The 129,327-nt window shown below is 42.4% G+C and overlaps 6 protein-coding genes across 6 annotated transcripts; 3 read left to right on the top strand and 3 right to left on the bottom strand.

Moving 5' to 3' along the window:
- Positions 1 to 35,363: 35,363 nt before the first annotated feature.
- On the bottom strand, positions 35,364 to 61,659 carry LOC112262320 (serine/threonine-protein kinase PAK 6). The gene is made up of 9 exons (XM_042330056.1): positions 61,223 to 61,659; positions 48,578 to 48,825; positions 46,793 to 47,404; positions 44,617 to 45,150; positions 42,100 to 42,233; positions 37,865 to 37,991; positions 37,656 to 37,781; positions 37,348 to 37,482; positions 35,364 to 36,872 (listed from the first exon to the last, which is right to left on the bottom strand). Exons 2-9 carry the CDS (start codon positions 48,779 to 48,781, stop codon positions 36,705 to 36,707), a joined length of 2,040 nt encoding a protein of 679 aa, XP_042185990.1. The 5' UTR covers positions 48,782 to 48,825; positions 61,223 to 61,659; the 3' UTR covers positions 35,364 to 36,704.
- LOC121847763 (uncharacterized protein P19A11.02c-like) lies at positions 49,978 to 50,691 on the top strand. Its single transcript, XM_042330425.1, has one exon. The coding sequence runs from the start codon at positions 49,978 to 49,980 to the stop codon at positions 50,689 to 50,691; it is 714 nt and encodes a 237-aa protein (XP_042186359.1).
- A 13,241-nt stretch (positions 61,660 to 74,900) lies between the features above and the next one.
- bub1bb (BUB1 mitotic checkpoint serine/threonine kinase Bb) lies at positions 74,901 to 78,094 on the bottom strand. The gene is made up of 9 exons (XM_024437479.2): positions 77,875 to 78,094; positions 77,440 to 77,608; positions 76,924 to 76,983; positions 76,652 to 76,796; positions 76,351 to 76,547; positions 76,082 to 76,248; positions 75,762 to 75,958; positions 75,591 to 75,688; positions 74,901 to 75,363 (listed from the first exon to the last, which is right to left on the bottom strand). Exons 2-9 carry the CDS (start codon positions 77,580 to 77,582, stop codon positions 75,093 to 75,095), a joined length of 1,278 nt encoding a protein of 425 aa, XP_024293247.1. The 5' UTR covers positions 77,583 to 77,608; positions 77,875 to 78,094; the 3' UTR covers positions 74,901 to 75,092.
- Positions 78,095 to 78,294: 200 nt separating this feature from the next.
- Positions 78,295 to 81,711, top strand: zfyve19 (zinc finger, FYVE domain containing 19). Its single transcript, XM_024437478.2, has 11 exons — positions 78,295 to 78,510; positions 78,648 to 78,769; positions 78,877 to 78,930; positions 79,024 to 79,187; positions 79,274 to 79,416; positions 79,558 to 79,663; positions 79,837 to 80,064; positions 80,283 to 80,359; positions 80,615 to 80,716; positions 80,829 to 80,992; positions 81,123 to 81,711. Exons 1-11 carry the CDS (start codon positions 78,457 to 78,459, stop codon positions 81,199 to 81,201), a joined length of 1,293 nt encoding a protein of 430 aa, XP_024293246.1. The 5' UTR covers positions 78,295 to 78,456; the 3' UTR covers positions 81,202 to 81,711.
- Positions 81,712 to 83,452: 1,741 nt separating this feature from the next.
- On the bottom strand, positions 83,453 to 105,716 carry ppp1r14d (protein phosphatase 1 regulatory inhibitor subunit 14D). Its single transcript, XM_024437477.2, has 4 exons — positions 105,300 to 105,716; positions 84,518 to 84,598; positions 84,076 to 84,108; positions 83,453 to 83,880 (listed from the first exon to the last, which is right to left on the bottom strand). Exons 1-4 carry the CDS (start codon positions 105,486 to 105,488, stop codon positions 83,812 to 83,814), a joined length of 372 nt encoding a protein of 123 aa, XP_024293245.1. The 5' UTR covers positions 105,489 to 105,716; the 3' UTR covers positions 83,453 to 83,811.
- An 8,076-nt stretch (positions 105,717 to 113,792) lies between these two features.
- On the top strand, positions 113,793 to 126,713 carry spint1a (serine peptidase inhibitor, Kunitz type 1 a). The gene is made up of 11 exons (XM_024437476.2): positions 113,793 to 113,929; positions 114,249 to 114,716; positions 116,779 to 116,936; positions 117,168 to 117,309; positions 120,203 to 120,373; positions 120,456 to 120,497; positions 122,383 to 122,511; positions 122,941 to 122,991; positions 123,142 to 123,312; positions 125,362 to 125,421; positions 125,760 to 126,713. The coding sequence occupies exons 2-11, from the start codon at positions 114,308 to 114,310 to the stop codon at positions 125,945 to 125,947; spliced, it is 1,521 nt and encodes a 506-aa protein (XP_024293244.1). The 5' UTR covers positions 113,793 to 113,929; positions 114,249 to 114,307; the 3' UTR covers positions 125,948 to 126,713.
- Positions 126,714 to 129,327: the final 2,614 nt, after the last annotated feature.

The raw sequence follows: 129,327 nt of genomic DNA, 5'->3' as shown, positions 1-129,327 counted from the left end.
TCTTCTCTCCAAACCCCAGGGACCCCCACAATTCCCCTCTCTGGCAATGACATTCTCCAGGCACCCACATCCCAGGTGCCGCAGACAAGACTCCAGACAGCCCACTCCCCCTGTCTCCCTCCCTGTGTCACCGCGTGGTTCCCCGGAGCCACGAACTGTGTTCCCCATTCCTGCTTCCTTGTCCCCCATATCCCTTCCTTCATCCCCTGGGTCCCAGAGGGGCAGCCCCCTGCCACAGATGGAGCCCCCTGTTTCACATCTGGACACTCTGAGATCATCACGGCCACGCAGGCAAAGGAGACCTCCGGGTCGCTTCAGATACTTTGTTTGTTCCCTCGGGGACGAGGGACTTTGTGGCGGGGGGGCTGTGTAGTGACCTGCACAGACTGCTGTGTGTTAGGCTATTAGTGGGTTGTGTTGTACTTACCAGTGTTCGCGGGGTCCGACATGCCAATCAACCTGCTATAGGCCAATCACGGGAATGCCTGGAATGTTCTGATGCCGGGCATCCTGGCGGTTGGCGTAGTGGCGTGGAGGGGGGTTGGGCAGGGGGATGGAGCATTGGAAGTTAAGACCAGGTTTAGCCATTGTTCTCTCTCTTACGTTTGGCCTTCACAAGAGAAGGTCACGGTTGGTTTGTGGGGTATCTTTCATTTAATTTGCGTGGGCTACGGCCAAACTGTAGCCTGTGTAAAGTTGGGTTAATAAACCGTCAATTTGTAAACTCAAGCCTCAGTCTGGACAATTGTTCCTTCATAATCTAGTCAGGTCATTACAATACTTTCTGAAAGCACTGTACTGTAGATTATGTGGTGTAATGCAATTCTACATCATTGCAGAAAGCAATGTATTGTATAAACCCTATCTTTGGTATGCACGTTATAAGCACTTCCAAGGGACTGTAGCTAATGTCTCCAGGTCCAGAAGGTTGGAACTTCCATTCCCCAATTGGACTTCTCCCATCTTCTAATGCTTTGACATTTAAAAAAAGAGGATATCAGTGTCCACAGGCCATTTGCTCAGGACAGCTTGAACCTGAGATTACTGTCACCTCACATACTGCTGAAATGTGTGATACCACTCAGCCTTGAGTCACTTCTATCATAATGTTACATAAGGACCAGCAGAAACTCACCCACCAGCTAGAGGGTGAAGGCCCCAGGCAGGCAGCGTCCAGTCTGGTCAACACCGTGGACAGCTCACAGTCCAGGGAACACAGGACTAGATTTGGTGTATCAATCACTCGCTTTGGTGATCAAAAACTGTGGGACAGATACATTCCTTTCTGGAATTGCATCTCCCTTTTGAGAATCTATCAGAATAAAATAATATGTGGTGTTTGCGATTTTGATTTCATTTCTCTGTCGATGATGAGAGAGAAAGAAAGAGCGAAAGCGTCTAAGACATGATCATTTCAGTTGACTGAATAGATGGGTGGTACGAGAGAGAAATAAAGCAGATAGGAAAGGAGTGTGAATGAGAGAGAGAGAGAGAGAAAGAGAGAGAGAGAGGGGGGAGAGAGCGAGAGAGCGAGAGAAAGAGTAAAGGACATGACAGAAGGTGCAAGGTTTCTCTCTCCCGCTGAAGATGTGTGTTAGCCTGTGTGGGCTGGGAGGGGGCGGGTTATGAACAACACCATGTGTGGGGTGGAGAGGGATATGAGCACCCCACACCATCCTACACAAAAGGTCAATACATTCACAGCCCAAGTCCAATCAAATTAACAACCCAAGGCATATTGTTAAATAAATGGATTTTAACAGGCCCATCTCCTCTAGTTCTATCAAATAAATGCTGAGGGTCTGTCCCATTTTTGCAAGGTCTCAGACCTTATGATTTAGCATTTACTTGTGACTCAAATAAGAGTGACTTCTTGTTCCCACCTATGGATTAAATCCTAATGCCCTCCCTCATGTTTGCCAGGCAGGTCTTTCACCTGTAATATTTACCCTCAGACCTGCCCAGGTGATTAATTCTGCTCTACCTCTGCCTCCCGGCACCATCTGGAAACACTGTTGCCTAGTGATACCTCCATAATGGCTCCAAGCTCCTTTTTTAATGGGCCCATGATTCACAGTGAGCAGAGTAGCTAAAACAACAACAGTTACACACAGTGGCCCTGGTGAGGTCATGATTCCAACGAGAGTGTGATATTTGTAACTCTTTGACTGGGACTTCGTGCTAACGAGAGCTCTTGCTCTCTCTAAACTCATGTTTAGTTCTCTAAGCCAATTGCCATTTGGAAAGCTGGGTGAGCTTTACATTACCCGCATGGGATGCATGGTTAAAAATAGTAGGGGTTGGAAAGAGTGAATTAATGTAATTCATGGTGGGAAACCAATTAGTATGACTGGCAGGTCTATCCAAGATGGCGTAGCAGTTCAGATGTCTTTGTCTTGTCATGTCCCGCGTATATATCTTTTTTTCCTTCGTATATATTTCATATTTTTTAAATATATTTTTAACCTCCGTTTCAACATACTCTCCTGCAACCCGCCTCGCCCAATGTGGTATGGATCTGCTATTTTCTATACTTTAGAACCGGAACCCCCAACAGAGGCTAGTCAGCTAACTAGCTACTAGCTAGTAGTCAGTTAGCCACTGCTAGCGGTATTCAGCTAACCTTAGCCCGGTCAACTCCTGCCAGTCTGCACAGTGCGATTCAACCCAGCGCATACCGGACTGCTTTTTCTCCACATCTCCGGTTTCCTACCAAAAGCTCTGAGCCTTTTCACATGGATCATCGCAGCTAGCTAGCTGCTATCTGTGTGGCTACCCCCTGGCTAACGTCTCTGTCCCGAATCAAGCACCAGTGAGCCTGGAACTAGCTTCGTGCTAGGCCAATCTCCCGGCTAGCTGAAGAGGTCCATCAGCCACTCCTTGGGCTACAATACCTATTTTTCCAAATGGCCTGGAACCCTTTTACTGCCGACAACGAGCCCTATCGATTCCATCACAACTGGTCTACCGACGTAATCCATCCGAGGGGTTTCAACATGCTCCTCCGTCGCAACGTCACACGAAGGCCCGTCTGCTAGCCGCGGCCTGCTAGCTGTCTAGAGCATATCGGACTGTTAGCCGAAGAGGACCATCAGCCACTCCTTGGGCTACAATACCTATGTTGCCAATAGACCTGGATCCTTTTACTGCCTACACAGAGCCCTGCCGATCCAACACGACTGGTCTGCCGCCGTAACTGTCCGAGGGGGCTACAACAGACTTCTTCCATCGCAACGTCCGCCTAAGGCCCTTCTGCTAGCCACGGCCTGCTAGCTGTCTGAATCGCTGTGTCTCCAGCTCGCCTAGCTATCCACTGGTCCCTATGATCACTTGGCTACGCTTGCCTCTCCCTAATGTCAATATGTCTTGTCCATTGCTGTTTTGGTTAGTGATTACTGTCTTATTTCAGTGTAGAGCCTCCAGCCCTGCTCAATATGCCTTAGCTAGCCCGTTTGTTTCACCTCCCACACATGCGGTGACCACACCTGGTCTAAATTATGTCTCTAGAGATAAAACCTTTCTCATCGTCACTCAATGCCTAGGTTCACATCCACTGTATTCACATCCTACCATACCCTTCTCTGTAAATTATGCATTGAATCTATTCTTCCTCGCCCAGAAATGTGCTCCTTTTACTCTCTGTTCCGAACGTACTAGGTGACAAGTCCTTATAGCCTTTAGCCGTACCCTTATCCTATTCCTCCGCTGTTCCTCTGGTGATGTAGAGGTTAATCTAGGCCCTGCAATGCCTAGCTCCACTCCCACTCCCCAGGTGCTCTCATTTGTTGACTTCTGTAACCGTAAAAGCCTCCCTAAGTTTGTTTTACTCACTGCTTTAGCACACTCTGCCAGCCCGGATATCCTAGCTGTGTTGGAATCCTGGCTTAGGAAGGCTACCAAAAATTCAGAAATTTCCATCCCTAACTATAACATTTTCTGACAAGATAGAACTGCCAAAGGGGGCAGAGTTGCAATCTACTGCAGAGATAGCCTGCAGAGTTCTGTCATACTATCCAGGTCTGTGCCCAAACAATTTGAGCTTCTACTTCTAAAAATCCACCTTTCCAGAAACAAGTCTCCTACCATTGCCTCTACCATTGCCTCAAGTCTCCTACTATTGATCACTTACTGCCCCCAGCTGTGCCTTGGACACCACATGTGAATTGATTGCACCCCATCTATCTTCACAGCTCGTACTGTTAGGTGACCTAAACTGGGACATGCTTAACACCCCGGCCGTCCTACAATCTAAGCTAGATGCCCTCAATCAAACACAAATTATCAATGAACCTACCAGGTACAACCCCAAATACGTAAACACGGGCACCCTCCTAGATATCATTCTGACCAACCTGCCCTCTAAAGACACTTCTGCTGTCTTCAACCAGGATCTCAGCGATCACTGCCTCATTGCCTGCATCCGTAATGGTTCTGCGGTCAAACGACCACCCCTCATCACAAACGCTCCCTAAAACACTTCATCAAGCAGGCATTTCTAATCGACCTGGCCCGGGTATCATGGAAGGATATTGACCTCATTCCTTCAGTAGAGGATGCCTGGTTATTCTTTAAAAGTGCTTTCCTCACCATCTTAGATAAGCATGCCCCATTCAATTAAAAAAAAACAGGAACAGATATAGCCCTTGGTTCACCCCAGACCTGACTGCCCTTGACCAGCACAAAAACATCCTTTGGCATACTGCATTAGCATCAAATAGCCCCTGCGATATGCAACTTTTCAGGGATGTTATGAACCAATATACAGGCATTTAGGAAAGCAAATGATAGCTAGAACTTTGCATCCTGTAGCACTACCTCCAAAAAGTTCTGTGACAATGTAAAGTCCATGGAGAATAAGAGCACCTCTTCCCAGCTGCCCACTGCACTGAGGCTAGGAAACACAGTCACCACTGATAAATCCACAATAATTGAGAATTTCAATAAGGATTGCCTATCGAACCCTGTGGCACCTGAATCAGGGAATCTGCTATCTGGATTTGGGTACAGGAGAAGCTGGGGAGGCTTGGGCGAGTAGCTGCAGGGGGGGGAGCTGTTGGCCGAGGTTGGAGTAGCCAGGAGGAAGGCATGGCCAGCCGTTGAGAAATGCTTGTTGAAGTTTTTGATTATCATGGATTTATCAGTTGTGACCGTGTTACCTAGCCTCAGTGCAGTGGGCAGCTGGGAGGAGGTGTTCTTACAGTGTCCCAGAACTTTTTGGAGTTAGATCTACAGGATGCAAATTTCTGCTTGAAAAAGCTGGCCTTTGCTTTCCTGACTGACTGCGTGTATTGGTTCCTGACTTCCCTGAACAGTTGCATATCGTGGGGACTATTCGATGCTATTGCAGTCCGCCACAGGATGTTTTTGTGCTGGTCGAGGGCAGTCAGGTCTGGAGTGAACCAAGGGCTATATCTGTTCTTAGTTCTGCATTTTTTGAACGGAGCATGCTTATCTAAGATGGTGAGGAAGTTACTTTTAAAGAATGACCAGGCATCCTCAACTGACGGGATGAAGTCAATATCCTTCCAGGATACCCGGGCCAGGTTGATTAGAAAGGCCTGCTCGCAGAAGTGTTTTAGGGAGCGTTTGACAGTGATGAGGGGTGGTCGTTTGACTGAGGGCCCGTAGCGGATACAGGCAATGAGGCAGTGATCACTGATATCCTGATTGAAGACAGCGGAGGTGTATTTGGAGGGCCAGTTGGTCAGGATAACATCTATGAGGGTGCCCTTGTTTACAGATTTAGGGTTGTACCTAGTGGGTTCCTTGATGATTTGTGTGAGATTGAGGGCATCTAGCTTAGATTGTAGGACTGCCGGGGGTTAAGCATATCCCAGTTTAGGTCACCTAACAGAATGAACTATGAAGCTAGATGGGGGGCGATCGATTCACAAATGGTGTCCAGGGCACAGCTGGGAGCTGAGGGGGGTCGGTAGCAGGCGGCAACAGTGAGAGACTTATTTCTGGAGAGAGTCATTTTTTAAATTAATAGTTCGAACTGTTTGGGTATGGACCTGGAAAGTATGACATTACTTTGCAGGCTAACTCCGCCCCCTTTGGCAGTTCTATCTTGATGGAAAATGTTATAGTTGGGTATGGAAATCTCAGAATTTTTGGTGGCCTTCCTAAGCAAGGATTCAGACATGGCAAGGACATCAGAGTTGGCAGAGTGTGCTAAAGCAGTGAGTAAAACAAACTTAGGGCGGATGCTTCTGATGTTGACATGCAAGAAACCAAGGCTTTTTCGATCACAGAAGTCAACAAATGAGGGTGCCTGGGGACATGCAGGGCCTGGGTTTACCTCCACATCACCCGCAGAACAAAGGAGGAGTAGTATGAGGGTGCGGCTAAAAGCTATCAAAACTGGTCGCCTAGAGCGTTGGGGACAAAGAATAAAAGGAGCAGATTTCTGGGCATGGTAGAATATATTTAGGGCAAAATACGCAGACAGGGGTATGGTGGGGTGCGGGTACAGCGGAGGTAAGCCCAGGCACTGGGTGATGATAAGAGAGGTTGTATCTCTGGACATGCTGGTTTAAGCATCAGCTGTCAGAGAGGCTCACAGATCATTGCACCTGTACATAGCCAATCTGTAAATAGCCCATCCAACTACCTCATTCCCATATTATTATATATTGTTTTGCTCATTTGCACCCCAGTATCTCCACTTGCACATTCATCTTCTGCACATCTATCACTCCAGTGTTTAATTGCTAAATTGTAATTACTTCACCACTACGGCCTATTTATTGCCTTACCTCCCTATATATATATATATATATATATATATATATATACATATATATATATATATATACACACATATATATATATATATATATATATATATATATATATATATATATATATATATATATATATACACACACACACACAGTGGGGCAAAAAAGTATTTAGTCAGCCACCAATTTTGTAAGTTCTTAAATCCCACTTAAAAAGATGAGGCCTGCAATTTTCATCATAGGTACACTTCAACTATGACAGACAAAATTAGGGAAAAATATCCAGAAAATCACATTGTAGGATTTTTAATGAATTTATTTGCAAATTATGGTGGAAAATAAGTATTTGGTCACCTACAAACAAGCAAGATGTCTGGCTCTCACAGACCTGTAACTTCTTCTTTGAGAGGCTCCTCTGTCCTCCACTCGTTACCTGTATTAATGGCACCTGTTTGAACTTGTTATCAGTATAAAAGACACCTGTCCACAACCTCAAACAGTCACACTACAAACTCCACTATGGCCAAGACCAAAGAGCTGTCAAAGGACACCAGAAACAAAATTGTAGACCTGCACCAGGCTGGGAAGCCTGAATCTGCAATAGGTAAGCAGCTTGGTTTGAAGAAATCAACTGTGGGAGCAATTATTAGGAAATGGAAGACATACAAGACCACTGATAATCTCCCTCGATCTGGGGCTCCACGCAAGATCTCACCTAGTGAATGACCTGCAGAGAGCTGGGACCAAAGTAACAAAGCCTACCATCAGTAACACACTACGCCGCCAGGGACTCAAATCCTGCAGTGCCAGACATGTCCCCCTGCTTAAGCCAGTACATGTCCAGGCCCGTCTGAAGTTTGCTAGAGAGCATTTGGATGATCCAGAAGAAGATTGGGAGAATGTCAGATGAAACCATAATATAACTTTTTGGTAAAAACTCAACTCGTTGTGTTTGGAGGACAAAGAATGCTGAGTTGCATCCAAAGAACACCATACCTACTGTGAAGCATGGGGGTGGAAACATCATGCTTTGGGGCTGTTTTTCTGCAAAGGGACCAGGACGACTGATCCTTGTCAAGGAAAGAATGAATGGGGCCATGTGTCGTGAGATTTTGAGTGAAAACCTCCTTCCATCAGTAAGGGCATTGAAGATGAAACGTGGCTGGGTCTTTCAGCATGACAATGATTCCAAACACACCACCCGGGCAACGAAGGAGTGGCTTCGTAAGAAGCATTTCAAGGTCCTGAAGTGGCCTAGCCATTCTCCAGATCTCAACCCCATAGAAAATCTTTGGAGGGAGTTGAAAGTCCATGTTGCCCAGCAACAGCCCCAAAACATCACTGCTCTAGAGGAGATCTGCATGGAGGAATGGGCCAAAATACCAGCAACAGTGTGTGAAAACCTTGTGAAGACTTACAGAAAACGTTTGACCTCTGTCATTGCCAACAAAGGGTATATAACAAAGTATTGAGATAAACTTTTGTTATTGACCAAATACTTATTTTCCATCATAATTTGCAAATAAATTAAAAATCCTACAATGTGATTTTGTGGATTTTTTTTCTCATTTTGTCTGTCATAGTTGAAGTGTACCTATTATGAAAATTACAGGCCTCTCATCTTTTAAGTGGGAGAGCTTACTAAATACTTATTTGCCCCACTGTATATATATATATATATATATATATATATATATATTGTGTTATTGACTGTACGTTTGTTTATTCCATGTGTAACTCTGTGTTGTTGTTTGTGTCACACTGCGTTGTTTTCTCTTGACAGGTTCCAGTTGGGAACAAGTTCTCATTTACAACTGGTTAAATAAAGGTGAAATAAAAATAAAATAAAACGTAAAAGGTGCAGATCTCAGGTGATATCAAATGGAAATGGAGACTGACGTAGAAGTGAAACTCAAAAGCATCCATACCATTAACACAAAACAATTATAGTTTTCATATTATAATAATAGCATACTCATTAAGTAATGTTCTGTTGAAAAAGAGTTTTCAAGAAATGTCAGAAATGTCAAGCAAGGTTTTGAGTGTTTGTAACAAGCCTTTTCAGTCGCTGTGTGAAGTGGGGCTAAAATAAGCGTTTTCATTATGCCTCTATTTCAAAGCACTTGAAAGCTTTTATCGTTGCAAGTGGCCACAGTAGGATTCCAAGCTGTCAGAAAAGCAGAGACATTTTTGTTCAAATCTATACGTACACGAGAATTTCAGCTTTTCATGTTATAACACAACGTATTGAACTCCACTGCTATGCCAGAACAAAGCAATGAATGTTGTTACAAGAGTAAATACAGTGTTACAAGACAGGTAAGAGCAACATATATAAAATCCTTTGAATTAAGACCTAGACATCCAGGTGAGGGGAGGTCCTTACTAATTAGCGACCTTAATTCATCAATCAAGTACAAGAGTGTAGCGATAACCCGCAGACACTCGGCCCTCCGTGGAATGAGTTTGACAAGTGCTCTAGAGAGTGCTCAGAGAGCTGTATTCCAGTCATTATCTAAGCTTTGTGCTGTTGCAGTCTGAAAAACCATTCCATCAGTGTTTTAGAACTCGAGCCTAGGACTTGACAATGACTCGACCAGTGGTGACTCGGACTTGGACTCAACTACTTGTGACTTTGTTTTTTAACTCTATTTTTCATAATTCAACATACTGGCTAAAACAGCAAATGTTAGATAGCTGTATTATCTATTTAGCCTTAGAAATGTGTAACACTGTAATGAAATTTAGCTTAAAAAAATAGTTGGACAGCAACTTATAGCACTACCAAGGGACTCGTGACTCGAGTATAAAGGACCTGACCATGGACTCGTACACTCGGGACTTGAGACTCGACTCAGACTCGAGGTTTAGTGACTTGACTACATCACTGCTTTCCATCATCAACGTAGTTTTGTTGCACTGCACAGAATTGATCTTGTAGAAATTAACATGCCAGGATACTGTACAATGCTTGTTGTGCCCCTTGACATTTTGATTAATTCATGTCATTAAAAATACCTGAAGAGGCTTTCTTCTAGAAATGTGTTAATCCTTTTCAGCCAATACAATAGCAATGTTTCCATTGGGAGATGTATTAAACCATCCTGAATTCCAGTCCTTTACTAAGCCTGTAATGGCAGTTGGCGGTGGAAGAAGGTGAGGACCAATGTGCAGCGTGGTAAGTGTCAATTTTTTTCATAAAGTAATATAACACTGAACAAAAAACAACAAAGTGAACAAACAAAACAGTTCTGTCTGGTGCAGATACAAACACTCAACAGAAAACAATCACCCACGAAACACAAGTGGGAAAAGGCTACCTAAGTATGATTCTCAATCAGAGACAACTAACGACACCTGCCTCTGATTGAGAACCATACCAGGCCAAACACAAAACACAACATAGAAAAACTAACATAGACAACCCACCCAACTCACGCCCTGACCCTACTAAAACAAAGACATAACAAAAGAACTAAGGTCAGAACGTGACAAAGCCAGACAATTTCCTTAAACCTGAAATATTTAGAAGCATTTAGAAGCACAATGTATTTATATTTTGCATTATGTGTTTCTCAAAATAAAGTTTTGATACAAATATAAATAGAGAACTGTTGCTATGTTGCAAAGCTGCCATGCGCATTGCATTTGACAATTCAAAAATGTTTCATCCATTTTTGTCAATTGATTTATCAAAAATGATCCAACTCCTTGAGTGACATCCTCTCTGATCTGCATTCAGCTACAGCATGCTCAACATCTACCTCCTTCACAGACCGGGGTGTGTACACAGCCCACAACGTCTGGGGATGTTACTGCGTCTATTGGCATTAGTCACAGAGACATGTGAGCTACACGTGGCAGTGTTTTAAGGCTCTAGGCGATGTGTAATGTTGTCTATTCTGTTCTGCCCCAGCCAGAAACTGTGTGCAATTGTCACCAGCCGCTACAGCATCTTCTGGCGTGATTGGGATTACCTTGCAGGCCATTACTCCAGGTGCGTCCCAGCATGGCCCGTCTCCCAACGATATGGCCATCACAGAAATACATTTGTTATCCAATTGTCCAATTTATTGAGCTGTCACTGGCAAGCGAGACTGGAAGGCCACAAACAGGGCCTGCCAGGGGCCGAGATGGAGAGGAGGCTCTGCGGGCCTCTGTCTCCTCCTCAGAGTGCATCCAAAGACAGGCAGGGAATCATCGAACACAGGGCCTTGTGTTTGTTGTTTATGATGTTATAATACTAACAGATTCAGGTGTTTTTGTTCTACAGAAATGCAGACTGTATTGATCTGACTTGTTAGAACAATGTGGGTGTGTCAAATTGATCCTCCAATCAAGATGTTCCATTGAGAATCCTGTCTTTAAGGCAATCATTTGATTTTAAAATTAGTTATTTGGAGAATGGAAAGGGATGTTGATAAAACCCTGCTTGATAAGAGCCACACAACTGTTTTTTTTTCAGAAAATGCTGGATTCCAACACAGACAACAGGAAGACAAATGTCCAGACATGTTGATAATCAAGGCAGGCACCATTGAAGTGTGTGTGATCAAAACAAAAACATAATACTGTCTGGAATGATGTTCTGAATATACTTTTAATCATGTTATTATCCGTTGCTCGCTGAATGCAAGTAAATGCACAAATTGGATTTGGGTGTCTAATTCCTGGTTTTCCAAAGTGCCTCAGTGAGAGAGATGATGCTAGCTATCTTAAATTGGAAGGGTGATGACACAGCGTTTTAATTACCATCTGGCCATGGTGGGGACGAGGGAGGCGATAATAGATGGGAGAGCAGAGGGAGCGGGGTTCTGAGGGGCTCAACTTCATGGTCACTAACATGCTGAGGCCCCTGTGATTGACAGATCCTAGCATGCTGCCAGGCTCCTCATCTGAAAGCCTGTAACTCTCTGTAATTGTCCTCTCAGTCAGCACTGTGCTGGCCTGGCCTGGGTTCCTTCACTAAAATATAACCCTAAACAACAACAACGCACTCTGACTCCCTCTATCTTTTATTCCTGTGAAGTAAACACTGAATGCTAGAGGTGAACCTTCTTTATTAAAGTTGGGAAAACATTTCCACAAGAGAGGCTGTGCAGTTGAAAAGGACATTCTCTCTATAGTGTGCTGCCAACAGTAGAACTGACCTCCGCTAAGTCTCCTCAGAGAGAGACACATGGACCAGCCCCATGACAGGAGGCCTGCTGCTTCCTCCCTGTGTGTGAAAACTTTGCCTGAACTCAAGCTGTTGTGTCCTCGTACCAAATCAAAGGCCATTAGTGGAATTAGAAGGAGATGAGGAAAGCAAGACACTCGAGCAGGCTCCTCTCCACTGCATACAGCGAGATCAATCTTGTGAGCCCCAGTCAGATATTTACCAGCGCCCAACCAGAGGTAGTGTTCAACTACTATGAAGCAGTGGAAAAACACAGGGATCTTTGCACAAAGCACATATGGACTGGTGTTCTGCCCATACTGATTTATACAAGATGTGTATAATCTGATGTTGTTGACGGACATATTGAAAACATCCGAGCTGGGTGGCGTAAGACTTAGAGGATGTGTTAAATAATGGTGCAACATTTTTTATTGAATTTGTAATCACAATACAACTGTAGTGAAGCTGCTCAACTATACAATACCCCCCCCCGCCCCCACAGTCCCCCTCCATCCTCCCCTCCATCCCCCTCCTCAAACCATTTGAATGAGAGTGCATGTTTGTGTGCCTATGAGCGCTTGCGTGGCATCAGCCTCAGGCAAACAGGCATTGGATGTACTCTCATTTTTTTGTGTAATTTTTAAATATTGTATTATTTCTATATATTTTTGTAAATGTATTACCTTCATTTTAACTCTCACTCCAGCCTAGTCTCAGACTAGATGTCACATAGTAAATGTAAATCCAGGACACCCAAATTAGTATTATATTTATTTTTATTTATTTTATTTCACCTTTATTTATTTATTTTATTTTTGAATTTGACCAATTTTTCTCCCCAAGTTCGTGGTATCTTGTTTAGTAGCTGTTTAGTAGCTACTATCTTGTCTCATCGCTACAACTCCCGTATGGGCTCGGGAGAGACGAATGTTGAAAGTCATGCGTCCTCCGATACACATACTCATACTCAGATGCACTACTTCTTAACACAGCGCCATCCAACCCGGAAGCCAGCCGCACCAATGTGTCGGAGAAAACACCGTGCACCTGGCAACCTTGGTTAGCACGCACTGCGCCCGGCCTGCCACAGGAGTTGCTGGTGCGCGATGAGACAAGGATTTCCCTACCGGCCAAACCCTCCCTAACCCGGACGATGCTAGGCCAATTGTGCGTCGCCCCACGGACCTCCCGGTCGGTTACGACAGAGCCTGGGAGCAAACCCAGAGTCTCTGGTGGCACAGCTGGCGCTGCAGTACAGCGCCCTTAACCACTGCGCCACACGGGAGTGTAACGGTTTTCTAGTGGTGATGAAGGAGAGTCGGACCAAACTGCAGCGTGTCGATTGAGATTCATGTTTAATCAAATAAAGAAACACGAACACTACACAAAACAATAAACGTAATCGAAACCGAAACAGCCTATCTAGTGCAAACTAACCGAGAGTACACATAGGACACTAAGGACAATCACCCACGACAAACTCAAAGAATATGGCTGCCTAAATATGGTTCCCAATCAGAGACAACGATAAGCACCTGCCTCTGATTGAGAACCATTCCAGACAGCCATAGACTTTGCTAGATAACCCACTAAGCTACAATCCCAATACCACCACCAAAACCCCAAGACAAACACACCACAATTACAAAAACCCCATGCCACACCCTGGCCCGACCAAATACATAAAGATAAACACAAAATACTTTGACCAGGGCGTGACAGGGAGGCCCTATTTCACCTTTATTTAACCAGGTAGGCTAGTTGAGAACAAGTTCTCATTTACAACTGCGACCTGGCCAAGATAAAGCAAAGCAGTGCGACACAAAAACACAGAGTTACACATGGAATAAACAAACATACAGTCAATAATACAATAGAGAAAGTCTATATACACTGTGCAAATGAGGTAGGATAAGGGGGGGTGGCAATAAATAAGCCATAGTGGCGAAATTATTACAGTATGTCAAATATGTATGTTAGTTAGCACAGTGTCCAAGGAAGGGCCAGAAGTATACAGAAGGGTTGAATCTGTTGGCTGGGGTTGGAGTAGCCAGGAGGAAAGCATGGACAGCCGGAAGTATGCAGAGTGGTGTCAGAAGTATACAGAATGGTGTCGTCTGTGTAGAGGTGGATCAGAGAATCACCAGCAGCAGTAGCGACATCATTGATGTATACAGAGAAAAGAGTCGGCCCGAGGATTGAACCCTGTGGCAGCCCCATAGAGATTGCCTCAGGTCCAGACAAACAGACCCTCCAATTTGACACACTGAACTCTGTCAGATAAGTTGTTGCTGAACCAGGCGAGGCAGTCATTTGAGAAACCAAGGCTGTTGAGTCTGCCGATAAGAATGTGGTGATTGACAGAGTCGAAAACCTTGGCCAGGTCGATGAATACAGCTGCACAGTAATGTCTCTTATTGATGGCGGTTATGATGTCGTTTAGGACCTTGAGTGTGACTGAGGTGCACCCATGACCAGCTCGGGAACCAGATTGCATAGCGGAGAGGGTATGGTGGGATTCGAAATGGTCGGTGATCTGTTTGGGAAAGGTGTGCCGCTAGCGGGACACCTCAACAACATCCTGTGAAATTGCAGAGTGCCAAATTCAAATGAAAATTACTATAAATCTTTATCTTTCATAAAATCACAGGGGTAATACATAAAAATAAAGCTTAACTTGTTGTTAATCCATCTGCCGTGTCAGATTTCAAAAAGGCTTTCCTGCGAAAGCAAACCATGCGATTATCTGAGGACAGCGCCCCGCATACCAACACATGGAAACATTTCAACCAGGCAGGTGCGACATGAAAGTCAGAAATAGCGATATAGAAAATGCCTTAATTTGATGATCTTCTTCTGTTGGCACTCCAAAAGGTCCCAGTTACATCACAAATGGTCCTTTTGTTCGATAATGTTCTTCTTTATATCCATAAAATCTCAGTTTAGCTGGCGACCTTCAGACAATAATCCATCCAGTTTCCCTCCATCAAAATGCATACAAAATGAATCCCAAACGTTACTAATAAACTTTTCAAAACAAGCCAAACAATGTTTAGAATCAAACCTTAGGTATCCTAATACGCAAATAAACGATCAAATTTAATACGGAGAATAGTATGTTCATTACCGGAGAAAGAACACGTTTTCTTCCATGCACTTGGAAACACTACAGCCAAAATGGGAGCCACCTAGAAAAACTCAACTTTCTGGCTCATTTTTCCAAAAACCAGTCTGAAACTCTTTCTAAACACTGTTGACATCTAGTGGAAGCCCTAGGAACTGCAATCTGTGAGGACTTGGGCTTATAATTATAGTACTAGCCATTGAAAATAGTGGTAACTGAATTTTGTTTTTTTGGGATGGTTTGTCCTTGGGGTTTAGCCCGCCATATCAGTTCTGTTATACTCAGACATTATTTCAACAGTTTTAGAAACTTTAGGGTGTGTCCCATCTAAATCTACCAATTATATGCATACCCTAGCTTCTGGGCCTGAGTAACAGGCAGTTTACTTTGGGCACGCTTTTCATCCGGACTTGAAAATACTGCCCCCTATCCCAAAGAAGTGTTTAACTTGGCTTTCGAAGACCTTAGAAAGACAGGGTAGGATAGATATAGGTCTATAGCAGTTTGGGTCTAGAGTGTCTCCCCCTTTGAAGAGGGCAACTTTCCAATCTTTGGGGATCTCAGACGATACAAAAGTGGGGTTGAACAAGCTAGTAATAGGGGTTGTCACAATTTCGGCTGATAATTTTAGGAAGAGAGGGTCCAGGTTGTCTAGCCCAGCTGATTTGTAGGGGTCTAGATTTTGCAACTCTTTCAGAATGTCAGCCATCTGGATTTGGGTGAAGGAGGAATGGGGTAAGCTTGGGCAAGTTGCAGTGAAGGATGCAGGGCTGTTGACCGGGGTAGGGGTAGCCAGGTGGAAAGCATGGCCAGCCGTAGAAAAATGCTTACTGAAATTCTCAATTATAGTGGATTTATTGGTGGTGACAGTGTTTCCTAGCCTCAGTGCAGTGGGCAGCTGGGAGGAGGTGCTCTTATTCTCCATGGACTTTACAGTGTCACAGAACTTGGAGGTAGTGGTACAGGATGCACATATCTGTTTGAAAATGCCAGTGTATATTGGTTCCCAACTAAAAGTTGCATATCACGGGGGCTATTTGATGCTAATGCAGTACGCCACGGGATGTTTTTGTGCTGGTCAAGGGCAGCCAGGTCTGGAGTGAACCATATCTGTTCCTGGTTAAAAAAAATTGATTGGGGCATGCTTATTTAAGATGGTGAGGAAAGCACTTTTAAAGAATAACCAGGCATCCTCTACTTACGGAATGAGGTCAATGTAACGATCTCGTCTTCATTGGATGAGGAGTAGGAAGGATCGGACCAAAATGCAGCATGGTAAGTGTCCATGATTATTTATTATACCAGAACACGAAAAAACAAAATAACAAAGTGAATGTAAGAAATGAAAATCGAAACAGTCCTGAAAGGTGAAAACACAAAACAACTACCCACAAACACCAGGTGGGAAAAGGCTACCTAAGTATGGTTCTCAATCAGAGATAACGATAGACAGCTGCCTCTGATTTGGAACCATACCAGGCCAAACACATAGAAAAGAAAACATAGAAAAACAACATAGAATGCCCACCCCAACTCACGCCCCAACCCAACCAAAATAGAGACATAAAAAAGGAACTAATGTCAGGGCGTGACAGTCAATATCATTCCAGGATACCCAGGCCAGGTCGATTAGAAATGCCTGCTCGATGAAGTGTTTTAGGGAGCGTTTGACAGTGATGAGGGGTGGTCGTTTGACCGCAGACCCATTTCGGACGCAGGCAATGAGGCAGTGATCGCTGAGATCCTGGTTGAAGACAGCAGAGGTGTATTTGGAGGGAAGGTTGGTTATGAGGGTGTCCGTGTTTATGGATTTGGGGTTGTACCTGGTGGGTTCATTGATAATTTGTGTGAGATTGAGGGCATCAAGTTTGGATTGTAGGACGGCCGGGGTGTTAAGCATGTCCCAATTTAGGTCATCTAATAGCAAGAGCTCTGAAGATAGATTGTGGTTAATCAATTAGTGTATGGTGTCCAGGGCACAGCTGGGGGCAGAAAGTGCTTTATAGCAAGCGGCAACGGTAAAGAGACTTGTTTCTGGAGAGGTGGATTTTTAAAAGTAGAAGCTCAAATTGTTTGGGCACAGACCTGGATAGTATGACAGAACTCTGCAGGCTATCCCTGCAGTAGATTGCAACTCTGCCCCCTTTGGCAGTTCTATCTTGTCGGAAAATGTTATAGTTAGGGATGGTAATTTCAGGGTTTTTGGTGGTCTTCCTAAGCTAGGATTCAGACACAGCCAGGACATCCGGGTTGGCAGAGTGTGCTAGGGCAATGAATAAAACAAACTTAGGGAGGAGGCTTCTAATGTTAACATGCATGAAACCAAGGCTTTTACGGTTACAGAAGTCAACAAATGAGAGCACCTGGGGAATGGGAGTGGAGCTAGGCACTGCAGGGCCTGGATTAACCTCCACATCACCAGAGGAACAGAGGAGGAGTAGGATAAGGGTACAGCTAAAGGCTAAAAGAACTGGCCGTCTAGTACGTTCAGAACAGAGAGTAAAATAGCAGATTTCTGGGCACGGTAGAATAGATTCAAGGCATAATGTACAGACAAAGGTATGGTAGGATGAGAATACAGTGTGTTCCGTTTGGCATGGTTACATAAGAAAGATGGTTACTTAAGGCAAAAACAAAAGTAGGGTGGTTGGTCGAGGTGGATGGGTGGGATATAACGCAAACATCTCATCATGGACAACTTTAGCATTTTCACTAATTAGCCAGTTAGTTAACCCTTCCCCTAACCCTAACTTGAACCCTTTTAGCTAACCCTTCCCCTAACCATAACCTTAACCCTTTAATCTAACTCCTAAACTTAACCTTAACCAGTAACCCTAACCTCTAGACTAACAGCCTAGCTAGAATTCGTAGCATATCTTAAGTTTAGCAAATTCGTAACATATTTTTCGTTTTGCAAATTTGTAACATATCATACAAAATGGGTGATGGATATCCACACATGTCTCACATTTACATACATAATAATATAAAATGCTCTGAGACCAGGTTGCTCACTCAGCAACTTCACTCCCACTCATCTCCAGTTCCAAATTCCAACCATCGGTTTCCCTCAACCCATCCCACCTATCTCCGCTGGCCACCCTCTTTTGATTTTTATGAGCCATATATCTTTCAACTATGCTGTGATTTTTAACATACAATTTGAATATATCTAATCGAATAGAATCCACTGATTGCGAGTTAAAGATAAATACTTTTGCTAAAAGTATTAATATATTATCGATTGACTGACCAGGTCTCTAATCTTCTAAAAATGCTACACTATATATGAAAAAGTATGTGGACACCCCTTCAAAATAGTGGATTCGACTATTTCAGCTACACACGTTGCTGACAGGTGTATACAATCGAGCACACAGCCATGCAATCTCCATAGACAAACATTGGCAGTAGAATGGCCTTCCTGAAAAGCTCAGTGACTTTCAACGTGGCACCGTCATAGCATGCCACCTTTCCAACAAGTCAGTTCATCAAATTTCCCTGCTAGAGCTGCCCCGGTCAGCTGTAAGTGCTGTTATTGTGAAGTGGAAACGCCTAGGATCAAAAACGGCTATGGCCGAACAGCCGCACACAAGCCTGAGATCATGCACAATGCTAAGCGTCGGCTGGTGTGGTGTAAAGGCCATTTGACTCTGGAGCAGTGGAAATGCGTTCTCTGGAGTGATGAATCACGCTTCACCATCTGGCAGTCCGCATGACAATTATTGGTTTGGCGGATGCAAGGGAAACGGTACCTGCCCGAATGTATAGTGCCAACTGGTGGAGGAGGAATAATGGTCTGGGGCTGTTTTTTATGGTTCGGGTTTGACCTCTTAGTTCCAGTGAAAGGAAATCTGAACGTTAACGCATACAGTGCATTCGGAAAGTACTCAAACCCCTTGAATTTCTGCATTTTGTTACATTACAGACTTATTTTAAAATTGATTAAACCGTTTTTTTCCTTATCAATCTACACACAATACCCCACAATGACAAAACAAACAGCTTTGTATAATTTTTTGTTAATGTATTAAATATTAAAAACTTAAATATTACATTTACATACAGTTGAATTCGAAAGTTTACATACACCTTCGCCAAATACATTTAACCTCAGTTTTTCACAATTCCTGACATTTAATCCTAGTAAAAATTCCCTGTCTTAGGTCAGTTAGGATCACCACTTTATTTTAATAATGTGAAATTTCAGAATAATAGTAGAGAGAATGATTTATTTCAGCTTTTATTTCTGTCATCACATTCCCAGTGGGTCAGAAGTTGACATATTCTCAATTAGAATTTGGTAGCCTTTAAATTGTGGGTCAAACGTTTCGGGTAGCCTTCCACAAGCTTCCCACAATAAGTTGGGTGAATTTTCACCCATTCCTCCTGACAGAGCTGGTGTAACTGAGTCAGGTTTGTAGGCCACCTTGCTCGCACACACTTTTTCCGTTCTGCCCACAAATATTCTATAGGATTGAGGCCGGGGCTTTGTGATGGCCACTCCAGTACCTTGACTTTGTTGTCTTTAAGCCATTTTGCAACAACTTTGGAAGTATGCTTGGGGTCATTGTCCATTTGAATAACTTCCTGACTGATGTCTTGAGATGTTGCTTCAATATATCCACAGAATTTTCTTCCCTCATGATGCCATCTATTTTGTGAAGTGCACCAGTCCCTCCTGCAGCAAAGCAACCCGCACAACATGATGCTGCCACCCACGTGCTTCGCGGTTGGGATGGTGTTCTTCGGCTTGCAAGACTCCCCCTTTTCCTCCAAACATAACGATGGTCATTATGGCCAAACAGTTCTATTTTTGTTTCATCAGACCAGAGGAATTTTCTCCAAAAAGTACGATGTTTGTCCCATGTGCAGTTTCAAACCGTAGTCTGGCTTTTTTATGGCGGTTTTGGAGTAGTGGCTTCTTCCTTGCTGAGCGGCCTTTCAGGTTATGTCGATATAGGACTTGTTTTACTGTGGATACAGATACTTTTGTACCTGTTTCCTCCAGCATCTTCACAAGGTCCTTTGCTGTTGTTCTGGGATTGATTGCACTTTTTTGCACCAAAGTATGTTCATCTCTAAAATTGCTCCCAAGGATGAAACAGACTCGTGGAGGTCCACAATTTTTTTTCAGAGGTCTTGGCTGATTTCTTTTGATTTTCCCATGATATAAAGCAAAGAGGCACTGAGTTTGAAGGTAGGCCTTGAAATACATCCACAGGTACACTACCAATTGACTCAAATGATGTCAATTAGCCTATCAGAAATGTATAAATCCATAACATAATTTTCTGGAATTTTCCAAGCTGTTTAAAGGCACAGTCAATTGAGTGTTTCTAAACTTCCGACCCACTAGAATTGTGAGTTATAAGTGAAATAATCTGTCTGTAAACAATTGTTTGAAAAATTGCACAACGTACATGTCCTAACCGACTTGCCAAAACTATAGTTTGTTACCAAGAAATTTGTGGAGTGGTTGAAAAAATAGTTTTAATGACTCCAACCTAAGTGTATGTAAACATACGACTTCAACTGTAAGTATTCAGACCCTATACTCAGTACTTTGTTGAAGCACCTTTGGCAGCGATTACAGCCTTGAGTCTTCTTGGGTATGACGCTACAAGCTTGGCGCACCTGTATTTGGGGAGTTTCAATCTCCTCTGCAGATCCTCTCCATCTCTGTCAGGTTAGATGGGGAGCATCGCTGCACAGCTATTTTCAGGTCTCTCCAGATGTTCGATCAGGTTCAAGTCTAGGCTTTGGCTGGGCCACTCAAGGACATTCAGAGACTTGTTCCAAAGCCACTCCTGCGTTGTCTTGGCTGTGTGCTTAGGGGTTGTTGTACTGTTGGAAGGTGAACCTTCACCCCAGTCTGAGGTCCAGAGCGCTGTGGATCAGGTTTTTCTCAAGGATCTCTTTGTACTTTGCTCTTTTCATCTTTCCCATGATCCTGACTAGTCTCCCAGTCCCTGCAGCTGAAAAACATCCCCACAGCATGATGCTGCCACCACCATGCTTCACCGAAAGGATGGTGCCAGGTTTCCTCCAGACGTGACGATTGGAATTCAGGCTAAATTGTTCAATCTTGGTTTCGTCAGACCAGAGAATCTTGATTCTCATGGTCTGAGAGTCTTTAGGTGCCTTTATGCAAACTCCAAGCGGGCTGTCATGTGCCTTTTACTGAGGAGTGGCTTCCGTCTGGCCACTCTACCATAAAGGCCTGATTTGGTGGAGAGTTGCAGAGATGGTTGTCCTTCTGGAAGGTTCTCCTATCTCCACAGAGGAACTTTAGAGCTCTGTCAGAGTGACCATCGCTGCTCCCTAGTGGCGCAGCGGTCTAAGTCACTGCATCTCAGTGCTAGAGGCGTCGATACAGACCCTGGTTTGATTCCAAGCTGTATCACAACCGGACGTGATTGGGTGTCCCATAGGGCGGCGTACAATTATCTTAGCATCGTTCGGGTTGTTGTTTTGCCGGGGTAGGCCATCATTGTAAATAATAGTTTGTTCTTAACTGACTTACCTAATTAAATAAATATAAATAAATATATTCTTTGTCACTTCTCTGACCAAGGCCCTTCTTCCCTGATTGCTCAGTTTGTCTGGGCTGCCAGCTCTAGGAAGAGATTTGGTGGTGCCAAACTTCTTCTATTTAGGAATGATGGAGGCCACTGTGTTCTTGGGGACCTGCAATGTTGCAGAAATGTTTTGGTACCCTTCCCCAGATCTGTGCCTCAACACAATCCTGTCTTGGAGCTCCACGGACAATTCCTTCGAGCACGTGGCTTGGTTTTTGATCTGACATGCACTGTCAACTGTGGGACCTTATATAGACAGGTGTGTGCCTTTCCAAATTATGTCCAATCAATTGAATTTACCACAGGTGTACTCCAATCAAGTTGTAGAAACATCTCAAGGATGGTCAATGGAAACAGGATGCATCTGAGCTCAATTTCGAGTCTCATAGCAAAGGGTCTGAATAATTATATAAATAAGTTATTTCAGTTTTTTTTTTTATACATTTGAAAAAAAAATCTAAAACCTGTTTTTACTTTGTCATTATGGGGTATTGTGTGTAGATTGATGAGGAATTGTTTTTATTTAATACATTTTAGAATAAGCCTGTAACGTAACAAAATGTAGAAAAAGTCAAGGATCTGAATACTTTCCGAATGCACTGTAAAATGACCTTCTCGACGATTCTGTCCTTCCAACTTTGTGGCAACAGTTTGGGGAAGGCCCTTTCCCGTATCAGCATGACAATGCTCCCGTTTACAAAGCGAGGTCCAAAGCGAGGTCCATGCCTGACCTCACTAATGCTCTTGTGGCTGAATGGAAGCAAGTCCCCGCAGCAATGTTCCAACATCTAGTGGAAAGCCTTCCCAGAAGAGTGGAGGCTGTTATAGCAGCAAAGGGAGGACCAACTCCATATTAATTCCCATTAATATGAGATGTTCGATGAGCAGGTGTCTACATACACTACATTTGGTCATGTAGTGTTTTTCTAAAGTTAATTTTAGATAATTGTTATGCTTTTTCAGCTATTCCTGAACCTGAGACCAGAAGTAGGCTACCTGAGGGCAATACCAGAACAAATGGTCTATTGATTCTGTTTCCTCGCAACCAAATCTGCAGAACTGCGATGGTTGTATGCATCCCAGGGAGTTAATACTGTACCATGTCTGAATATGAAGCTTAGTTAATTAATCTGGAGGGCCCTTCGTTATGGCCCGGCTTGTCTTATTTTTCTCCTCGGGAAGTTGTCGAGGGAGAAGCAGAATAATGATAGTGAAGGAGCACATCTTGTTTTCCTCAGTGTGATCTGGGTAATCCCAGACCCAGGCAGGCATCCTCAGGTGTGGTCCAATTAGGACAGACATGATGAAACACTCCTAATGGGCTGTGTGCCTTTTGGAATTTACAGGTAAAATTAAAAGGTCTGGTTTAATCAGGTCCCAGACTAACTCCTGTTCATGATTTCTATAAAATAATGATCATACATGTTGTGTGAAGATTCTTTACCATCCACATGTAGCTATGTTATTTTTTTCTGCTGTGCCTTGAGCGACTTGTTGATTCAGTATATGTGGACGTGTCCTCTCCCTAGAGACTAATTCAGTCATTATGACTGATAATAACAAGCTGGCTTTACATGAGCCTTAATTTTTGATCAGCCATTCTAGTGGGCTGCAGCTGGGTGAGAGCGAGCAGGGAATGGGAGATAGAGTATTTATCCTGGCATCTCTGCTTTCTCCGCATACATCTGTTCAATTAGTCAGCCTCATGGGTCCTGCTCATTCAGACTCTGCATATTTAAACTATATCCCTTTCATTCTATTATCTGAATGGAAGGTATAGTGTATTTAATGACAAATTCAATCCCTGTGCATTTTTGTGATCTCTGAACATGTTCAATGACAATTCTTATACTGCACTCTTTTGGATCACTTAAAATTCTAACCTCATGCAATTGCACTTTTTTGTCAAAGCCTAGGAAAATGATACATGAAAATGATGTACACGTAGAATGGCATGCCACGCACCGATCCTGAGCTATTTCTGTATTAGGGAGTGTATGTTATTTATAATGAGGGATACCTGAAAAAAATCAGATCACTCTAAAATGAAAATGGATGGCCCTCCCTTTAGTAAAATATATTTTTACCCTACCCTCCCTGAACTCTTGGAGAAAAAAAAAACTGACCCTCCCCTATACCCTAAATAATTATTAAAACATAAAGAAAAGAGAAACTGGAAAAAGCAAGCGCTGAGACACAAGACGCTGGTAGGCTTGAACAAAATAAGACGAACTGGCACAGACAGACAGAAGACACAGGTATAAATACCCAGAAGATGAGTGGGGAAGATGGGAGACACCTGCAGGGGGTGGAGACAAGCACAAGGACAGGTGAAACAGATCAGGGCGGGACAGTTTAGAAACTGTTTTTCGATTTGTAAGCATTACATGACAAAGTAGCCAGATGGTTGTGGATTTGCAGATCACCGCGGACAAGGGTGAAAAGATATCCATTATAATAAAGGCACTGCATGAATCAATCATGCCTGACTGAATCAATTCATTTCACATGACTGGAGACAAGCAGAATCTTTTTTAATACCACAACAGAGCATGACAACGAATGAGTACATGCTGCAGCAACGGAAAAGTTTTGATTTCTATACAGGCTATTGTTTAAAAAAGAGTATAGTGTAAGTTTGGAACAGTGCTAAAATTGTCTATCAACTGTAAAAATGTAGGCAACAGAACCAGTTACAACTGAAGTATCTGATCATCAATGAAAAAGCCATTAATTGTTTAACACAGCAGCCACATATCATCAGGTTGCCCTGTATTGACTTGTAAAAAAATATAATTTGGGAAACTTTCATTTTTGAATTTATTCTATTTTATACCACATTGTTATTACAAAATAGGTGTGTGTTGACTGTGATTAGGTCATGGGAATGTAAGAGCATCTGCTAGGCTAAATTAACCAACTAGGCATGCATAGCTCACCACATGATCCTCAAACCAAAGACTGACCAAACTCGAGTATCTAAAACTGAATTCAAAGGCACTGTTGAATGACTGTATAGCCTAATAAGGCATTTTCCCTTTCATTATTATTTCATTCTAAGTAATTGTATTTTTTAAAATGTCATTGTATTTAGCATAAATGCTAAATATATAGGCATGTTGTTGAAGTGCTGTTGTTGATGTGTTGATGAAAGGCTGAGCGTTCCTGCCAGCCTGTAGCGTGTCACAAATGCTTTACAATTGACTTCTTAAATGGCAGGCTATAGCCTTGAAATAATAATAATATAGCCTAAATCATTATTTTTCATTCCTTAGGCCACCTGGCTTGCTCCTGACTGATTTAGAGTTAGTACGTTGTTTTACAGTCTGTTGAAAGGTCCAACGTCAATGTCGAAAATCAATGTCGAACAGAATCATTACTTCCCATACAAAGTACATGTTTTGTCTCCTCATCGGCTATAGAAGGCTCTGAATGTCATAGAGACAAGCCAAATATATCCCATATTCATCAGAGTCACGTCTTTCCCCAGGATTTTACAGCTAGTTTCTAGCATAAAGCATTGTGGATTAAAGCATTGTTATAGATCACTTTACATAATCAGATCCATAATTTTTTAAACAAAATCTCAAATTAACAAGGGGTAGTCCTATGCTTTTAGCCATTTTCTTTAACAAAAGCCACAATTCCCTCACATACTCCTTCAATTCAAGCACTGGTTTTAACTTAACACATCAAGCTCTTCACTGACACTGAGATATTTAAGGAGTTCTTGGTGACTGAATTGGCTGACAAAATCTATGGATAGTAGACTATCATTTAATCTGTCAAACAGGTAGGCCTACCTCTTATTTCTTGAATAGGAAGAAATAGGGTCCAGCACAAAGCGGTCTTGTTGTCAAATTAAAATGAGGGCTGTTTATATTAATTAGGTCTTCTCTAATTAGCCTAACTTCAGCACCGATGTGCTGTCCATCTCCACGGTGACCGCATCATGTACATGATTTGAACATGGCTTATCTACAGTATAGGCCAGCCTTTCTCAAACTGCTTTGTGCCAGGGACAGTCCAGAGGTGTCAAGGTGTTTTCAACAGCCAGTCTGTTGCGATATTTAGATGTTGTCGCATCAAGAGAGGAGAAACTGGTCTCACATAAGTAGGTAGAATGAATGGGGATTAACGTCTTCACTGCCATCTCGCAGAGTTGCTGGTATTCTCCGCTACTGAACAGCTAGAATGTGGATCGGCGCATCTCATTAAAACGAGTGTGCAGGCCTTGGTCACAGGACAGCTCCAATAGGGCCTGAATACTTTCCGAATGCACTGTATGCTGCAGACCTCAACAGATTGGTGTCGGTCAACGGACCGGGGTTTGAGAAGGGCTTTTATAGGCTATGGATAATTTTATTGAGACCACACTAGGCGCACTTAATATTGCACGCCCAGCAGAGAATCAGGGATTAGGGGCATCACCAAGCACACATGAGACAATAAGCAACTAATTATCAAAACCTGACCAATATGACATTTCATTCATTACAAATTACATGATGCTCCTCTAGACTAAAAAATAAATACTAAACCCTCCCTGTCTGAAATTGAAAAAGCATGAAACTCCCCCATTTTCCTCCAGCTAACTATTGTGTACATTTCGACCTCTCCTAAAATATATTTGTAATATTATGCACATCAAAAGGCATCAATGATATCAACAAGTAGGCCTACAGATTATCTGGAGTTGGAGAGAAGTGTGAGAGCCAACACAGTAACTCAAGCACAGCCTGCAGACTCCCTGCTAGGATTCACTTTAGTCTGAGAGCGCAAGTCTATTTCTGGAGGAACCCAGCTCTGAAATAGCCGCCAAGGGCTGCAAGCACTCCACTGGAGTACCAGATAAGAGCATGGAGAGCACAACTTTTATCAAGCAGCCAACTGTGCAACTTTCCTCTAAGTCATAATCTACAAGGTGGGCTTGTTTGTACACTACATGGCTAAAAGTAAGTGGACAACTGCTCATCGAACATCTCGTTCCAAAATCATGGGCAGTTGGTCTCCCCTTTGCTGCTACAACAGTCTCCACTCTTCTGGGAAGGCTTTCCACTAGATGTTGGAACATTGCTGCGGAGACTTGCTTCCATTCAGCCACAAGAGCATTAGTGAGGTCAGGCATGGATCTCGCTTTGGACCTCGCTTTGTGCAAAGGGGCATTGTCATGCTGAAACAGGAAAGGGCCTTCTCCAAACTGTTGCCACAAAGTTGGAAGGACAGAATATAGAATGTTTAGAATGTCATCGTATGCTGTAACATTCAGATTTCCCTTCACTGGAACTAAGGTGCCTAACCCGAACCATGAAAAACAGCCCCAGACAATTATTCCTCCCCCAATAAACTTTACAGTTGGCACTATGCATTCGGGCAGGTAGCATTCTTCTGGCATCCTCCAAACCCAGATTCATAATTCAGACTGCCAGAAGCTGAAGCGGGGTTCATCACTCTAGAGAACTCTAGAGAACTCCAGAGTTCAATGACAGATAGCTTTACACCAGTCCAGCCAACGCTTGGCATTGCACATGGTGATCTTTGGCTTGTGTGCGACTGCTCGTCCATAGAAACCCCTTTCATGAAGCTCCCGACGAACAGTTCTTGTGCTAACGTTGCTTCCAGAGACAGTTTGGAACTCAATAGTGTTGCAATCGAGGACACATGCTACGCGCTTCAGTACTCGGCAGTCCCGTTCTGTGAGCTTGTGTGGTCTACCACTTCACGGCTAAGCCGTTGTTGCTCCTAGACGTTTCCACTTCACAATAACAGCACTTACAGTTGGCATGGGCAGCTCTAGCAGGGCAGACATTTGACGAACTGACTTGTTGAAAAGGTGGCATCTTATGACTGTGCCACGTTGAAGGTTGAGCTCTTCAGTAAGGCTAATCTACTGCCACTGTTTGTCTATGGAGATTGCCTGGCTGTGTGCCCGATTTTATACACCTGTCAGCACAAAGGTGTGGCTGAAATAGCCAAATCCACTAATTTGAAGGGGTCCACATACTTTTGTATATATGGTTTATCAATGACTCTAAAACTATTTTTGGACTTATTAATTAATGATACAGTTTATATACCTATTGATTATTGAAGAATATAATTTATTAATTAATCATGAGCTACGTTCAACTGTCATACCCCATCAAAACCCAGAATATAAGCTTGTTTTACTCTAATGTTTGTAAACAATTAAAATGGAAAAATAACACTCTACAGCCTCAAAACATTGTTAAAAAATTATAAATTGTGATATCATGGATGGTCAGTACTTGCATCCATAGCTCTGTCTATGAGTTTAAGAGTGGTTACATTTCTCTAGGGCTGACCTAGTTTGGCCTCCTGGGATTAGGTTATATTGTTAAGTTACAGAATCTGCTGAATCACATTGACCTGATTAAGATCTTATCAGCATTGGAGGAGACAGAGGTTGCATCATAAACACAATGGCTCATTGGTATGGAGAGCGTGCGTTAGCAATAATTAAAGTAGGATGGTGGTGAGAAGCGGAGACGCTGGCTGTCCTGGAGCTAAAGGAATAAAGCTGTCTCTGAGGACATTCAGCGCTGATACACCACTCAGTCTACACTTTTACCAGAAAATACAACTGAGGTCCTCTGGAGTTAAGTTACCCCTTGGGATAACTTCAAATTGAAGGGGAAAGCCTAAAATATTTGAGGGTAGACGGGGAAATGTATCCTTGAAATCAAGAGGGTGAATGTAGAACCATAATTAAAATATTTATACAAATATTTGCTAAGACCACATTATTACATATCTGCACTACAATGATATATTATAAAACGGGTTGTTTGATCCTGGATACGGATTGGGCAAGCAGAGTTCCAAGCCGTGCTGTATTGGCCATCACAGACACACCTGCTAACAGTTCCATCTGAAAAAGGAACTTGTCAAGAAAACAACACAAAGAGCAAAGTCTACTGATGCAGCTCCCATTGAGGCCACTAGCACTACTCCGTCTCCTACTGTCACGGAGGAAGTGCCAGAGACCATCTCAGAAGCTACAGTTGTGGCAGCTACAAAAGGAAGAGGAAAGGCGCCCCAAAAGGGAAAAGCTGTATCTCAGGAAATTGACATTGAGCAAGCTACTGAATCAGAGCAGCCGAGAAAGTCCCACAGAGGGAGAGCGGCAAGAAAATAGAGCTTAGGCCTTCATAGATTTTTGTTTGTATGCTTGCTAATGTATGATTGCTCAACTTATTATTATTATTTTTTTTAATTCTCTGGTGTTATAGCTAAGCAAGGCCCGAGGGGGTGTGGTATATAGCCAATATACCATGGCTAAGGGCTGTTCTTACATATGACGCAACACGGAGTGCCTGGATACAGCTCTTAGTCGTGGTATATTGGACATATGTCAAAACCCCCCGAGGTGCCTTATTGCTATTATAAACTGGTTACCAATGTAATTAGAGCAGGAAAAATAAATGTTTTGTCATACCCCTGGTATACAGTCTGATATACGGCTGTCAGTCAATCAGCATTCAAGGCTTGATCCACCCAGTTTATAATAACATATACAGTGCATTCGGAAAGTATTCAGGCCCCTTGACTTTTTCCACATTTTCTTACGCTACTGCCTTATTCTAAAATGGATCAAATATATTTTTGCCCTCATCAATCTACACACAATACCCCATAATGGCTTTGACATTATCGATCATAGTCTGCTGCTGGAAAAACATATGTTTTATGGCTTTACACCCCCTGCTATATTGTGGATAAAGTGTTACCTGTCTAACAGAACACAGAGGGTGTTCTTTAATGGAAGCCTCTCTAACATAATCCAAGTAGAATCGGGAATTCCCCAAGGCAGCTGTCTAGGCCCATTGCTTTTTTCAGTCTTTACTGATGAATTGCCACTGGCTTTGACTCAACACTATACGTCAGCTACTACAGCGACTGAAATGACTGCAACACTTAACAAAGAGTTGCCGTTAGTTTCAGATTGGGTGGCAAGGAATAAGTTAGTCCTAAATATTTCTAAAACTAAAAGCTTTGTATTTAGGACAAATCATTCACTAAACCCTAAACCTCAACTAAAACGTGTAATAAATAATGTGGAAATTGAGCAAGTTGAGGTGACTAAACTGCTTGGAGTAAAGCTGGATTGTAAACTGTCATGGTCAAAACATACTGACACAACAGTAGCTAAGATGGGGAGAAGTATGTCCATTATAAGGCGCTGCTCTACCTTCTTAACAGCACTATCAACAAGGCAGGTCCTACAGGCCCTAGTTTTGTTGAACCTGGACTACTGTTCAGTCATGTGTTCAGGTGCCACAAAAAAGGACTTTTCAATTCGTTCAGAAAAGGGCTGGCCCTTGGATGTACACAGAGAACTAATATAAATAATATGCATGTCAATCTCTCCTGGCTCAAAGTGGAGGTATTGACATGTTGAATGCACCGAGCTCTCTGTTTGAACTACTGGCACACAGCTCAGACACCCATGTATACCCCACAAGACATACCACAAGAGGTCTCTTCACAGTCCCCAAGTCCAGAACAGACTATGGAAGGTGCACAGTACTAAATACATGGAACTCTATTCCACATCAAGTAACTCATACAAGCAGTAAAATTAGATTTAAAGAACAGATTAAAAAACACCTTATGGAACAGCAGGGACTGTGAAGCAACACAAACATAGGCACAGACACATGCATATATACACACATGATAGCATGTGCACTATACACAGCTCATGGGGATCTATAATAAATACAAATACCAAAACAACCAGATTTAAACTCTTACTGTCAGTTTCTGCATGAGTAAACTTCAGTCCTATTTGTATCACATTGCCTCTGATCAAATCTATCTGAGGGGAAATCTTAGATGTAATGTTGAGATAATGGATCTGGCTCATCAGAGACCTGCTGTGGGTTTTGATGAAAAGACATGTTGACCGGCTGGTGAACAGTAAGGAAGTGCTTCTTCTCTCACCTACACTATCTGGGTCCTGCTTTTCTCCTGCTGTCTTTTATATTAGCAATTAAAACCTAATTAAAATCAACAGAAGGCATGGAGGGGGGTGCTGCTGGACATGATTTAAAAATGGCCTTTTTTGCCTTAAGAGTTTTCTACTTACTAGAATTCAGGCCAAGTTGTGTTAGTGTGTTAGTGTATACTGCTGGTGGTTAATTACACCAGTTGACAGACAGAATGGGCTGATTCATCCCCATTCCCTCCTCTAAATCTCCTCTTCCAGGAGCCTGGTTGCTGCGCTCTTACAGGTCAATGCCATTGAACCTGAAACAATAAACTTATTGAAAGGAGTTGCTGAGGGGAACATGAATAAGGTTTTTGAACAAAATCATCAAATTAATGATCTATGTACACTGAGTGTACAAAACATTAGGAACATGTTCCTAATATTGAGTTGCATCCCCTTTTGCCATCAGAACAGCTTCAATTCGTCAGGGCATGGACTCTACAAGGTGTCGAAAGCGTTCCTCAGGGATGCTGGCTCATGTTGACTCCGATGCTTCCAATGCTCCAATGCTTCCCACAAGTTGGCCGACAGTGGATCTCTATACTGATTAGCTCATTTTTTCTCAACCCACAGATTCTCATTGAGATCTGGTGACTGGGCAGGCCACTGCAGACTATGCTTACTGCAGTAAGCAGAATTCACCATAATGTTCACGGAACCATTCCTGTATAGTCCTAACCTTGTGACATTGGCATTATCCTACTGAAAAAATACATTTGCAGATGGATACATTGCTCTCATGAAGGGATGCATCTGAATGGCACTGATGTTCAGATATCCTGTGGCATTCAAATGTTGCTCCACTTTTATCAAGGCGCCCAATGTGTGCAATGGAAACTACCCCCCACCATCACACCACCAACACTAGCCTGAAATGTTGACACGCGGCATAATGGATGCATGTACTCATGTGGTTTTCTCCATACCCTAGTCCTCCCATCAGTGTGAAACAGCAGGAACCAGGATTCATCAGACCAGACAATGTTTTTGCAATTTTCCAGTGTCCAGTGTTTCATTCCTTAGCCCACTGCAATTGCAGTTTCTTGTTTTTTGCTGAAAGAAGTTGAACTCGTCAGCTGCCATACCCCAGGTCATCAGCTGCCATACCCCATTCATGTCAAGGTACGACGAGTTGTACATTCTTTTATGGGTCTTTGGGCACTATTGTTGTACTGGACTGTCAGTTGACTAACTGTAGCCAGTCTGTTGCGCTGCACAATTTGTCAGCCTTCTTTGTCCTCTTTCATCAATTACAATTTTGTTTACCATTGGCCTGCCGTTGGCTGGATGTCCTTTGGGTGGTGGACCATACTTGATACACACGGGAAGCTGTTGAGCGTGAAAAACCCAGCAGTGTTGCAGTTCTTGACACACTCAAACCGGTGCGCCTGGCACCTACTTCTATACCTCGTTCAAAGGCAATTAAATATTTTGTCTTGCCCATTCATCCATAGCTTTCGCCTGGATTCACCTGGTCAGTCTACGTCATGGAAAGAGCAGGTGTTCCTAATGTTTCTAAACTCAGTGTATATGAAAAACAAAAAATAACAGTGATTTACAAAACAGTTGGTTGCGAAACACTTCAACAGGACAAATAAAGCATTGAAAAAACATTTTCCTCAATACAGTATTCATCACGGTAGCCATGTTCAGAGACCTCTCTCCTGTCACGTGGACAGAACATGACCCATTATTAGTATCACAGCATGCAGCAGGTTACATGGGAAAAGAATAGACGTTGTCGTACAAACAGAGTTCTTGTCACTGATTACAGAGATCAAAGGGATCAAAGGCAGTGAGAGGGCCAGGTTTCCTGGCACAAGGGAGCCGAGGGGAGTTGCTACAGTATGTAAATAATACCTCAATTCACTGGAGCTGTATCATAGGGGTGGGATGGTGTTTTTGGCACCTGTGCAGTGATGAAAACTCAAATTTCCATTCTGTCTTAAAAAGCTAAATCAGTGCTCCAAACCTGACTATACTATATTATTCTCTGAAAACTTTGGTAAGAGAAGAAACTATATTCATGCATATGCATAAGTCATAATAAAATACATTATTTAAAACGTTCATATCATGCAGGATTAGCTGACCTTTAGCAACGAAATGGTATAAAATTGAAAATCCAAGCTTTCTATTTTGACCCATGTGAGAGAGGCTGCTAAATTGAATTAGAGCTGTATGTGAAAGAATGGTATTAAACCTGGGGCGGAAAGAGACTGATTTAAGCACCTCTTTTGCAGCCACTTTAACCTGGAACACATCAAAAACGCAGCAATGTTTTTCTCCTTGAGTAATTATTCGGTTCAAATAGCATATATTTCCTCCCGGCGGAGGGAAGTTATTCTGAACGGATGTTGCAGCAGCATAATGGACCTCAGATGGCTGTTTCCTTGACAACGCGAGGAGGGTGTGTAGAGAGAGAGGTATAAAAGCACATGCAGCTCCTCGCTGAGGCTCACTCTGAGGTAAATACACTCACTGTCAACACAGAGGGGGCCCTGATTCACTCTCCCTTCCTATCTCAGAACACAGTCTGAGGCTCACCTCCAGAAGTTACCGTCAAGCATGATGAGACCTAAGGATCTGCGTCAGGGCTCTGGCACCAAGACCTTCCTGGACGCCATGCACGATGGCAAAGTGCACCTGGCGCGCTTCGTCCTGGATGCGCTGGACAACCGCATAATCAACTCCAAGACGGAAAATGGCCGTACCCCTTTGATGTTCGCCGTTTGCCTGCAGGACCCCGGGGGTAGGGCCAAGTTTACCCGCCTGCTGCTGGAAAAAGGGGCCGACGTGAATTGCCAGGATGAGCACGGGCGTACCTCCTTGAGCCTGGCCTGTGAGCTGGGCCACCTGGACGTGGTCAAACTCCTGGTGCAGTTCAACGCCGACCCTGATGTATCTGACGCCTGGGGGAACAGCGCCCTGATGTACGCAGCCTACACCGGCCATAGCCACGTGTTGGATTTCCTGGTCAGGGCTTTCAAAAGAATGGGCCTGAGACTGGACCGCACCAATCAGGCTGGCCACTCTGCCATCCAGGTGGCCAACTTCTTTGGGCATGACCACTGTGTCCAGGCCCTGAACTCTGGGAGGAGGGGGGTAGTGTCAGATGACCCACTAGGGGAGGTCGGATTTGGGATGGAGGCCGGGACAGAGCGGCAGCAGCCCAACAAGCTCCCCAGGCAGGTTCTGGAGAGGTTCTCTAAACAGTTTCAGAGTCAGGATGAAGACCATCTGCCTGGCGTGTTCCAGAGACAGCTGAGGGTCGGGGACAGTAACAAACTGTGGGCGCGCATCAGATGCCAGAATCAGTCTCTAGATAGAAATCACCTTGAGCGGGCCCTGTCAGAAGAAGAACAGGATGACATATTCACAGCCAAACAGATACAGAACCATAAGCTACGGGACATGAGGGGGGTTAAAACACTGAGCCATCACCTATCGCCATGCCAGAAAGATGTCAACAGACACAGAGGAATGAAACAGGAGGAGCCAGAGAGTATTCCACTCTGGGACAAAGCAAAGCCATTTAACCTGGACCTCCTGAGCAGCAGAAAGCAGTCCTATCAGGGTGATGTGTGTGACATGAGCCTATCAGGCAGGAAATTAAAGAGAGCCTCGCTGCAGGACGAGAGATCCCTGATAGCAAAGATTGAATGTCAAAAGAGCACCTGGGAGGTGACAAACGACACTGACAAATCTGTCACGGCACCAAAAGCACTTTTAATCGGTATAAATAAATCTCAGAGAGCACCCGAGGATTCCATCAGGGCGCCAAAAAATGATGATAATGACGTCGCTCAATCAAGCAGGAGAGGGAGTCAGAAGCGTGGCAGCCTCCCGCCGAACGGGCGACTCAACAAACTCCTCTTCCACAGAGCAGAGATGGAGCCGGAGAAGATTCCTGTCCGTCCACCGGGGTTCACCGGGCTGGGGACCAGATTACTGCGGCGATTCACTGCCCCCGAGTTCATGAGACTGGTAATTGACTGTTCCTCCGGTTCCTCACAGGGCAGAGGGAGGATGTCCCGGTCCGAGACTTTTCCCTTTTCACACACGCACCAGAGAGTTAACAGTCAGCCAAGCGTGGACAGCATTAGCGGGGTGAAGTGTGAATTTGAGAGCACTTCCCAAGTTGTCTCCCTGGAGTAACAGGGAAACCAATTGTTCAATTTGAAGAATTAGGAGAAGTCGATTTGATAAAGCACTTTAGATTCCACATGTTCAAGCAGTGTGGTACATTATCTCCTTTATTCTTAGATTGTAAAATAACGATAATCGTATAGCTCTATCGTGTTTCTTCAGTCTAATGAACATAGCCCATTGCTTTGTCTGTCGATTCAGTCATGTGTTATATGCATCAATTGTAATGATGGCAGGGTCGCTTTTATTTGTCAAAAATAATGTTATATTATACTATTATACTATGGAATATGTAGCCTATATTCTAGGTAAGCCTGTCATGTATAATTATTTACAATGAATCATGATGTTAATATGCACAAGCTATGCTATGTGACTTGTCATATATTTATTAAAATATAAAAAAATGTGACAGAATTCTCATTTATGCATTTGTTATGATGTATGTATGTGAGAGAGACAGCTGGGAGAGAGAGAGATACAACTGTGTGAAAGTGGGCATTTAACATCAAACTGAATTGGAACAAAATAACAGTGCTTAGATTATCAAGATCAAGAGTCAATATGCATTATTTATTTATTTTTAGAAAATGTAAATAATGTATAATTCTCTTTTTCATGAATGTCCTACATAGAAATACAAATACATGAAATATGTTGTGTCACTGGTAAGAATACAAAGACAATGTGCAATGTGCTCTCAGCTGGTGGACGTTCTTCACATGCCAAACCTGTGTGCTTTATCTATTCAAACCAATGCAAATACTTCACACAGACGTCACACACACACACACACACACACACACACACACACACACACACACACACACACACACACACACACACACACACACACACACACACACACACACACACACATGTTCAGTAGCAACACACACATCCTGTAGTTTCAAAAGTCAGTCACAACACAGTGGAAGGGATGTTTGAGGCAACACTAACACAGCGTCCAAGCGTAAACACACACACTTTCAAAATTAAGTCAAATTCATCCCATATAACTAACTATACAATGGCTCTGCAAGTAGTAAGTCCTAATATGCAGTATCTGTATTTACATTATTTGTTCAACCGCTACATTTCAAGTTGATAATCTAAAATGTTAACTTATTTGCAATTTCACATCTTAGGCTACAAACAGTTCACAACCCTTTTCAGAAAAGCAAAATATAATAAATATTAAAAGAAATATGATTCATTGAGCCCAATATAATTACAAACAGCCAACCCATCTACACATTTGTCATGGTGATGTTGGAGGATGTCTCTCATGTCATCTCTCAGTAGCATGTTTTAACCATTCCGATCAGGCCAGGTGTGTCTTCATTTGGCCATGCAAATTGTTCACTGACAAGGTGCAAGGTTTCACTGAACTTCAGTCAGTGTCCCATATGGTTGTAGAGGTATGTAACATCACGCTTCTCTCAAAGTCATGAGCTACCACAGCTTGAGCCTATAGCACAAGCTGAAAATACACAACTAATATCCAAACACCACGATGGGAACCTGCTCAATTACGGTAAAGGTTCACAATATGCTACAGTTTACAGTTCCCATGGATTTCAAGTTTTATATAATGCACCGATGCTAGATTGGTGTTGTGTCGAGAGGAATTCCATTGGATGTTGTCTATCACAGGTAGGCCCAGACGTTGTTGAGATGAGTGAGGAATACTGTTTGTTTGCATGCTGCCGTAACACTACGCCAACTCACTGCTAAAGTGCTTCTTAGATTTGCAGGCTGTGTCACTGTCTACCAAGCCTGCCGCCCTGCTGCCATGAGCTCTGTAGCAGCACCAGGCTCTCTGGTGCTGCTCCCTCACTGGGATGGGTGCTGACTGGGTTGGGCCTGGGCAGGTCACACTCAGGGTACAGTAGTAATCAGAGATCAGGGTCCATCAAGGGGGGGAGAATCAGCAGCGGGACATGCGCTTGCGGTACTGTTCCACCAGGGGCACCAGGCACTGCGGGGAGCCGCTCTGTAGGAGGAAGGGGTGTTCTAGCAGGTCTGTGGAGCTGGCACGCTCCACTGGGTCTCGGATCAACATACGGTCCAGGAAGTTCTTCAACACCGGGGAGACCTACACAAAGTGTGAAGTCCAAGTTAATTCAGCAGACATGTTGAAATAGAGAAAATGTGTTCTCTCTATGTATGTATTCTTTTATTTTTTTACCCCCCTTTCTCGTAATTTCATGATTACGATCTTGTCTCATGACTGCAACTCCCCAACGAGCTCGGTAGAGGTGAAGGTCAAGTCATGCGTCCTCCAAAACATGACCCGCCAAACCGCACTTCTTAACACCCGCTCGCTTAACCCGGAAGCCAGCTGCACCAATGTGTCGGAGGTAACACTATTCAATTGACAACCAAAGTCAGCCTGCAGGTGCCCGGCCCGCCACAAGGAGTTGCTAGAGCGCGATGAGCCAAATGAAGCCCCCCCGGCCAAACCCTCCCCTAACCCGGACGCACCCTATGGGACTCCCGGTCACGGCCGGTAATGACACAGCCCAAGACTCGGGAGGCACTCTATGTATGTATTCTGTTTCACCTCTGACCTGTGTTGCGTTCCGTACAGTGGGAGCTGGCTCATCCCTCAGTCTTCTCATGGCTGCAATAGGGGTCTCACTGAAGTAAGGGGGCTCTCCATCCACCATCTCAACTACCATGATACCCAGAGACCACACATCTACCTGGCAGACACAACAAACCAGTATATATTCACCTTCAGTCAGTGTTGACATGCACATGAATACTGGACATCATGAGTATTTGTTTGGATACAGCTAGTATGTCATTAGTATGCAGTAATATACATGTACAGTTTGTTAGGATACAAATTTGTTTTGAATATCTTCTTTCTCACCTCAGTGCTGTATGGTGATTTAGAGATGACCTCCGGAGCCATCCAGTAGGGTGTTCCCACTAAAGACTTCCTTTTGGGGATGTCTTTACTGATCTGAGCACAGAACCCAAAGTCGGACAGCTTGATCTATGCAGGGACATTAAAATTAAATTATAAACAGATGTGTTTTTCTCAACTGAATTAAAAATACTTATGAGAGAGAGACCTACCCTCCCATCCAGTGTTAGCAGTATGGAGTCACTCTTGATGTCCCTGTGGATAACCCCCTGGGAGTGAAGGTAGGCCAGGGCTTGCAACACAGCCTCACAGACTGTGGCTATCTGCTCCTCACTCAGCCTGCATAGGAGAGTGACACTGATATATCAAATCAAACTTTATTTGTCACATGCGCCATATACAACAAGTGTATGTATACCTTACCGTGAAATGCTTACTTACGAGCCATTAACCAACAGTGCAGTTCAAGGAGAGTTGAGAAAATATTTACCAAATAGACAAAAGTAAAAAATAATCATAAAAAGTAACACAATAACAATAACGAGGCTATATACAGGGGGTACCGGTACCAAGTCAGTGTGCGGGTGTACAGGTTAGTTGAGGTAATTTGTACATGTAGGTAGGGGTGAAGTGACTATGCATAGATAATAAACAGCAAGTAGAAGCAGTGTACAAAAAGGGGGGATCAATGTAAATAGTCCAGTGACGATTTTATGAATTGTTCAGCAGTCTTATGGCTTGGGGGTAGAAGCTGTTGAGGAGCCTTTGGTCCTAGACTTGGCGCTCCGCTACTGCCTGCTGTGTGGTAGCAGTCACACTTGGGTGACTGGAGTCTCTGACAATTTAATGGGCTTTCCTCTGACACCGCCTATTATATAGGTCCTGGATGGCAGGAAGCTTGGCCCCAGTGATGTACTGGGCGGTACGCACTACCCTCTGTAGCGTCTTACGGTCAGATGCCGAGCAGTTGCCATACCAGGTTGTGATACAACCAGTCAGGATGCTCTCGATGGTGCAGCTGTAGAACCTTTTGAGGATCTGGAGACCCATGCCAAATCTTTTCAGTCTCCTGAGGGGGAAAAGGTTTTGTCGTACCCTCTTCCCGACTGTCTTGGTATGTTTGGACCATGATAGTTCGTTGGTGATGTGGACACCAAGGAACTTGAAACTCTTGACCCGCTCCACTACAGCCCCATCGATGTTAATGGGGGCCTGTTCGGCCCACCTTTTCCTGTAGACCATGATCAGCTCCTTTGTCTTGCTCACATTGAGGGAGAGGTTGTTGTCCTGGCACCACACTGCCAGGTCTCTGACCTCCCTATAGGCCGTCTCGTCGTTGTCGGTGATCAGGCCTACCACTGTTGTGTCGTCAGCAAACTTAATGATGGTGTTGGAGTCGTGTTTGGCCACGCAGTCGTGGGTGAACAGGGAGTACAGGGGGGGACTAAGTACACACCCCTGAGGGGCCCCAGTATTAAGGATCAGCATGGCAGACGTGTTGTTGCTTACTCTTACCACCTGGGGGCAGCCCGTCAGGAAGTCCAGGATCCAGTTGCAGAGGGAGGTGTTTAGTCCCAGAGTCCTTAGCTTAGTGATGAGCTTCGTGGGCACTATGGTGTTGAACACTGAGCTGTAATCAATGAACAGCATTCTCACATAGATGTTCCTTTTGTCCAGGTGGGAAAGGGCAGTGTGGAGTGCAAGTGAGATTGCGTCATCTGTGGATCAATTGGGGTGGTATGCGAATTGAAGTGGGTTTAGGGTGTCCGGGAGAATGCTGTTGATGTGAGCCATGACCAGCCTTTCAAAGCACTTCATGGCTACCGACGTGAGTGTTACGGGGCGGTAATAATTTAGGCAGGTTACCTTCGCTTCCTTGGGCACAGGGACTATGGTGGTCTGCTTGAAACATGTAGATATTGCAGACTCGGTCAGGGAGAGTTTTAAAATATCAGTGAAGACACGACAGTTGGTCCACGCATACTTTGAGTACACGTCCTGGTAATCCGTCTGGCCCAGCGGCTTTGTGAATGTTGACCTGTTTAAACCTTTTGTTCACATCGGCTACTGAGAGCGATATCACACAGTCATCAAGAAAAGCTGGTGCTCCCGTGCATGCTTCAGTGTTGCTTGCCTCGAAGCGAGCATAAAAGGCATTTAGCTCGTCTGGTAGGCTCACGTCACTGGGCAGCTCACGACTGGGTTTCCCTTTATAGTACGTAATAGTTTTCAAACCATGCCACATCCGATGTGTGTCAGAGCAGCTGTAGTAGGTTCCTATCTTAATCCTGTATCCTGCTTTGCTTGTTTGATGGTTTGTCTGAGGACATAGCATGATTTCTTATAAGCGTTCAGATTTGTCTCCCGCTCCTTGAAAGTGGCATCTCTAGCCTTTAGCTCGACGCGGATGTGGCCTGTAATCCATGGCTTCTTGTTGGGATATGTACGTAAGGTCACTATGGGGGGGACATCGTCCATGCACTTATTGATGAAGCCGATGACTGAGGTAGTGTAGTCCTCAATACCATTGGATGAATCCCGGAACATATTCCAGTCTGTGCTAGCAAAGCAGTCCTGTAATGTAACATCCGCGTCATCTGACCACTTCCGTATTGAGCGAGTCACTGGTACTTCCTGCTTTAGTTTTAGCTTGTAAGCAGGAATCAGGAAGATAGAATTTTGGTCAGATTTGCCAAATGGAGGGTGGGGGATAGCTTTGTATGCATCTCTGTGTGTGGAGTAAAGGTGGTCTAGGATTCTTTTCCCTCTGGTTGCACATGTGACATGCTGGTAAACATTTATTTAAGTTTATCTGCATTAAAGTCCCAGGCCACTAGGATTGCCGTTTCTGGGTGAGCATTTTCTTCTTTGCTTATGGCCTTATAGAGTTGGTTGAGAGCAGTCTTAGTGCCAGCTTTGTTCTGTGGTGGTAAATAGACGGCTACCAATAATATAGATGAGAACTCTCTTGGTAGATAGTGTGGTCTACAGCTTTTCAGAAGGTACTCTACCTCAGGCGAGCAATACCTCAAGGCTTCTTTAACATTAGACATCGCACACCAGCTGATATTGACAAATAGACAAACACCCCCACCCCTCGTTTTACCAGACATAGCTTTTCTGTTCTGCTGGTGCATGGAAAATCCCGCCTGCTCTATATTATTCGTATCGTCGTTCAGCCACATCTCGTGACACATAAGATATTACAGTATTTAATGTCTCGTTGGTAGGATAATCTTAATCGTAGGTCATCAATTTTATTTTCCAATGACTGCACGTTAGCAAGAAGAATGGATAGTAGTGGGAGTTTACTCGCTCGCCTATGGATTCTCAGAAGGATGCCCGATCTGCGGCCCCTTTTCCTGCGTCTTTTCTTCAAGCAAATGAAAGGGATCTGGGCCTGTTCCAGTGAAAGCAGTATATCCTTGTGGATAGGGTTCTACATGGAGCCCAAAACGATTCTACGTGGAACCATCAAGGTTTCTTTAAAATGTTATCCTATGGGGACAGTCGAAGAACCCTATTAGGTTCTAGATTCAACCTTTTTTTCGAAGAGTGTAGTGGTGGGTGGTATAGGTGAGGTTCAGACAACTACATGCATTCACTGTATCTCGTGTTTGCATCATGAAAATATAGCCTAGCTGATTTTGAACACTGAAGAACTGTGCTACAGAAACACCCCAGAAAATACTTCTTCTTTTTTTTTGTTCTGGCTAATAGCTTTATTGATTGTTTAAAAAAACTTATTTGGGGTTGGATTGGAGTATGAAGGAGGTATAATTTAGCAAATCTTGGGTTCTGCTGACAAAAACTGAAAATGACAGCCAATGTGATCTGGCCCATTTGTATATGTCAGTTAGAAATGCACTCAGTCCCCATGTCTCTAGGCTCTGAGGTATACTCCTGTCTCTATATTGTGAATGAGCCAACTTTCAGTTTGGAATTTAAAATACATTGACAGGTAGAGTTCAAATTCACTGACAATTTCTTGTGTCTTATATCGAGTGGGCCATTTTCTTGCTTTTGTTTATGCATTTCTAGAGTATCTGATATACAGTACTGAACAGGATGAGAGCATAGATAAAATTGTGTTTTGGGACTAAATTAATTTCACCACATTTCATTTGAACACACACAAATCGAATTATGTTATCGGATTATATTTTCCCATAGGAGGACAGTGTTTTGCTAAAGTGGCAGTGAGAATGGGAGTGACTGTGCCTGTCCTCTCAACTAATTAGTACCACACTACCCCTTAATGGTGAAAATAGGTACTGAAGACATAACAAGAATTTTGCTTCATCCTTCTGTCACACATGTCCTTGAAGTCTTGTCTCTTAAAAATGCTTATATTTTACATTATATTGACCCCTCAATACAATTTTCCCCCTGTATGACAGCAGTTATTTCTGGCTGTGTACGTCAAGTCTGTGCAATGTCTCCATACCTGGTCTCAGACACGATGTTGGTTAGTGCTCCACCCTGAAGGTACTCCATAATGACCCAGAGCTCCTCCTCCACCAGGGCACTTTTAAACATCTCCACCACATTCCTGTGCTGGTAGTCCCTCATGATCACCACCTGGACAAACACATACAGTTGATAACAGAGGTGTCATGTAACATACCTGATGATTTCAAGAGGGTACTCAAGGGCAAAAAAAGGTTATTTGGGTATTATTGTCTGGGAAACAGTTTTTCTTTTCTTTTTTTTATTTATTTCTCCTTTATTTAACCAGGTAGGCCAGTTGAGAACAAGTTCTCATTTACAACTGCAACCTGGCCAAGATAAAGCAAAGCAGTGCAACACAAACAACAACACAGAGTTACACATGGAATAAACAAACGTACAGTCAATAACACAATAGAAAAAAGTCTATATACAGTGTGTGCAAATGGAGTGAGAAGGTAGGCAATAAATAGGCCATAGTAGCGAAGTAATTACAATTGAGCAAATTAACACTGGAGTGATAGATGTGCAGATGATGATGGGCTAGTAGAAATACTGGTGTGCAAAAGAGCAAAAACGTAAATGAAAACAATATGGGGATGAGGTAGGTAGATTGGATGGGCTATTTACAGATGGGCTGTGTACAGCTGCAGCGATCAGTTAGCTGCTCAGATAGCTGATGTTTAAAGTTAGCGAGGGAGATATAAGTCTCCAACTTCAGTGATTTTTTGTAATACGTTCCAGTCATTGGCAGCAGAGAACTGTAAGGAAAGGAGGCAAAAGGGGGTGTTGGCTTTGGGGATCACCCGTGAGATATATCTGCTGGAGCGCGTGCTATGAGTGGGTGTTGTTATCGTGACCAGTGAGCTGATATAAGCCGGAGATTTACCTAGCAAAGACTTATAGATGACCTGGAGCCAGTGGGTCTGAAGCAAAGGCCAGCTGACGAGAGCATACTGGTCGCAGTGGTGGGTGGTATATGGGGCTTTGGTGACAAAACGGATGGCACTCTAATAGACTGCATGCAGTTTGCTGAGTAGAGTGTTGGAGGCTATTTTGTAAATGACATCGCCGAAGTCAAGGATCGGTAGGATAGTCAGTTTTACGAGGGTATGTTTGGCAGCGTGAGTGAAGGAGGTTTTGTTGCGAAATAAGAAGCCAATTCTGGATTTAATTTTGGATTGGAGATGTTTAATATGAGTCTGGAAGGAGAGTTTACAGTCTAGCCAGACACCTAGGTATTTGTAGTTGTCCACATATTCAAAGTCAGAACCGTCCAGAGTAGTGATGCTAGTCGGGCGGGCGGGTGCGGGCAGTGATCAGTTGAAAAGCATACATTTAGTTTTACTAGCATTTAAGAGCAGTTGGAGGCCACGGAAGGAGTGTTGTATGGCATTGTATCTCGTTTGGAGGTTTGTTAACACAGTGTCCAAAGAAGTGCCAGATGTATACAGAATGGTGTCGTCTGCGTAGAGGTGGATCAGGGAATCAACAGCAGCAAGAGCGACATCGTTGATGTATACGGAGAAAAGAGTCAGCGCGAGAATTGAACCCTGTGGTACCCCCATAGAGACAGCCAGAGGTCCGGACAACAGGCCCTCTGATTTGACACAATGAACTCTATCTGAGAAGTAGTTGGTGAACCAGGCAAGCCAGTCATTTGAGAAACCAAGGCTGTTGAGTCTGCCGATAAGAATGTGGTGATTGACAGAGTCGAAAGCCTTGGCCAGGTCGATGAAGACAGCTGCACAGTACTGTCTTTTATCGATGGCGGTTGTGATATTGTTTGATACCTTGAGCGTGTCTGAGGTACACCCGTGACCGGCTCAGAAAACGGATTGCACAGATGAGAAGGTACGGTGGGATTCTAAATGGTCGGTGATCTGTTTATTAACTTGGCTTTAGAAGACTTTAGAAATGCAGGGTAGGATGGATATAGGTCTGTAACAGTTTGGGTCTAGTGTCACCCCCTTTGAAGAGGGGGATGACTGCGGCAGCTTTCCAATCTTTAGGGATCTCGGACGATACGAAAGAGAGGTTGAGAAGACTGGTAATAGGGGTTGCAACAATGGTGGCGGATCATTTTTAGAAAGATAGGGTCCAGATTGTCTAGCCCAGCTGATTTGTACGGGTCCAGGTAGAGAAATGCTTATTGAAATTCTCGGTTATCATGGATTTATCGGTGGTGACAGTGTTTCCTAGCATCAGTGCAGTGGGCAGCTGGGAGGAGATGCTCTTATTCTCCATGGACTTTACAGTGTACCCAAACAGTGACTTTGTGTTATTTATCTCTACGCTAGAACTAGATGGATCTAAGGGGGACCCAGAGTCCTGACCCAGCAGTTTCAATGTATTTTGTTTGACAATTTAAAATGCATAAACATGTTAAACCCGGCAACAATTAAATAACATCTGGGCTCTGTTATGTGATGTATCCCAGCATGATTTATTGGTGATTCGGGGTGGTGTTTTGAGGGGGGTCATTGAGGATAGTGTTGACTGGAGGTCGTCATACCTCGTTGAAAAGCAGCTCTCTACGTTGTTGTCTCCGCAGGTCCATCATCTTCACGGCCACCTGCCTGCCACTGTGTTTCTCCCGAGCGATACACACCACCCCTGTGGACCCTTCTCCAATCTTCACAAAGTTCTCCAGGTACGACCGAGGGTCTCCCTTGTCCACCACCATGTTCAGGGCAGCCTTAAACTGTTTATGGGTCACCTTGGGGGGGTCTGGTGGCGGCCTCTGTGGGTGCTGAGGGGGTCTGAAGGCAGGGGAACATGTGCCTAGAGGGCTGGTGGCCAGGGAGCCGGTGGGGGAAGGCCGGAGCTGGGAGGGGCTGTCCTGTCCGGGGAAGGGAGCATTAGGGCAGCCTGAGTGTCTCAGAAAGGGGTCAGGGCCATTGGGTCTCAGGCCCATGTTGGGAGACAGTCCCAGGGTGTAGCTGGCTGAGGAGTGTACCGTCCTGTGGGGTCTGATGCCACTCATGAAGGGACTACTGGTGGTGCTTGGTAGGAAGCCTGACTGGTGGTGCCTCAGAGCCGACTCTGCCTGGACGATAACAAAAAGAGAGAGAGAGAGAGAGAGAGAGAGAGAGAGGTAGAGTTGGCTGTCTTCCCAGGGTCCCTGGCTTGCTTTATTACTGGATGTAAATCACAGTGCTTCACTCTCACACTATGCATTGACTTCACCTGGTGCGCTCCCTGCTAAAACGTTGCCATAGGTACCTCAATGTACCCTTGAGATTATGCCAAACATAGCATCTCTCAATGTTTACAAGCACATCGAAGCAATCAAGTCACAAATCATATTTTAGTATCCCCAAAAAAACAACAGCATTAATTGAGCAATCAACTGTAGAATGCAGGAATGCAGGCTTCTATAAGATGTTTTACCTAAAAAAAAACAGTTTAAGAACTAACTCACTGGCCATATTATGGAAAAGGATTTTTAAAAGAGTAAAGCTGTAAGTTACAGTTTTATACCAGAGTTAGCTACTGGCCAATGTGATATTGGTTGACTACACTATATATACAAAAGTATGTGAACATCCCTTCAAATTAGTGGATTCGGCAATTTCAGCCACACCTGTTGCTGACAGGGGTATAAAATTGAGCACACAGCCATGCCATCTCCATAGATGAACATTGGCAGTAGAATGGCCTTAATGAAGAGCTCGGTAACTTTCAACGTGACACCGTCATATGATGCCACCTTTCCAACCAATCAGTTCATTCAAATTTCTGCTCTGCTTGAGTTGCCCCGGTCATCTGTAGGTGCTGTTATTGTGAAGTGGAAACGTCTAGGAGCAGCAATGGCTCAGCCGCAAAGCGGTAGGCCACACAAGCTCACAGAATGGGACCGCCGAGTGATGAAGCACTTACAAATTGTCGGTCCTCACTCACTACCAAGTTCCAAACTGTCTCTGGAAGCAACTTCAGCACAATAACTGTTCGTCGGGAGCTTCATGAAATCGTTTTTTCGGCCGAGCAGCTGCACACAAGCCTAAGATCACCATGCGCAATGCCAAGAGTCAGCTGGACTGGTGTATAGCTCTCCGCCATCGGACTCTGAAGCAGTGAAAACGCGTTCTCTGGAGTGTTGAATCACGCTTCACCATCTGGCAGTCAAATGGACGAATCTGGGTTTTACAGATGCCAGGAGAACATAGTGTACAGTTTGGTGGAGGAAGAATAATGGTCTGGGACTGTTTTTCATGGTTCGGGCTAAGTCCCTTAGTTCCAGTGAAGGGAAATCTTAACGCTACAGCATACAATGACATTCTAAACGATTCTGTGCTTCCAACTTTGTGGAAACAGTTTGGGGAAGTCCCTTTCCTATTTCAGTATGACAATGCCCCATGCACAAAGCGAGGTCCATACAGAAATGGTTTGTCGAGATTGGGGTGGAAGAACTTGACTGGCCTGCGCAGAACCCTGACCTCAACCCCATCAAACACCTTTGGGATTAATTGGAACGCCGACTGCGAGCCAGGCCTAATTGTCCAACATCAGTGCCCGACCTTACCAATGCTCTTGTGGCTGAATGGAAGCAAGTACCCGAAGCAAATTTTCAACATCTAGTGGAAAGCCTTCCCAGAAGAGTGGAGGCTGTTATAGCAGCAAACGGGCTGGCCTATGACAATATCCATCTAAAATATAGATGAGAGATTATGATTAAGTGATCTGCTCACCTTCAGGTCGTAGGAGGAGTATGGTCTGCCAGGGCTGTTGTGGGAGTGGATGTAGAGGTTGGTGCTGTACTCCGGAGGGGGGCGACCCCCATGGTCGGTATGCTGGACAGCCATGGCTGGGCTGTAGAAGAACGAGATAGGCCTCTGTTTTTGTGGCATAACCCTGGGCACCTGGAAGTCTCTCTTAACCATCAGTGTCTCTGTGGGGCTACCCACCTCACAGCTGATATAAGCCCCTTTAATAGGCACTTGCATTGGCTGGGATGGAGCCAGGGGTCCCTCCAGACAGCTGATGCTCACTTCATAGGTGGACTTGGCCCTGGGGAGAATGCCGTTCGGCTGTATGGTAATACTCATCCCACTCTCACTGTGGATGTTATGAGCCCTGTCTCTCCACTGCTGCTGCTCCAGCGCATCCTCTCCCAGGTCTTCATACTGGTAGGTGTCCCCCTCCTTCACCTCCCCCAGCCTGCCCAGGGACTGGGCCCTTTTCCTGGCCGAAGGGCTGCTCTTCCTCAGGGAGTTGGAGCTGGTCACCGACAACCTGCTCATGTCGGAGATCATGGTTGAGATGTAGTCTCCATGACCGATCATACTCCCACGCACGATGGTCTGAAAGGAAAGCAGTAATGTTCAGCCAACCTGGAATGATTGTAACATACTGCACACAGGCACTTCTATTTTGCAATGTGGCTTGTATAAAAACTGTAATGACGGATAGATTCTTTCTGAAGAGTGAAATCTCAAGCAGCAAACATCGCAGTGGCGTAGAAAAAGAGCATTACCTTGCCCTGACAAAACAAGATGACACAGACTTAAAAAATGTGTTGGGCCTTCCAGTTGAACCTATTAGAGAAAGGCCAATTGGCTGATTACTCAATCTCTGGTTAAAGTAAAGTTCTGTTCATCATCACGAGAGTCTCCTATGTTTCTCTGTCTTTGGAATGGTGCTCTGGTCAGCTCTCACAGCTGCACAGGTAACTTAGCCAAAATAATTAACATCCCACTTCAAATTCTTTACAAATGACAAAATTGCAAATTATTGTACAAATGTCTCAAATGTAATAATTATTTTTGTAAACCTCTCCAACCTTTGCCTCTGCCGTAAACGCTACATTATTTACATACAGAACACAAGTCTCCCCTGTACTATCAATTCAATCCTGATGATCCTGTTAAAACCATGACCTTGCTTCAGAAGCTGACACTGGGATTTTGAAATGCAAAACTGAAATTTATCCAATGGTGGTAATGAAAATGTGTTGTGTTTTTGTAAGGGGCATATCGGCATGAGTATTCAGCCTAGTGCAGAAATCCTTAGATTTGCAGGCTTTTTTGCTCACTGGCATTTCCACTGCTGTACGTGCACTTTCTATCCCTCAGCCATGGATCGTTATTATTTTCCTGCATGGAGTAATAAATCTTGGAGACTTCAAGAATTCGCGTAGTACAGTCAATGTACACAGCAGGGTCATTAGCTGAGCCCCGTGATAGATAAGAAAGCAATATGACAGGGAGAACAGCAAGTGCTGTCAACCACACTGCCATCACTGGACTAGGGAAACTTTAGACAACAAAAGCAGGGTAACTCTGCTGAAGATCTAAAGGGCGTTATAGCCTCTGATAAAAACACTTTTGATGGAGGGTTTTGAGGCTTACTAAAACTGGAAAAATCTCAGAAATAAAATCCTATACATTCTCAGCACTTTTTGTCTGTTAGATAATACGTTCAGAGAAAAAAAACCTGTGCAAACAGGAAAGTGAGCTGAGAATAAGGTCCAGTACCTTCTTTGGCTTGAGCTCCACGGAGGTGATCCGGGAGGGGTCCACCATAGGCTTGGGCCTACGGAGGTTCTCTATCAGACTGTGCCATTGGGTCGGCAGGCCCACAAAGCAGCACCGCTTGGCGTCAAACGAGGTGTGCACCCGGTGCTCAAAGTTCTTTGGTGTTGAGATCTCTGGCCTCTTCTTTTTCTTCTTACGAAACATCGTCAGGTCCAGAAGACTGACAGCTTGCCAAAGTCAAGACGGCCCTGCATAGACAAGAAATAGACACATTCAATACATTATTTTTCTAAATTAGCAGCTACTGTTGTTACCATTGATAAAGTCACTTACAGCTTCTTTAATCTATGAACAGTCAATTATCCATCAATGTGTACGTTGAAGTTACTATAACAACATCAGACACTTCCATTAGAAAACGAAATACAAGTGAATAAACTCCAATCTGCCAGTCTAAAGAATATTCTCTCCGTGATATGTCCATCTTCCAGACTGGCTTTCTGTCTGTCATTTGCTTTTGTGCCTTATAACCTGTCTTGGGGGGACAGGTTTGTAAGCCTGTGTGTAGTGAAGGATATCTATTAAGACTTATTCATTCTCTGTGCCCTTTTACTGACGAGCACAAAGTCGGCCTGGCCAGAGCCCACAGGCTTTCAGTGCATTAGAGGGAGGAAAACACAAATAGTCCACCCACCATAACCCCTAACGTTCCTATGCTGGAGTCTACCACCATAACCCCTAATGTTCATATGCTGGAGTCTACCACCATAACCCCTAATGTTCATATGCTGGAGTCTACCACCATAACCCCTAACGTTCATATGCTGGAGTCTACCACCATAACCCCTAATTTCCCTATGCTGGATTCTACCACCATAACCCCTAACGTTCATATGCTGGAGTCTACCACCATAACCCCTAATGTCCCTATGCTGGAGTCTACCACCATAACCCCTAACGTTCATATGCTGGAGTCTACCACCATAACACCTAATGTCCCTATGCTGGAGTCTACCACCATAACCCCTAATGTCCCTATACTGGAGTCTACCACCATAACCCCTAACGTTCATATGCTGGAGTCTACCACCATAACCCCTAATGTCCCTATGCTGGAGTCTACCACCATAACCCCTAATGTCCCTATGCTGGAGTCTACCACCATAACCCCTAATGTCCCTATGCTGGAGTCTACCACCATAACCCCTAATGTCCCTATGCTGGAGTCTACCACCATAACCCCTAATGTCCCTATGCTGGAGTCTACCCACCATAACCCCTAATGTCCCTATGCTGGAGTCTACCACCATAACCCCTAATGTCCCTATGCTGGAGTCTACCCACCATAACCCCTAATGTCCCTATGCTGGAGTCTACCCACCATAACCCCTAATGTCCATATGCTGGAGTCTACCACCATAACCCCTAATGTCCCTATGCTGGAGTCTACCACCATAACCCCTAACGTTCATATGCTGGAGTCTACCACCATAACACCTAATGTCCCTATGCTGGAGTCTACCACCATAACCCCTAATGTCCCTATGCTGGAGTCTACCACCATAACCCCTAATGTCCCTATGCTGGAGTCTACCACCATAACCCCTAATGTCCCTATGCTGGAGTCTACCACCATAACCCCTAATGTCCCTATGCTGGAGTCTACCACCATAACCCCTAATGTCCCTATACTGGAGTCTACCACCATAACCCCTAACGTTCATATGCTGGAGTCTACCACCATAACCCCTAATGTCCCTATGCTGGAGTCTACCACCATAACCCCTAATGTCCCTATGCTGGAGTCTACCACCATAACCCCTAATGTCCCTATGCTGGAGTCTACCACCATAACCCCTAACGTTCATATGCTGGAGTCTACCACCATAACCCCTAATGTCCCTATGCTGGAGTCTACCACCATAACCCCTAATGTCCCTATGCTGGAGTCTACCACCATAAACCCTAATGTCCCTATGCTGGAGTCTACCACCATAAACCCTAATGTCCCTATGCTGGAGTCTACCACCATAAACCCTAATGTCCCTATGCTGGAGTCTACCGCCATAACCCCTAATGTCCCTATGCTGGAGTCTACCCACCATAACCCCTAATGTCCCTATGCTGGAGTCTACCACCATAACCCCTAACTTCCCTATGCTGGAGTCTACCACCATTCTGCTAGAGTCCACTATAACCCGATCCCCATCCTTATGCTACTGAAGAAGCCCGACTTTCTCTGGCTTCTAGGGAAAGTGACCTCTCAAGTTTTAGATATAAAGCCCTCTGCACTGCATTGACCCCTACCTTTTGAGAAAATACTTACTTGTTACTTGTTAAACAAAATCTCTTTCTCTGAACAATTGTATTAGTATAAAATGAGTGGCATAGTCTAAGCTAGGGACACTGCTGTCATGAATCTTATATGTACAATGAGGTCTGCAATTATTGACACCATTGAAAAAGACGAGTGAATATGACAGTATAAAATAAATAATAAAAAATACTGAGCTATATTGTATACAACAAGACAAATCGGAAATTATGTTATTTTATACGAATATAGTTGCCCAGAGAAAGAGATTTGTTTAACAAGTAACATTTTATTTTCTCAAAAGGTAGGGGTCAGAATTATTGACATACCTTTCAATAACCTTTTGCAATGGACATCTCTGTCTCTGGCCTTGAAACCCATTGAAAACGTGTGGTTTGAATTGAAGAGGGCAGTCCATAACTGCAGACAAATGATATCAAGGATCTGAAAGATCCCTCCCAGTGTGTTCTCCAACTCATAAAACATTTTAGAAAAAGGGTCAGTGCTGTTATTCTCGCAAGGTGAGGTACTGAAAGGTATTGAAAACAGGGATGTCAATCATTTTGACCCCTACCTTTTTGAGAATTTTTTTAATTACTTTTTCAACAAAATCTCTTTCTCTGAGCAATTGTATTAGTATAAAATACTTGTTTGTAGCATACAAAAGAGTGATATTTGAATGATTTATTTCATACCATAAGTTTTGCTCATCTTTATCAAGTGTCAATAATTTTGGACTCCACTGTATCTACTGTACCACGATACAGTAATCAATTATATTGCATATCATTTCATTTGCTGTACTTGGATATAATTCACCCACATTTACGTGTCCATAATTAGTTGAAAATATACTTCTGTATATGAGCTGCTCTTTGATAAAGTCTTGTTGGACCTCCCAGGTGGCGCAGTGGTTAAGGGCAGCGCCAGCTGTACTGCAGAGCCAGCTGTGCCACCAGAGACTCTGGTGGCTCCAGAGACTCCGGTAGGGAAATCCTTGTCTCATCGCGCACCAGCGACTCATGTGGCGGGCCGGGCGCAGTACGCGTTAACCAAGGTTGCCAGTGTTTCCTCCGACACATTGGTGTGGCTGGCCTCCGGGTTGGATGGCGCTGCGTTAAGAAGCAGTGCGGCTTGGTTGGGTTGTGTATCGGAGGACGCATGACTTTCAACCTTCTCTCCCGAGCCCGCACAGGAGTTGTAGCGATGAGACAATACTAACCCGGAAGCCAGCCACACCAATTGGATACCACGAAATTGGGGAGATAAAGGGGGGTAAAAATTAAATTAAAAAAAAAAAAAGATAAAGTCTTGTTGGAGAACTGATTAATGTTTGTTGATATGGGAACATGGCTGGTGGCCCACTTTAACAAGTTCTCATGACACACCATCACATTTAACACAACAAAGATAGAATACCCAACATCTGCCATGATGCATTGTGGGAGTTGAGGAAATCACTACTGCAGCGTTCTCCAACTCGGCATGCAATCACACAACTGGCAGCCTCCTCTGCTCTCCTCCCCAAGACAGCCCTCTAATCAGCTGCAGTGACCCCCGTTATGACTAACCACTGCATGCCAACAGCCCGGTCTTCACCCTGGCACCAGAGTGGAGAGGCCCCCAGTCACACTTCAGATTAACCTGATTTATAAAGGGAGAGATGGGGGGGACGACAAGGTTGAGGGAGTATCAATGCTGGCAGGGACATGTCCCCCTCCAAGGATAATTCCATCACAAGGCTAACGTGCTAAGTGTTGCATAAGCGTATCATTCTATGCTCTCCCTATGTACATAGTGTGGAGCTGAGAAGGAATTTAATTTAATTCCATCTGACAGGGACACTATGGCGTGAGGGAGGCTGTCGGGAGGTGGGGGTGGGTGAGATGGAGAATGGAGCTGGGACCACAGAGCAGGGTAAACCTGGCTGTGTTTTCAGACATGGACCTAGTTTTTCACTCTAAAACATGAAAAGGCTTTTAAGGCCGGTTTGTCTTTTGAGTTTGAGTAACGAAAGGCTCGAAATAGACAGAAAATACACTACTGTTTTTTTGTTTTTTTCACTCCATATGCCAGGTTCTCTGGTTCTGTGTCTGTTCAGCACTGTGAAGTGCAGATGTTGGCAGTACTGAGCCAAATATTTATACACTACGCTTGTGTTTCCTGTACAAGCAGATCAATCAATATTTACTCATGAGTGAAATATGCAAACTGCTACAGTTATCCGATGCCAGTGATGATGGGCTGATACCGTCACAAACAGAATAGCTGCTCTCACTGCTCTGTGCTATTCTATGAGGCATCATTGATGAGGCATCATTGATGAGCAGGATTAGACTTGTGTGCATTCCACTCGATTGTATTTGATGTTCGTTGTTTTTTCGCTATTACGCACGTGTATGTAAAGTGTCGGAACTGTGTTTGTTCCTCCGTGCGTGTGCACGAGTTTCTGATTATTCGAGAGCGTAGTTTTGGGATTTTTGTCTGTGCCGTTTTGTATTGGTGGACTATATTATTAAACACGCTTCTCAGACATATCTGCTCTCTCCTGCGCCTGACTCCTACACCTCTCACCAAGACGCATGTTATCACATGCAGACCTGCAGATAACAGAACACAACAGCATTCATTATACATCACTGTATTCCTTCTATGTGTTTCCATTCGGTATACATGGACATTACGAAGTAAAGAACCAAGTATTTGGACCCAAATAAAAAAACACAGTATCTTGATTCATGTTCAACAAAATTAATTGAATATTGGTTTACAAGCTGTAATAACATGCATCTGCACTTGTACCGACGTCTCACAAATCTACTAAACTTGTGAATGTCCAGATAACAATATCTTATAGATTTTTCAGCCCATAGGAAAATAAGTATACATGGATGTGGAGCTAAACTTGCACTTGGTGTAATAATGGTTTCTGGTCACATACAGTGGGGCAAAAAAAGTAGTCTGTCATAGTTGAAGTGTACCTCTGATGAAAACTACAGGCCTCTCTCATCTTTTTAAGTGGGAGAACTTGCACAAATTGTGGCTGACTAAATACTTTTTTGCCCCACTGTAAATGCCCCTGAACTACAGGGACTTGACCCCATGCAGCTTGGCTTGAATCCTACCAAAGTGCTGAAGCAAAACTTGGGCAGATGCTGTCAAGGATATCAAAAGCCAAAGAGGATGAGGCAATTCTAAATTGTGCTACACTGGTTTATTTCTTTCTAACTCCATGAACACACCAGCAATATAGCATGAATCCAAATATCTGCCATGAACACAGAACCAATCCCATGTCGCTTTGACAATTACATTTTAAACGATTGATGGCTCAGAACAAACAATCATTTAAAATCACTTGTCAAAGGGACACATGCTAAATCTTTATCAGTCGTACTGGTCTACTTTGGTTAGAAGGCATACTTATTCTAGTAGTACAGTGACAGTCTGACCAATAATCACTCCTGAGATTTAGCCTTTCTCACTTCTAATTTGTATGAATTACAGCCCCATTTTTCAAACAGACAGCCTATAATTCTAGTATGTCAGTGGCCCTGTAAACAACATACCTCAGACCCCAAACATGCCTTCACACCCTACGCTCATCTCCAGATCTAACAACAGCCATACTCCCTGTGAGCAGCTTTAACAGGCAGACAAGCCTCTCAGTTATCCCATCAATCTATTATGGACAGGACTGGTGAGGGATAGCTTATGCACCCCCCTACCGTAGTTATATCAGCCAGATTTGGAGATGTTGAGTGGGAGGGGGTAGAAAGAGATACAGAGAGATAAGAGAGGTATTAGATTTGAGTCCGCCAAGCTCAAGTGAGCGTTTTCCCTATTTTGCCCTGATTCCATTTCTATCTTGTTTTGGCAGACTTGTACTGATGTATGGAGAGTGTAGGTAACTATGCTTGTAGGATTAGTAGCGTGTCCACTGTGTTCAGCCCTCCTCTGATCCAATTTTAGGACACAGTTTCTCCTGACGCATGTTTGTTGTGCACAAGGTTTGTGTCAAATTGTGAGGTGTGGGTGGGAGAAAGGACAGAAGGTAATCCTCTTTCTGTTTGTCAATGCAGAAATAAGCATAATGAAAGGCTAAATAGCACACCTGGATCTGTGCCGTGCTCTTCTATCAGCTTTATTATGATGACCATTTTGCCCTTTGAGTGTAATGAGACTGTGTTGTCCCTCAAGGGGCCGGGGGTGGAGGGGTCTGTCTTCTCAGCGCACACACAATCACGCACACACGAACGAACACGCGCGCACACACACACACACTCTGAGGGTAAGAGAAAGGTAAACAAGAACTGGACGTGACTGGACGGCACAATTTCAGTGTTTATGACTGTGGTTGATGCTGTCCTTTCATTCAGTAGGACTGCCTGTTTTCTCTAAAAAGTAACTTCTAGAGGCAATAACAGAGATGAGTCAACATGCGTGATGATTATTGTGTTAAACAGGTGTAATGAAGCTGTATCCATATGAGACAAAAAGGCACACTCCCTACATGCATATTTCATTAATAGGTGGTCTGATGTATCATGCAAGTCGTGAGCAAGCAAAAAGCGAGACACGCTATAGAACCTGCACTAAGTTAATTGTTGCCAGAGTGTGACTGTGCTCCCAGCAGCCGTGTTATAGCATGCTAGACAGTAGAGTCACTAGGGACAGACCTTCCTCATAGAGGAAAAATTTATTTTATTTGCTGATAATGAATAATCATGTTACAATTACTCAATATAACAGGAGCTATTTGAGCAGAGGGCACAGGACACTAAAATACAGCATATTCAAGGAGATGAATTACACACATCAAATGTGGTATAAGGGCTAGACAAAAATAAAATGCTATGAAAATAAAGAAGGTTAATTTGTGCTTGCTGCTTACCCCTTCCAAGTGTGGTCTTTATTTGAGCAAGTGCTACAACAACAGCATTTCCCAACCGTATTATTGTATCGCTAGCTCAAATAAAGATCACACTTGGGAGCAGAACCAGATTAATTTCACATTCATGGCTCTAAAAAGAACAATATTTTTGAAAAGTGAGAATGTAAAATTCACTGAACTATATCATCTGTCCCTGCAAGAGATAAAGACTCCTGTGAAGTAAGAAAGTCAGAACTGTCTCAACCTTCTTCTGCAGTGAGCTAAATCAGGGTCACAAAGTGTTTCTTGGTAAACAAATCTACTTTGAAACCAAAGTATACACCTCACACACATGGTTATGGGCCTAAAAAAACAAGATACCTGTACCATGTCAGATATAGAGTTGAAATGTATTACATTTTGAGTTTTCATCCCAATATTACACTTTATATACATCACAGAAGACTGAAATATAACATAACCGTTTGACATGGAAACACTGTATTTTCTGTGTTACATTTTTTTATTGTTTATTAATTATCAAACATATGAAAAACATTCCACCCATGAGGTCACTGGTCATTAGACTGCATCAACAATGGACATTCTGGTTAGAAAAAAAACCTGAATGATTTTTCATCATGTTTTTAGTCACTGAATGAACAGAAAACAGCCCCGGATATGGAGCCAGAGACAGGACAATACATAAATGTCCTTATCCAACAACTTTGTGCTTTCTGAGCTTGTAGGGTAGACACAGTGCATGACTGCACATCACTTTTGGTTGAATGTTCATAGTATGGAGTGGAGGAATAGTCTGAGAGAAGGAACAGACCAAAGAGAGAGAGAGCAAGAGGGGAAGGGGGGGTATTGAGTGAGGGCTGTCACTGTCGCCTGCCACTGACGTTTCACTTGTTTTGCTGTCTCACTTTATTATCTTGCTGCATGTTGTCATCCCTCCTCAACACCAAGAGACTCAATGTCTTTATATGTCAACCTTGACTGGCTTCGCTGGCTGTAAACAAGCCGTGATAAGAGGGATTTGAGAAGAGGACGGGGAGCTTGACAAAGAATATACATCATTCTGCCTGAATTAGATTGGCACAGATTCTCCAGGCCCAGTAAGTGGGAGACAAAATGTCTTTGTTCTCCACTAGGCCAGAGTCGATGAAACACTAACATGTATGAGTCATTAAAAGTTAGCTCTTATCTACCGCAAGAACTTTGACATAATGACATTGTAAATGCATCACCTCTCAAGTCGTCATCTTTGATGTGCTATTCGCTGCATGTCTACAGGGATGCTGCTGACACATGCCTGTACCAAATGAGTGCTCTAATGAGTCCTAGCCCCCAAACCGCCCGGTCATATATTGTACTTCTAACTGTACCACAGGCCTATAGGCAGTAGGTAAGTAAAGTATACTACTGACACACACTCTGTCTAATTTATGATGCTCCTGGCTTCCACCAGTCCTTTAAACAATCTGACTCTCAGCAGATAAAGTCGTATAATCTGTCCGGATCAATGAAGCAGGTCAAATGGCCTCTCAGGGGTCTAATTTATTGATGCATCGGGCCTCCCTAGCGAGCTTTACTGTACACCCTTCTCCCTATGAAGCCATGATTCATCTTTCACCGCTTCATCCTCAGCGCACCTCTCCCAGAGACAAAATGACAAAGATTTTTTAATCTCCCATGTTGTCAATTTGCGGCAGCTCAGTTCTTCTTCCTTCATCCAGTATGGCCGCTGTCTCATCACACAATGTGACTGCTGGGCACCCCGTCCTCATTTTACTTGGTCATGGCCATTGGTCACAGTAAGCTTTTAATAACCACTCTCCTCTCCTCAGCTCTCCTCTCCCCTAGCGGACATGACTGCTAAGCAAGCATTCCTCTGGCAGGCCAACATGTGCACACAGTGCTGGGCTGTATGGTAAGGGTACATACAGTATAGGAAGAAGTATGTCCCAGCAGCACCTGTGTGCTTCTCCATGGGGTGCGTCATTTAATTTGCCATCGCTCTGACAGCACTCTAAGGCAGTGCTAGACCGTGAAGGGAAAAATGATAAAAAAGGCTCCAAAAGAAGTAATGAAGTGAGAAGAAGACCCATGAGTGTGCATGACGCGTCACTCACCCCCAGCTAACATACTCTATGTCCATCTGGCTCTGTGTGGAATATTAAAACTCTCCTTTCATCTGCTCTTTCTCTCCCTCCCTACCTGGCCTTCTTGAATATCAGTGAGAAACCTGAGACACAAACACATGGCGTGTTCGTTACCGCTGGCTGTGGTATACAGAATGACCAAGCTGTAGCCTCCCCCCACCAATTAATTAAACATACTTACAAAATGTAGAATGGGGTAAATTAATGACTGATCAAGTTGCATGAGTGCTGATTATTGATTAACCTCAATTAATCCTCCAGCACCTAGGAGTGGAGCCTCTGCCACTCCTAACCTTCTCTGGTTTGGGGAAGCTGAGCTCTATAGATCTGTTGATCCAGGATGTCCCAGAGCAGCACTTCCCTGTCTGATGGCTCTAACTGGCCCTTAGCCTGCTAGGTAAAAGAAACATCCCTGTGCTGTGCTGCAGGTGCACAGGGGCCATTCAGCTGAGTCAAACGGGGTCAACTACTCACAACTTCATTAATGGTGTGAGAGGTAAGTGCTGTATGTCATACTGCTGCAGTCAGACGGGAATACACCTTCTTAAGGCTAGGGGCAGTATCCTGAATTCCGGATGACTGATGTGCCCAAAGTAAACTGCCTGTTACTCCGGCCCAGAAGCTAGGATATACAGATAATTGGTAGCATTGGATAAAAGACACTCTGAAGTTTCTAAAACTGTTAAAATAATGTTTGTGAGTATAACAGAACTTATATGGTAAGTGAAAACCCGAGGACCATCCAACTGGACATTTTTTTTGAGGTCATAGGCCATTTCAATGCTAGCCTATGGGATATACAAAAAATTGACCTAGATTGCAGTTCCTATGGCTTCTACTAGATGTCAACAGTCTTTAGACAGGGTTTCAGGCTTGTTTCTTGAAAAACAAACAAGTATTTGTAGTTTATCCAAGGTGTCCCTCATTAGAAAAGTAGTCTTGTTGCGCGCGTGAATGAGGTTCGCACTCTCCGTTATTTATCTTCCCTATTGAACATACTACTCTCCGTATTAAATATTATCATTTATTTAGATATTAGAGTACCTGAGGATTAATTAGAAACATCCTTTGACTTGTTTGGACAAACTTTACCAATAACCTTTTGGATTCGTTTGTATGCATGTTGAACAAGTGGATTACTGAAATGAATGGCGCCAACTAAACAGACTTTTTTGGATATAAAGAAGGACTTTATCAAACAAAACAAACATTTATTGTGTAGCTGGGACCCTTGGGATTGCAAACAGAGGAATATCTTCAAAGGTAATTGATTTATTTTATCGCTATTTGTGATTTTGTGACGCCTGTGCTGGTTTGAAAAAGTATTTTGATGTGGGGCGCTGTCCTCAGATAATCACATGGTGTGCTTTCGCCGTAAAGCCTTTTTGAAATCTGACAACGCGTTGGATTAACAAGAAGTTAAGCTTTAAAATGATGTAAGACACTTGTATTTTCATGAATGTTTAATATTACGATTTATGTATTTTGAATTTCACGCTCTGCAATTTCACAGGATGTTGTCATAGTGGAACGCTAGCGGGACACCTAGCCGCAAGTAACTTGTCCAGTGAAAATCTCACTTTAAAAGTAAAAATTCTGTTAACTCATACCCAAATAATGTATTTGTGGCCAAAGCATAATTTGGAGGTAAAAAAAACACTTCGAAATCCCAACCACAAACTGACTGTTTAAAAAATGCTTGCTATTTCCTCATAGAGGATGATATCACCCTCCTGAGGAAGACAAGCAGGCCAATAAGTGGTCTGACCGGTATACAGTATATGAATGACCGGTATATGCCCACGCCATTCTGTTGTTTGGGTACGCTTACACCATTTCAACACAGAAAAGCTGCTTTGTAACATACTTAATTAAAAAAAAGTTTAAAAAATATTTAACCTATATTGTAATTAATTATAGGTCATATTTCAGAGAAATCTGGAAACACTGGACAGTTATTTTAAGACATAATTGGCAGTGTGTCCATCCAGAGCATGTAGTTAGAGTCCTAACCACTGGTCACAGTAAAGAGAAATCCATCAATGTTTTACCGTACCAGCAATCCCATGAAAACTATATACCATTATATTCTCTAATTGATTTAATTACTTAAAACAAGACTAGTGTGGCGTAGACTATTACAATAATGCAATCTATAGTATAAGACCTTGCGAAATGACATGACTGTTTATCTGTCAGTCTGCCACTGGGTCTCTGCTATTCCCTGAACATGTATTCTCTGTATAATCAATTCCACAGAGTACAGTCAGTGCTTGACTTGGAATGAAATAGGTGTTTATATTTAGGTGCAGGAACTCCACAATACTTTTGAGCTAATGTTCTAAAAGAGGAACAGGAGCTCAAGGAGTAGAACATTTGAGGGGCCGGTCCCCAGCAGAGCTCCTGCCCAAGTCAAGAACTGTGTACAGTACAACCATCCTGACTCACAAAAGGAACACATTTTGTGCATGTTGTCACTGAGCAGAAGAAGAAAGCTTATGTGGATGCCTTCCCTCGGCATCCACGTAAGCATAACTATACATGCAGCAGCTGGATCCAATTCAACTCAGTGTTTGTCTGATATAAAGCTATAGTTCACCTGAGCTCTCAGCTCACAGTCACAGATAAGGACAGATGCATAGTGACAACAATAAGCACCTTTATTGTCAGTGCATACATGTAATCAGCATTAAATGCTATAGCTTTTTCTGTATTATCTTCACATGATTAAATCTGTCAAAACTCTGTTTGCTCACCAGCTAAACTGAGGTTACATCCTTTCAACAGAAGCTGAGGACAGAGAGAGGGATGGAGGGAGAGAGAGAGAACGTGGGGTGGGTGGGCAGAAGGTGAAAGCAGCTCCTTTCTGAGATGCAGCCTTTCCCAGAATCCAGCACATCACCCAATCAGCTTTTCATAGTATTTTCTTCTCTCCCTTATTACCACATGGGCATACTGCATTCTGCTCTCTCTCTCCCTCCCCCTCTCTTTCTCTGTCACTCTCTCCCTCTGTATTTGCATCTCCTCCACCAACGCTGTGCCTGCCTGCAGACACACACACACACACACACACACACACACACACACACACACACACACACACACACACACACACACACACACACACACACACACACACACACACACACACACAGTAGCCCGCTCTTTATCAATGGAGCTAAGACACTTTTCCTTTTTTCTCCCCCATGCCCCCATCCCCCCTCCCCAGAGGGAATAAACAGGGTCTGTGGAGGGAGAAATTAGTGCTATAAAAATGGCAGGCTCCTTACCTTGCGGTTCGCTGAAAAGGAGAGCCTTTCCTCCAGGAAATGCAGAGGCTTGCGAGCAAGAGTGCGCACACACACATACACTGTACACAAGCACTCGTTATACACACTCCGCCACACAAACCCTCACACAGGAATATACACACACACACACAGTCGAGGAGGGCTGGCTCTCAAGCAGGCACACACTGCAGGCTGCTGCTTGCTTGAGAAAGCTTGACGCGTTCCTCCCTCCAGGCAGACGCACACACTGCCATCTCAATGGCTCTTTTTGGGGGATGATTCATCCCCAGCTTCCTCCGTGGCTAACAACTTGTCCGTGTGCCGCTACACCGCTGCCTGCTCCTGGGGACACAGGGTGGCCAGTGAAAGGGACAAAACCAGAGAGGAAAGGCAGTATCCAGGATGAGAGACTATCACAGCCATACAGAGAGCTTCTCCACCCCCCCTCTCTCTCACACACACACACACACACACATCCCTCCCTCCTCTCTCTCTCTCTCACACACACACACACACACCCCTTCCCACTCTCTCTCGCTCCCTTTATCACCTCCCTACCTCCTCCCACCCTCTCATTGGGCTGTCTTTGCAGTGGCCCTAAATTGATAGCAGTGTGCCGTGTGTGTCTGTTTAGGCTGGTTTCCAATGACTGAAAGGAAAGGAGAGCTGCTGTATACATCATCTAGGATACGTTTCATCCACCTGGCTCCCCTGCCCTTCTGCACCACATGAGGGGGTGATAGGAGAACAGTGGCAGTAACCTAAGGTGAAGTTTTCTTCCTGCCCGGTCAATGGATGCATTATCCATGTTAATGACAGGGTCAGAGATGGGAGCGTGACCAGAGAGGGCTATTTCTGTGGCTGGTTATTATGAATCATCCTAATCTCAAATACGATCCAATCTCCGTTTCTCTCTGAATTTATGACCTAAGGATTAACATGTTAACACTAAATTTATGCTGAGGGAAATCCTCATGTCAGCATAATCATTTAGGATTACCATTATCGTTATTCCCTTCTGCACAATTTCTAACCTAGCTGTAGACTCCATTGCATTTAATAATACACATTCAGCCCCAGCTATATATAAGCATAAAGATCAAATATTTTTATCAAACAAAACATACTGTATCTGTGAAAAAAGGAGAAAGACTATAGTCACAAAAAAAAGCAGAAGAATGAGAAAATGAAATGCATAGCAGAAATAGCCTGCCAAACAACATTTAGAACACTATAATACATGGTAATTTAGAACACTGTAATACATGGTCATTTAGAAAACTATAATACATGGTAATTTAGAACGCTGTAATACACTGTCATTTAGAACACAGGAATTTAGAAAGCTGTAATACACAGTCATTTAGAACGCTGTCATATAGAACGCTGTAATACACAGTCATTTAGAACACTTTCATTTAGAACACTGTAATACACGGTCATTTAGAACACTGTAATACACGGTCAAATAGAATGCTGTAATACACAATCATTTAGAACGCTGTAATACACAGTCATATAGAACACTGTAATACACGGCCATTTAGAACGCTGTAATACACAGTCATTTAGAACACTGTAATACACGGTCATTTAGAACACTGTAATTTAGAAAGCTGTAATACACGGTCATATAGAACGCTGTAATACACGGTCATTTAGAACACTGTCATTTAGAACGCTGTAATACGCGGTCATTTAGAACACTATGATACACTGTCATTTAGAGCGCTGTAATACATGGTCATTTTAATGTTTAACTCTTTGTTGTTTTTAGAACACTGTCACATTTAAACACTGTCATTTAGAACACTGTAATACACGGTCATTTAGAGCTCTGTAATACACGGTCAAATAGAACGCTGTAATACACGGTCATTTAGAACGCTGTAGTACACGGTCATTTAGAACACTGTCAAACACGGTCATTTAGAACGCTGTAATACACGGTCATTTAGAACACTGTAATACATGGTCGTTTAGAACGCTGTAATACACGGTCATTTAGAAAACTGTAATACATGGTCATTTAGAACACTGTAATACCTGGTCATTTTATTGTACGTTTGTTTATGTGTAACTCTTTGTTGTTTTTAGAACACTGCAACATTTAGAACACTGTCATTTAGAAAGCTGTAATACACGGTCAATTAGAACACTGTAATACATGGTCATTTAGAACGCTGTAATAGACGGTCATTTAGAACACTGTAATACACGGTCATTTAGAATGCTGTAATACATGATCATTTAGACCACTGTAATACATGGTCATTTAGAACACTGTAATACCTGGTCATTTAGAACACTGTAATACATGGTCATTTTATTGTACATTTGTTTATGTGTTAACAACTCTTTGTTGTTGTTCTTGTTGCACTGCTTTGCTTCATCTTGGCCAGGTCGCAGTTGTAAATGAGAACTTGTTCTCTTCTGGTCTACCTGGTTAAATAAAGGGGAAATTTTAAAAAGGGGAAAAAAGAGTAGTATACTGTAATACATGGTCGTTTAGAACACTAATACACGGTCATTCAGAAAACTAATACATGGTAATTTAGAACACTGTAATACATGGCCATTTAGAATACATGGTCATTTAGAATACTGTAATATGTTGTCATTTAGAACGCTGTAATACATGGTTATTTAGAACACTGTAATACCTCTTCATTTAGAACACTGTAAAACATGGTCATTTTATCGTACGTTTGTTTATGTGTTACTCTTTGTTGTTGTTTTTGTCGCACTGCTTTACTTCATCTTGGCCAGGTTGCTGTTGTAAATGAGAACTTGATGTCTTCTGGCCTACCTACAAAAAAAAAGTAGTATACTGTAATATATGGTAGTTTAGAACAGTGTAATACACGGTCATTTAGATCGCTGTAATTTAGAATGCTGTAATACACTGTCATTTAGAACACTGTAATACATGGTCATTTAGAACACTGTATTTTAGAACGCTGTAATACACGTTCATTTAGAACGCAGTCATTCAGAACACTGTAATACACGGTCAATTAGAACGCTGTAATACACAGTCAGTTAGAACTCTGCCATTTAGAACGCTGTAACACACGGTCATTTAGAACACTGTATTACAAAGTAATTTAGAACACTGTAATTTAGAACGCTGTAATACACGGTCATTTAGAACACTGTTATACATGGTCATTTAGAGCGCTGTAATACACGGTCAATTAGAATGCTGTAATGCACAGTCATTTAGAACGCTGTAATACATGGTCATTTAGAACGCTGTAATACACGGTAATTTAGAACACGGTAATTTAGAACACTGTAAAACATGTTCATTTAGAACACTGTAATACCTGGTCATTTAGAACACTGTAAAACATGTTAATTTAGAACACTGTAAAACATGTTAATTTAGAACACTGTAATACCTGGTAATTTAGAGCACTAATACATGGTCATTTAGAACACTGTAATACCTGGTCATTTAGAACACTGTAAAACATGGTCATTTTATCGTACGTTTGTTTATGTGTAACTCTTTGTTGTTGTTTTTGTCGCACTGCTTTGCTTCATCTTGGCCAGGTTGCTGTTGTAAATGCGAACTTGTTCTCTTCTGGTCTAGCTGGTTAAATAAAGGTGAAATTAAAAAAAGGGGGAAGAAAGAGTAGTATACTGTAATACACGGTCATTCAGAAAACTAATACATGGTAATTTAGAACACTGTAATACATGGCCATTTAGAATACATGGTCATTTAGAATACTGTAATACGTTGTCATTTAGAACGCTGTAATACACGGTCATTTCGAACACTGCAATAGATGGTCATTCACAACACTGCAATACATGGTCATTTACACTGAACATGGCATTTAGAACACTGTAATACACGGTCATTTAGAAATGCTAGAACACTGTAATTTAATACAAGGTAATTTAGAACACAGTAATACACAGTAATTTACAACGCTGTAATACATGGGCATTTAGAACACTGTAAAACACGGTCAATTAAAAGACTGTAATTTAGACCGCTGTAATACGCGTAATTTAGAACACTGTAGTACACGGTCATTTAGAACACTGTAATTTAGAACGCTGTAATACACGGTCATTTAGAACGCTGTCATTTAGAACGCTGTAATACACAGTCATTTAGAACACTAATAGATGGTCATTCACAACACTGCAATACATGGCCATTTAGAACGCTGTAATACACGGTCAATTAGAATGCTGTAATACAAGGTAATTTAGAACACAGTAATACACAGTAATTTACAACGCTGTAATACACGGTCATTTAGAACACTGTAAAACACGGTCAATTAAAAGACTGTAATTTAGACTGCTGTAATACGCGTAATTTAGCACACTGTAGTACATGGTCATTTAGAACACTGTGATTTAGAACGCTGTAATACACGGTCATTTAGAACGCTATAATACACGGTCATTTAGAACGCTGTAATACACAGACACACAGTCACACTCAACCGTAAGGCTCTCCAGAGGGTAGTGAGGTCTGCACAACGCATCACCGGGGGCAAACTACCTGCCCTCCAGGACACCTACACCACCCGATGCTACAGGAAGGCCATAAAGATCATCAAGGACATCAACCACCCGAGCCACTGCCTGTTCACCCCGCTGTCATAGGTCAGTACAGGTGCATCAAAGCTGGGACCGAGAGACTGAAAAACAGCTTCTATCTCAAGGCCATCAGACTTTAAACAGCCAACACTGTGCCAACACACTGTCAATGACACTGGTCATTTTATATCAAGCCACTTTAAACTGCTACCTTATATTTACTTACCCTACATTGTTCATCTCATATGCATACGTTGATACTGTACTCTATATCATCGACTGCATCCTTATTTATGTATCACTAGCCACTTTAACTATGCCACTTGGTCATTTATGTATATACTGTATTTATATCATCTACTGTAATGCTGCTCTGTACCATCACTCATTCATATATCCTTATGTACATATTCTTTATCCCCTTACACTGTGTATAAGACAGTAGTTTTTTTTTTTTTTTTTTTTAATTGTTAGTTAGATTACTTGCTCGTTATTACTGCATTGTCGGAACTAGAAGCACAAGCATTTCGCTACACTCGCATTAACATCTGCTAACCATGTGTATGTGACAAATAAAATTTGATTTGATTTGATTTGATTTGATTTAGAACACTGTAGAACACGGTCAATTAAAAGACTGCAATTTAGACCGCTGTAATACGCGGAATTTAGAACACTGTAGTACACGGTCATTTAGAACACTGTAATTTAGAACGCTGTAATACACGGTCATTTAGAACACTGTAATTTAGAACGCTGTAATACACGGTCATTTAGAACACTGTAATTTAGAACGCTGTAATACACAATAATTTAGAACACTGTTATACACGGTCATTTAGAGCGCTGTAATACACGGTCAATTAGAATGCTGTAATATACGGTCATTTAGAACACTGTAATACATGTTCATTTGGAACACTGTAAATCCTGGTAATTTAGAACACTGTAATACCTGGTCATTTAGAACACTGTCATACCTGATCATTTAGAACACTGTCATACCTGATCATTTAGAACACTGTAATACATGGTCATTTAGAACACTGTAATACATGGTCATTTAGAACACTGTAATACATGGTCATTTAGAACACAGTAATACATTGTCACATAGAACACTGTAATACACAGTCATTTAGAACACTGTAATACATGGTAATTTGATTTGAAAATACCTTTGCATAGGCTCTATAACAACCGTAAATAATGTTATTTAACCCCACATCAAAATAACCTGGGCAAAAGACTCAATTTGCATAACAATAATCCAGATTATGGCCACTTGTGGGCTTGGCAGATGTGACCTCCGTTCACTGTTCTCTTTGTTGTCATCGCTGTTATTGCTGATATTGATTGGCCTGCCTTCTGCTGGGTCTCTTCTGTTAGTACTTTTGTGGTGCTTTTGGTCATATTGGGTGGGCAGGGCAGTTGTACAGCCTCATCCCATATCACAGGTCTCCTACTAATATCCCACAATAACAGAAATACCCTGTAAATGCCTCTGTTTGCTTAGGCTATCTGGAGGTCTCTCGTTCTTTTGCTGCTTGTTTATAGACACCAGTTTGTTTGCTTGTTCCCCTTATCCCGTGACATCGTGCATACAGTGTGTGGAACATGGCTTGATTGGTTTTTAAAAAGTCTGAGTAGCGATCCTCCCTTTATTTATAACAATATGCATTCTGGCTTTGGCCTCCATGTTATTTATCTGGCTAATATTGTAATATAATTCAAAATCAAACACGAGGCAATACAAACCTCAAAATGTGACTTTCGTCAAAGAGACTGGCACATTGCATTTAAGCAATAACGATAGTGACTTGCTGTGCTAGCCAGAGGCTGAACAGTACACATATATTGTTGTTTGTCATGCATTGTCATGCTTGATGAGGCTGCTACTGCTTCTGATTATTATAATGAGTCACCAGATGAACTGGGGGTAGTGATACACGCATTCCAAAGTAGGCCTTTTGAACCTTTTGTAGCTATAGTAATTCAATGGAAGCCTTTATCTTCATAAGAAACCACTTAAATTGCTTGCATTTCAATTTCAATGACATTTAGTCGGGTTACTCAGGATTTGCCCTGGGCAATATTCAAGAATGGGGTAGAGCGCCTCAGGACATTAGTGTTGACTGTGGTTGTGGTTGACTCAGTGAGTGGTCATCAGTGAGTGGTCAGAGCCCACATCAATTCTATGACATGAGAACCTCAGAGTGAGCAGCAGCCCCTGAGTCCATATCCTAACATTGTAAAGCATGACATGGCATTATTCTGAAATGATTAGCTGTCATACACCTGTCCCTTTTCTATGGCTAGTTCAGCATAACCCTACAATGAGCTACGTCAGGTCTTGCAAGGACTTCTGCTAAGTGAAGTAATGGCTTTGGCAGGAATTTAGCTATTAACTGCTGTTGTAAATAAAACCAGACATAGCTTAAAAGCACTAGCTGTGAGACATGGTCAAAATAGCCTGACTGTGTTTGCCTATCAAACTAACCGGGCCAGACAAAAGTCCCCCTCCTAGGGCCTTGCAAAACCCTATTAAGCATAGATAGTAGCCTCTCCACAGCTGGCTTTAAGAAGAGAGAAGTATGGAATTTCTGCATCAAGAACTATCTGGATAAGTGTTTAATAAGTCATGCAGCAAACATTTCAGTAAGAATACAAATGATTCAGCTAAGATAGATAATTGCAATAACACTAAACATTGTATGTGTATCTATTCTCACAAAATTAACATTTTACTTTTGGGGACTCACCAGTTGAGAGGCACTCAGATCCAGTCAAAATGAAGGGTGGGGTCCATACAGTGTTTTGTGTGTGGGTTTCTACGTGAATTCCTCCAGCGGTAAATGTGATTTAGGATGTCCTTCCCTCTAGTTCCTTGGCGTAGCAGCAGCAGCCTGGTGGTAGGGGTCTCAGGGGAGTGACTAGGCCTGCTCTGCTGCTCACACAACCCAACTAAGGAGGCTGGATTTAACTTGCTAATTAGTCACCTATCTCCCGCCCAGTTATCAAATCTGCCCTCTGAGCAGCCATGTATCCCATCATCACAGTGGATTACTTGTTACTATATCAGTAGGGTCAGACTGGACCTCCCTCGGACAATTAAGAAAATATGAAGTTAAAATTAAGATTCTGGCTGATACAATATGACAAGCAGCTATATCATTGTGGGCGTTCTCCATAACAGAAAAATTCAAGAACATCCTCCAGTTAGAGAATGTAATAATTTCATTTGAATAATTAAGATATATGTGGCCACATCAAATATGGTGAATTGAGTTAGTTTATGGCAGTTTGACAGTGCAGCTCGTTGCAGAGTGTTTGCTCCTTTAGCCTCCAGTAAGGGCTTGTGTAGAGCAGTATACTCAATGAGGAATTGAACAATTTTATGGTTGAGAGGGATGAGGCAAAAGTCTGGCTGCACAACCGATTGGCAAACGTACTGCAAATTGAGAAATCATGTGACTAAATGGAATAAAAAAGAAGAAACTACACTATGAGACAAAGATAAAAGCTTTGGAGCACCTTCAACAACATTTTGGGAAAAAAAGGCACTCAACTCATGCTCATTCATCACTAAAACAACTGATATTGCCAACTACTTTATTGATATTTTCATTGGCAAGATTAGCAAATTTAGGCATGACATGCCAGCAACACATTGGATGCACTACACATCCAAGTATATCTGACCAAATTCAGAAAGACAAGAATTGTAATTTTGAATTCCGTAAAGTGAATGTGGAAGAGGTGAAAAAAATGATTGTTGTCTAGCAACAATGATAAGCCAGCGGGGTCTGACAACTTGGATGGAAAATTACTGAGGATAATAGCGGACGATATTTCCATATCTTCAATTTATGCCTACTACAAGCCTACTGCGCTCAGGCCTGGAGGGAAGCAAAAGTCATTCCGCTATCTAAGAATAGTAAAGCCCCCTTTACTGGCTCAAATATCCGACCAATCAGCCTGTTACCAACCTTTAGTAAAGTTTTAGAAAAAATGGTGTTTGACCAGATAAAAAGCTATTTTACAGTAAACCAATTAACAACAGACTTTCAGCACGCTGATAGGAAAGGACATTCAACAAGCACAGCACTCACACAAATGACTGATGATTGGCTGAGAGAAATTGATGATAAAAAGATTATTGTGGCTGATTTGTTAGACTTCAGTGCGGCCTTTGACATTATCTGCTAAAAGAAAACACGTGTTATGGCTTAACACCCATTGCTATATTGTGGATAAAGAGTTACCTGTCTAACAAAACACAGAGGGTGTTCTTTAATGGAAGCCAGGTAGAATCAGGAATTCCCCAGGGCAGCTGTCTAGGCCCCTTACTTTTTTCAATCTTTACTAACGACATGCCACTGGCTTTGAGTGTCGATGTATGCGGATGACTCAACATTATAAACGTCAGCTACTACAACAACTGAAATGACTGCAACACAGAACAAAGAGATGTAGTTAGTTTCAGAATGGGTGGCAAGGAATAAGTTAGTCCTAAATATTTCAAAAACAAAAAGCATTGTATTTCGGACAAATCATTGACTAAACCCTAAACCTCAACTAAATAATGTGGAAATTGAGAAAGTTGAGGTGACTAAACTGATTAGAGTAACCATGGATTGTAAACTGTCATGGTCAAAACATATTGATACAACAGTAGCTAAGATGGGGAGAAGTCTGTCCATTAATAAAGCGCTGCTCTACCTTCTTAAAAAGCACTATCAACAAGGCAGGTCCAACAGGCTCTAGTTTTGTCACACCTGGACTACTGTTCAGTCGTGTGGTCAGGTGCCACAAAGAGGGACTTAGGAAAATTGCTATTGTCTCAGAACAGGGCAGCATGGCTGGCACGTGGATGTACACAGAGAGCAAACATTAATAACATGCATGTCAATCTGTCCTGGCTCAAAGTGGAGGAGAGATTGACTTCATCACTACTTGTATTTGTGAGAGGTATTGACATGTTGAAAGCACCGAGCTGTCTGTTTAAACGACTACCACACAGCTCAGACACTCATGCATACCCCACAAGAGGTCTCTTCACAGTCCCCAAGTCCAGAACAGATTATGGGAGGCGCACAGTACTACATACAGCCATGCCTACATGGAACTCTATTTAACACAGGTAACTGATGCAAGCAGTATAATCAAATACACCTTATGGAACAACGAGGACTGTAGAGCAACACAAACATAGGCACAGACACATGCATACACATGATAATATATGCACTATACACATGCGTACACATAGATTTTGTGTCGTAGATATGTGGTAGTGGGGTAGGGGCCTGAGGGCACACAGTGGCATGAAATCTGTTATGAATGTATTGTAATGTTTATGAAATTGCATAACTGCCTTAATTTTGCTGGACGCCAGGAAGAGTAGCTGCAGCTAATGTGGATCCATAACAAATAAATACAAATACTCATCTCATATTCAATTGGAGGTTCAAATAACCTCAGTTGAAAAACATGCAAAGTAGCCCATATTTGAACTCTGCGCACTAGAACTCCTCATGCATGCCCTCTACTGACAGTGAGTCATACAACAGGCTCCAGTTCATCAGGCAACAATTATCACAAGACTCATCATAAACACATCACAAGACTGTTCACCCCGCTATCATCCAGAAGGCGAGGCCAGTACAGGCGCATCAAAGCAGGGACCGAGAGACTGAAAAACAGCTTCTATCTCAAGGCCATCAGACTGTTAAACAGCCACCACTAACATTGAGTGGCTGCTGCCAACATACTGACTCAACTCCAGCCACTTTAATAATGGAAAAATGTATGTAAAAAATGTATCACTAGTCACTTTAAACAACGCCACTTAATATAATGTTCTCATACCCTACATTACTCATCTCATATGTATATACTGTACTCTATACCTCAGCCACGCTCAAGGTCCTAAACGATATCTTAACCGCCATCGATAAGAAACATTACTGTGCAGCCGTATTCATTGATCTGGCCAAGGCTTTCGACTCTGTCAATCACCACATCCTCATCGGCAGACTCGACAGCCTTGGTTTCTCAAATGATTGCCTCGCCTGGTTCACCAACTACTTCTCTGATAGAGTTCAGTGTGTCAAATCGGAGGGTCTGCTGTCCGGACCTCTGGCAGTCTCTATGGGGGTGCCACAGGGTTCAATTCTTGGACCGACTCTCTTCTCTGTATCAATCAATGATGTCGCTCTTGCTCCTGGTGAGTCTCTGATCCACCTCTACGCAGACGACACCATTCTGTATACTTCTGGCCCTTCTTTGGACACTGTGTTAACAACCCTCCAGGCAAGCTTCAATGCCATACAACTCTCCTTCCGTGGCCTCCAATTGCTCTTAAATACAAGTAAAACTAAATGCATGCTCTTCAACCGATCGCTGCCTGCACCTGCCCGCCTGTCCAACATCACTACTCTGGACAGCTCTGACTTAGAATATGTGGACAACTACAAATACCTAGGTGTCTGGTTAGACTGTAAACTCTCCTTCCAGACCCACATCAAACATCTCCAATCCAAAGATAAATCTAGAATTGGCTTCCGATTTCGCAACAAAGCATCCTTCACTCATGCTGTCAAACATACCCTTGTAAAACTGACCATCCTACCAATCCTCGACTTCGGCGATGTCATTTCCAAAATAGCCTCCAATACCCTACTCAACAAATTGTATGCAGTCTATCACAGTTCAATCTGTTTTGTCACCAAAGCCCCATATACTACCCACCAATGCGACCTGTACGCTCTCGTTGGCTGGCCCTCGCTTCATACTCGTCGCCAAACCCACTGGCTCCATGTCATCTACAAGACCCTACTAGGTAAAGTCCCCCCTTATCTCAGCTCGCTGGTCACCATAGCATCACCCACCTGTAGCACGCGCTCCAGCAGGTATCTCTCTCTGGTCACACCCAAAACCAATTATTTCGTTGGCCGCCTCTCCTTCCAGTTCTCTGCTGCCAATGAATGGAACAAACTCTAAAAATCTCTGAAACCGGAAACACATATCTCCCTCACTAGCTTTAAGCACCAACTGTCAGAGCAGCTCACATATTACTGCACCTGTACATAGCCCACCTATAATTTAACCCAAACAACTACCTCTTTCCCTACTGTATTTATTTTTCTCCTTTGCACCGCATTATTTTTTATTTCTACTTTGCACATTCTTCCACTGCAAATCTACCATTCCAGTGTTTTTTCACTTGCTATATTGTATTTACTTTGCCACCATGGCCTTTTTTTTTGCCTTTACCTCCCTTATCTCACCTCATTTGCTCACATCATATATAGACTTGTTTATACTGTATTATTGACTGTATGTTTGTTTTAAACCATGTGTAACTCTGTGTTGTTGTATGTGTCGAACTGCTTTGCTTTATCTTGGCCAGGTCGCAATTGTAAATGAGAACTCAACTTGCCTACCTGGTTAAATAAAGGTGAAATAAAAAAAATAATCTACTGCATCTTGCCATCTTTATGTAATACATGTATCACTAGCCACTTTAAACAGCTACTTTTATATGTTTACATACCCTACATTACTCATCTCATATGTATATACTGTACTCGATACCATCTACTGCATCTTGCCTATGCTGTTCTGTACCATCACTCATTCATATATTTTTATGCACATATTATTCATCCCTTTACACTCGTGTGTATAATAAGGTAGTTGTTGTGAAATTGTTAGGTTAGATTACTCGGTTATCACTGCATTGTCGGAACTAGAAGCACAAGCATTTCGCTACACTCACATTAACATCTGCTAACCATGTGTATGTGACAAATGAAATTTTATTTGAACCTTTATTTCTAATTTATTAAAAAATGGTCACCACAGAGCTGTGGGGTACATTTAAACTGACAGAATCAGTCAAAAGTTTGGACATGCCTACTCATTCCAGGGTTTTTTCTAGTTTTACTATTTTCTACATTGTAATAGCGAAGACATCAAAACTATGAAATAGCATCCCGGAGTCACCGCTTCACTGTTGACGTTGAGACTGGTGTTTGGCAGGTACTATTTAATGAAGCTGCCAGTTGAGGACTTGTGAGGAGTCTGTTTCTCAAACTAGACACGAATGTACTTGTCCTCCCGCTCAGTTGTGCACCAGAGCCTCCAATTCCTCTTGCTATTCTGGTTAGCGCCAGTTCGCAACATTTGTGAAGCCTGTAATCAAACCCACAAATGCTGATGCTCCAGATACTCAACTAGTCGAAAGAAGGCCAGTTTTATTGCTTCTTTAATCAGACAAGTTTTCAGCTTTGCTAAAATAATTGCAAAGGGGATTTCTAATGATCAATTAGCCTTATAAAATTATACTTGGATTAGCTAACACAACATGCCATTGGAACACAGGAGTGATGGTTGCTAATGTACGCCTATGTAGATATTCAATTTTAAAATCTGCCGTTTCCAGCTACAATAGTCATTTACAACATAAACAATGTCTACACTGTATTTCTGATCTATTTTATTTCAATGGACAAATAATGTGCTTTTCTTTCAAAAACAAGGACATTTCTAAGTGATTTTAAACGGTAGTGTATGTTGATTTGTTGTGTATGTTGACTTTTTAGGTTACTACATGATTCCATGTGTTATTTCATAGTTTTGTTGTATTCAATATTATTCTACAATGTAGAAAAGCGCAAAAATAAACAACCCTTGAATGAGTAGGTGTGCCCAAACTTTTGACTGGTACAGATATATATATATGGGACGGCAGGGTATCCTAGTGGTTAGAGCTTTGGACTAGTAACCGAAAGGTTGCAAGTTCAAATCCCCAAGCTGACAAGGTACATATCTGTCGGTCTGCCCCCGAACAGGTAGTTAACCCACTGTTCCTAGGCTGTCATTGAAAATAAGAATTTGTTCTTAACTGACTTGCCTTGTTAACTAAAAGGTTAAAAAATATATATTGAAAAAAAAAATACACAGCAGTGACAGCTGTGCATCGATATGAATTGAACCGTGTCATTCTCACCTCTGGATTTCTCCCTGTCATTCCTACACCACTGAAAGGTTAATTACACTGGGAGGTTACATGAAGCAGGCAAATAAATAATGAGGAAAGAAAGACAGATACATAGTGTGTTATTAGTGGTCCCGTCTGGCTCAGTTAGTAGAGCATGACCCTTGTGGGTTTGACTCCCACAGTGGACAAGTTTGAAACTTTTTATATACACACAAACTCTAAAATACATACATGATGACACTAATAGTCTCCTACCTAATAATAAAACACTGAACATGTCCTTGTTGAAATGTGTCAGTTTGGAAGACCAGAGCCCGCTTGCTCTTCCTTGCCACTGCCCCCTGACTCCAAGGCCTTCTTCTGTCGGTAGCGCTCAGCCCGCAGTTCCTCAAAGCAGAACTCGGAGGCGCCACTGAGCAGCAGCTTTTTGCAGTACATGCTCTGCTCCAGAGCTTTCCCCTCTTCCTGCTGCTGTTGCTGCAGTCTCTTCAGAGGAGTCTCATCCCCGCAGGGCTTCCGTGCAGACAACACTGAATTCACCGCTGGGTTGATCTTACATGGTGTCCTGGAGGAATAAGGTGTCAGAACAAATAACTAAAACACAGCTGGAGCAGAAACAAACTATGCCAAAGGCATACAGCTCAGGGTTACTGCTGGGTTTAAGTCACACAATTTTGAAATAATTTATTGCTCGACCTACATTTCTTTGAATAGAAAAATGGATCTTTGCTGTTCCAGCCGCAGTAGTTAATTCAGTTAGTTATGATTAAGATGATCTCAGTTTACACTCACATAGCTGGAGGCTGATCCGACTCCTCCACAAAGGGCTGGAAGTTTGGCTTGCTGGGCAGAGCCACAACACTGTGACCAAACCTGGACTTCATTGGCATCTACAATAGAGCACACACAAATTCAGTCATAAATTATAACAAGCCTTAAGTCCCATTACTGTGTGCCTCATACCTTTACGTCGCTCCATTTCTCAGGCCTCTGCTCGTTCTCCTTGAATCTCGATGGGGGTGGGGCCATCCAAGATTCCAACTTTGGTTCAGAGGGCTCAGCGCTGACAGCCTTGTTCTCATCAAAGATCACAAGGCAACTGTTTTGACGACTGCTCGCCAGAGCTGGTGGGCCTTGTAACTGTAGGCTTCGTGAATTACCTGTGAACAAACAAGTAATATAGTCAAAAATCATAAATATATTCTTCTTTATGACATTACATAACCCAACATGACACTTTAACCTGGAATGATTTATCATTTTGAAAAGAGACATGTGCTTACTGCTTAGTGCTGCACCAACTCTACTAATGGGTGCAACAGCCTTTTTCTTCCCCCTGTGTTTTAGATCCACCAGAGAAACCCGCTCAGGCTTTGCTGCCTCAGCTTCCTCCTCCTCGTCATTCACCATTCCAGACATCACCTGCCGGGACACACGCGCCTGCAAAGCCCTGCAACAGATGACACAAAATATTGAATTATACTAGGAAAACTAAAACCACCTCAAACAGCATGGAAGTAGATCCAGTAAAAAAATTAAAGTAGATCCATACTTGTGGAACTGCAGGAGTTTCTCCAGAGGTTCAGCCCCACGCTTGAAGCCCTCCTGGTAGACACTGTCTGCTGTTCGAGAGTTACCCTGATGCTCATACTCCTCAGACCAGGCAATGTAGAAGGAAGCCTGTTGTACTCCTATTCCCTGGGCTCGCATATATCTGTAGATATCCAAAGGCTCGTGACCGCTCTCTGCCTAATACAGGAAGACAGAGTACATACACAGTCATGAATACAACTTGTTTGATTGACACTTGTCACATGATAAAGCTGTATGAACAAAGGACAAGGGTTACTTACAAATTTGATCCATAGGTCAACATAACGGCTGTCATTGTGATATTTATTTTCCTCTGTAAAGCACATCACAGCTCTCTCCAAAAGCACATTAAGGTTACTCTCCTTTCCTCCCTGTGGATAGGTCTGTTCTGTCCATTTAACATACCTGTTCAAAAGGCACCATGTTATCTGGCTACAATAATGACATTATCAATGAACATTAAGACATTCACACTGGAATATTCATTCAGGTATGATCACAGTTTTGGCCAGAGTAATCCTTTTCATCTTACCGATCCCAAACATCAAGGGGGTCATCTCCATCATACACTCTCAGTTCAGACTCAAAAGCCCTGAAGACAACAAACACATTGGTTGAACACAAAACAATAGGCCTGTTTGCAGATTTGTCAACACTGTAAATTCACACCATTCAGTCAAGCCAAGAACCAGAATGCCTTGTGGAACTGCCCCAAAACTGGTTATTTAATGTTAGATAGCTAGTAAGCAAAATTCCCACTTTATGCTGTCTCTCCCTCCCATCCCAAGCACGGCACTTAAATCCCTGTTTGTAAATAGTTGGGGCGGCAGGGTAGCCTAGTGGTTAGAGCGTTGGACTAGTAACCGGAAGGTTGCGAGTTCAAACCCCCGAGCTGACAAGGTACATATCTGTCATTCTGCCCCTGAACAGGCAGTTAACCCACTGTTCCTAGGCCGTCATTGAAAATAAGAATTTGTTCTTAACTGACTTGCCTAGTTAAATAAAGGTAAAATAAAGTAGTTATGTACTTTAATAAAGGCATCCTTACTGTTTGTGTTGGTTGGTGGCAGAGCTCGAACCCTCTTGCTGTTGACTGAGTGCCTGGTGTAAAACTGATATGGCCCGACCTTTCTTCAAGGGCTGGATGTTCTCTTTGCAAAGTTCCCAGTCTGCCTCTCCACCTTCTGCCATTTTGGTTCTGTAAGTCAGCTAGCTAGCTACAATAACAGCAGACACAAACAATGACAAGCCACACAAGTACATCTCTTGGACAACTTGTAATATTTTACAAGGCAAGTAACAAGCAAGGTATCACGCTTTGAAATGTGTTTGCAAAAGCGCTAGCTACAGTAGTTACATAACAATAACTAGCTAGGTGGCTAGCGTTAGCCAAGTTAGTCACAGTAGCTAGCTGGTTAGCTAGCTACTACAAAGCTAGGTTTCCAAATCGTATTAGGCTAACGTTATATCAAACATATCTTACCCTGCTAGATATATTTTTTTTCTTCAACAACTTTCTTGATAAAATATGTATATTTTTTGTCAAAGTTAAACAACACTGGACTGGGTCGTTGTCCTTTTCATGCTGGTTGCTCTGTGTCTTTTGAACTCGAACCGCGAGAAGATTTGGACAAAGATGATTGGATGGTCACACCCAACGATGTTAGTAAACGAGAAACTCGTTTGAAAAAATCAATGTGTTTTTCGCCGATAGTATATTATTTACGGTGGATACGAAAACCATTCAGATATAATATCTTCCATTAAAAAAAAATATGTTTGCTTTAAATGTATATTTTAGGACTACATTTATCATGCGGCTGCACGCTCACGGAATGCTAGGTTGAAGATGGCCAGTTATATTTTGAACCTAGACTTAATGTACATGCAACTTCCGGTGGACTTCCTGATTGATCAATGGATTTTTCTTGGATAGTCTAAATAAATCTAGCTATGAAATAGTTAGTTTTATGTTTATTTAACAAATGACTGTATCATACGTAGATGGCATGACGATAGCAGTAGTGGCCGTTCAACCAGATTACATTATTCTAAATGCGGCGAAATGGACAACCGTTGCTATTGTTGTGCATCAAAGTTCACTCTCTTCAGGAAGGAGGTTTGTTTCTACCCCCTAGTAACGTTACTCATTTTCAGTTGCTGTAGTTACCTGAATATTTGACTGCCTATAATTGTCAAATCATCTGGTACAGGTTCGAACTCCTTGTTTTATGTTTTAATTGTCATCTTTTACAGTTGGGCTGTAAGAACTGTGGGCGTTCATTTTGCTCGGGTTGCCTGACTTTCAACGCAGTGGTGCCTCGCTGTGGCAACACCCAGCAGAAGATCTGCAAGCAATGTCATGGGAATCTCACAAGGTGGAGTGATGATGTAGTTTTGCTTTTCTACCAAAACGTTATACCTATTCAATAACATGATATTTGATCCGCTGGTTTTGCTTGCTCTCTGAATACTGTTTTGGCAGTGGAGAAAACCAAAATAATGCTGCAAGATGGTCCCCTCCTGAAAACTACAAAAAGTGAGTACAGGTGGTTTAATGAGTCAGTCGACTGTTCGCTATATGTTGCTTATCGGTAGATATCATAACGCCTTTTATATTGTGTTTGCGCAGACGTGTTGCTGCTCTTGAGGCCAAACAAGGACAACTGATACCACCCCCTGAAACAGGGGGCAGCAGAAATGCCAAACTAGGCCTCATTCCAACCAAACGTCTGAGTAAAGAGGACCTGGTCATCGCTGAGAGGCTGCAAAAGCTGAAAGAGGACACCAAACTAAGTGAGCATTGTCTAACACACTATGTTCCAATAGGCCTATATCTTTACTGATACCTGAAATTATATCTGTGGCCAACCTTTGTTTAGAGTCCATCCCATCAGAAAAAGAGATTGAATCCCGTCTGGCTGCCCTGAAGGCTCCTCTCCAGCCTGTACCCTCTGCAGGGGAGATGGAGGACCGCTTGGCAGCCTTACAGGGAAGACCTCCTCCCTCCCAAGCCCTTCTACCTGTGAGTCTGAGCATTAGACTACACATAATAAGCAAACACTTTGTGTTGCTGCCGTTTGACCTCATTCATTCTGTATCCAAATTATTCAGGTCTTAGTGAAGTCCCATTATTGCAATAACTTAGTTTTGTGGCTCTGTGCAGGTACACCAGCCCCCTGATGTTCGGACCTCAACAGAACAAGCCAATGACCTGATCACTCAGTTGTCAGAGGAAGTTGTCATAGACACCCAACAACCAAATCCTGAAGGTATTTGGATTCTTCCCATTTGTAACTGTACCAACTTTAATGAAAAGTGTTATGTGTTATGTGAGATATTACTGTAGATTAGTCTTTATTCAAAGATAACAATTCAATGGCTTCCTATTCTATCAAGCTGTTGTAAATGCTGAATCTATTTTCCAACCATGTTTCCATTCCAGGTGTGGATGGCCCCATGAATGACTTGAATAAGCAGGAGGGGGATAGGCTGGAAGAGAACCTGGATAATGGGTGTGGGCTGCAGGATGCAGCCAGGCAGCTGGAGGATAAAAAGAACCGCCTGCTGGCCGACGCCATGGAGGACCTAAGACGGGAACGCTGCTCCCAGGAACAGGTTCTACAGATGGCCAAGAGGCTGGCCCAGCTCAAGGGACAGGACCCTGACAAGGGTAAATTACTAAATGTAGATATTAACCCCCCTCCCCTCCCCCATATAAATACTTCATACAGAATCACACCATAGCTATGAGCGAAAGAGAGGAGAGGAAACCATATTTCAACAGTCACTGGAATGCTTCAGTGTGGTCAAATCTGTGTTCTTGTTTATGTGATGTGTCATCTGTGTTGTATTGTTGTGCTGTAACAGTGTTCTGTCATGTTGTTTCAGTCACAATGGAAGACTTCCAACACCCTGACAGCGAGGACGAGACTGAGGAAGAGGCCATGACGAGGATACTGAAAAAGGTCTGCAACTAAAAGCAGAACCTACTTTGAATACGTACTTTATTTCAACGGAGTCCTTGTTCTTTTACATTCCTACCCATAGTGGCGATGCATATCAACCTCTTTTAAGATAGTGCTACTTTTCATAACCACATGGGACTGTTTTGCCATTTTATTTATAATAGTCATAATTGAAAGAGACAATTGAAGCTGTGATCTGGTAAAGGTGAATATGAATGATAAAGCAAACTGTGGTCATTGTTTACTCATTCCCAGCTTACGGAAGAAGCTGCATTAGATGAGGCCAGTGGCTACAACATACCTCCTGAGCACAGTGGCCCTAGGAACATAGAGAAGACAGACACTCGCATGAAACCGGTAATAAACCTGCAGTCCTCCTTGAATACACACACTTCATAGAATTCCACAAGTAAATTGCAGATAGTAAAAGAACAAAATTAAATATATATTTGTTTAATCTATGTTATAGACACCAGTTCCTTCAACGTCGTCGAGAACCCCAGCAGCTGTCGTAACCTGTCAGGATTTAGACAGTGACGAGGATGAGCTTCCCTGGTGCTCCATCTGTAACCAGGACGCCTCCATCCGCTGTCACACCTGTGATGGTGATTTGTACTGCAACCACTGCTTCAGGTACTGCACAATACTACTACTATGGCCACATAACTCAAGCAAATCATTGTATTGACATCATTGCAGTGATTTACGAGAAAGTTAGATTCCCTGCGATTCATCCTGGTGTTTTTGTAATGTTTTTTCCCAGGGAGGGCCATGATAAGTATGTCAGGAAAGAGCACCACACAGCTAGTTACACGGCACCTAAGAAGAAGAAGACGACGTGAGACTGCAGGGGCTGGCACCACTACTATCTGGATGGTCACTCCTGAGAGATGTGTACTATATCTTTAAGAAGCTGGACAGTTTTCTTGGAATTCCGCAAGATCACAAAGCGAAGGCTGATCCAAACATTACTACCTGTCTTACAAAGAGACCAAGAAGAAACCCTGATTATGTTGCTAATCTAGTGTAATACGCAGCAATCTATCAAGTGTAGTTAAAGATTGCTTCAAAGTGGCTATTCTAGGGGGTAACATTATGGGGTTGCAGCAGCATAATTCAATGCTTAAGATAGCAACAGAATAACTATTGTAGATTCACATGATGTAATGTCTAAGCAATATCAGTCATTCACATGTGGACTGTTGCCAATAATATGTAGTATTTGTGTAATATCAATTTCCCTTTAATATGTTGTGTAAGTCTAACTTACTCTCACAATTGTTAAACATTGTATTTTAATGTTACCCTAACCCTTTGGATTTTGGTCCAATTAAATAAAGGTGTCTGGGCTATTTGTTGTGCTACCTCAATTGTCTCAGAAGCTTAGTTATGAGCAGTGTGGTTTGATTTGATAATGCACTTTAATTGGCTTGCAGATATCTTATTTGTTGTCATGATACTGAGATAGATGCTGAGTTGGGGACAATAACCACAACATGCACACATGTCGCAGAAACACAAGTTTCTCATTTGGGATGATGTCAGCTTCTCACTAGAGGCCCACAGAGGAGCTAGTATAAAAGGATTAGTGAAGGCTTTGTTTTCTTTTGGCAGGCAGGGTAGTCTCGGACGTTATTGTTGTTTCCTGTAGCTGCGTTTAATGTAGATATAAGGGATGTAAACAATGTCTGAGAGATTTGAAGTGAATTACCTCGACTAACTTGTACATCCGCACATAAACTCGGTACTGGTACCCCCTGTATGTAGCCTTGTTATTTTACTTTTAATTATTTTTTACTTTATTTGGTAAATATTTTCTTAGCTCTTTCTTCAACTGCAATGTTGGTTAAGGGCTTGTAAGTAAGCATTTCACGGTAAGGTCTACACTTGTATTCGGCGCATGTGACAAATAAAGTTTGATTTGATGAAAAGTGATTTCCTGTTGGCTTTTTTGCTGTGTGGCAACCACTAATATAACCACAAAACATTTTCACTCTTTTGGCATATCCATAGAATTAGGAATTCGAATACTGAGTATACAAAACATTAAGAACTATTTCCATGACAGACTGACTGGGATGAATATTAGGAAGGTGTACCTAATGTTTGGTATACTCAGTGAAATTTAATAGGATCTCTTTGGGCATACCCCTCTAGGGCTTCTCCAGTCATACACTAGGACAGCCACAGTTTAAGAAAGGTTGGAAAGGAGGATGAAAAATCAGGAGAATTACTTTAATGGAGCTCTTTGCCAAATTACCTTTAGTGTATGACAGACAGAGAGAGGGGCAGAGTGCAGTTTTATCAGGGTACATTACTGTCTGGCTCACTCTGGAGAGCCATAATGAAGCTCACCTCCAGGGATTTAGTCCATTAAGGCCCAGATAAAGGCCCTCTCTGTGTTTGCCTACCTTGGTTATCCCACACAGTGACCACAGGAAGGAAATGGACAGTCATAATGGATGCAGATAGAGATAATGGACCACGTCTATGCTATAGTTGTTGCCTGTGCTGCTGACATGCTGTCATTTTCAGTCAAGTCATATGTTTCAATTAGATACTACCTCTGATCACAAAAAAAGGAATTTCACTCATAGTGAGAATGAGAATATGTATGACTTCATAAGCGTAGGAGGGAGAGTGATGTAATTTAACCAAAAAAACATGAATTTATGTGTAATATGTGTAGAAACATCGGTGTGTTGCAAACATGTAGAAACAAGGTGCAAACATTTGAATTGTTAGAGCGATTTTAGAGTGCTTAAAACGTAACATTGCCCCTCAATAATGCTGATTTATCCACTGGTGTTGAGTGGAATTATATTTTGAAGGGTGAAAACAGTATTGGAAAGGTTGGCAGTACCATTGTGTAGCAAAACTGCCTTAGGGCTGTGGGGGCTGCCATTCCCGTTGCCCTACTTCTGCTGCCATTGACTATTCAATCTTTTCCTCTCGGCTCTTATAGAGTTTTCAATGTGAAGCGTGTAGCTTTTAGAACAATGCTGTTTTGATGTTTATTATACACTGACTAGCTTTATCCTTCTACAAAATGACAAGTCAGCCATATACAATAGATAGACATCCAAAGCCTTGTCTTGAAAATGTTAAGTTTTATTGACAGACAACACTGTTAACAGAACAAAAATATATGTACATAAATAGGCAACCAAAAATATACAGTCTTACACAAAAACTTTCCACGTGGGTAATAGACAATACATTTAATTACTGGTGCATTATTTGTATTGAGGGGAATCAAAATGTTAAAACGGTCCAAAAACAAAGTAATATAAAACACTAATCAAAACCCACTGTTCTCTTTACAGACCAACATTGACCCACGTGTGCAGAGAGAAGGTCCCATTAACATGTAACTGCACAGACAGACATCCAGAATACAAGGTAATGGCGAGGGAGCTTTACATTGTCTTGATTCTTGATTTGACCTCTCATTATTTCTTTAGGGGTCCTGACATTTTGCGTAGGCCCTTAATCCGATAAAGCAGCCCATTAATAAAGTCCTGAGAGGGAAGAAGAAAAAACTAGATAACGCTACCTGTTTAAACAGTTGACTGTAAAACTCTTTCTGAGTCTGTGTAGGAGCAGTGAACCATTGAATTGCAACTATTTCTTTGTAGAGAACAAACACTTAGCAGACTTTTGTTTCGTTTTCGAGTACATGACCAAGGCTATAATGATTGCTTGTTGTGTCTCACCTCTTTAGGCTTGCCACATTCCTGCAGTAACTCCTGTAAATGGTCAGAAACAAACAAGGCCTCAGTAACTGATGTGGACATTGCTCTTTCACATCAAATATTGTGCAAGCACACCAACTGGGGTCAAGTGCTTGTAAAGCAATTACCCTACTTTGTTGAATATTCCTGGGTTTATGTGTAAAGTATAAACAAGGGCATGGCTGAAGTGTAAGTATTGGCTCATACTGTGACCCACAAAATGGCCTCTTGACTGGAAAATGTCTACAGTATGTTTTCCCTGTCTATGTTTTTCTTTTTAATGAGATTGTTTTATACGGCTCAAGATTGTCAGATTGGATGTCTCTGTGTTCTGGAGTAAATGATGGGCAGGGCCAACTGACAACACTGTGTTGGTGCCTGAGCTGAGCTCCTCCCAGGGGCAACCTGTCTGTAGTGTACTAACCTGCAGTCTGGATCTCTGCTCCATGTCTGACAGCTCCAGCAGCTCATCTATGTCAATCTCTAACTCTGGCATCTCCTCCTCCTGGACGGACGGACGGACAGAAAGACAGACAGACAGACAGACAGAAGGACAGACGGACAGACGGACGGGCGGACGGACGGACGGAAGGAGGGAGGGAGGGACAGAAAAAAGTGGTCAGAGACAATGGACCTCTTTGGAGCCCCATACACACATCCATACCACCACAGACAGACACTGGAACATTGTTTTTTTACCAGCCATGCAGACATAGATGACTGTCGCTCTCTGCCAACCCACAGTGTTTACAAACCAGTTTAACATATTTAATTCTTCGTACCAAAGAGAATGAGTCTCCAAGTACCACGTTTAAAAGCCATGCATGATGTACCACTACAACAATAATTTACGTGTAACCTAAAATGACGTCAAATTGTAATTTTTCCACGTTAAAAGGTTGTCAATGTATTCTAACTTGTGTATTCTGACTACAACTTAGTTGTGGATGTTATTATATTGGCATTACATAGTGGTATAAAAATAATAATAATTATATTACTAACAATGATGAGATTGATGATAGAAGCATTCAGGCAAGAACGAGAGACCAGGGGCGAAGGATAGGCAACCGCCATCTAATTTCATGGATGATTTACCCAGCTGGCATTTTGCTTAACCAATAAAGTAAGAATCACTCCGGTTTAAATGTTTATGATATAAGATTGTAAGAGTTTCAGCTTCCTTATACTGGGCTCATTCCTTTATATGGCAAATGTCCTGCGCAGATTAGTCTCTAGGCCTAATGTGCCTTCAGAAAGTACTCATACCCCTTGACTTATTCCACATTTTGTTGTGTTACAGCCTGAATTCAAAATGGATTAAATACATTTTTTCTCTCACCCATCTACACACAATACCCCATAATGACAAAGTGAAAACATGTTTTTAGAAATGTTTGCAAATGTATTGAAAAAGAAAAACAGAAATACCTTATTCACACCCCAGAGTCAATACTTTGTAGAAGCACCTTTGGCAGTGATTATAGCTGTGAGTCTTTCTGGGTAAGTCTTTAAGAGCTTTCCACACCTGGATTGTGCAACATTTGCCAATTACTATTTTCAAAATAATTCAATCTCTGTCAAATTGGTTGTTGATCAGGTCTTGTCATAGACTTTCAAGTAGATTTAAGTTGAAACTGTAACTTGGCCACTCGGGAACATTCTTGGTAAACAAGTTAAATAAAGGTTAAAAAAAACCACAAAAAAAACAACTCCAGTGTAGATTTGGCCTTGTGTTTTAGGTTATTGTCCTGCTGAAAGGTGAAGTGTGTGGTGGAAAGCAGACTGAACCAGGTTTTCCTCTAGGATTTTGCCTGTGCTTAGCTCCTTTCTGTTTCTTTTTTATCCTGAAAAACTCCCCAGTTCTTACTCATACTCATAACATGATGCAGCCACCACTATGCTTGAAAATATGGAGAGTGGTACTCAGTAAGGTATTGGATTTGCCCCAAACATAACACGTTATATTCAGGACAAAAAGTTAATTGCTTTGCCCCATTCTTTGCAGCATTGCTTTAGTGCTTTGCTGCAAATAGGATAAATGTTTTTGGAATATTTTTTATTCTGTACAGGCTTCCTTCGTTTAGTATTGTGGAGTAACTACAATGTTGTTGATCCATCCTCAGCTTTCTCGTATCACAGCCATTAAACTCTGTAACTGTTTTTAGCAAATTTCTACTTGCTAGCTTCATTTACAAACACAAAGTTGGAATCTAGCTAGCTAGCAAGTGATTTTGGGCACTGATGAACAGGGTTGGGGATCCCAGCTAGCAATGAGGAATCGGCCCAGAAGCAGCCCTCTTCCGGGGGACCGGAACTGATTGAAATGTCGGACTCGGCCTGGAAAGAAAAATGAATGACTGCCCACATCGGGTCCTTTCAGTCTACTGGAATTCAGCCGACTTTGCCGGCATCCACCAGAATCCCCCCAGAAGTGGCCCGATGCAAATTTAAATAAATGTATACAAAATTACTCGATTTAGTCATTATAAATAATACTATTATACATTTATACATAAATATTATACCCATTCACCCCCAAAAAATGTTAATGTCAGAGGAAACACCGTACACCTGGTGACCGTGTCAGTGTGCATGTGTCTGGCCCGCCACAGGAGTCGCTACCCAGCTAGCACAGTGGATCTGGGCCGATTCCGGCTGAGAGTTGGGCCACTCGCCTGAGAGTCAGAATCTGGGCCACCTTCAGCAGTATTACTTATGGCTAGGATGCGGGGATTGAGCTCGGGCCGATTCCGGTGTGAGTTATCTGGCCCAAATGTATATATTACTGTACTTGGGGATCGGACCGATTCCGGTGAGTTATCTGGCCTGAATATATTACTTGGGGCTCGGGCCGATTGGGGCTACTCTCTGGCAGATGATTACACGGGCTGCTTTATATAATTAACATTTCATTATTTCATTATTTTTTCCATATTCTCCTCATTGTTTCTGTGATAAAAAAATCTATTCACATTTAAATGATTTAAGAGTCCTGTGTAGTATTTTAGAATTTTCATACTTTGCGCAAGGCAATTAATAAGCATGAAAATCTTTGTGGATGAAACTTTCCGAGTGGCGCAGCGGTCTAAGACACTGCATCACATTGCAAACTGTCATCAAGGCAAAGGGTGGCTATTTTGAAGAATCTAAAATATGAAATATATTTAGATTTGTTTTACATGTTTTTGATTACGACGTGATTCCATATGTGTTATTTCATAGTTTGATATCTTCACTATTCTACAATGTAGAAAATAGTAAAAAAATAAAGAAAAACCCTGGAATGAGTACCGGTAGGTGTATTCAAACTTTTGACTGGTACTGTATATATACTTTGATTCTTTAGAATATAACTTATAAATGCCTCATGAGTTAGTTCAACTGTCACACTCCATGAGAACCCAAAATATAAGCTTGTTTTCCCCTAATGTTTGTAAACATTGTAAATGTAAACAAACACGGTATAGCCTCATACCATGTTTAAAACAATACTTTTGATATCATGGATGGGCAGTCCTTGCATCCAAAGTTCTGTCTATTAATATGAGCGTGGTTACATTTATCGAGTATCATCCCTCAGCTTTTTACCAAAACGGAGGCGTGGCGACCGTTTTGTTATTGTTTCATATGTGGCTTTGCCCTTTAAACAGCTGCAAATTTTCAAGATATCAAAGTGTCACCAACAAAAAGGTAAACAATAGGCCTATAGCAAATGCAGCATATGGCATTCCCTCACATGTAAATAGCACTTTTCAGTAATGCTCAAAGCAAGTCATTCCATGAGCCCAGTCAGTCCTCCATGACAACAAAATCATATCAGCAGAGTAGGCCTGGTAAATAAGTCCTTAGTTTTGGGGTTATGCTCAGGTAAAACAATTTGGATGATCTATACTTGTATATTTCCAAGTCCTATTCTTGAAGATCAAGGGCCATAACATTTATTGGAATGACTGGAATTCTGATAGACTTTGGTTTTTAATGTAAAAAGATAATTTTATCGTATTATTAAATGTAGTAGAAAGTGATGGGTTAAAAGAAGCCTACATAACCAACCTATAAAGCAAATTTAACATCCATATTTTGCCAGCTACAGTATGTAATCTTTAACATTGATTTATCCTGCAATAGATGTCGTTCAATTGGTAACATACATTTTTGTCTTCTTCTAATGCCTCTTCAGGGGAAAGTAATCTAAAAGTAACTTAATGTAATCAGATAACGTTACTGAGTTTGAGTAATCCAAAATTATGTTACTGATTACAATTTTGGACAGGTATCTCGTAACTGATTACATTTAGAAAGTAAACTAACCAACCCTGCTGATAATTTAATTTTAATTTAACCTTTTATTTAACTAGGCAAGTCAGTTAAGAACAAATTCTTATTTACAATGACGGCCTGGGAACAGTGAGTTAACTGCCTTGATCAGGGGCAGAACGACAGATTTTTTATCTTGTCAGCTCAGGGATTCAATCTAGCAACCTTTCGGTTACTGGCCCAACGCTCTAACCACTAGGCTATCTGCCGCCCTGGATAAACAGTGAGCACCTTTTGCTTTATTTAAGATAGTTTGACTGCTTGCAATTTTATGAAGTTGTAGACATGTTATTGTTTTTCGAAGTCAGTCCTGAGTGCACAGCCAGACTTTCCTGACTCGAGAGGATAGACTATGCAGTGCACTGATTAGTTTTTCATGCATATTTTTTTACTTGAGAAATACTGCACAAACACCTTAGCTAGATGTAAGATTGCACGACTATGATCTCCTCTGCAAAAACATCTACATTAATTACAGATTTCTTGATTTGTCTTAGATTAATGTAACTTAACGCTTATCTGGAAATATAATTATCTTATTAACTCAGTAGGCTGTGTTAACAGATTCCAAAGTAATTCAGTAATATCCTAGCAATGCAAATTACATACCCAATATATACTGTACATGAGTGTCTGCCAACTTCGAGAAACATTGCAAATCCACTCCCAGACCAAAATAACTAAAACAAATGTAACGGTAATCCATCTATATTCTGGCTGATATCTCCCCTTTGAAGACCATTTACTGAGAGGAAATGATGATGGCTCACTTCAGGCCACAGATGGCTGAGCAAGAAAATATCTGGAGTCAGCAGGTATAGTGTGGGGGCCCTTTATAATTTTCCAGTTGGGGGTTTTAAAGCCAGGTCTGTTGAGGATGGCAGATTTCTGGATGAGGAGAGAGCTCATCAATGAGGCTATTGCTGAGTGGTGGAAGAGACCAGGGTCCCCTGTGTGTCCCTCTAATTGATAAATGCTGCCAGGTCTGACTGTTTGTGATTCTGCTGCAGACTGGCATTATTCAACAAAAGCAGGGCCGAGCCGTGCTGGGCCAGCAAACCACTGATGCAGTGATCCTCCCTCTGCCTGACTGCCTTGAGACTGCAGGGAGATGAACAGTACAACAGAATATCAATGAGTGCAACAATGTCAGGGGGAAGGAAGAATTATGAATTTGTTATTGTCAGGAGAATGCCTTTGCAACCCTTCTAGTAGTTCTTTAATGTTTTATATTGTGTGTGGTTGATGCTTTTCGTTTGAGTAATTTTTTATAGTCAAAGAAATGTTTTATCTGGAGCTGGGACTGAAAATGGCTCGACAGCGCTTTTGAATTTAGTAAATTAGTAAAGCTAGTCTGACAATAAAATTAATGTTGACAGCTACGTTGTTCATGAAAAAATGTGTGGAATTGAGGATTCATTACCATATAAAGTAAACATTGACAACAGTAATCACATCATAGTCCATTAGTACTCATTCAAGCTACATTTTCCACTTTGCTTGTATCCCAGAAACACTATGACCACATCACAAACCAATGTTCGTATCGTTATTGGACAGAACTAGGTTACCTAAACCAATCAGTGTTATTAGTTGATAATACTCTGAGATCTAAAGGAAACCTTTCCCAGGAACCAATCAAAATGCTGCCAACCAATCAAAATATACCAAAACACAAGTCATACGCATACTGATAATCTGAGGTCATCTGCATTGTGCAGAGGCTGTAATGAGTTAAAGAGGCATCACACATTTAGTACTGTATACATTGACATTCAAGCCTTATTGACTTACATTTGTAAATTAATAATGACCCAACTGCACTCTGAATTATATTTATAAAGAGTAAAGGACAATATGTTCATTTGAAGTGTGTTTAAGTATCTTTCTCCCTACTCTTGAATGAGTGTTTTTTTTTCACACCTATAAGAATAGCAACTATTTTCCTAAAAAGTGTGAAGTCGGGGGCACTGTTGGAAGCCAAGGATGTAGAACGCGTTTCCCTATCGTTCCTGAGTTAGTGACCAAATGTATATATTTAACCTTGCAAAATTGTATATATTTCTGTTTGGTCAGGCATCTGAAGAGACCTCTAAACAATTCAGATCAAGTCTGAGAAATGTAAGTTTGTAATGTCATCTACCTGGCCAAAAACGGAGTATGCAAGAGCAGGCTGCAGCATGCACGCACCCTCTCCTGATTCACCCCCGCCACCGGATGCTACGGCTAATGTCAGCCCCACGGGAACACTGACTGGGGAGCTGCTACAATCCGTGATGGGCAGCTTCAAAATTGACTCTCTCTACCAATCTCAGGTCAGAGATATCAATGGTCAAAACAAGCTTAAAAAATCTATAGAGAGTAAACAGAATTAAGCTAGACGCCTACGGAGCTGCCTTATTGGAGCTGGAGTGCGGTGCTACAGACTACAGCACTTGCATTAGCGAGCTAGAGGCTAACGTTGGCTCATTAAAAACTAGGGTGGCATACCTTGACAATAGATGCGAAGATATGGAAAGTAGAATGCGGAGGAACAACATTCGTCTTCTGGGAATACCGGAGGGAGTGGAGGGCCCAAGACCGACGGAGTTCATGGCCCAGCTGCTTCAGGAGCTGCTCGGCCTGGAGGAGAAGCCGCTGCTAGACCGGGCCCACCGCACCCTGCGTAGCCGACCCCGGGATGGAGAACCCCCATGACCATTTGTCATCAGGGTGCACTTCTTTCACGTCTGCAATGACATACTGAGTAGATCGGGAGAAGCATATCCTCTCCTCTACAAGGGTAAAAGAGTCTTGATATTTGCAGACTACACCACGACTGTGGCTAAGAAGCGGGCTAGCTTCGGAGCTGTGAAGCGTCAGCTGTGAGCCTGCCCAGGCATGAAATTCGGCCTCATCTACCCTGCAGTTCTGACTCTGACTTTACCGGACGGCTCCACGCACAGATTCGAGGACCCGGCTCTAGCAGCCGATTTCATCAACAAGAACGTGAAAGCGGCTGTTGTACCGCATGGTGTGGTACAAATGGTTGGTTAGATGGTCTTGTTAGCAGGCTAGTTAGCAGGCCAGCTGGCAGACTGGTTGGCTAGCGAAGCCAACTTTGCTGGGTTCATTGACACTTGAATGTCGTTATTTTTTTTCTTTTCATATCCAACCCATGTTGGTGAGTATACAGATGACTCCCCAATATAATGTGATACAATGCAGATATGCATATACATATTCTTTATTCCACTCACATTATTGCTTTTAATTTGTATCATTACTATTTTATTTTGATCTAAGCCTTAAGCCTTGATCTTATTCTTTTTTTTAATCTATTGCCAATGTCTGGCTGTTTTCATGGTTCAGTCGCAGTTTTACCACTTTTATTGATCTTAAACCTCTCTTAACCAAGGTGAGTTTTCCTTAGACTCTACTGGGGACCAATCTATGCATGTTTGGTTTACTCTGGTTAAATGGTTTCCTCTGGTTAAATTATCATGCTTTGCTCTAAACTTTTTTTGTATTTAGGGTTTTGCTTGCATCTCAGTTGGGGAGATGCTTCGGCAAGGGAGGTTGTGAGAGAAGGGTTTTTTCCCTCTTTAGTTGTATATAGTTTTTAATGTTTTTTTGCACTTCGTCGCTTGTCTTTGTTTTTCAAATTTGAGCTATTAGGGTCAACAACGATCTTTCGTTTACATTGTACCTTGTCCTCTCTCTCTTAAGACATATCTCAGCCTAGTGTAGTCCATCCAGCTGGAGGGAATGGTTTTAATTTTCTTACTTGGAATTGTAGGGGCATCAATAACCCAGTTAAACGTAGTAAGGTGCTACACCACCTTCATTAACTGAACGCTCACATCATCTTTCCCCAAGAAACTCATCTGAAGGCATCACAACAGTCATGTCTTAGGTGCAGATGGGTGGGTCAGATGTTCCATTACTCATTTCAGAATAAGGCAAGAGGGGTGGCTATTTTACTTCACAGATTGGTACCTTTTACAAGTTCTAATGTGATCGCAGATCCACATGGTAGATACATAATTGTCAGTGATACGCTGCTCAATACGAATGTACTTCTTGTTAATATTTATGCTCCTTGTTGGGACAATGGTGATTTCTTCAAATCGTTTTTTTCTATACTCCCGATATGCCCTCCCATATGTTGATCTTAGGTGGTGACTTTAACTGTTGGTTAGACCCACATTTTGATCGATCCTCCACTAAACCTATTACCTTGTCAACATCAGCTAGAGTTGTCCGAACAGTTATGTCTACATTTGAAGTTTCAGACCCTCGGAGAATGTTTAATCCATTTGGAAAAGCATACTCTTTTATCTCATCGGTTCACCACACTTTTACGTGCATGGACGACTTCCTTGTAGATGACAGACTTCTCCATTCCATGTCTTCATGTTCATATAATCCAATGTATCTCACCACGCCCCTGTTACTATGGAAGTGGTCTTTCAAACTGTTGACAACCTGTGGCCACCTTGGCGGCTAAATACTCAACTGCTCAGTAATGAACACTGTCAATTTTGTTTTGGGTCAAATTTACTTTTTCATAAGTACAAATAGAACCCAAAACATCTCTGTGTCTACTCTCTTGGAAACTTTGAAAGCTTACTCTATATCAGAGGTGAAATTATTTCCTACACCGCACATGAGAACAAACACGCTGTATTGCCCAATTAGATGACATTTAAGTCGTTTCACCATCTCCAGATATTTATAAGGAGCGTTTAACTTTGCAAGCAGAATTTGACAAATTTTTAATAGACCAGGTTACTGAACTGCTTGTCAAGTCTAGGAGCACTACGAGCAAGGAGATAAAGCCAGTAAATTATTAGCTCACAAGTTACGCCAACTATCATCATCACACCAGATTCCTAAAATTCGTAAATCATCTGGGATATCATTAGAAGCTGTCAAATCCCTTCAATCCGGGAGAAGCTCAGGGCCTGACGGCTACTCAGCAGAGTTTTATAAAAAAGCTTCTCTCCAAAATAGCCCCTATTCTAATTGAAATGTACAATGAAGCATTTGTAAATGCTGCTCTCCCACAGACTCTCTCACTCAGGCAACCATTTGTCTTTTCTTTATAAATACAATCCAATTAGCCTGATAAATGTCGACTACAAAATTCTAGCCAACTTCTGGCAACGAGTCTGGAAACAGTCCTCCCATCAATTATCTCTCTGGGTCAAACATGATTTATTAAAAATAGACACTCATTCTTCAATCTTCGACGATTATTTAATATTATATATAATCCCTCTGTCACCAATGCCTCTGAAGCCATTATATCCTTGGATGCAGAGAAAGCCTTCGACCGGGTGGAATGGAAATTAGAGGTCGACCGAATAATTGGAATGGCCGATTAATTGGGGCCAATTTCAAGTTTTCATAACAATCGGAAATTGGTATTTTTGTACGCCGATTTAGCCTTTTTTTTCTTTTACAACTTTATCTAAGGAGGCATGTCAGTTAAGAACACATTCTCATTTTCAATGACGGCCTAGGAATGGTGGGTTAACTGCCTTGTTCAGGGGCAGAACAACAGATTTTTACCTTGTCAGCTCAGGTATTCAATCTTGCAACCTTACGGTTAACTAGTCCAACGCTCTAACCACCTGCCTCACGAGGAGCCTGCCTGTTATGCGAATGCAGTAAGAAGCCAAGGTAAGTTGCTAGCTAGCATTAAACTTATCTTATAAAAAACAATCAATCAATCATAATCACTAGTTATAACTACATATGGTTGATGATATTACTAGTTTATCTAGCGTGTCCTGTGTTGTATATAATCGATGCAGTGCACAATCGCGAAAAAGGGCTGTCGTTGCTCCAACGTGTACCTAACCATAAACATCAATGCTTATCTTACAATCTATACACAGAAGTATATATTTTTAAACCTGCATATTCAGCTAAAAGAAGAGGTTAGCTGGCAATATTAACCAGGTGAAATTTTGTCACTTCTCTTGCGTTCATTGCATGTAGAGACAGGGTATATGCAACAGTTTGGGCCGCCTGGCTCATTGCAAACTAATTTGCCATAATTTTACGTAATTATGACATAACATTGGAGGTTGTGCACTGTAAAGCAATATTTAGACTTAGGGATGCCATCCGTTAGATAAAATACGGAACGGTTCCGTATTTCACTGAAATAATAAAGGTTTTGTTATCGAAAAGATAGTTTCCGGAATCGACCATATTAATGACCTAAGGCTAGTATTTCTGTGTGTTATTATGTTATAATTAAGTCTATGATTTGATAGAGCAGTCTGACTGAGCGATGGTAGGCACCAGCAGGCTCGTAAGCATTCATTCAAACAGCACTTTCATGCGTTTTACCAGCAGCTCTTCGCAATGCTTCAAGCATTGCGCTGTTTATGACTTCAAGCCTATCAACTCCTAAGATTAGGCTGGTGTAACCGATGTGAAATGGCTAGCTAGTTAGCGGGGTGCGTGCTAATCGCTTTTCAAACGTCACTCGCTCTGAGACTTGGAGAGGTTGTTCCCATTGCTCTGCATGGGTAACGCTGCTTCGAGGGTGGCTGTTGTCGATGTGTTCCTGGTTTGAGCCCAGAGAGAAATAGTCCTATAATTCCTATAATAACTACAACCTAAAACTTCTTACCTGGGAATATTGAAGACTCATGTTAAAAGGAACCACCAGCTTTCATATCTTCTCATGTTCTGAGCAAGGAACTTAAACGTTAGCTTTCTTACATGGCACATATTGCACTTTTACTTTCTTCTCCAACACTTTGTTTTTGCATTATTTAAACCAAATTGAACAGTTTCATTATTTATTTGAGGCTAAATTGATTTTGTTGATGTATTAAATTAAGTTAAAATAAGTGTTCATTCAGTATTGTTGTAATTGTCACTATTACAAATAAATAAGAAAATCGAACGATTAATCGGTATCTGCTTTTTTTGGTCCTCCAATAATTGGTATCGGTATCGGCGTTGAAAAATCATAATTGGTCGACCTCTAATGGAAATACATTTTTTGCACCTTAAATAAATTTGGCTTTGGCTCCAAATTCATTACTTGGATAAGACCTCTGTACTCATCCCCTCAAGCCTCTGTCAGGACTAATAACTCTCAATCAGATTGCTTCCCTTTGCAACGATCGACACGCCAGGGTTGCCATTTATGTCCCTTACTGTTTGCCCTCGCCATAAAACACCTTGCAGTAGCACTTCGCTCCAACCCCCTCATCAAAGGTATAGTCAGAAACTGACACGAACACAAACTCTTTATATGCAGATTATTTACTATTATACACATCCGACAGTCATGTTTCTGTTCTTGCTGCCCTTGCCACTTTCACATCATTCGGTCACTTATCAGGGTATAAACTGAATCTCAGTAAAAGCGAATTGATGCAGCACAATGTAGCCGCCAAAAATGTCCCTTTACATAACCTCCTATTTAAAATTGCTCACAGTAGTTTTATTTATATCGGGCTGCACTTCACAATCAGATTTGAAAACCTTTATCAGGCCAACTTTGCTCCTCTTTTAACCCGTACTAAGGGCGATTTGTGCCTACCTATTTTTCTTCCCAAAATGCTTTTCAAAAAGATTGACGGCCTAATTCCTCCTTTTATATGGGACAAAAAGCTTTTACGAAAACAGCTTTTGCAGAGGCCCAAACCAGATGGCGGTCTAGCGCTACCGGGTTTTAGATTCTATTATTGATTCTATTATTATCTATTAACCTTAGGATCATTCAGTACTGGTTGCAGAGCAGAGAGATACCCCCAATTTGGCTAGAGATGGAGGCCGCCTCATTTATACCAGCATCATTGTCTTCCCTTACTCCTCCGTTACAGGCCCTTACTCCTCCTTCACCGAAAATACATGTGTCAAAACAACATTGAAGATCTGGAATCAATTTCGGCGCCACTTTGGGTTTCAGACAACCTCTTATTTCGCTCTGGTAGCCACAAACCCAGCTTTCCCCCCATCTATGGTTGATGGTGCTTTCACAACATGGTCTAGTCTCTGTATTAAAATATTTAGGGATCTTTATATTAACAATACATTTAGTACGTTTGAACAATTATCAGCTAAATGTGGTCTCCCCAGACATAATTTCTTTAGGTTCTTACAAGTCCGGAGTTAGGTCCAAAGCAAAGATCCCCGATTCCCCACACTTCCTGGTGAAACACAGTTTGACACATTTCTTATCCCACTTTCTACTCTGAAAGGCACCTTGTCAATAATCTACAGTCAAATTTGCTCACAACAAGCCACCTCATTAAACAATATTAAATACTCATGGGAGGAGGAACTGGGTGAGGAAATATCAGATGAACTATGGGAAGGGGCACTCAAAAGGGTACATACCTCTTCTATTTGTGCTCGGCACGGTCTTATTCAATGCAAACTCATTCATAGGGCTCACTGGACCAAAGCAAGATTATCCTAAATTTACAAGGATGTGAACCCTAATTGTGTACGACGTAACCCGTCCCCTGCTAATCATGTACACATGTTTTGGTGTTGCCCATCTCTTGTTGGTTTCTGGAAAGACATCTTTAACACACTTTCAGAATTAAGCGGCACACAGAACGAACCAAATCCTTTTATTGCATTTTTTGTGGTTTCCTTACCCACATTACAACTGACCAAAATGAATAAGGATGTAATTGCCTTTGTCACTTTGTTAACGAGACGATTAATTTTACTTAGATGGAAATCCTCGGTTTGGATTAAATCCGGATTAAATCCGTTTTGAATTGCATAAAGTTGGAAAAAATTTAACACACCCTCAATGTGGCGGCAGGGTAGCCTAGTAGTTAGAACGTTGGACTAGTAACCGGAAGGTTGCAAGTTCAAATCCCCGAACTGACAAGGTACAAATCTGTCCTTCTGCCCCTGAACAGGTTCATATTGTTCAGTGTTCTCTCTTTTATTAAAGAGTTATGTTCGCTTACCACGCTGCGCCTTGGTCTCCTCTTTTTGACTTCCATGACAGAACAACCCACCAAAAGGCCGTCATTGAAAATAAGAATTTGTTCTTAACTGACTTGCCTAGCTAAATAAAGGTAAAATAAAAATGGGTCTATAGACAAATTCTATGCAATGTGGGCTCCCTTTTTTTCATATGTTAAATGACTACATTTCCCTGCAGTTCCAGAGTGATGTATATTTATATTTATAAATCGGTGATGTAAGAGGCCTAGTATGTGTATATACGGTATCTCGGATGTTAAGGAGGACTGTATTAGCTGTGCTAGTTGACCTGTAACAACTGTATCAAAATAAATATTTTTTTGTCTTAGTTTTTTGTGTTGTTATATTTCTGTATCACTCTTTGCTTTGCTGTATTGTTGTCTTTGATTTGTTGTTTTATATTACTACCAAATAACTAAGGTCAGGGCGTGACAACTTTTAAGTTATCTTTGTTTTCTTTATTATTTGGTTAGATCAGGGTGTGACAAGGGTGGTTTGTTTAGTTTTTGTATTGTCTAGGGGTTTTGAATGTCTAGGTGTTTATATGTCTATGGTTGCCTAGATTGGTTCTCTATCAGAGGCAGCTGTTTATCGTTGTCTCTGATTGGGAACCATATTTAGGTAGCCATATTCCTTGGTAATTTTGTGGGTTGTTCTATGTTTAGTTGCATGTTCTGCACTAGCCATATTGCTTCACGGTTCGTTTTGTTCAGTGTTCTCTCTTTTATTAAAGAGTTATGTTCGCTTACCACGCTGCGCCTTGGTCTCCTCTTTATGACGACCATGACAGAACAACCCACCAAAAAAAGGACCAAGCAGCGTGCTAAAAAGGAGTGGACATCTTGGACCTGGGAGAAAGCGGAGTGGTGGACATCCTGGACCTGGGAGGAGGTAATTGCAGGGGACAAAACCCTGCCATGGAAGCAGGTGGAGATAGCGCAGGAGGAACGGCGTCAATATGAGGGTACACGGCTGGCACGGAAGCCCGAGAGGCAGCCAAGATTTTGGGGAAGAGGCACACGTGGAGATTGCATGAGTCAGGTCGGCGACCTGAGCCAACTCCTCGTGCTTACTGTGGGGAGCGTGTTACTTGTCAGGCACCGTGTTATGCATTTACAGGGCGAAAATAAACATCCAGCCAGGACGGGTTGTGTCAGCTCTACACTCCAGACCTCCAGTACGCCTTCACAGTCCAGTACGTCCTGTTCCTCCTCTCCGCACTCGCCCTGAGGTGCATGTCCTCAGCCCGGTGCCACCAGTTCCGGCACCAGGCCTACAGTGTGCCTCGGTAGTCCAGAGCGTCCGGCGACAGTACCCAGTCCGGAGCGTCCGGCGACAGTACCCAGTCCGGAGCGTCCGGCGACAGTACCCAGTCCGGAGCGTCCGGCGACGGGTCCCAGTCCGGAGCGTCCGGCGACGGGTCCCAGTCCGGAGCGTCCGGCGACGGGTCCCAGTCCGGAGCGTCCGGCGACGGGTCCCAGTCCGGAGCGTCCGGCGACGGGTCCCAGTCCGGAGCGTCCGGCGACGGGTCCCAGTCCGGAGCGTCCGGCGACGGGTCACAGTCCGGAGCGTCCGGCGACGGGTCACAGTCCGGAACCTCCGGCGACGGTCCCCGGCCCGGGGTCTCCGGCGACGGTCTCCAGCGACGATCCATGCAGAGAGGGTCCCCAGCCCGGGGCCTACGGCGAGGATCCGCAGTCCAGAGCTTCCAGCGATGATCCACGGGCCAGTGCTACAAGAGCGGACTCAATGTAAAGAAGGGGGGCGGAGTCCAGAACCAAAGCCACCACCAAGGTCAGATGCCCACCCAGACCCTCCCATATAGGTTCAGGTTCAGGTCGGCACTAGCCATATTGCTTCACGGTTCATTTTGTTTAGATCTGTTCAGTGTTCTCTCTTTTATTAAAGAGTTATGTTCGCTTACCACGCTGCGCCTTGGTCTCCATATGACGGCCGTGACACAAGTACAATTTTGTTGAAAATCCAATAAACAAAGTTTAAAAAATATATATCTCTTTTTTAAAGGTGTGAAGTCAGCGATATGGTTCAGTGCCACTGCCACTCAGACCCAACCAGCTGGCTACTTGTATACATTAGATGTCTCTAAATAACTCAGCTATTGACATAGGGTGTCATGACTTTTGCCGAAGTCGGTCCCTCCTTGTTCGGGCGGTGTTCGGCGGTCGATGTCTCCGACCTTCTAGCCATCACTGATCCATTTTTATTTTCTATTGGTTTTGTCTTGTCTTTCACATCTGGTTCCAATCCCATCAATTACATGTTGTGTATTTAACCCTGTTTCCCCTCATGTCCTTGTCGGAGATTGTTTATGTGTTGGTGCCCACTTTTTTGTTTATGGGTATTGTGCCCACTTTTATGATTTTGTATGTTTTGGAGTTTTGTGAAACATTTATTAAACAACTCCGTTTATACCAAGTTCGATTCTCCTGCGCCTGACTTCCCTGCCATCAACACGCACCCGTTACACAGGGGGCTGACAGTAAATGCTTCTTCACGGAAGAGTCAGAGTACCCAACCACAGCTAAACTTAACTTCCCCTGAGTTCATGTGAAATTAATGCCATTAACCAAGGCTCATGAACCAACCATGTCTCCCCCGGCCACAGCAATGGGTGGTGTCTACCAAACAACTAATCCACCTCAGACTGGAGTTTGTCAAGACACCACTGAAATCTGACATGAAAACAATAGCTCCTTAAATCCTCAGCGTTAGGACATACTTAGGGCCATGAGGTTTTTTTCTGACTGATGACCTGCCCAGGAAACCTTGCTGGCCCTAGTCATAATGTTTTATCCATACAGGGCTGTGCTACAATTGAAATACAAAGACTGTATCTACCAGACAACTACAATAACAAAGGAGTACTGTTGAGGTACTGTTACTGCTACTGTCTTATCTCATCAATCATGCAGGGATCCCATCCCTCTGTCATGAAGGGCCTTCTCTCTCCGGGATTCCCCAAGACGAATTAGTGCAGTCTGGAACTCAAACAGTTAAACCTAATAACATTAGTCTTGTACTGATTATATGTTCATAACATCTGCTGTACTGATACTTATGATAATGGTATGATAACTCTATACATTGGCATGAAAATTATAAATAGCAGGCAAGACTGACTTCATCGAGATTCCACAACAGTATACCATGACGCATTTCAGGGATCTTTGTATGTGTGTGTGTATATATATATCTATACTACCGTTCAAAAGTTTGGGGTCACTTAAATGTCCTTGTTTTTGAAAGAAAAGCATTTTTTAATCCATTAAAATAACATAAAATTGATCAGAAATAGTGTAGACATTGTTAATGTTGTAAATGACTATTGTAGCTGGAATTGGCAGATTTGTAAAAATGGAGTATCTACATAGGCGTACAGAGGCCCATTATAAGAAACCATCACTCCTGTGTTCCAATGGCACATTGTGTTAGCTATTCCAAGTTGATCATTTTAAAAGGGTAATTGATCATTAGAAAACCCATTTGCAATTATGTTAGCAGAGCTGAAAACTGTTGTCCTGATTAAAGAAGCAATAAAACTGGCTTTCTTTAGACTAGGTGCATTTGGGTGAGTGGGTCAGATGGAGCATCAGCATTTGTGGGTTCGATTACAGGCTCAAAATGGCCAGAAACAAAGAACAAGGAACACCTGTTAATTGAAATGCATTCCTCATGAAGCTGGTTGAGAGAATGCCAAGAGTGTGAAAAGCTGTCATCAAGACAAAGGTTGGCTACTTTGAAGACTCTCAAATAAAAAAAAATATATATATATATATTTTGGAATAAGGGTAATGCAAACCTTACAAAATGCCAACCGCTATTACAGTGGTTTTATTAAAATCACCCAGGCTTAGCTCACATGCATGGGCTCTCTACTGGCCAGATCTGGTGGAGACACTGGGAGGAGACGCTGGGTGTCTGCCACCAGAATGGCAGTGGAGGATGGAATAATGGACGGCTCATAATAATGGCTGGAACGGAACAAATGGAATGGCATCAAACACACGGAAACCACGTGTTTGATCTATTTGATACCATTCCACCTATTCCACTCCAGCCATTACCATGAGCCAGTCCTCCCCAATTAAGGTGCCACCAACCTCCTGTGCAGACTGGGTGTAATAAATGTCTCTCGCTCCCATATCAGTGTTTTTTAATTGATTTTATTTCACCTTTATTTAAACAGGTAGGCCAGTAATTTGCAAATAAATTCATAAAAAATCCTACAATGTGATTTTCTGGATTTTGTTTCTCATTTTGTCTGTCATAGTTTAAGTGTACCTATGATGAAAATTACAGGCCTCTCTCATCTTTTTAAGTGGGAGAACTTGCACAATTGGTGGCTAACTAAATACTTTTTTGCCCCACTGTAGCTATTCTCAGGAACTAAACCTTTCATGAGGACACCACTCACATGTGAAGCTCTCTCATGCCCTGAAGTATCAGTAAGCCATATGCAGAGTATTTTTTGGCAGTGGAGAAGAATGTTTTGCTTGGAGGCACTCAGACCATCTGTGGTCACTCATTGCCCCAGCCTAAGTTTCTCCTCCATCAGGACAGTAAAATGTGAAACATCACCCTCCTCCACCCCCACCTACCCCAATCCAGCTTCAAACAGAGGCTGTTACAGTGGTGTAAAGTACTTAAGTAAAACTATTTTAAAGTACAACTTAAGTCGTTTGTTTGGGGTATCTGTACTTTACTATTTATATTGACAACTTTTACTTTTACTCCATTACATTCCTAAAGAAAATATGTACTTTTTACTCCCATGCATTTTCCATGACACCCAAAAGTACTTTTGAATGCTCAGGCAGGACAGCAATATGGTCAAATTCACGCACCTATCAATGTAACACATTGTTATCCCTGCTGCCTCTGATTGGGCGGACTCACTAAACACAAATACTGCATTTCTAAATTATTTCTGAGTGTTGGAGTGTGCCACTGTCTGTTCCTAAAAATATATACATATGTCCAGTCTGGCTGGCTTAAAGGTCCAATGCAGCTATTTTTTAAATCTCAATATCAAATCATTTCTGGACAACAATTAGGTACCTTCCTGTGATTGTTTTAAATTAAAATGCTCCAAAATAAACAAAAATAGCTTCTTAGCAAAGAGTAATTTCTCAAGCCAGAATTTAGCTAGGATGGTCTGAGAGTTGTCACGAATCTCGCCGAAGATGGTGCCTCTTCCTGTTCGGGCGGCGCTCGGCGGTCATCGTAGCTGCCATCGATTCCCTTTCCATTTGTTTCTGTTTATTGGGTAATTGGGTACACCTGTTGTGAGTTAGTGTTTGTTTGTAGGCTATTTAAGTGCACTAGACCCGCTGGGTATTTGTGCAGGCTTGTTTTCCTGTTATCTGGTGTATGAGTGTAATCAGTATTTTTCCTGACAGTTTTAATCCGTTGTATTTTGGGACGGGTTGTTTCATGCGCCCTGGTGTTTTGCATGTCGTGGCTCCACAGTCTATGGAATAAAATATCCACAAACTGAATTACCTGCTCTCTGCGCTTGACTCCTCCACTCCCCACTGTTAGAAGTTGTAACAAGAGTGGTCTGAGTGGGGAGGGGATAACTGAAAACTACCTGTCATTGGCAGAGAGGTTTAAAACTAATTTACCACCTGGTGAAGTCCCACCAAAATAGGTTGACATTTCAGGTGGTCTTTTCAAACAGCTCTTACACAAAAAAGGCATTATCATAATTTTCACAATTTCACAGTATTATTCCAACCTCATATTGTGTAAATATTTCTAAAACACATGAATATCACATTTTGAATGCACTGGGCCTTTAATATCCGGAATTTAATGTATGACAATTGATAACTTTTTTTTAATAACTTTTTCTATCAAATCAAATCAAATCCAATTGTATTTGTCACATACACATGGTTAGCAGATGTTAATGCGAGTGTAGCGAAATGCTTGTGCTTCTAGTTCCGACAATGCAGTAATAACCAACAAGTAATCTAACTAACAATTCCAAAACTAATGTCTTATACACACAAGTGTAAGGGGATAAAGAATATGTACATAAAGATATATGAATGAGTGATGGTACAGAGCGGCATAGGCAAGATGCAGTAGATGGTATCGAGTACAGTATATACATATGAGATGAGTACGTAAACAAAGTGGCATAGTTAAAGTGGCTAGTGATACATGTATTACATAAAGATGCAGTAGATGATATAGAGTACAGTATATACGTATACATATGAGATGAATAATGTAGGGTATGTAAACATTATATTAGGTAGCATTGTTTAAAGTGGCTAGTGATATATTTTGCATCATTTCCCATCAATTCCCATTATTAAAGTGGTTGGAGTTGAGTCAGTGTGTTGGCAGCAGCCACTCAATGTTAGTGGTGGCTGTTTAACAGTCTGATGGCCGTGAGATAGAAGCTGTTTTTCATTCTCTCGGTCCCAGCTTTGATGCACCTGTACTGACCTTGCCTTCTGGATGATAGCGGGGTGAACAGGCAGTGGCTCGGATGGTTGTTGTCCTTGATGATCTTTATGGCCTTCCTGTGACATCGGGTGGTGTAGGAGGGCCTGGAGGGCAGGTAGTTTGCCCCCGGTGATGCGTTGTGCAGACCTCACTACCCTCTGGAGAGCCTTACGGTTGTGGGCGGAGCAGTTTCTGTACCAGGCGGTGATACAGCCCGCCAGGATGCTCTCGATTGTGCATCTGTAGAAGTTTGTGAGTGCTTTTGGTGACAAGCCGAATTTCTTCAGCCTCCTGAGGTTGAAGAGGCGCTGCTGCTCCTTCTTCACAATGCTGTCTGTGTGGGTGGACCAATTCAGTTTGTCTGTGATGTGTATGTACTTAAGCACATTTAAAACCAGATACTTCCAGACTTTTACTCAAGTTGTATTTTACCGGGTGATTTTCACTTTTACTTGACTCATTTTCTATTAAAGGTATCTTTACTTTTACTCAAGTATGACGATTTAGTACTTTTTCCACCACTGCTGTGTTGTCATATGATCTCCATCATTAGGTGGACACCCATGCTCCTGAAGACATCCCTCTGACTCCGCTGTGCCATCCCTCTACATGTGATAGCCAGACTTCTGTTGCCATGGCATTCCCAGCAAATTGTTGCAGCCTCTGAATAGCAGTGTAGTTATGACATGGGGGTCCTACGATCTCCACACAAGGGTCCCAGTCATAATCTATTAAATCAATTATGCAAATGCACAGTGTCTCCGTTTGTGGTGTGCAGTCCTGGCCTTAAGTAGTTATATAGGCGGCCTCCCTGTCGAGATCTAGGCTGTAAACCTCAAGTTCTTAGATGTGTTCTGATAGCACACTGTCCAGAGGCAACAGAGATTTACCTCCCTGTCTGAACCCATGTCACAGAGGGGTTGATGCTCATCTTCTGAGGACAGAGGCTGCTGCCACAATAGTACTGTCTGTGTCGTGTTCATTAATAAGGAAAAGGGTGATTGTATCAGCCAATCACTATATTTATGTTACATAATATTTAGTTATCTCTTGAATGCTGTATGTATGTCCATTCAGCGATCAGGAAAGGGTATACAATCATTTAATATGATGTATTATCATCCTAATATGATGGTAATATAATGTGTATCTTATCACAAGTTTGTTACACAACCCCCAAGAAAACTACCAATCAGAGCTCTATATTCTGTGCTTAACACCAAAGCAGTGTGGGAAAATAATTTGCTGCCAGTAAATGAAGCTTGGATCAATGCACACACAGCCACACCTCTGTTCAGACACTCCACTCTCCCTCTCTTTTTGCTTCTCATGTTGTGTAACCCTCCTCAGGCACCTGTGCTGCTCCGTACCTCCCCTGCGTTCTACCCACACAGCCCGTGGGACCTAGCTAACTGTGCCTGTAGCAGCCTTGCACGACCTACCTCACAGTCAAAGAGCAGGTGCAGCTGATCGTCGATCCACTCCTCGATATCCAGCCTCCTCTGCAGGTCCTTACGGTTGTATTTGACGGTCAGCTTGCCCAGTTTGCGATGTGGAGGCTCCTCTGTTTTGTCTGCAGACTGGAACATCACCCTGGACTGGGTGCCTGGCTCCGACGCCATGCCTGCCATGGCCTCGGGAAAACAGCTGAGGAAACAGAGCCGTCTCTCTCGTTCTATCTCTCCCTCTGTCTCTGGTGCTCTCACTCCCACCCTCTCTCTTCGCTGTCTTTCTTGTGTGCTCGCTCTTTTTCTTCTTCTCTTGCTCTAGCTCTCCTACCTATCTATCTTACTTGCTTGCTGTGTCTATCTTTGTCTGCTCGTCTCTCTCTCTCTAGTTATCTCCTTCCCTCTCTCTCCCTCCCTCGCACCCTCCCTCCCACCCTCCCTTGCAAGCTCGCTGCCTGTGGAGGATGGTAATGAAATACTCCTCTGTGTGTGTCTCAGTAGGTGTGTATCTGGGTGTGTTTGCTATCCTTCTCTCTCAAGTGGGAGAGCATAGGTCAATTACAGAGTGATAAAGACTAAGGGTTGAGGGTGGAACCAAAGCTAGGAGTATGGCAGCTGTTAGCAATAATTATATTTTCATAATTTTGTATTCCAGAAATTAATTATTGACCCAAATTCTAACAAGTGATTTTTGGTTTCAAATTTCCCCATGTGTCCTAATCAAGAAGTGACTGCATTACTCTGTGGTTTATCATCTCTACATCACAGCATATGTTCAAACTATGGGCCCCTGTTTATCCACACTTATCACAATACCTGGGTCTCCCTGACAGGTGATCCAGACTTCATCAGTGTTCATTAGCTCCCCTCCATGTCATTTATAACAGCTATTATCAGGTGTACGTTTAATCAGCCTTGAAGCCAGTTTGGCATCCTCAGTTACACCTCCATCAATGATGGATGAAAAAAAATAGAGGGCCAGTAAATGCTATTAATGATCACTCAGAGGGTAAAACCCAAAACCCAGTGATAAGGCTCTGAACTAACCCATTTCATTTGACAAGGTCAAATATCACCAGCAACCAAATGAGTCAAGATCAAAACTACGTAGTTGTCCTTTCTGTGCCAAACTAGTACAGTTGAGACTAGAGGGCTAACAAGGGTACACCGTAGAGTTTCCACAGATCCTATTACAGTATTAACAATGAGACGCTGCTTTTATTTTTGGCAGTGTATCAATCAGCCGTAGCGTTATGTGTTCGCTTGCTGATGCACAGTCTGTTACAAACACTGAATTATTGAGCTCCTCTGGCAGCTCACCTATCCAGGCAAACATATTCATTCATCACATCCACTGCAACCTGGTTCTGCATTGCCAGGCTGGCTGAAAGGGGACTGGGGCTAGGGACCAATGGATCAGAGGACCAAGGCTGGCCGTCTCTTAATTTTAGACACACCTCAAATACGTGCTGAATCTCACATGAACTTGGCTTTTGATTGGTTATCTTTACACTGCAACTAGTGTGTAAGCCAGTATGAGCTAGTAAAGGAGTTTTTAAGTGCTAGCCTCCCTACACTGGCTTCCTGTCAAATCAAGGGCTGATTTCAAGGTTTTACTGCTAACCTACAAAGCATTACATGGGCTTGCTCCTACCTATCTCTCTGATTTGGTCTTGCCGTACATACCTACATGTACGCTATGATCACAAGACGCAGGCCTCCTAAATGTCCCTAGAATTTCTAAGCAAACAGCTGGAGGCAGGGCTTTCTCCTATAGAGCTCAATTTTTATGGAACGGTCTGCCTACCCATGTCAGAGACGCAAACTCGGTCTCAACCTTTAAGTCTTTACTGAAGACTCATCTCTTCAGTGGGTCATATGATTGAGTGTAGTCTGGCCCAGGAGTGTGAAGGTGAACGGAAAGGCTCTGGAGCAACGAACCGCCCTTGCTGTCTCTGCCTGGCCGGTCCCCCTCTTTCCACTGGGATTCTCTGCCTCTAACCCTATTACAGGGGCTGAGTCACTGGCTTTCTGGGGCTCTCTCATATCGTCCCTGGGAGGGTGCGTCACCTGAGTGGGTTGAGTCACTGATGTGGTCATCTTGTCTGGGTTGGCGCCCCACCTTGGGTTGTGCCGTGGCGGAGATCTTTGTGGGCTATACTCAGCCTTGTCTCAGGATGGTAAGTTGGTGGTTGAAGATATCCCTCTAGTGGTGTGGGGGCTGTGCTTTGGCAAAGTGGGTGGGGTTATATCCTTCCTGTTTGGCCCTGTCCGGGGGTGTCCTCGGATGGGGCCACAGTGTCTCCTGACCCCTCCTGTCTCAGCTTCCAGTATTTATGCTGCAGTAGTTTATGTATCGGGGGGCTAGGGTCAGTTTGTTATATCTGGAGTACTTCTCCTGTCCTATTCGGTGTCCTGTGTGAATTTAAGTGTGCTCTCTCTAATTCTCTCTCTCTTTCTCTCTCTCGGAGGACCTGAGCACTAGGACCATGCCTCAGGACTACCTGACATGATGACTCCTTGCTGTCCCCAGTCCACCTGGCCGTGCTGCTGCTGTTCAACTGTTCTGCCTTATTATTATTGGACCATGCTGGTCATTTATGAACATTTGAACATCTTGGCCATGTTCTGTTATAATCTCCACCCGGCACAGCCAGAAGAGGACTGGCCACCCCACATAGCCTGGTTCCTCTCTAGGTTTCTTCCTAGGTTTTGGCCTTTCTAGGGAGTTTTTCCTAGCCACCGTGCTTCTACACCTGCATTGCTTGCTGTTTGGGGTTTTAGGCTGGGTTTCTGTACAGCACTTTGAGATATCAGCTGATGTACGAAGGGCTATATAAATAAATGTTATTTGATTTGAAGTCAAATCAAATTTTGATAGTCACATGCGCCGAATACAACAGGTGTAGACCTTACAATGAAATGCTTACTTACGAGCCCCTAACCAACAGTGCGGTTTAAAAAAATATACAGATAAGAATATGAGATAAAAGTAACAATTAATTAAAGAGCAGCATAAAAAAATAACAATATATACAGGGGGGTACCGGTACAGAGTCAATGTGTGGGGGTACCGGTTAGTTGAGGTAGTATGTACACCTGCTGCTCTTGTGTTTTTACTGGTTTACTAGACGTGTGGATATAACGGTGAGTCACTCATAACACTTTGCCAATAACAACCATAATGTATGCGCGTGTTCGTTTGTCTTAAAAGGTTATTGACTTTCACATTACTTGTTTCAGGCAGCAGCAATGACTCAGTACAGGAGTCACTATGCAGCATCAGCTTCATGTGAAGAGGAATAAGACAGTAGGGGCCCTTTAGTAATTGACATTCTGACAACAATATTTCAGAACACACACAAGAAACTGATCATTCAGATGATCTGGATAATCTTCTGTCTGACACTGCCATCTTGTGGATATAAACAGGTAGCATTTGGTAAAAGTGAGAACATTTTGACTGAGATATAATGTTATCATAGCAAAGTTTGTAATAAAGTCAAAGTATTCTTACTAGCTTATTATAAATATAAGTATACTTCCGTTCACATCTTGGGTTTTACATTTTATTTTGTTAGTTAAGAAAAAAATATGTTTTTTAATTGTTTGTAAATTTACATTTGTGAATACAAAATTTGGCCAAAAGAATAATGAAATTAATGACGTGAAATTGTTTCAAATTATTTATATTGTAGGTAAAGAATCAACCATTACCTCATCTCTCCATAATAGGGTCAAATGTTAGGGTCACACTCTCAAATGTTGTTTTTTGCTATCATTGTAAGTCTGCCACACACACACTACATTTATTAAACATAAGAATGAGTTTTGTCACAACCCGGCTTGTGGGAAGTGACAAAGAGCTCTTATTACACCAGGGCACAAATATTAACATAATAATAATCAATAATTTTGCTCTGTATTGAGCCATCTTATATATAAAACCTTACTTGTTCATCAAAAAATAATACAATGATGGAAAGACCTGTGTAACGATATTCGTCTTTCTCTGACGAGCAGTAGTCAAGATCGGACCAATGTGCAGCGTGGCATGTGTCCATGTTAATATTTAATAAATAAACTGAACACTGAAAATACAAAATAACAAAGAGAAAGACAGAAAGGAAAACTAAGCAGTTCTGCATGGTGTAGACACACAACAGAAAATAATCACCCACAAAACACAGGTGGGAAAAGGCTACCTAAGTATGATTCTCAATCAGAGACAAAAATCGACAGCTGCCTCTGATTGAGAACCATACCAGGCCGAACACAGAAATACAACAAAGAAAAAAGAACATAGACTACCCACCCCAACTCACGCCCTGACCAAACTAACACAAAGACAAAATAAACGAACTAAGGTCAGAACGTGACAACCTATGTGTTGTCCTTTTTAATGCAGACAGAGAAGGGCTCTAACTTCTTAATTATAGCCTCAATTTTGTCACGCACATAGAATATAGTTGTGGAGAGTCCCTGTAATCCTAGATTCAGATCATTCAGGCGAGAAAAAACATCACCCAGATTGTCCAGTCGTTTGAGAAACTCGTCATCATGCACGCGGTCAGACAAGTGAAAATTATGGTCAGTAAAGAAAATTTAAGCTTGTCTCTCAATTTTAATAAATGTGTCAATACTTTGCCCCTTGATAACCAGCGCACTTCTTCTGTATGTTGTAAAAGCGTTACATGGTCGCTGCCCATATCATTGCGTAATGCAGAAAATACACAAGAGTTCAGGGGCCTTGCTTGAACAAAGATAACAATTTTCACTGTGTCCAAAACGTTTTTCAAGCTGTCAGGCATTCCCTTGGCAGCAAGAGCCTCTGGGTGGATGCTGCAGTGTACCCAAGTGGCGTCGGGAGTAACTGCTTGCACGCGCGTTACCACTCCACTATGTGTTGGTATCTGTGCCATCAGTACAGATACCAACACACCTGTATAGTTTTTTTTGTGCCTTTTCCCACAGCATTGTCCCAGCCATATCTGCGGTAGCAGGAAAAATTAAGTCCTCCACGATAGTATGGGGCTTGCATGTCCTAGCCACTCGGTAGCTCACCATATAAGATGCTTTTAGCCTCTTCTTAATAATGGTATATGTTGCTTTTATACATGTCTTACTACTCAAAAGCCGTCTTAATTCTCGATCAAAAAACTCCCATGGCTTATTTTTCAAATGGTCATGTTTCATTTCTAAATGTGTGCGCAAGAGTGAAGGTTTCCTGCAAGAGAGTAACGGTTAATTTGATTGGATGTTAATTTTTTGACTAGGCTACCTGTATTTGACATTGTGTTGTTATTTCGCTGAACACTAGATGGTTTAATTTTATTTTGGGTAGTGAAACGAGGCTACTCAGGCGAGAAAAAAACATCACCCAAACATATAGCCCCGTTGAAAAATCTAAATGGACTGTTTGAAAATGTGAATCACATTTTTATTTGGAGTACTACCGACGGCATTGCGCATACCCCTTGGGAATAGCCTCTTTACATGAACACAATGCCAACGATATAATAACACTGTTTCTGGGTGGTCCTTACAGAAGGTACTATATGAGTTTAGCTTTTTAAACTTCTTAATGTAGTGGTTGGCAGGATAATATTTATGAATAATTTTGTTAATAAGTAGGTACAGTGGGGCAAAAAAGTATTTAGTCAGCCACCAATTGTGCAAGTTCTCCCACTTAAAAAGATGATAGAGGCCTGTAATTCTCATCATAGGTACACTTCAACTATGACAGACAAAATGAGAAAAAAAATCCAGAAAATCACATTGTAGGATTTTTAATTAATTTATTTGCAAATGATGGTGGAAAATAAGTATTTGGTCACCTACAAACAAGCAAACTGTGTAAGGGCTATTTGAACAAGGAGAGTGATTTCATGACCAATTTATGCAGAAATCCAGATAAGGGTTCACATAATTCTTCTTGCCACTGTATACACAGTACCAGCTAAAAGTTTGGACATACCTACGCATTCAAGGGGTTTTCTTTATTTTTACTATTTTTCTACATTGTAGAATAATAGTGAAGACATCAAAACTATGAAATAACACACATGGAATCATGTAGTAAAAGTGTTAAACAAATCAACATCACAAATAAAATTTAAAAAATATTTTATATTTTAGTTTATTCAATGTAGCCACCCTTTAACTTGATGACAGCTTTGCACAATCTTGGCATTCTCTCAACCAGCTTCATGAGGAATGCTTTTCCAACAGTCTCAAATGAGTTACCACATATGCTGAGCACTTGTTGGCTGCTTTTCCTTGACTCTGCGGTCCAACTCATCCCAAACCATCTAAACAGGTTCCAGACAGTCCCGAATAGATTTAGGGTTGAATCTGTAGGAGTGCTGCCTGGCCTGGCCTCCACAATCACCAAACCTCAACCCAATTTAGATGGTTTGAGATGACCTCAACTGGACTGGGATGCTGTGGCATGACCTCAAGAGAGCAGTTCACACCAGACATCCCAAGAATATTGCTGAACTGAAACAGTTTTGAAAAGAGGAACGGTTCAAAATTCCTCCTCCGACCGTTGTGCAGGTCTGATCCGCAACTACAGAAAACATTTGATTGAGGTTATTGCTGCCAAAGGAGGGTCAACCAGTTATTAAAACCAAGGGTTCACATACTTTTCCCACCCTGCACTGTGAATGTTTACATGGTGTGTTAAATAAAGACATGAACACTTATAATTGTTTGTGTATTATTAGTTTAAGCAGACTGTGTTTGTCTATTGTTGTGACTTAGATAAAGAGAAGATCAAATGTTATGACCAATTTATGCAGAAGTCCAGGTAATTCCAAAGGGTTCACATACTTTTTCTTGCCGCTGTATACATACATTTTTTATCATATTATCATATTTGCATATGTTCTATCATACTTTTATTGTGTAATAGATCATAATGGGTTGAACAGTTTTTTTTCTCTCAGACATAAATAAACAATTCCAGGTTAAAGCCAAAGGTCATAGCTTTCTAGGGGGACACACACACACACACTACTACATCAATAAAATATTGCCCTTTTGTTAGATTGATGACTTAAGCCATAGTGAAATAGTGAAAAACAGCTTTCAGCTCAAATCCGTCGTTCTGACCCTGAACAAGGCAGTTAACCCACTGTTCCCCGGTAGGCCGTCATTGTAAATAAGAATTTGTTCTTAAATTACTTGCCTAGTTAATTAAAGGTTAAATTTAAAAATAAAAAAAAGAAGTCCTGGATGCAATCAATGATGAAACACAGTCTGGCTTCATAAGAAACAAACATATCTCTAACGATATCTCTAAACTAACATACACTGCTCTATCTTTTTAATCTTGACAGTAAAATAAGCAAAGAGATAGACCAGATGCTTTTCAACTTTCTGTTGAGAAACTGTACCCATTACATTAGGGAAACTGTTGTAATGAACACTTATGAGTATGGTGTGCTTAATTTTCTGGACTTTTCTACTTTTAATAATACTATTGAGATCAATTGGATAACACAATTCCTAACACCCACTTCTATGTGGAAATGTATTCTTCATCATGTACTCTCTACTTTTGGTGGCCTTAACTTCATGTTGGTTTGCAATTATAATATTGACAGTTCCAGTGAAACTCTCTGCTTTTCATTGGCAGGTTTTCTTGTCATGGTCCTTAATTTATAAGCATAATTTCTCTACACACAGATATTAGCCTATATCTGGAATAATCAGGAGATATTATATAAAAAATAAATTGTAGAATATTGGTTCCAAAATAATATCCTATTGGTGAGCCAACTCGTAAATGCAGAGGGTCTTTTACTTATCTATGAGGAATTCTTATCACTTTACAAGATCCCTGTAACACCTAAAGATTTTGCAGTCATTTTAGATACCATTCCCTCAGGTGTTGCTTTATTATTCAGGAACATGTCGAGACCTGACTCTCAGAATTTACCTTTGATTACCCCTGTTTACTCATCAGTAGGAACAATATGTATTTATTTTGGTCCATACAGCAACAATAGAACTACACGTGACCTGTTTCAACATGATGTTGTATCTATCTATATCTTATGTCATGCCTTATTGGAATAATTTTTTGATAATATCTGTTGGAAAAAATATTGGATGTTGCCTCCCACATACAGTGGGGCAAAAAAGTCTCAGACACAGTCTGGAACCTGTCTTATTACTCCAAGTGAATGATCTGTCAGCTGGAAACTTCTCTCTCCATATGTCAGTAAGATCAAATTTATCCATAAAAAAAAATATTTAAACCAAATTCTGATTCGTTGGCCTACCTGGGGGCCATCTATCAGTTGAATTATCTATAGTAATGTTAAAGTCCTCTCCTATAAATAATAACGAATTGGGAAATTTAGATAACCAATGAAATATACATTACTCTACAGATTCAAGCAACTCATTAATCCTATGTTTGGTGAAGTCTTCTTCTACTCCGACACATCTCGAAATGGGAGTGCCAATGTGCTTTGCGCCTCCGGTCACCTCTTTGGGTAGATTTCACTTCCTGTATGTAACAGGTACCCGAAGAGAGAGAGAGTGACACACCTGTGAATTGTAAAGATATTCGGTTGTTTCTTTATAATCGACGACAGATACAGAATTTACAGGTGACACGTGTTAATTTCTAGTGCTGTTTTGAACAAATATGAATCTATAAAGTTACAGAAGAGTTGGATCTTGATTATTTATTTGTATGTTTGACGTAATTCTTACCTTTGAAATCAGAGGAACAGAGATATACAAAAGTCCTGAACGTTTCTATACAATTGATTGGTGTGTGTGTGTATAGTATAAAGATAGACTGCATGGTGTTTTGTATGTTATTTAGATCATGTTACGACTATTTATTTGAATGATAATGTATATTTAGTTAATGCATTCCATGATATGTTATTTGAAGTTGACTATATATCGCTCTGTTTTCAGGTCATCTGTTGGATTATCCTATATTTGTGGGAAATAGTTTTCCTGGACTGTTTTGTAGAATGACTACTCTCCCAATTGGATTGTTATTGGGCGCTTTGGTGTGCTTTATTGTTTTCCTGGTGCGCGCGGAGGCCCAGCCATTCGGGGAACAGTGTTTGGACAGTTTCGAAAAGGGCAGAGAAGATTTCGTTCTCGACACGGATGACTCGGTGAAATACGGTGCGACTTTCATCATTAAACCGAAGGTTGAGAGCACCAATGACTGTATACGCTCGTGCTGCAAAGATCCCAAGTGTAATGTCGCTTTCATGGAGAATGGGTCCGGTGAGGGCATGATCAAGTCATGCTTTCTCTTTGACTGTCTATACAAGCAGCAGTACGTCTGCCGATTTGTCAGGAAGAAGGGATTCCTGAACTACATCAGAGACGTGGTGTATGAAAGTGATCTGGCCACAAAAAACCTCCCAGGTAAAACAGGCAGACTGGTCTCAGACTGCCCACTATGTACCATTACATTTAGGTCCAAGGACCTTACATGCTATTTTCAGAGGTAGACTGGCTCTGGCAACCAAAACAGCCAAATACTCCATATAAATGTGAATCTATTCTCAAATGCATATGGTTCAAGGAACCTAAAGCTTTACTTCATATCACATCATCATTTCACAAATGCTACATATACATTTACTGCACTGTTTAAACTGTCTTTATCACAGTTGCAGCCTGTGACAACATGTTTCTGCCTGCCTTCAGGTACACACACAGGTGTTCACTGTGTATAAAATCGATCACACAGCCATTAAATCTCCATAGACAAACATTTGAACATTGGCAGTAGAATGGCCCATACTGAAGAGCTCAGTGACTTTCAACGTGGCACAGTCATAAGATGCCACCTTTCCAACAAGTCAGTTCTTCAATTTTTTGCCCTGCTAGAGCTGCCCCGGTCATCTGTAAGTGTTGTTATTGTGAAGTGGAAACATCTAAGAGCAACAACGGCTTAGCCGCAAAGTGTTAGGCCACACAAGCTCACTGAACAGGACTGCCGAGTGCTGTAGTGTGTAAAAATCGTCTTTCCTCGGTTGCAACACTCACTACTGAGTTCCAAACTGCCTCTTTAAGCAACATCAGCACAATAACTGTTCGTCAAGGAGCTTAATGAAATGGGTTTCCATGGCCGAACAGCCGCACACAAGCCTAAGATCACAATGCCAAGCATCGGCTAGAGTTTTGTAAAGCTCTCCGCCATTGGACTCTGGAGCAGTGGAAACACTTTCTCTGGAGTGATGAATCACGCTTCACGCGATGGGTTTGGCGGATGCCAGGAGAACGCTACCTGCCCGACTGCATAGTGCCAATTGTAAAGTTTGGTGGAGGAAGAATAATGGTCTGGGGCTGTTTTTCATGGTTCAGGCTAGGCCCCTTACTTTCAGTGAAGGGAAATCTTAATGCTATAGCATTCAAGGACATTCTAGATGATTCTGTGCTTCTGACTTTGTGGCAACAGTTTCCTTTCCTTTTTCAGCATGACAATGCTCCTGTGCACAAAGTGAAGTCAAAACAGAAATAGTTTTTTGGGATTGATGTGGAAGAATTTGACTGGCCTGCACATAGCCCTGACCTCAACCCTATCAAACACCTTTGGGATGAATTGGAACTGGGATACTCAAATTAGTATGATATGTTATATTTGGTATTGTCTTTGCAATTTGTAATGGTCAAATTTCAATTCGTAACACGTCATACAAATTGTAATTCGTAAAACATACGAAATGGATAATGGACATCCACAAATTAATACATACCATACGGAGTGTCCCGGATTTACATTTACTATGTTATGTCTACCCCTGAGTCCAGGTTGAAACGGGAGACCCAGGTATCACTCTCACACATCACAACATAGACACTCATCAAATTAACTAATTATGTCTCCAATGAACTTCATGTCTCCATTGAACTGCTTACTAAAGGAACATGAACACACATACCATTTAGCTACATTATTATGAGCAGAGAAAGCAATGCACTACACTTGGACTGTCTGTGGTTTGAATCACAACAGACAGGCCCTTTATCTCCAGAGGAGGTGAAACCACCTGCTTAGAAAAGAGCATTACCCACACACGCCATGGCTCAATATAGGGCTTATTCTATGGCTCATTATAAGGCCCCTTGTCACAGTCTGATGTTTCAGTTTTCACCTCATTGCTGCTGAGAAAGCTTCTTACAGGGGAGATTGGTATTGTGCTGTGAGTCAAGTAATGGATTGCAGACTTGAGTGAATAATGTATGTCAACAGGATGTAGTTAGCAACTGGGTATGAGCACCACCAAACAAATTGATTTCCTGAGCCTTATGTTGTGAATGTGTTGACACTCAAAACCCTTCAAAAAATGTTTACCTATTCAAATTTCAACCAGCCATATGATCTGTGTATCTTTAACCTAACGGGATATCTTAAAGCTGCATGTATTTTCAGTATGATTATGTTGTATTGAACGTGATGAAGGTTGTATTCAACTTCCAGGTGAAGTGGACAATCCTCCAGAGGCCAATGGAGGTCCGGACAGAGTGGTGCAGCCCCAGGAAAGTTTAACTCTGAATGGCAACGAGAGCAAGGACGACCACGATATTGTCACGTACCAGTGGCACCTAGTGTCAGGGAACACCTCCGCTGTCATTGAGGTGGGCGATGATGACTGGGGCATCAGGGAGCACTGGTCAAGCTTTATTGGGATGTTTGGGGCATTTACCTGATCAGAGTTAATGGTGATTGCTCTTTCACTGTGTAAAAATACATGAGAAGAACAGGTCACCCTGGGAACACCAGAGGATGAGGATCACAATTAAAGCTTCTCTATCTTCAATGTTCTGCCACAAGAAAACATTGATACATTTTCTTTCCTTGTCTCCTAGAAAACTACATTTAAAGACCAGGTGATCGTGTCCAACCTGGCGTCTGGGGTGTACAAGTTCCAACTGACCGTCACAGACTCCAGTGGGCAGTCCGACCAAACCCAGATCACTGTCCTTGTGCTTACCCCTGAGCAGTCTGAGAGTGAGTATACTAAAGTATATGTGAAACACCTGCAAAGCACACCTAGCTACACAGTTTAACACAATTGTTTTGAGGGTGAAGGGACATGCTGTATTTATTGAATTTCAATGCACTTATATACAGTTCGTTGCCTGTGTATGAAATCAATCTAAAGTGACAATGATCTTTGAAGTGGTCTACATCCGAGTGATCTGTCATGTTTGGAGTAGGGACAATGTGGAAATACTATGAGAAACTTTGACATTGAGGTGAGAAGGACTGATGCCCTTCGGACCATATTGGTCACTGAACGCATAATGCAAGTGAATGCGATGTTAGGAATATAAATCACTTAAATGTTTTCCTTCTAAACTGAGGGAACTGTCTCTGCAGTTGGAATTTTTATGTGAAAAAGAAATACCCGATTACAAGTATACACTGAGTGTGCAAAACATCAGGAACTCTTTCAATGACATAGACTGACCAGGTGAATCCAGGTGAACGCTTGATCCCTTATTGATATCACTTGTTAAATCCACTTCAATCAGTGTACTGTAGATGAAGGGGAGGAGACGGGTTAAAGAAGGAGTTTTAAGCCTTGAGTCAATTGAGACGTGGATTGTGTATGTGTGCCATTGAGTGTGAATGGGCAAGACAAAATATTTAAGTGCATTTGAACAGGGTATGGTAGTAGGTGCCAGGCACACAGGTTTGAGTGTGTCAATAATTGCAATGCTACTGCGTTTTTCACTCCTGGGTTGTTCACTCACAACAGTTTCCTGTGTATATCAAGAATGGTCCAACACCCAAAAGACATCCAGCCAACTTTACACAACTGTGGGATGCATTGGAGTCAACAACCTTGTGGAATACTTTCAACACCTTGTAAAGTTCATGCACCAACAAATTGAGGCTGCTCTGGGGGCAATAGGGGGGGCAACTCAATATTAGGAAGGTGTTCCTAATGTTTTCTGCACTCAGTGTATGTGGCATGTTAAGTTCATTACTCATTTTTATGACTTTCAAATGCTTGCTGATGACTCTTATCGGTTGTACTGGTTTAAGTTGATTATGATATCAAGTCTTGTTGTAATCAACTCATCTACTTTTCATGCCACGTGACATGGCATGAGAATACTGTCAAAAATACCTGTCCAGGCAAGCTCCTCTGATTCCCGTAGAACGAAATCAACATTTCCAGATTTCAGAAAGCACATTCATAAGTAGATTTGTCTCAGCTTGTACATCTATATGTGGGCTCAATCGCCAGAGACAACAGCTTAGTATTCTTCTTTTCCTAGTAGCTGTTTACTCCATGGCTGTGAGTGACTGAAAAACCCATATGTCCTCCAAGAATGACCGTTTTGGTTCATAACAGGATGACAACTCATTATCACACTTGGTAGATACTTGGTAGATCAACAGTGCTGCCTGGCTGTTCATTATAGGGTAATAGGGAATACTTAGTAATCAGACAATGGAAGGGTTTTCTCTGCCATTCCCAGTTACATGAATGTGTATGGAATGGATAGACACTTTTCCTGGGCTATCAGCAGACACAGGAAGTCAGGAAAGCTGTGGTGATTTCCCTCCCTCACACTCTGCTCCCTCTTTCCTCCCTACCCTGCCCTCCCCCTTAACCTGTCTGTCTGGTTTCAGCTTGGGTTTCACAAACTCAAGCAAACTCCTTTAATGTCATGGCACTCTAAATACAGACTCTTGATACTCAAACACTTTGAAGTTATTTCTGAGTCAGTTATACAATTTGGAGCATGTTGGTCTCTCAGTCTTAACAGACTGAGCAGAGACTATTAACCATTCATTGATCCAGTTACCCATTAACTAGTCTCTACTGAATGGTGTTGGGAATGTTCCTCTGTGGAAAGGCCAATGCATAGTGACCTCTGATCTGAGTCACACAACACGTACAGCTAAATGGCTGCATGCGTTAATGCTGGATGAATTACAATGAACATGCTAGTAGAATCACAATTAAAGATACCCTGACAACATGAACCCCCTCTCAGCAACATATATGTACTGTGAATGGCTATTAGCGTTTTACATTGACTGTGGTACACACATGGTTCTGTACCTAATGTTATTCTTAATGTCTCAATTAACCCAGTCATGTTGTAATGACATAATGGCTGGGTAATGTAATGCAGGGTAGTCCCGATGCATCAACTAGCTTGTCGTGAGGTGTACAGCTTTGCGTTGCACAAGTGAAACCACTTCCTCTGACAGTTATGTCTGCTTTCTTTGGGTTTACCACATGTCTGTTCACAAGCCAGACCATCCACATGTATTTTCAGTGGATGAAGTAGGCCTGGTTTTAGGGAAAGTTACTTAGCTTTTTTATATTTGACACATCAGGTCCAATCAAAAATACAATTTTATTTGTGACATGCTTTGTAAACAACAGGTGTAGAGTCACGGTGAAATGCTTACTTACGGGTCCTTTTCCAACAATGCAGAATTAAAGATAAAATAAATAAAATATTGACTGGCTCTCTAATATTTTACACAGTTTTAATTTTTTTTTTTTTAATTGTGTAAAATATTAGAGAGCCAGTCAATATTTTATTTATTTTATCTTTTTGAAGGTGTGTTTAACTTCTATGTTATGAGTTATGTTTATAAGAAAATGTAAAAATAATTTTAAGTATTGCACATGAGGTAATGAGCTGTTTGACGCAATGATTATGTAAGCAGTTTAAAAGCACTGTAATAAGCAGTTTATAAGCAATGTTTTTTCCGCAAAAGTGTTACACATGATTCTGTCTGGGCTTCCACCACTGAACCACAACATAAAATTACATTCACATGACATGTGTGTATTGTTTTATTACATAATGTTATATCTAATCGCCAGTTGTATGTAATTGCCACTCTCTGATACTTCATCCTTCAGATCACTGCATGGTCCCCAAGAAGGTGGGTCCCTGTCGCGGATCCTTCCCCCGCTGGCACTACAATGCTGCCTCAGAGAGGTGTGAGGATTTCCTGTTTGGGGGCTGCAGAGAGAACCTTAACAACTACCTCTCCCTCCAGGAGTGTGCCAACGCCTGTGATGGTGTGTCAGGTACTATACAGACCCCTCTTGTTTTTCTGAGAACAGTTTTTGGAGAAGATTGGTTGGTTGATTGGTGTTTCCTTTCTTGTAGTTATTCACAGAGGTAGAACTGGACCACTTCCAGCCCCTAGAGGTAAGACTGACTTACATTTATTGTCCTCAGGTGTATGACTATAGAAAGTAGCTGTACTTGTAAGCTCCAGCTTTTTGGCTATGCCTCCCCCAGTCATTGACATACGGCAAATATATGTATATTTGAACTATCTGTTGACTGATGCATATCTATTGAGACTTATCAGTTACCTGTATTACTTCTGTATCCTATAAGGTGAATCTATGGCTAAAAGTCACTTTTACCTCACCTCTTCTGCTCACCTCTGTGTTGTTGTGTGAGGTCCCCTGTTCACCTGTGTATTATGTTTAGAGGTGTGTGAGGTCCCCTGTTCACCTGTGTATTATGTTTAGAGGTGTGAGAGGTCCCCTGTTCACCTGTGTATTATGTTTAGAGGTTGAGAGGTCCCCTGTTCACCTGTGTATTATGTTTAGAGGTTTGAGAGGTCCCCTGTTCACCTGTGTATTATGTTTAGAGGTGTGAGAGGTCCCCTGTTCACCTGTGTATTATGTTTAGAGGTGTGAGAGGTCCCCTGTTCACCTGTGTATTATGTTTAGAGGTGTGAGAGGTCCCCTGTTCACCTGTGTATTATGCTTAGAGGTGTGAGAGGTCCCTGTTCACCTGTGTATTATGTTTAGAGGTGTGAGAGGTCCCCTGTTCACCTGTGTATTATGCTTAGAGGTGTGAGAGGTCCCCTGTTCACCTGTGTATTATGTTTAGAGGTGTGAGAGGTCCCCTGTTCACCTGTGTATTATGTTTAGAGGTGTGAGAGGTCCCCAGTTCACCTGTGTATTATGTTTAGAGGTTTGAGAGGTCCCCTGTTCACTTGTGTATTATGTTTAGAGGTGTGAGAGGTCCCCTGTTCACCTGTGTATTATGTTTAGAGGTGTGAGAGGTCCCCAGTTCACCTGTGTATTATGTTTAGAGGTGTGAGAGGTCCCCAGTTCACCTGTGTATTATGTTTAGAGGTTTGAGAGGTCCCCTGTTCACTTGTGTATTATGTTTAGAGGTGTGAGAGGTCCCCTGTTCACCTGTGTATTATGTTTAGAGGTTGAGAGGTCCCCAGTTCACCTGTGTATTATGTTTAGAGGTTTGAGAGGTCCCCTGTTCACCTGTGTATTATGCTTAGAGGTGTGAGAGGTCCCCAGTTCACCTGTGTATTATGTTTAGAGGTGTGAGAGGTCCCCTGTTCACTTGTGTATTATGTTTAGAGGTGTGAGAGGTCCCCTGTTCACCTGTGTATTATGTTTAGAGGTGTGAGAGGTCCCCAGTTCACCTGTGTATTATGTTTAGAGGTGTGAGAGGTCCCCAGTTCACCTGTGTATTATGTTTAGAGGTTTGAGAGGTCCCCTGTTCACTTGTGTATTATGTTTAGAGGTGTGAGAGGTCCCTGTTCACCTGTGTATTATGTTTAGAGGTGTGAGAGGTCCCCAGTTCACCTGTGTATTATGTTTAGAGGTTTGAGAGGTCCCCTGTTCACCTGTGTATTATGCTTAGAGGTGTGAGAGGTCCCCAGTTCACCTGTGTATTATGTTTAGAGGTGTGAGAGGTCCCCTGTTCACTTGTGTATTATGTTTAGAGGTGTGAGAGGTCCCCAGTTCACCTGTGTATTATGTTTAGAGGTGTGAGAGGTCCCCTGTTCACTTGTGTATTATGTTTAGAGGTTTGAGAGGTCCCCTGTTCACCTGTGTATTATGTTTAGAGGTGTGAGAGGTCCCCTGTTCACTTGTGTATTATGTTTAGAGGTTTGAGAGGTCCCCTGTTCACCTGTGTATTATGCTTAGAGGTTTCCCCAGTTCACCTGTGTATTATGTTTAGAGGTGTGAGAGGTCCCCTGTTCACCTGTGTATTATGTTTAGAGGTGTGTGAGGTCCCCAGTTCACCTGTGTGTGTTGTTGTGTTTTAGAGGTCTGTGGAGTACCCTGTGGGTCAGGCCAGTTCTCCTGCACCAACGGCTGCTGCCTTGACCGAGGCCTGGAGTGTGACAAGGAGCAGCAGTGCAGCGACGGCTCAGATGAGGAGAACTGTGAGGACTGTAAGTACAGGCTATGCAAACCAACCCTAATTTACATACAACACTGCATTGGCCTTACCTTACCACTGACCTTACATTACAAGTGCAGTCATGAAGTGAAACTATTGGGGTGCTCAGTTGTTGTCATGTGATGTTGCTTAAGGGATACTTCAGTATTTTGGCAATGAAGCCCTTGATCTACTTCCCCAGAGTCCGATGAACTTGTGGATACCATTCTCTGCGAACTGTTTGACGGAAGTTGCTAACTAGCGTTAACGCTAACGTTAGTTAGAATTGGCTAGCAAAACTACCTCTAACATCCTTCATACTGGATGCAGAGACATAAAAATGGTATCAATGAGTTAATCTGACACTGTGGAAGTAGATAAATGTCTTTATTGCCAAAAACCAGAAGTAACCCTTTAACTCTTGCTTTCTTCCTTTCATCAGTGAATAAGAACTTCCAGATTCTACTGCAAATTCCTGTGGATGAACAGAAAGGTTGAGTTTTACTGTTTTGAGACATGTTCACAATAACAGGATCAATCTCGGATTTTGTTGTTGAGTTAACTGATTACATATGGTGCCTACCCCTACTCTGGCTCTCCTTACGAACGCTGATCTCTCACACACATGTTCTTTCAACCACAGTTCGCTGCACGGAGCACCCCAAAACAGGAAACTGTCGGGAGAGTTTTACCAAGTGGTACTACAACCCTGTCTACCAGAAGTGCTTCCGTTTCAACTATGGCGGCTGCTACGGGAATGAGAACAGATTTGACACTGAGGATGCTTGTATGAGTACCTGTAAACTGGTAACAGGTAGGTTTTCATGCTTTAGCCATTACAACACTTTCAACTGATTTTCAAAATTGTTGCACTGTTATTAGGGATAAACCGATATGAAATTTTGAGCCGATACCGATATCCAATATTTTCCTTGCCAAAAAAGACGATACCGATATAAAATGTGCGGCCTTTTAGGCATTCTAGTACAGTTAAATAGTTGAAACACACACACACTGACCACGTACAGTATGTCCCCATTACCAGTAAAACATAATCAAAACCAATTTCTTTCACTTCCTTGCTGTGCTGTTTCGTTGATCATTTGTTCAGTCGTTTCATTCTCAACCAAGATTTCATTATACATGTCAAGCAATGAAGTTTCAGCTCTGTCTGTCCGTGGCCTCTCTTCCTCAGTCCGCACTGTCACGGTGTCCGTTTCCCTCTTGTCCAGCTGTGTCTGTAACATTTCACCTAAACCCTGTTTCTTGTCTGCATCGAAGTAACACTCCTGGTACCTAGCATCGAGCATGGTGGTGACACAGTAAAGAGGCTCAGAGTGAATGCCACCGAATCACTTGTTCACAGCCTCTAGTAGAGTACTTTTGTAAGTTTTAACCCCACGGTCTGTGTCGGCAGTTTTGTTGAGCAGGCGTTTCAATGCCATGACAGAGGGTATCACGTCTGCTGCAGACGCAGTTTTTGATCTTATCTCTCAAGTCGGTTGTTCCAATGGCGCTAGCAGTGTATTCATGTTTTCAATGAGAGTCCACTGGTTTGTACTGATTGTTGCAGGTAACTCCTAGTCGGCAGTCGTTTTTGTTCCAGCAGGCTCTCCATGTAAAAAGTACTGTTCCATCTGGTGGAAACATCTTGCTTAAGCCTTTTCGTTTTCACTCCAAGCTGCCCCTGTATTGCTTGCTGGCGGTTGTATGTGAGCTGTGAGTGTTTAAAATGACCCACTATCTTCCTACCTGTTGCCACTGTGTCAGATATGCTGCGTTGGGCCAAAACACCTTTGTTTACAGCCAGTTGCAGCGTGTGTGCCATGCATGGCAAACTGGCGACTCCGCATTCTTCCAAAGCCTTTGTCATGTTACGTGCATCATCACGTAGCACAGCGTGTACTTTGTTCTTGGGTATTTCAAACATGTTCTCAAATGCCATTGAAATAGCAGCAGCAGCAGTATGAGAACCAGCACCTTCTTGAGCATGCAATACGGCTTTTCTCAGTACAAAATCCTTGTCGACCCACTGTGCTGTCAGACTCAGCATGCTCATGGGGCTGACGTCGCTGGTCCAAATGTCAATCGTGAAGCTAATAGCGGCCCATAGCAAGTAGCTCATGGATGTGCGTTTCAACAATACTGTGTAACACCGGTAGGGCAACATCTGTAGAATGGCGCCTACTTGCTAGTGTGTACCGGAGCTCGAGGTGCTCGACCAGTCGACGAAAGCCAACATCCACCACAGAGATCGGTTTATTGTCATGGGCAATGAATTCCATTATCTTGGCGTTAATGGATTTCGCCTTTGAGTTGTCTCGCAGAAATTTTCTTACTCATTCAAATGAGTGATCGACTTGAACTTGTTTCGTTGTTGGAAAAGTGTGCTTTGTTTTTTTCTGCTTTTGTTCTAAATAGTCGCTGAATGTCTGGGGGTGATGCACTTTCTCCCCTCAGAAAATAATAGCAGCACAAACGTTGCATTTGGCCTTTTTTGTCATCTTCCTTTGAAACTTTAAAATACATCCACACAGCAGACATTGTGGGCTAGGTTAGGAATGCGTCATTACGTCATCTACCTACATTATACAGGTATGCATGTGAGCTTTGACATCGGTTTTGCATATCGGCAAACTATACATAGAGCCGATGTTGGCATTTTTAGCTAATATTGTCTGATTCCGATATGCTTACTGATATATTGTGCATCCCTAACTGTTATATTACCCTTTGAGATCATAATAATGAAATGTTTCAGTGATAGGAACATACTCTATGTCAGCACCACTACATTGTGTGTATCAACAATACTGTAGCTGTGTAACAACTGACTTGTCTCTTTTCCTTACCATGTGTTCAGAAAAGGACATCTTTGAAATAACGAACCGATATGAATACCAGGACACTGAAGGCCATGTAGGTAATTAGCTCTTCTTTATTCTGCAAGATGGAGCCTTTGGCCCGTCAGGACTCCATGGAAAAGACACCCTGACAATAATCCTTTTTAAAACCAATTATTGCACCCCGTCAAGTTTAAGGGCCTTGGGGGTCAAAGCTGGTCACAAAGATCTTGTGATGTGTTTTTCCCTGCACATTCTCCTCACTTTACTCAAACACTGTGAATGTTGCACATGATTGATTGTTGGTCTGTCCCGTTTTTGCTTCCCCACACATGCAGGATCCTTTCATATAGTTATTGACTTACTGGTGTGTGTGTGTCTCTCTGTGTGTGTCTCTCTCATGCCCATCCTCTCTCAGGAATCATAGTGATAGCTGCACTGCTTGGCCTGGCCATCATAATACTGCTGGTAGTTCTGTGTTACTGCTTCATGAAGGGCAAGAAGGAGCAGACTCAGCGCCAGCGGGTACCCGTCAACGGCTCCCAGGTCTACACCAGGGAGGACACGGAGCGCCTGGTCTACAACACCACCACCAAGCCCATCTGACCCCTAACCTCTGCCCCCGGAAGCTGCCTAGGTGCAAGCTATCAGCATTGCATGAATTCAGATCAATATTTGATTTTATGTGAACCTTTTATGTGAAACCCTTTTTGTGTACCAGTATGTTTTATTTTCCCCAAATATAGTCCTGTTTGTTTGATAAGACCTTTACCTTGTTGTTGTAATATAGGCCTAAGAATTTTTATTAGAGTTTGACTTCACTCAGGAAAGCAAAAGTGGCAGCAATTATTCAAAACTACACTTGCCTTTTTGTCTTCCTTGCAGTAACCTGTCAGAATTTAGATTGTTGGTCAGCAATCCTGCACTCAGGGTATAACGGTCCTACAATTAAATCCACAAATCTGACTTCATGTAAACTGTTGGAATAGTGTGGGAGATGAAAACATTCCAATATTGCTAACTAACTATTGATTTGTTATTCTTCTTATCGTGTTTTATCATATTTCAGGCATTTAAAAAAGATGTGTTGCTGGAAATATATTGTACATTATTGACACCCTTTGTCTTAACTGGTAGAAGTTAGAGAAAGTTATTTTACTTTTATAGTTTATTTTGTGATTATTAAAACTGATATTTCAGAAAGAAATGGAAGAGGGGAAAACAGTGAGTTTGTGCCTAATCATGGTGGTCACATGTTATAGGAAAATATACTCTTTATATACTCAACTTTTTCATTAACACTTTTGTATGCAGTTCTCTCTTTTACCAGTAGTGCTCAAATCCTAAATAAAATGCTGTTACCAGAATCAAATCACGAATACAACAGGTGTAGACCTAACAGTGAAATGCTTACTTACAAGCCCTTAACCAACAATGCAGTTTTAAGAAAATACCAGTAATAACAAATAATTAAAGAGCCGCAGTAAATAACAATAGCGGGGCTATATACAGGGGGTACCGGTACAGAGTCAATGTTAATGTGCAGGGGCACTGGTGTCAAGGTAATTGAGGTAATGATGTACATGTAGGTAGAGTTTTTAAAGTGGCTATGTATAGATGACAGAGAGTAGCAGCAGTGTAAGTGGGGGGGGGTAGCCATTTGATTAGCTGTTCAGGAGTCTTATGGCTTGGGGGTAGAACTGTTTAGACATGCCTCTTGGACCTAGACTTGGTGCTCCGGTACCGCTTGCCATGCGGTAGCAGAGAGAAAAGTCTGACTACGGTGGCTGGAGTCCTTGACAATTTTTAGGGCCTTCCTCTGACAACGCCTGGTATAGAGGTCCTGGATGGCAGGAAGGTTGGCCCCGGTGATGTACTGGGCCTTACGCACTACCCTCTGTCGGTTAGGGGCTCATAAGTAAGCATTTCACTGTAAGGTCTACACCAGTTGTATTCGGCGCATGTGACTAATACAATTTGATTTGCCTTGCAGTTGGAGGCCAAGCAGTTGCCATACAGGCAGTGATGCAACCCAAATCAAAGTTTATTTGTCACGTGCACCGAATACAACAGGTGTAAACCTTTCAGTGAAATGCTTACTTACAGGCTCTAACCAATGGTGCCAAAAAAAGGTGTGTGTAGGTAAGTAAATAAATAAAACAGTAGAAAGACATTTGAAAAAAGAGTAGCAAGGCTATATACAGACACCTGTTTGTCAGGCTTATTGAGGTAGTATGTACATGTAGGTATCGTTAAAGTGACTGTGCATACAGTATATGATGAACAGAGAGTAGCAGAAGCGTAAAAAGGGGGTGGTGGGACACAATGCAGATAGCCCGGTTAGCCAATGTGCGGGAGCACTGGTTGGTCGGACCAATTGAGGTAGGATGTACATGAATGTATAGTTAAAGTGACTATGCATATAAGATAAACAGAGTAGCAGCAGTGTAAAAGAGGGGTTGGGGGGGTCTTATGGCTTGGGGGTAGAAACTGTTGAGAAGCCTTTTTGCCCAAGACTTGGCACTCTGGTACCGCTTGCCATGCATATTTGAGAGAATAGTCTATAACTGGGGTCTTTGACAATTTTTAGGGCCTTCCTCTGATACCGCCTGGTGTAGAGGTCCTGGATTGCAGGCAGCTTTGCACCAGTGATGTACTGGGCCGTACACACTACCCTCTGAAGTGCCTTGCAGTCGGAGGCCGAGCAATTGACACACCAGGCAGTGATGCAACCAGTCAGGATGCTCTCGATGTTGCAGCTGTAGAACCTTTTGAGGATCTCAGGACCCATGCCAAATCTTTTTAGTTTCCTGAGGGGGAATAGGCTTTGTCGTGCCCTCTTCACGACTGTTTTGGTGTGTTTGGACCAATCTAGTTTGTTGTTGATGTGGACACCAAGGAATTTGAAGCTCTCAACCTGCTCCACTACAGCCCCGTCAATGAGAACGGGGACGTGCTCGGTGCTCCTTTCCTGTAGTCCACAATTATCTCCTTAGTCTTGGTTACATTGAGGGATAGGTTGTTATTCGGGCATCACCCGGCCAGGTCTCTGACCTCCTCCCTATAGGCTGTCTCGTCGTTGTCGGTGATCAGGTCTACCACTGTTGTATCATCAGCAAACTTAATGATGGTGTTGGAGTCGTGCCTGGCCATGCAGTCGTGGGTGAACAGGGAGTACAGGAGGGGACTGAGCACGCACCCCTGAGGGGCCCCCGTGTTGAGGATCAGCATGGCGGAGGTGGTGTTACCTACCCTTACCACCTGGGGGCGGACCGTCAGGAAGTCCAGGATCCAGTTGCAGAGGGAGGTGTTTAGTCCCAGGGTCCTTAGCTCAGTGATGAGCTTTGAGGGTACTATGGTGTTGAACGCTGAGCTGTAGTCAATGAACAGCATTCTCACATAGGTGTTCCTTTTGTCCAGGTGGGAAGGGGCAGTGTGGAGTGTAATAGAGATTGCATCATCTGTGAATCTGTTTGGGCGGTATGCAAATTGGAGTGGGTCTAGGGTTTCTGGGATAATGGTGTTGATGTGAGCCATTACCAGCCTTTCAAAGCACTTCATGGCTACGGACGTGAGTGCTACGGGTCTGTAGTAATTTAGGCAGGTTGCCTTTGCGTTCTTGGGTACAGGGACTATGGTGGTCTGCTTGAAATATGTTGGTATTACAGACTCAGACAGGGAGAGTTTGAAAATGTCAGTGAAGACACTTGCCAGTTGGTTAGCGCATGCTCGGAGTACACATCCTGGTAATCCATCTGGCCCTGTGGCCTTGTGAATGTTGACCTATTTAAAGGTCTTACTCACAGGCTGCGGAGAGCGTGATCACACAGTCATCCGGAACAGCTGATGCTCTCATGCATGTTTCAGTGTTACTTGCCTCGAAGCGAGCATAGAGGTTATTTACCTCGTCTGGTAGGCTGATGTCACTGGGGAGCTCTCAGCTGTACTTCACTTTTGTAGTCTGTAATAGTTTGCAAACCCTGCCA

The sequence above is a fragment of the Oncorhynchus tshawytscha genome, linkage group LG11, assembly GCF_018296145.1.
Source record: "Oncorhynchus tshawytscha isolate Ot180627B linkage group LG11, Otsh_v2.0, whole genome shotgun sequence".
NCBI classification, from domain to species: domain Eukaryota; kingdom Metazoa; phylum Chordata; class Actinopteri; order Salmoniformes; family Salmonidae; genus Oncorhynchus; species Oncorhynchus tshawytscha.
The sequence above is the reverse complement of the archived record's forward strand: the minus strand, read 5'-3'. Positions and strand labels throughout refer to the sequence as shown.

Bases quoted from the DNA above. Each gene is read 5' to 3' on its own strand.
- ppp1r14d (XM_024437477.2), bottom strand. From the start codon at position 105,488: ATGGCAGGCATGGCGTCGGAGCCAGGCACCCAGTCCAGGGTGATGTTC. The intron at 84,599-105,299 runs GTAGGTCGTGCA...CCGTCCGTCCAG, and splicing joins ACCTGCTCTTTGACTGTGAG to GAGGAGGAGATGCCAGAGTT. The intron at 83,881-84,075 runs GTGAGACACAAC...CTTCCCTCTCAG, and splicing joins AATGTGGCAAGCCTAAAGAG to GACTTTATTAATGGGCTGCT.
- LOC121847763 (XM_042330425.1), top strand. From the start codon at position 49,978: ATGCTGGAGTCTACCACCATAACCCCTAATGTCCCTATGCTGGAGTCT.
- zfyve19 (XM_024437478.2), top strand. From the start codon at position 78,457: ATGGACAACCGTTGCTATTGTTGTGCATCAAAGTTCACTCTCTTCAGG. The intron at 80,065-80,282 runs GTAAATTACTAA...ATGTTGTTTCAG, and splicing joins GGGACAGGACCCTGACAAGG to TCACAATGGAAGACTTCCAA. The intron at 80,993-81,122 runs GTACTGCACAAT...GTTTTTTCCCAG, and splicing joins TACTGCAACCACTGCTTCAG to GGAGGGCCATGATAAGTATG.
- bub1bb (XM_024437479.2), bottom strand. From the start codon at position 77,582: ATGGCAGAAGGTGGAGAGGCAGACTGGGAACTTTGCAAAGAGAACATC. The intron at 76,548-76,651 runs GTAAGTAACCCT...TTCCTGTATTAG, and splicing joins TTGACCTATGGATCAAATTT to GCAGAGAGCGGTCACGAGCC. The intron at 76,249-76,350 runs GTATGGATCTAC...CATCTGTTGCAG, and splicing joins AAACTCCTGCAGTTCCACAA to GGCTTTGCAGGCGCGTGTGT.
- LOC112262320 (XM_042330056.1), bottom strand. From the start codon at position 48,781: ATGTTTCGTAAGAAGAAAAAGAAGAGGCCAGAGATCTCAACACCAAAG. The intron at 37,782-37,864 runs GTAGGTCTCTCT...GTCCCTGCATAG, and splicing joins TGCTAACACTGGATGGGAGG to ATCAAGCTGTCCGACTTTGG. The intron at 36,873-37,347 runs GTCAGAGGTGAA...CACTTTGTGTAG, and splicing joins CTGTACGGAACGCAACACAG to GTCTCCCCGGTGTTGAAGAA.
- spint1a (XM_024437476.2), top strand. From the start codon at position 114,308: ATGACTACTCTCCCAATTGGATTGTTATTGGGCGCTTTGGTGTGCTTT. The intron at 117,310-120,202 runs GTGAGTATACTA...TTCATCCTTCAG, and splicing joins TACCCCTGAGCAGTCTGAGA to ATCACTGCATGGTCCCCAAG. The intron at 120,374-120,455 runs GTACTATACAGA...CCTTTCTTGTAG, and splicing joins CGCCTGTGATGGTGTGTCAG to TTATTCACAGAGGTAGAACT.